This window comes from Giraffa tippelskirchi, chromosome 6 (genome assembly GCF_054371585.1).
Source record: "Giraffa tippelskirchi isolate mGirTip1 chromosome 6, T2T-mGirTip1v1.2.pri, whole genome shotgun sequence".
Taxonomy (NCBI): domain Eukaryota; kingdom Metazoa; phylum Chordata; class Mammalia; order Artiodactyla; family Giraffidae; genus Giraffa; species Giraffa tippelskirchi.
Genome location: NC_137280.1, coordinates 95,615,645 through 95,737,540, shown reverse-complemented (window position 1 = coordinate 95,737,540; position 121,896 = coordinate 95,615,645). Strand labels below are relative to the sequence as shown.

General features: G+C 50.6%; 2 protein-coding genes, 1 long non-coding RNA gene and 1 other non-coding gene across 18 annotated transcripts; 1 reads left to right on the top strand and 3 right to left on the bottom strand.

The window, feature by feature from the left end:
* Positions 1–543: 543 nt before the first annotated feature.
* MYDGF (myeloid derived growth factor) lies at positions 544–12,629 on the bottom strand. Its single transcript, XM_081499660.1, has 6 exons — positions 12,424–12,629; positions 11,014–11,064; positions 5,606–5,667; positions 3,966–4,047; positions 2,426–2,498; positions 544–1,119 (listed from the first exon to the last, which is right to left on the bottom strand). The coding sequence occupies exons 1-6, from the start codon at positions 12,598–12,600 to the stop codon at positions 1,040–1,042; spliced, it is 525 nt and encodes a 174-aa protein (XP_081355786.1). The 5' UTR covers positions 12,601–12,629; the 3' UTR covers positions 544–1,039.
* A 5,417-nt stretch (positions 12,630–18,046) lies between these two features.
* On the bottom strand, positions 18,047–56,391 carry DPP9 (dipeptidyl peptidase 9). 15 transcript variants are annotated; one of them, XR_014056560.1, is made up of 23 exons: positions 56,218–56,391; positions 53,744–55,269; positions 52,164–52,251; positions 48,191–48,444; positions 42,760–42,872; positions 41,521–41,694; positions 41,271–41,439; positions 40,361–40,474; positions 37,930–38,058; positions 36,206–36,267; positions 34,543–34,643; positions 33,460–33,637; positions 33,058–33,220; positions 31,111–31,190; positions 28,394–28,546; positions 27,878–28,013; positions 25,669–25,814; positions 24,678–24,824; positions 23,833–23,985; positions 23,580–23,711; positions 23,098–23,240; positions 21,793–21,904; positions 18,047–19,184 (listed from the first exon to the last, which is right to left on the bottom strand). XR_014056560.1 is itself a non-coding variant. In XM_081499656.1 (22 exons), the coding sequence occupies exons 3-21, from the start codon at positions 52,217–52,219 to the stop codon at positions 21,822–21,824; spliced, it is 2,580 nt and encodes an 859-aa protein (XP_081355782.1). In that variant the 5' UTR covers positions 52,220–52,251; positions 55,217–55,269; positions 56,218–56,391; the 3' UTR covers positions 18,047–19,184; positions 21,793–21,821. The 15 variants fall into 15 exon arrangements, 7 of the variants coding, with proteins under 7 accessions (XP_081355782.1, XP_081355777.1, XP_081355781.1 ...); XR_014056557.1 differs by having other exon boundaries at positions 23,580–23,714; positions 55,217–55,269; XR_014056559.1 differs by having other exon boundaries at positions 55,217–55,269.
* Positions 56,392–56,640: 249 nt separating this feature from the next.
* Positions 56,641–56,712, top strand: TRNAG-UCC (transfer RNA glycine (anticodon UCC)). The gene has a single exon. It is a non-coding gene; the product is annotated as a tRNA-Gly (tRNA).
* A 272-nt stretch (positions 56,713–56,984) lies between these two features.
* LOC145509929 (uncharacterized) lies at positions 56,985–74,142 on the bottom strand. The gene is made up of 4 exons (XR_014056556.1): positions 73,947–74,142; positions 59,688–59,787; positions 57,310–57,451; positions 56,985–57,145 (listed from the first exon to the last, which is right to left on the bottom strand). It is a non-coding gene; the product is annotated as an uncharacterized LOC145509929 (long non-coding RNA).
* Positions 74,143–121,896: the final 47,754 nt, after the last annotated feature.

Genomic DNA, 121,896 nt, shown 5'->3' with positions numbered 1-121,896 from the left:
TCCAGCAGGGGTCAGACTCCCAGGCCCTGCTGCTAGGAGTGGCTGAGGCATTTGGGGATTTCATTTATTTATTTTTGTTTGCCTGTGGGTGCTTTGTTATTAGTTTTAAGTCACCGAGTTTGCCATCCAGCTTCAAAAAAATAAGCAAAGCCAACTATAGGGCGCAGAACAGTTGGTCTGGAAACTTCCCTGGTGGTCCAGTGGTTAATACTCCACACATCCAAAGCAGGGGACGCTGGTTCAATCCCTGGTTGGGAAAGTAAGATCCCACATGCCATGCCAGAAAAAAAAAGAAGAGCCAGTCTTCCCTGGCGAGTTCCCCTTCGGCTAGGAGTGGCCCCACAGGTGAGGTCATGTGAGCCTTGGTGAGGCTGCCTCGGGTCCCGCACATCTGCACCTGCAGGAAAGTCCTGCCAGGAGGTTCCCTCTGCCCGGGGGTGACACAGTTCGCCCGTCTTCAGCAGCAAAGGAAAGTAGGGGACCCCAAGCCCTGCAAGCCCAGCCAGTGGGGGGGGCACCAGAGCCGGATGCCAAGACTGTGGGTGATTTTTAGTTCTTATTTATTTAAATATGAAAGAACATTTCATTTCTGCCCAGTCAGTCTGAAAGTTGGTCCCCTGGGGAGTGAGAAGAAGGCAGCTGGTGTGCAGTCACAGGCGGCGAGGGGCTCCCTCGCAGAACATCCTGGAGCCCGGCCTGATCCCAGAGGGGAGGAGGGGATGCCCTGGCTTCAGAAAAGCCATGATCCCCGGGAGATGCCCCTCTGCCCCCCGCCATGTGTTCTGATGCCTCTTCTGATGAGAAGAGCAGTGAGTCTCAGACCCACAATCTTCGAGGTGAGGGAAGGTGGGAGCCAGGTGAGTCCTAGCCCTCCAGACTCCACTCTGGGGCTTTAGCTGTCCTCCAAATGGGGCAACATCAGCTGGGACAGAAAACCAAAAGCCCCCCCAATCCCACCTAGAAAACAAGTACTGGGCCCTCTTGGGGTCCAGCTCCTTGCATGGAGAGGAGGAAAAGCCGCCCTCAGAGGGGCTTCAGGTCACAGTTCGCTGCGTGTTGCCTTGGCCACGATCACCAGCTTGGACAGTTCAGCCTTGAAGGCCCCAGGCCTGTGGGACACTGCAAAGGAAGAGACCCTGGGTCGGTGCGGGCCTCTGCAAGGCCTCTGGGTCCTGAGCTGGGGGGTGGGGTGGGGGCAACAATGGGGGCAGAGCAGGGGAGGGGCCTCCAAGTGGACTCCATAAGGAAAGGCTCCTGGCCTTGAAAGGCTTATGAGTGATGGACGGGGGAAGGTGGGGAAGTCGAGGGCCTGTCTGGAGGGCAATGAGAAGCCACGGGAAAGGCTGAGGTGGAAGAAGCTGTGATCACCTCTGCCACGTTGAGAACAGCTGGGGGTCGGAGGTTTGCCCTGGCAAACTTGTCTGGCCATGCCCTGCTCTGCAGCCCCAGCCTGCCTCCCACTCCCTGTCTATCCTCCCCATTGGTGCTCCCTGGGGCTCAGGGTCTGCCAGCATCCCAGGCCCCTCTGTCCTTGATCTCCGCTCTGAACAGGCCCTGTGCCCTGGAGGACCTGTGGGCAGGGCGGGCCTCCTTCCAGGCCCTCCTAAAACCCCCAATCACACCACCACCTTCCCTCCCCTCCCACTCTTCACTTTGGTGCCTGGTGACACCCATGGCCACACGGGTTGCTCATCTCACCTCTCCTCTGTCCCTCAGGACTCTCAGGCTCCCTGACTCAGCTCAGTTCCATGTCCACTGTCTCACTCACTCATCCCCCATTGCTCTCACCCCTCCCAGCTCCAACTCTAGCACCCACTCTTTCTGCTCTGCATCTGGCCTGCATGGCTGTAGCTGAACAGGGGTCAGAGGCCACAGGCGTCTCTGAGCCTCAGGAGGTGACCCCTTGCCTCTCCTGTCACGCGGCACACACAAGGTCCCAACTTCAATGCCTGAACCTGTCACAGGGCCCAGGACAACCCCTCCCCCATACCCCAATGTGGAGCTGAGCAGACTTTCACAACCTCTGTTCTCTGTAAGGGATGGGCCAAGCAAGCCTGCCACCTGTGAGCAAATAGTGGCTACTACATTTATAAACAGAAATCAAAGGAAAAACGGCATCCTGTGATACGGGAATGTAGTATGACATTCACATCTCAGTGTTCACAAAACAAGGTCTTATTAGCCACCTACATCCACTGACTAGTGGTTCACGCCTGCCTTGGCCTTGAGGGGGCAGGTCGAGTTATTTCAAAGGGGGGTGTCTGCCCCTAAAGCCAAAAGTATTTACCAGGTGGCCCTTTTTACAGGAGGGATAGCGGCCTCTCACCAGGGGTCTCTAGATCTCCCCCTCATGGGGGTCTTGTCCTCTCTCTCACCTTCCCTGCTGGAGAACCTGGGTTCCAGCCCCACAAACCCCTCCACCTACCTGCTGTTTTGGTCACCTCAAACTCCTCATTTTTCAGGGGAACGTCGCTCTCTCTCTCAAAAGCAGCTTTTGACTGAAAGGGAACAAGTGGAAACTTTTCTAATCGGGAAAGAACATGGCTCGGTTTGCTTCCTGGAGTAGCAGAGACGCCAGACTCGAGATGCGTTTTTAAGCACAGAAAAGAGAATCCAGTGGAAGCGGCAGGTTAATCCACTTATGAGATCGTCAACTGGCTTCAAACCTCATGCCTTGCCACAAATCCGAGGAGGGAGGCATCTAATTCAGTTTTTCCCTTTAGCTGATGTATGGAAATGGCAAACAAGCGTGGCAGTCTCTTGAATATAATTCTTAAAAATCAGAACTGTGTCTTTCTCAGATCAGTTAGAGTAATGGAGTTTTACAGTAAGAATAGACTACTTTAGACACAATTTTGTAGTTGTAGTTTAGTCGCTAAGTCGTGTCTGACTCTTGCAACCCCATAGATTGTAGCCTGCCAGGCTCCTCTTCTTTAAGAAGTGGGGTTTCCCAGGTGGCGCAGTGGTCAAGACTCCACCTGGCAGTGCAGGAGAGGTAAGAGATGTGGGTTCGATTCCCTGGGTCGGGAAGATCCCCTGGAGGAGGGCATGGCAACCCACTCCAGTATTCTTGCCTGGAGACTCCCCAGGGACAGAGGGGCCTGGCGGGCTACAGTCCATGGGGTTCCAAAAGATTCAGACACGACTGAGCAACTGAGCATGAATGCATGCAAAGTAAGAAGAGACCCAAGAGAGTGATGAGTTAACAGACTGATGGTCAGTCTGATGTGTCAACTGGGAGGAGCTGTGGTAGCGTTAGGCAATCAGACCCTGGGGGGGCTGCTGGGGGCCACTGCTGTGACAGAGGTGCATCCTGAGCTGACTTTAAATCAAAAAGACGGTCCTTGATAACCTTGGGGTGCCTAGGGGGAAGGGCTGAGGCTTCCCTGGACGAAACCCTGCCAACAGCCAGGCCACCACAGCAGACGCCAGTTCCTACAGTGAATCTCTCATGTCTGTCTCTTGTTGGTTCTGCTTCTTGAGCTGATAAAGTGGTTTTCAAACTGTTCCCAACTCAGATGCAGAAGCAGGCATGGGCTCTGCAGAGTGGCCGGGCTCTGAAAGGGGTTGTGGGGGTCAGGAGCATGGCGGAAGGTGCTGGCTGAGCCGTGAGCCACAGGTCACTGGGGCCAAAGGACGTGGGGCCCTCCCAATACCAGTGAGCCTGCCCCCTGGGCCCACTTTGACCCCATCCCCTGCCTCCTGACTTCCTGCCAGCTTGGCCAGCAGGGGACATAAGTGGGAAAAGCCTTACTGGAGGTAAAGCCTTACTGGAGGAAGACTGGTCTCTAGGGGCCAACTGGGATCCCCTCTGGCTACTGCAACCTGCGATCCCCAGGCCTCCCGCTAAGGGCTTAGTATACATCTCCTCATTATTGCCGCCTCCCCACCCCTGACCTGGGGGTCTTCAAGGCATAGTCCATGGTGGGCAGCCAGGCAGCCCCCAGAGTGTGGGTGACACTCACGTAGGCCATGCCGTACTCGATCTCGGCGCCCCGCACCTCTGCCTTGAACTGTGTGAAGTACAGGTAGGACTTGCCCTGGGGCCTGCAAAGAAAGGTCGGGAGACAGGTCAGCCTGGGGCTATGTGTCCCCCACTCCCTAAGAATCTACTTGGGGATTCCATTTTTGGGAAGGATAGACTAGGTGCCCTCAACATGATCTGCTCTTTGCCAGAACATTCTTCCAGCTCCATGATGGACAAGCCTCTTCCCTTTCTGCATAGGAGCTGTTTGAGGACAGGAACACCTGCGTCCATTTGCTGAACACTTCTCATCCCCTGGACAACACCCCAGGTTTGCAGTGGGGGTGGGGCGGGGCGACATCCTCAGAGGGTGAGAAGTACAGGGGTTAACTAGGTAGCAGAGGAGGGTGTCTACAGCTGAGCGTGTCCCCAGGAGGGTGCTGCTGGGTGGGTCAGCTAAGAGGCTGCAGTATGAGGACCCTGCTCTGGGCCTGTGTGGCCCAAGTCTGTGCCTACATGGAGGACTGGCACTCCCAAGCCCTTGTGAGATGATGGTCTACAGGCAGGGGGATGCAGCTTGGATGACTAACCTGTAACAAGGGGGCCCCACCCCGGCTCCTCACCTCTAGATGCTTCCCTCTGAGGCCAGGAAGGGGCACAGACAGGGTCTCAACAGGGCTGGTGGTGGCGTGTTGAGGACATGGGGCTCCCACCCTCACACTCCTTGGTACCCTGGAGTGGGGTACTACTGCTGTGTGCAAGGTATCTCGCAGGAGACGGGGACTGTGCACTGAGGCCAGCATGCATTTTCTTTGATTAAATGTCACCTTCCCTGCTCTCTATCGTATCCCATTTCTTGATCTGTCCCCTGCATTGACCCCAGTCCCTGAGGGTGAGAGAGTGGCTGGGACTGCTGCTGTGTCAGACATGTGTTGATGCTTGAGAAATCGGTTCTGCAGCACCTCTCTGGCAGCCCAGTGATTAAGAATCCACCCGCCAATGCAGGGGACACCGGTTTGATCCCACATGCCGTGGAGCAACTGAGCTGTTGCACAACTACTGAGCCTGTGTGCCACAAGAAGAGAAGCCCCCCGCACCGTAACAAAGATCCTTCATGCAGAAACTAAGACCCAACACAGCTAAATAAATGAATAAAAATTAAAAAAAAAAAAAAATCAGTTCTGCTCGGGCAATCCATTCCAGGCCATGGGGCCCAGAGGAGAAGGGCCAAGATCCGATGACACTGCAGACCCTCCTCCCCATCAGGGGGCTGAGCACCTCCTTCTCAGGCTCCTCAAACTGGGCTCCAGGCCATGGGGTTACAAGAAGGGTGAGCATGGTGTCAGCCCCCGGGCAGGAGGTTAAGCCCTTGAATGATGAATGTAACTGAAGGTCACAATGAAGGCTGCGGTGCGTCTGGGGAGCCTGGCCCCTCTCCTGGGGCTGCGGCCACTGCCTGAACTGCTCCCAGCCCCCCAGCCCCGTCTTGGCCTCAATGTCAAGGTGATCTCCTGGGGAGCCCTCCCAGGGAGCTCTCCCCACCCCTGGAGGGTTGCAGGGCTCTGTCAGTCTGTAGGCCGCCTAGAGCAAAGGTGCCTCATCTGAGGAGGGGGAGGTCCCACCCCCAGGACCCTGGCTTACCTCCAGATGGTGCAGGTAAAATGCTGGTGGTCTTCGCTGGTCCCCAGACTCATCTGCCACTTCTGGGGAGAGAGGACAGACAGGTCAACCTAGGACACACAGCCTCACCATCATGGTAAACAGCCTGCACTGCACAGGGAGTGAACCCCGATGTCAACTCTGGACTTGGGGTGCTGATGTGTCAGTGCAGGTTCACTGACCCTCACAAATCCATGTGGCTGCACTCTGATCAGGGATGATGGGTGGGGGGACGGGAATATGGGAAATTCCTGTGCCTCCTGCTCAATTTTGCTGTAAAAAATAAAGTCCGTTGGGGAAAATAAAAACAAAAATAAAAGAAGCAAAGACAGTATACTCATACTTGCTTGTGTAAGCACAGAACAGGTCTTAGAGAAGATGCAAGACTGTGATAACCATGGCGACATGCAGGACGTGGGTGGGGGCTGAGCAGATGGAAGGTGTCGGAGAGCTTTTCTTGTTTTTTTTCTCTTTCTGAATGACATGTATTAGCTTTTTTAAAAAATTAAATTAAGAAAATAATACTTTAGGGACTTGCCTGGTGGACCAGTAGTTAGGTCTTCCACTGCAAGGGCACAGGTTCAATCCCTGGTCAGGGAACTAGGATCCCACATACCACTCGGGTGTGGCCAAAACATTTTTAAAATTAATAACACTTTAAGATGGTTCCAAAACATACCACTACCAGTTTATTCTCATTTTCAGGGCCTCCGAAAAGTTGGCCAAATGCAAGGTCTGGTGGCCTAAGGCGTTTCTGAGCTTTGCTAGTAAAATGAGTGTCTTGTCTTTCCGAAAGAGTAAAGGTGGACTCCAATTGCTGATAATCCGTTTTAACACCAGAGCTTTTCCACTAATAAAAACAAGGCCGTTTTTATGTTAATTATGATGGGAGTAAATTGTCACTTAGAAGCCTTCTGCCTGCAGCATGAAGGCTGGAGCCAATTACTTAGGTGGGGCAGGCAAGGCAAGTGGACACATATATTTATTTTCTATTTAAAAACTACTGGGACTTCCCTGGGGGTCTAGTGGTTAAGACTCTGCACTTCTACTGCAGGGGGCGTGGATTTGATCTCTAGTCGGTGAACTAAGAACCCACATGCTGCACGGTGTGGCCAAAAAATAAAACTGGACAAAACAAACAGAAAAAAAAAACTCCTGCCCACAGTTTCAAGGGCTCACAGTTTTATGCTATGAAATATATCTGGGATGGTCTTCCATAGCTCTTAAAAGTTCCATGACAGGCAAACATTTTTTTTAAGACTATGAAGCAAACTAAATGAAAACCAAGAGTTCCTTAGCAATACGGCCAACCTCCCTCTGAGTGGTTTGTTAAATGAACTTGACTGTGGTCTTCAGGTTGCAGGCTAGGGTGGGTGGCAGATGCCCTTGGTGAGGCTCAGATTTTGGCATCATATACTCACACGAGGGTGTGTTTTGGGGCAGCCCGTTCAGACGGAGCCTCTGTGACCTTCTCCGGGAGGCTGGGGAGATCAGGATCTAAGCGACCGGGTGTAAGTGATACAGGTAAATGGTCACTGCTATTGTTTTTCATTAAGATATATTGATAAGTAACAGATGGTGAAATGGGCCCATTTGTGTATTTTTTTTTTAAGATTTTTTAATGTAGACCATTTTTAAAGTCTTTATTGAATTTGTTACAATATTGCTTTTGTTTTATGTTTTGGTTTTTTGGTCAGGTGGCATGTGGGATCTTAGTTCCCCAACCAGACACTGAACACTCACCCCCTGTACTGGAAGGCGAAGTCTTAACCAGGACCACCAGGGAAGTCCCTGTGTCTGTTCTGAGTTACCCAACTGCGACATCGATCTGTTCTGTCTCCCCAGTTGTCTATTCACCATTCCTGTGAGGTCAGTCCCTTTGTCCAAATTCCCAGTAATCACTGATCTGCTCTGTCCTCATAGTTGTGCCTTTGCACAATGCCACCTGAGTGGAATCACACAGGCCGCGGTCTCCTGAGTCAGTCAGTCTCACGCTGCCTAACACATGTCTTATTAATCTGAGTGGTTGCATGTGTATCAATAGTTCACTTACCTTTAACAGCTTTATTGACAAACAGTTTATATGATACACAATATGCTCTTTTTAATTGCACACTTCAGTGTTTCCTAGTACTTTCAGAGCTGTGCAACCATCACCTGTATAGCCACTCCCTTTTCTTGGGGATCTTCCCTGCCCAGGGATCGAACCCAGGTCTCCTGCATTGCAGGCAGATTCTTTGCCGTCTGAGCCACAAAGGAAACCCCTATCTAATTCTCACCACCCCCCAAAGAAGTCCTAAATCCATGAGCAGTCACACCCACTCTCTCCCCCAGTCCCTGACAACCAAGAAACCACTCTGTCTGTGGATCGGCCTGTTCTGGACGTTTTCCATCAGTGGAATCACACCCTGTGTGCCCTTCTGTGCCTGCTTCTCTCACTGAGCATTGTGTTCTCAGGATCTGTCCACATGGTAGAGAGTGTCTGGGCCTCACCCCTTTCCATTGCTGAGTGATACTCCTGTGTTATGAGGGACCACTCTGTGTTCATTCATCACCTGTTGAGGGACACTTGGGTGGCTTCCACTTGTTGGCTATGACAAATCATGCTGCTCTGAACAGTCACGTGTGAGCTTTGTGTGGACTTAAGTTCTCATTTCTAACAGGCAGATACAGAGGATCCAGTGGGCTGTTTCCTGCCAACAGGGCAGTGAGCCAGCAGCCAGAGAGCCTGTGGGTCGCAATGTCGTGTTCCCGTGCTCCACTGGTGGCCGGCGGTCTCTGATGACCATAGTTCTGGCCAGTGCTACTGGAACAGGTAGTGCCAGACACATCTGCTCTGAGGTGTTTCCTTTGGGAAGAATTCCCTCATCTGAAATGGAAGAACTGAGCCTGTTGCAGGCTCAGAATCTGTGACCCAGCCGCTGTCCCAAGAGTGAGCCTGGCTCTCCCGTGAACTGTCCACCCGCAGGGTCCTGTCAGGGAGGCACTGCTGGTGATGCAGGCTGTGTCCTGCCTCAGGGTAGTGGTCAAGGGTCTGCACCTTGGGGACTTCGCTCACATTCCAGTTGAGGGGGCCTGGGTCCTCAGCCTCAGGGGCTGCCAGGTCCTCGTGTGTGAAGTGGGGGTAATGACAGCCTCCCAGGGTTCTGAAGATGAAACACAACATGTGCCTGGTTTACCACCGCTCGGGGCGCCTGGTAAACTGCAAGGTGGTTGGGGACATCACGATTTTATTATCCAGTGAACTGACCATGGACACATGGGCTTCCCTGGTAGCTTGGATGGTAAAGAATCTGTCTGCAATGCAGGAAACCTGGTTTCGTTCCCTGGGTTGGGAAGATGCCCTGGGGAAGGAAATGGCAACCCACGCCGGTATTCTTGCCTGGAGAATTCCACAGACAGAGGAGCCTAGAGGGTTACAGTCCATGGGGTTGCAAAGAGTCGGACATGACTGAGTGACTAATAGTTTCACTTTCACAACCAAACAGGCAGGGAATGTGCTGATGAGGAGAAGGTACTTTGGGACTAATCAAGAGCCCGAGACAGGGCATGGCTCTACTAAGAGGTATGGACTGGGGTAGAATGTTCTACCACCTGTCACCATCCCACAGTGGACTGGACTGCTTGGAGAAGCAGTGAGGCCCGGAGGTGTCTGAGGGAGTGGTGGACAATCCCAGGATGCCCATGGTCCTGGCGGCAGGGGGAAGGGCTGCAACAACCCTTGGTTCCCCTGGGAAGGGTGTCACCAGGCATTCACTACATTTCATCACAATACTGTTGCTGGGAGTCATCTACTTTTATTTACAAATTAGATGTATCCAAAATAAGGAAAGTGGATTTCATGTCACTCTTTTATTCTAATTATCTATTTATTTATTTATTTGGCTGCGCTGGGTCTTAGTTGGGGCTTGTGGGATCTAGTTCCCTGACAAGAGATTGAACCTGGGTCTCCCACATTCGGAGTGTAGAGTCTTAGTCACTGGACCACCAGGGAAGCCCCGACTTCATATCATTCTTGCCCAGTGGCTTTCGCCTGGGGGTAATTTTGTCCTCCAGCAGACACTGGAGGACATTTAGACACTGTGTAAATTCACAGGTTCTAGGAAGTAGGATGTGGACACATCTTTTTTGGAGGACCTCATTCAACTCACTACATTATGTGAAGAATTACCACAAATTTAGTAGCTTAAAATCGACGCCCATTCATTAGCTTACAGTTCTATAGGTCAGAAGTCTGGGTGTGGCAGGGCTGGGTCCTTTGTTCAGTCTCACAAGCTAAATCAGAGTGTCAGCCAGAGGCTTCCCTGGTGGTCCAGTGGTTAAGACTGCCTTGCAATGCAAGGGACGTGGGTTTGATCCCTGGTCAGGGAACTGAGATCCCACAGGCTGCATGACATGGTCAATAAAATAAATGAAATAAAAGTGGAAGCCAGATTGCATTCCCACCTAGAGATCTGGAGATTGGGGTCCTTTTCCGACTCACCTGGTTGTGGTGGGGTTCAGTTGCTTGTGGTTGGAGGGCTGAAGCCCAGATTTCCCTGCCACCAGCCACGGGCTGCTCTGAGCTTCTACATGCTACCTCCTCAAAGTCAGCTGTGGTGATGTGGTGCACTATGCCTGTCTCATGCTTCCAATCTCTCTCCGTCTTCTGCCATCAGCTGGAGAAACCAGCCAGCAAGGAACTGGGGACCTCAGTCGCACACTGGAAGGAACCATATTCTGCCAACAACTTGAATCAATCTGGGCAAGGGTTCTCCCCAGAGCCGGCAGGTGAGAGCCCAGCCAGGCTGACACCTTGATCTTGGTTTTGAGAAGCATCTAGCTAAGCCGACAGGGACTTCTGACCTTCAGAACCATGGGACAGGGACTTCTTCTGTGGTCCAGTGGATAAGACTGTGCTCCCAATGCAGGGAGCCTGGATTCCATCCTAGGTTGGGAAACTAAGATCTCACATACTGTAACTAAGCCCTCGTGCCACAACTACTGAGCCCTTGTGCTCCAAAGTCCATGCACCACAATTAGAGATGGCTACGTGCCCCAACGAAGACCCAGGGTAGCCAAAATAAACAATTGAAAAAAAAAAAAAAGAATGATGCAATAATACTTGGGCACTGTTTTAAGCTGTTCAGACCGTGTTACTCAGCATAGAAGATGGAACACAATACTGCTAACAGAGGCTCATGAGAATGGCAGATTCAGGTCTCACATCCCTCTTTCTGTCCATATGTCTGTTCACTCTATGGAATTATGAGTAGAATCTGCCATCACCATTGGACTTGAGCACTGTCTTTTATCGCTTAGGCAAGAATAATCCACTGTCCTCTAGAGAGCATGTCTGTACGACAATGGATGCTGTTGTTCTAAACTACATGGAGTTTTGAACAACTCACCTCGTTGGTCCCTCCTTGAGACGCATAGGTGAACACGCAGGTATATCTGTCCTAGAGAATGGAAAGAAAAACGTCTCAGTAGTAGATAATTGTTAGCGCTGGAGGTTCAGGGTCTCAGAATGTCCCTCTGAGATCCAGAATCAAGAAGATTCTGCTTTTGAGTATCTACACTCAGGGGAAGGAGGTAGAGTCAGAGCCTTCTGGCTGATGTCCCTGGAAGCCGATGTCCTTGGAGGCCTGGAACTCTCCCACCAGCCTCCCTGCTTGGGAGCTCCTGGCTCTGGACAAACAACCCATGCGGCTTCTAGAAGGGGGAGATCACATCCCCTCCAGCACCCACCCATTTAGGAACATGAAATCTGGAAGCAGGGACACCTGGGGCCCATCTCTGCTCTGCTGTGGGCCTTGGGCAAGTGCAAAGCTTACTGTTTCTTCACCTGGAAAATGGGCCTCACATAAAGAATCTGGCACAACATCGGGTTATAAGGAAGTAATAAACAAATACTGACTATTGATATCATTGTTAGACTGGAAAGGGAGACTGGGAGAGAAAGCAATTTCTCCAACAAGCTGAGGATGGGCTAGACTAGACCTAGGCCTGCTGCCTCTAGATAAGGAGGGTCTGGCCTCAGATTTCAATGAAAAAGATGGGGGGCCTTGTGCAATGGAAGGAAAGAGCAACATCTGTCCACTTCCTTCCTGGTCAGAGCTGAGGCAGAACGACCTTGTGTGGGGTCTGGAGGCATAGGCCCCTGGACCTCCAGCTCTCCTCTCCTCACCTCTGGGCCCATCCTGCCCTCCAATAAGGAGGGGCTCACTTGAGTCTAAACCAGACAATCCTGAAGAAAATCAACCCTGAATACTCATTGGAAGGATGAAGGGCTGATACTGAAGCTGAAGCTCCAATACTTTGGCCACCTGATGTGAAGAGCCGACTCATTAGAAAAGACCCTGATACTGGGAAAGATAGAAGGCAGGAGAAGGGGGTGACAGAGGACGATATGGTTGGATAGCATCATTGACTCAACGGACAAGAGTTTCAGCAAACTCCGGGAGATAGTGCAGGAAAGGGAAGCCTGGCGTGTTGCAGTCCATGGGGTCGCAGACTCGGACACAACTGAGCCACTGAAGAACACAGGGTCTGAGGGATGGGGCTGCTTGGGCACGATTGGCAAGTGAGATGAGTTAGGGACTGAGGCTAGTGACCCAGCCCCCTCAAAGAGGCCAGCCCCCAGGAGTCTCGCCTCTTAATTCATTCCCGCTTCCTTACCAAGTCCCGCCCCCTAACCTCAGGCCTTGCCCCCAACGGGGCCGCCCCCTGGTCCCGCCCCCTCCCGTCAGCTCCCCCTCCCCAGGTCATGCCCCGGCTAGCACCATCCCTCAAGCCCCCAGGGTGTCTGAGGCACGTACCCCAGGGCCCGCGTTCTGGGAGAAAGAATGTACCACGCCGCCAGGCCGCACGTCAAACGCCACCGTCGTGGGCTCGGACACCGCCTCCACCGGCCTCAACGCCACGGCTGCCAGGAGCAGCGAGACCCACAAGTTCGCGCCGCCGCTGCCATTCCTTCTTCCGCTGGGCGCTGCCATCTTGTGATCAGGTTCCGCGGGGCAGGGACGGCGGACGGAGCGCGGCGAGGGACACGTAGGGAGTCTGGCGGAGGCCACGTCGGCGTCGGCGCGACCACGTGATCCGGAGGGCGCCACCCTTCCTACCCGGGCTGCCATCTTGGGGGCGGGGTTTGGAAGTCCCAGGAGAGTTCTGGGGTTGATGGAATTGAAACAGGTTTCTTGGCTTGGGGTCCATTCGTCCCTCACTAGGCAAGTGACTGACCATTCAACTCGTCTAGTTAGTACGTGTACAACGAATGAAGGATATAAAGGAGCACCACTGAAATTCAGGTTAATGCATGTAGGCAGAATGAGGGAAATGGAAGATCACCATTGAGCAAACAACTCTTTGATTGTTACTCCAGGATTCGTGGATCCATGCTAGAAACTGGTGGGGAAGAGGATTTTTGCATTATCTCGAAGTATTTCCCCCCGAGATACATAACAACTACAAAGAGAAAAGTAGTAATTTTACAGTGGCGACACCATCTTTATAGCCCACTGAGCAAAGTCAACATCGTTAAAAAAGACAGTGGCTTCATGGAGCCACCATGGGATACAGAGAAGGACATTCTGAGTGGCGCCTCCGTGGAATTTCTGTGCAAAATGCACGGCCTCAATCTGAGCAGAGCATATTCCAGAGGAACCCAAGTTGAGGGACATTCTACCTAGGTAACCGGCAGTTCTCTTTAAAAATGTCATGAAAGACAAAGGCTAAGGAACCATCAAAGAATGAGGAGACCAAGACGTCGAAAGGCAACTGGGATCCAGGATTGGATCCTTGCCTTAGTCTGGATTGTTATAACAATATCTCGCAGATTGGCTGGCTTAAACAACACATTTATTTCTCACAGCCTGTTCTGAGTGGGGGTACCTGCTCCTGTTAAGAAATGCTTCCCTCTTTGCAGCCAGCTGCCGTGGACCTGTTAGGAATTGGCTCCATAAATCGGAAGACGGCAGACTATTTGGTGTTTCACACAGCATGGTTCTTTTGATGTCTCCATTTCCCTACCTCCCGTGTTTGACCTTCAGCGGTCCCTATGAAGGATTCAATTAGTGGCCAAACGCTGTAGCTGACAAGGTATTTGGTTGTGAGTGGTTTTGAGTTTCCTACTCAAGAGGAGTAGGTGTGTGTATGTGTGTTTTCTTCTCAGAAAGACTGAACCCCAGCCTCTTGTTTCTGTTTTTCCTTTCTGCCTATAAAACAAAACCCCAAATAGAAACAAACAAAAAACTGAAGGGGTTTAAAGAAAAAAACCATCATTCCCAAGATTCTGCTTTTTAATCATGACTTGAAATCTAGTGGTCAAAAAAGATTTGGTAACACAACTACCATGGCTTCTGTCTCCATGGTCAGGACACCATAAACAGGGTGGGTGTGGACATCATAAAGAGGGTGCATGAAGGAGCTCCCTTGTGAATTAACAGCTATATATATATATATTTTTTTTTTTTGTTTGTTTGTTTGTTTGTTTCCTGGCCATGAGGCATGTGGGATCCTAGTTCCCTGGCCCAGGGATCGAACCTGGGTCCCCTGAAGTGGAAACTCAGAGTCTTAACCAACAGACTGACCACCAGGGAAGTTCCCAACAGCTCTGTATTTTGACTGTGGTGGTGGTTCTAGGAATCTGTACAGGTGACAGAGTGGAATAGAACTACACACACATGAGTGCCTGTGAAAGCTGATAACATCTGAATAAGGTCTAGAGTTTAGTTCATTGCATTGTATTCACATCATGTTCCTGGTGTGACAGTGTATTAGGGTTAGGTTGATGTAAGCTGGGTGAGAGTACACGGGATTCTGCACTGTTTTTTGCAGCTTCTTATGTGTCACAGAGATGGGAATACCAGACCGACTGACCTGTCTCTTGAGAAATCTGTATGCAGGTCAGGAAGCAACAGTTAGAACTGGACATGGAACAACAGACTGGTTCCAAATAGGAAAAGGAGTACGTCAAGGCTGTATATTGTCACCCTGCTTATTTAACTTATATGCAGAGTACATCATGAGAAACGCTGGGCTGGAAGAAGCACAAGCTGGAATCGAGATTGCTGGGAGAAATATCAATAACCTCAGATATGCAGATGACACCACCCTTATGGCAGAAAGTGAAGAAGAACTAAAGAGCCTCTTGATGAAAGTGAAAGAGGAGAATGAAAAACTTGGCTTAAAGCTCAACGTTCAGAAAACTAAAATCATGGCATCTGTTCCCATCACTTCATGGGAAATAGATGGGGAAACAGTAGAAACAGTGTCAGACTTTATTTTTTTGGGCTCCAAAATCACTGCAGATGGTGATTGCAGCCATGAAATTAAAAGACACTTACTCCTTGGAAGGAAGGTTATGACCAACCTAGATAGCATATTTAAAAGCAGAGACATTACTTTGTCAACAAAGGTCCGTCTAGTTAAGGCTATGGTTTTTCCAGTGGTCATGTATGGATGTGAGAGTTGGACTATAAAGAAAGCTGAGCGCAGGAGAATTGATGCTTTTGAACTGTGGTGTTGGAGAAGACTCTTGAGAGTCCCTTGGACTGCAAGGAGATCCAACCAGTCCATCCTAAAGGAGATCAGTCCTGGTTGTTCATTGGAAGGACTGATGTTGAAGCTGAAACTCCAATACTTTGGCCACCTCATGCGAAGAGTTGACTCATTGGAAAAGACCCTGATGCTGGGAAGGATTGGGGGCAGGAGGAGAAGGGGACGACAGAGGATGAGATGGTTGGATGGCATCACCGACTTGGACATGAGTTTGGGTAAACTCCGGGAGTTGGTGATGGACAGGGAGGCTTGGCGTGCTGCAATTCATGGGGTCACAAAGAGTCGGACACGACTGAGCGACTGAACTGATGTGTCTATGGTTAATTTCAAACAAACAAACAAACAGGAACTTCCCTGGTGGTCCAGCACATGGAACTTGAATGCTTACACTGCAGGGGGCACTTGTTTGATCCCTGGTCAGGGAACTAGGATCCAGCATGCCACAAGCCAACCCCCACCCCCCAAAAAATGTTTCTGCTTGAGATGGTTGTGGGTTGCCAACTGCTAAGCCTCCTAGGCAACCCTAGTGACCCCTTTCTCATCAACTTCTGTCATTCTGTGACTTGTGATTACTTGCCTCTCCACTTTCACAGTAGATTATGGGCAAGATAAATTCTTATTCCTGAGATGATTCTTAACATTCATTGGCTGAGCTTCCTACCCATCAAACATTTTGAAATCAGCAACATTGCTCAGTTTGCAACATGTATGACAATGCACTTATTTCCTTCATATATAAAGAGTGTCTACAAATGAATGAGGCCAACATATCAAAAGAATGGTGGGCAGGAATTCCCTGGTGGTCCAGTGGTTAGGATTCTGTGCTCTCACTACCAAGGGCTTGAGTCCATCCCTGATTGGGGAACTAAGATCCTGCACGCCAAAAAGAAATTTAAAAAGATGGGCAAATGATTAGCAGTAAACAAGTGCCTTAAAGCATGAAAATATTTACACACACATAAAAGAAATGTGAGTTCAGATTACAGTGAGCTGCTGTGTTTCACTCCCTAAGCTTTTCAAAAATAACAGGTGGTACTGAAGACTCTTGAGAGTCCCTTGGACTCCAAGGAGATCAAACCAGTCAATCCTAAAGGAAATCAACCCTGATATTCACTGGAATGACTGATATTGAGGCTAAAGTCCCAATACTTTGACCACCTTTTCCAGCTGCCCCACTGGAAAAGACTGATGCTGGGAAACACTGAAGGCAAAACGAGAAAGGGATGATAGAGGATGAAATGGTTGGATGGCATCATTGACTCAATGGACATGAACTTGGGCAAACTCCAGGAGATAGTGAAGGACAGGGAAGCCTGGCATACAGCAGTCCATGGGATCACAAAGAGTCAGACATGACCTAGCAACTGAACAAGAGCAATACTGAAGGAATGGAGCAAGGGGCACACTTCACCAAGAGGTGTATACACGGAGACGCCTTAGAAGGCATATGGCAGTATTCTTCAAAATTAAAAATGAATATGCCTTTTGATAATTCTAGGAAATTATCCTATAAATTCAGACATGCCCAAAACATGTACAAGGCTGTTTGTTGCAGGATCTTTTATAGCGGGTAATTGGTCAATGACAATCTGTGGGCCAAATCTGGCTAGCTGTGTGGCTTTGTAAATAAAGTTTTATGGGCACACAGCCACATCCACTCATTTATACATTACCCATGGCTACTTTTGAGTTGCAAGGGCCAGAGCTGAGCAGTTGGAATGGAGACTGCCTGGCCCACAAACCCTGAAATATTTACTCTCTGGTCCTTGACAAAGTCTGTTGACTCCTGATTTATATGAAAAGCCCAGAATCATCTTATCCCTTGATAAGTGCCTGGCAAAATAAATTATGGCATTCCCAGAGCAGAATAGAAGGCAGCTATTAAAAAGAGAGACTGGGGGACTTCCCTATGGTCCAGTGGTTAAGAATTTGCCTGCCAATGCAAGTGACACAGGTTCAATCCCTGGTCCAGGAAGATTCCACATACCATGGGACAGCTAAGCCTGTGAGCCAAAACTGCTGAGCCCAGGTGCTGCAACTACGTAAACCTGCACGTTCTAGAGGCCATGATCCACAAGAGTAGCCACTGCAACAAGAGAGGAGCCACTGCTTGCCACAACCAGAGACACCCTGAGCACATAAACGAAGACCCAGCACAGCCGAAAATAACATTAATTTTTCTTTTTCTAACAAGAGAGACTGGGGAGGGGTTACCTCTCACAGAGGTGGGGAGGGCATTGTGTTCCTCTCTATCCCCTTTTGTACTGGTTTATTTATTTTTGGCCACACTGCAGCATGTGGAACTTCCCCATCCAAAGATCGAACTTGTGCCCCCGGAAGTGGATGCATGGATTCTTAACCACTGGACCACCTTCACAAAGGATGGAGCAGGTGATGGCCCTGGGGCCAAGGTCATTGTGTCATTAGAAACTCAAGTACCATGAGTGCCCTCGGCACAGGCAGGGTCTCCAGTCTCGTCTCTCAGCTGTTGGGACAGACTCGAAGAGTCTGACCCCTGCCCCCACTTGTCAGTGTGTCCTGATGCTCCAACCACCAAATCAAGCCTCTGGACAAGGAAAGGTGCAAAAGGAAGTCAGGGCCAGGGTGCCCACGACAGCCTGGGCTGGGTCCCTCAGTGGCACCCATGAGCTGCCTCAGGGCCTCTGAGACTGTCCTTTGGGCATCTTCCAGCTGTGGCATGGGGCCCCCTGCCATTTTGTGCCAGGGCAGCAAGGCTGAGCAAGCAGCCCCTCTCCCACCACTGCCAAGACTGCCCTGCCATTGGCTCAGTTGCCTCCTGGGACTCCCCTGGCCACCCACGGAACCCCCATCACCAGCCCCGGGGAGTTTAGCTTAGAAGGAACCTTAGGCAGGTGGCAACACTTCCATCTGGAATTGTTTAATGTGTCTACTTCTTACACGCATAATTATAAAAGAATAAGAATCGACAAAAATATTTTCTTTCCATAATATGTAGAGGTGGTTCGTCTCTCTGGTGGGATGTTTTTTTTTGTTGGGTTTTCTTTTTTTTTTTTTAACCCGCCCCTGGCAGAACTCTTGGCGGGAGAGAAAGGAAGAGTAAGGATAACCCTGAGGCGGGGAGGGTTGCACTCCCAACCCTGGAAGCCCGGTTAGTGCGGGCCAGGCAGAAACGTGGGATGGCCAGGCTGGAGAGGGGGCAGCAGTCGCTGGCTAGCAGGGCCCCAGCCGGTCACGTTTCAGAGCCTGCCTGAAAGCCAGGGGAGAGCCGGGCTGGAGGGCTGCCTGCTCCCCTGCGCACTACTTGCGGTCTGCTAGGCGCACGGCTCCTGTTTCGGGTGCTGACTGGGGTGAACCCGGCGGCCAGCGGCAGACCCAGATTCTAGATTTAGGCACCCCTAGCTTTCTGTCTTTTAAATAATAAAGATAAACGCCCCCCACACCTTGCCAAAAAAAAAAAAATCACAAGAAGTGGGTGTGGGTGGGGAGGACAGGCAACCGCATGCTTCTGCACTGGTGGCTGGGCCTGAGCCTAGGCCTGGCCAGCCCCCACCCCACCCCGCCCCCCAGAGGGTGGGGGGGTGCGGTGCAAAGGCCAGGCTTCTCTGAGTCTCTTCAGGCCTCCAGCACCCAGTGGAGTTGAGGCTCCCAGACAATGGGGAGTGGAGGGATGGCTTGAGGAAGTGCTTTGTGGACGTTGGGCTCAGCGCTCCATCCTGGCAACCCAGAAGCAGCAGGGAGAAAACCCAGGAGCATGAACAAAAACGATCAAAGGCGTGGGGGCGAAGATGGTGGCTCCCAGTGTGGGCAGTCCCGCGGGCTGGTGGGAGGAGGCGCGCTGCGGGGCCTGCGAGGCCACTCGGTCCCTCCTGCCCCCAGCATGCGCGATGGCGGCTGCGAAGCCACTTGTGCTCTGACTGTGCAGGCCCCTCCCGAGGCAGCCCCGGGCTCAGAGGTGTTCCTGAAGAAAGTGCAGCAGTGTGACTTCATAGTGCTCACCAGACTCGGGGCAGCGGATGCTGTGTCTCTCATTGGGGTAGATCTGGGTGGACAGAGAAGGCAAGGCTGGTGGCACCGAGAACCCTGCACCTTGAACTTCGCCCTCTGAGTCTGGCTCCCAGCGTCTCCCCTCAGGGCCTCGGTCCCACCCTTGCCACCCTGGGAAGAGGTCTTGCTCTGGAACTGAGGGACCCAGGTTTGAATCCCCCCTCCATGGACAACTTGTTGGGCAAGTGATTCTGGGCAAGTGACAGCCTCCCCCCATGAAAGCTGAGTGAAAAACTCAGACCTTGTAGGGTCTGTGTGGCCTGGGCCAGCTAATGCAGATATGAAAGCACATATGAAAGCCTTGAGAAGCTGTGCTGCCCCTCTGTCCCCCAAACCCAGCAACCGTGAGGAACTCATATCCGCAGAGGGGCTGGGGCTTCAAATCATGGAGACATTTGCTGCCCTCCACTTGAGCCACTGCATTTTACCAACAGGCCCCACTGGGGACTGGACACATCGAGGCTCCAGGAAGGCCTCGCTCTAGGAGGGCCTCCCTGCAGGTTTTGCCAAGTGCTTCCTGGGCCCTCTCAATAACCAAGGGGGGACCATCCCCTGAGAGAAGTGGCAGTGTGCTGGTGACAGGGGCCACACCCAAGGAATCACCCAGTCCCTGAGACCTGACTGAGTGGAAGCAGGCTCTAGGGTGGATGGTGACAGTGAGGCCGGTCTTGCCTCTGGCCATGGAGTGAGGGTTCCTGGGGCAGGTGTGAAACCTGCTTCAGACCCTAGGAATGCATCTAACTGCTCAGAGATCTTCCCTCCGCCACCCTTGCCTTGAGTAATCCATCCTGGATGAGTCACAAGTCTCATCATACTGTCCTCAGCTCAGAGGAGTTGCCAGGCTGAGATCAAGACCTGGACTCCTGGGTCCTACTGCTCCCATGGCTTCATAGGTCCCACTCCTTCAGGGCCCACGGCAGTGCCACGACCTGGGACAGACACCCACCCCTCTACGCCACCCTGGGTCCTGGGTGCCTGGTCACTTCCTCCTTCTGGGCTGTGAGGGCAAGGAGAGGTTCATCTGGCTCCCCACTATGCTTCCAGCCCCCAGTCGCGGGCCTGGTCTGCGGCAACAATGTGACGTGTGAACAAGTTTGGCCTGTCAGCCTCCAGGCCAAGTGTTTCAGGGTGTCTGAAGTGGAAAGTGGGTGTGCTCCATCCCCCCTCTCCCACCCCCAAGGGAGCATCCTGTCTCACTTTCAACTTCCCCTGGGAGGCAGAGGCATAAGTCTCCAAGCCCCCATGTGCCAATGTTTTTCCTGAGAGCACTCATTTGACCTTCAACACCTCTCAGAGGCAGGGGTTATCAAGCCCATTTCATAGATAAGGAGACCAGGCCCAAGGTTAAAGGACTTGCCACCTGTGGTCACTCAGGGAGAGAGGGGCTACCCCAACCAGGAGACTCAGACCTTCAGGCTCAGAAGGGACACTTGAGGATCCACCCCGACCCTGCCTGACTCCTCAACTCTGATGTGTAGCTACCGCTGGCCTGTGTTGGAGGTGCATGTGAGGTTGGGGGTGAGGCTGGTCCCAACAGCTCTTCACCTTGTGGGAGCCCCACCGCCCTCCTGCCCTGTCTGGCCAGCGCATACCCAGCCATAGATCCTTGAGGCCTGTCCCTCCTGCCCGGTGACCCTCAGTTTTTCCATCTGTTGAATGGCAACGTGTACTCCCCTGACAGGACTGAGCATGTGAAGGTGTCCAGGAAGCAGAAAGACTGCGTGGCGGCAGCAGATAATCAAATCTGTCCTTCTTACCTCCAGCATCAGGCCTCCCCCAACCACCCCCACAACCACCCTACCCCCACCCCCCGACCACTTCCCACCCCTGGAGTCCACCAGGCCTCTCGCTCCCACTCCTGGCCCCTTTCCTGCTGGGACAACTGACTGGTGCATATCCCACTGGCCTCATAGGCCTCTGTCTACATGGCTGCCTGAAAGATGACCGACCTTTCCTCACCCTTAGAAAAAAATACAGCCCTCCCGAGACCCACTCCCAAAACCTTTACCACAGAAGCCCCACCCTCTCACGAGGGCGGGCCCTCGCCTAAGACCCCGCCCACCACTGGAGGCACTGCCCACCTGGCCACACTGGTCACACCGCCCTGGTCCTCAGCTCTTCTGCTGGCTGCAACCACGCTGGTCTCTTGTCCCTGAGCTGCTCCCTTTCACTAATCTCCTGTGTCTAGTGTCCTCCACAGCCGACCCCTAGGCCTAGCTGAGTTCCCACTCACTCATTAGCATCCTTAAATGTCACCTCCTCAGGGAATTCCTCTCCAACTCCTGTCAAGGTAACCCCCCATCATACTTTCTGGGTGGGGTTCTGAACTTCAAAGCAAGCTTCTTGGTTTAAAATAACACTTGTGCTCCTGCAGTAAGAGTGTGTGCTCCCCCAGTTCCCAGAGGTGGCCAAAAGAGGGTGGAGTGGACTGCGAGACATCTACTGAACGGACTCTGGGACCCAGGGAGCCAGGGTAATTACCAATTACCGTGAGGAGCCAGGCAGTCAGATGTGAGGATGGGGGCAGGGACATGGGTTCCCCCACTACCCCTCCCCACCCACGCTGCTGCCCACCCTGCGAGCTCCTGGGAGGAGCCACTCACCTGGAGCTGGTAAGGCTTTCCTGCGCGGATCAGCTGGGAGACGAGGAAATTTGTATGGAAAAAGTGCACGTTCTCATCCAGGAAGCCATGAAGGATGAGCAGGCGGTTGGGCCTGGAAGACAAGGTTGGGGTGAGGGTCTGGGGCCAAACCCCCTTCTCCCACCCTGCCCCATGGCAGTGAGGAGGCAGCAGCAGCAACTTGGTATCAGATGGTGGAGCAACCCGAAGACCTGGCATGACTGGCACGTCCGGGAGACACCTGGCCAGGAGGGGAGAGTGTGGCTGGTGGTACCTGGAATGCCCTGAGCTTCTGCCCCACCCAACACCACCAGTGGCTACCAAGCACTTGACATGTGGCATGGGTGGTAGAGGATGATTCCTTTTGAAACTTTGACATAAAAATAGCTTACTGAGGTGACACATGATCTAAAATTCACTCATTTTAAAGGGAACAATTCAAGGGTATTTAGTGCATTCACAATGTCATGCAGCCATCACCTGGATCCTAAGTTACAGGACATTTCCATCACTCTGAAGCAAACTCTATGCCCATGAGGAGTCGCTCCCAGTCCCTGGCAACCACCAGGCTTCTGTCTTTTATTATTCCAGTGAACTGAGATGAATGCAAAAGTGAATGGAAGTGGCTGCAGAGCTGTGGGTTCTGAGCTTGGCTGCACCATGGCAGCCCCTGGAGTCCAGGTCACCCTCTAGACTGAAGAGAACGGCCTCTCAGGGAGAGAGGCCAGGGTGGGGTCAGTCTGGGACAAGAACCTTGGCACTAAAGGTGGGGCCAGGGTAGACGTTCACCAGACACAAGGCACATCAGAAATGGCCATGCCATTTTCTTTCTGATGGGAAAATCAGAAACCGGTGCCCAAAGCATACATGGAATATCAGAGCTGGGCCAACACACGTAGGTTTTACAACCACTGTGGACCTGGATTCTGAGGCAGAACCCACAAGACAGGCGGTTAGGGTTCAAAACCCACTCACGGGGCCCATGGCAGGCAACGTGCTTAGGAGGTGAGGGGTGCCAGGGTGTCCAAAGTAGTGTCACTCTAGATCTTCCTCTCCATATTTCTGGGGGCAGGGCTGGGGGGCTTCCCTCCCTCCTTGGTCCAAGAGAACCTGGGGACCTGCTTTCTGTGAGGAGCAGTGAGGGAGGGAGGACAGAGGAAGGGGAGGGGGCGCCAGGCGCAGACAGAGGAAGGGGTGTGGAAGCCATGCCCACCCGGCCCCAGGAGAACCCAGCTTCATGCAGGGCCAGCCTTGGTGAGCCGGCAGGCGGGCGGGAGGAGGCCTTACTCATTGGGCAGCTTCTCCACGTGCAGGGCCACAGAACCCGCCTCGTAGCCAAGCTGGTTGTTCTCTGGGACATCCATGTAGCGTTCTGTGTAGCCCGTGTCGTAGGCCATCCACACTGTGACCGGGGCGCCTGCGATGGCCACCTGGGGGCCACCGTGGGTGAAGGGGTGGCAAGAGAAAGAGAGAGACACACACACAGAGGTCATGTCCTGGGAGCCTGCGTTTGGCCTGTGGTCCTGGGGCCTCCCCCGGAGAACATGAGGAGCGGGCATGCACACGGGGGTTGGCGGGGAGGGGCCCTCCGACGTGTCTCCCCCGTGGACCGTGCACTGTCGTGGGAGGGTGGGTGAGCTGGGCGAGCACTCAGGCTGGACTCGGCCCCTCCCTGGGCCCACTGCCTTCCTGCCTCCTCCTCCTCATCGCCCTGGCAGCGCCGCCGGCCTGGGGGCCCCTCCCCCGACGCTCTCCACACCATGCCCCACCTCTGCCCGTCCGGGGCCGGGGTCCCGAGCTCAGCCTCCCACAGAGAGCTGCTGGCAGGGTTTTGTGCAGCCGGACGCCATCCTGGGGTCAGCAGTGGCGGGCAATGAGGAGGGGGGCTCGGCCCCGTGGGGCTGCTGCGGGGAGAAACAGCCACGTGCCAAGGCCCCTGCCGAGATGCCTCCCCCGGGGGGGCGGGCTCCAAGGGGCACGGGGGCGCTGGCAGACAGGGGGAGAAGGCGGGGCAGGACCCACCTTGAACACCTGGGGCTTGTGGATCAGCCCCATGAGCGAGAGGAAGCCTCCGTAGGACCAGCCGTGGATGGCCACCCGGCTCAGGTCGATGAAGCCGTACTTCTCGGCCACGAACTGCAAGCCCTCCACCTGGTCCTCGATTTCCACCTGACCCTGGGGGATGAGGCCGGGTACCCCTCAGCGGCCTCCTCCCAGGCCCATGCCCCACTGTCTCCCTTCCCTCACAGGGGGCCCTCTCTGGAAGTTACCCTCTCTCCAGGCCCGGTACAAACCTCTCGGGGTGGTGGTCAGCCAGACCTGGCACCGACCCTGCCCTGCCATCTCCTGGCTGGTTCTGATAAAAGTCACATCCCCTCTCTGGGCCTCAGTCTCCCCATCCCCAAAATGAGGAGGTTAACATGAAGAGTACGGATTTTACAGTGGGTGTGAGGATGAAATGAGATGTGAGATGTCCTGTATTCAGAGGCCTGGTGTGTGCTGAGACTCAAACAGCTGGTGTTATCACCACCACCAGCACCACTACCTCCATCCTCACCACCACCACCAGCACCACTTCCACAGCCACCAGTGCCTGTCTGGCCTAGCCCTTGGGGCTTCCTGCTGATTGGGCCTATACTGACATGCCTGAGTCTCAGGCACCAGGTGGGGCATATGTATACCTGTCTCCCCACAGGGCACCACTCAGAGCTGAGCAGCAGAGTGGACATTCCTCTAGTTCCATAGGCCGCCCCGTTTATGACTGACACCCTGGCCAGGACTGTCCTTGAGGAAGGTGCCTCAAGGCCGCCCTCAAACCCCAGGTCCCCCCACCTTCACCACACAAGAAGGGAATGGGAAGACATTACCATCTGGTTTTTCAGGGCCCCTTCGAATCGAAGCCCTCGCTGACAGGAGCCCCTGCCGTCAATCACAACCACAGCATAGCCCAGGGATGCCAGGGTGTTGAGCCGCAAGTATTTGATTCCTTTGAAGGAGTTATTGACCAGCTGCACCTGTAGGGAAGGCAAGGCAGGAGTGAGTCTAAGGATGAGGCCTGAGCTCTATCACAAAGACTATGGATGGCCTCGGGCTGGTTCTGGACGTGGGAGGAGTGAAAGGTCAAGCAAGGGCCCCCTGTGCACCAGGCCTTGCACTTGGATGTGCTACAGAGAGGAAAGCCCCTGCCCCAGGCCCTCTCTGGGATTACTCCCTTATTTCTTCAGCTACGTTTTGGCTCTTTTCTTCCCCTGTTATATCTAGAAACAGACACAGAAGCTGATGGGGAGGGTGGCAGGCTGGTGGTGCCGGGCGGTGTGTCCTCCAAGTAATGTGGCTTATGCTGGTCCCTTACTTCAGCACATTGCATGTTCAGGGCCTCATCATCTTCTGGGTGGTGTCCTGCTGGCTGTAGGGTGTTGACAGCACCTCCGGCCTCTACCCACTAGATGCCAGGAGCACCTCCACCCCAGCTGTGATGACTACAAATGTCCCCAGATGTCACCAAATGTCTCCTGGGGGACCGCCACCCCAGCTGAGAACCACTATCTTAGATGCACCTGCTTGCCAGCCTGCCTGCCTGGCCTGTCCCCTTCTCAGAGGGCTGGGCCCAGGGCTCCAAGCTGATGACCAGGGATAAGAGTGGGTCACTGCTGGTGGGTGGCCCAGACACACAGGTGGGGTTTAGGGGGGCTTCTCAGAGGGACATGGAGTATCAGCAAGTGAAGGGGGGAGGAGGCTGTGCAGCGAGCGGGGGGTCCCCAAGAATCCCATGTGGTCAGTGGGGACGGGCAGCAGCACTAGGAGGGGCCCCTCGAGCCCTGGGTGGAGACGGAGGGTATGGGGGAAGGGCGTGCCCACCTGTGGGCCTCCATACACAAAGAGAACAGTGGGGTGCTTCTTCCCCGGCTGCACGGCGTGGGGCTTGTAGATCATGCCGTAGAGCCGAACGTCTGACCGCGTGTGGAAATGGAAGATTTCTGGAGGCATGTAATCCGGGGGGCAGCCTGTGAAGACAGAGTAGCTGTGGTTCCGAGGGCCAGGGTGAGCCAAGGCAGGCTCAGATCGGAGCGGGGCCCACATCTGGCCGAACCCACACTCCCCCAAACCCAGAGGATGGACCAGAAGCACCCCGTCTTCTGTGCTTCCTGGCAGTTACAACCAGAGTCTGCAGGCTCAAAGTGACCTGCACCCTGGGTGCCTGCTCATGCCAAGCCACAGTCTGGTCTGGGACCCTCTCCAGAGCTCCCGACACTGGCTCCTCTCCCCTGGAAGTGACAGCAGCTCTGGGATCTGATTAAGGTCAGTTTTATGGTGGGCAGAGGGGTCTTCTCTCTGATTTTTATGGTTACCTCTGTTTTTGCAAAGCAACACTGGCTTTTTAATCCAGTGGTGAAGAGAACCCTTTTAAGTTTCTTTAGGTAAACAGGGTGTCAATTTAAAAGGCAAATGAGTCAACAGTGATATAGGCCAGGGGTCCACAAGTGTTTACTGTAAAAGGCCAGGTAATATTTTCGGTTTTACATGGAAAAGAGACATTCTGTGTGTCTGGGTTGTCACCACACGTGTCCCTCTGTATCCTCAGGGGACTGGGTCCAGGGCACCCCCCACAATACCAAAAGCCACAGATACGCAAGGCCCTCATATAGGATGGCATACACATACCCTCCCGTGTGCTTTCAGTCACCTCTGAGTTACTTATTATACCTGATACAACACAAATGCTACGTAACTAGTTGTAAACACAGTGTAAGTGCTACGTAAATGGTTGCCATGCACAAGTCAGGTTTTGCCTTTTGGCATGCTCTGTGGTTGGCTGAATCTGTGGCTGGGGGACCTGTGGCCGTGAAGGGCTGTGTGCACCTGACTCTCCTGCGACTGCCCAGAGCGGCCACAGATGAAGCCGAAACGACTGAGCATGGCCAGGTGTGGCCCAAGGGCCAGTTTGCCCACTTCTCACAGAGGTGACCCACAAACACAGCCAGATTAGGCTTTGGGGGAAAACAGTGCCCCCATGTGCCTGCCTGCACATCCGGGGCTGGGCATCAGGACGTCGAGCCCCCTTCGCTGCCCCTGTTCAGTGCTGGGTGGCACCTTGTCAGGCCCCTCTCTTCCCTTAGTTTCCTTATCTGGGAACCAGGGCCAAGTTCTGAGACTGAGCTGTCAGATGGAGGAGGCTGTTTATTTACTCATGTTCTGGGGGAAGTAATGGTAACAAACTGCCTTCCAGCCCATTCAAAGTGTTGAAAATATTAGTTGCTCGGTCGTATCTGACTCTTTGGACCCCATGGGCTATGGCCTGCCAGGCTCCTCTGTCCATGGAATTCTCCAGGCAAGAATACTGGAGTGGGTGGCCATTTCCTTCTCCAAGGGGATCTTCCCAACCCAAGGATTGAAACTGGGTCTCCTGCATTGCAGGCAGATTCTTTACCGTCTAAGCCACAGGAAAGCCTGTTAACACCCACAACCCCCAGGGATCTTATGTCCTACGGTGTCCTGGAAATCTACAAGGGGCAGCCTTGTGCTTAGGGGAGGGAGGCCTTTTTAGTGAGTGATCCCCATGGCAGGGTGCTCTGCAGAGCATTCGGTTTACATCTCGTGGGCTGCCACGGGGCCGTTCAGTAGATAATGAAACATTTAAGAAAGATGAACTGAACTGACTGGCCGTCGCTTCCGCAGCTAGAATTGAAACCCGGGATCACCCAGGTGGAGGCCTGGCTGCCCTGGAGGCTTCTGGGTTAATTGACCAGCTGCCTCCCACTCCCTGAGGCCCCCAGCGACCGACCCCAGGCAGGGGCCGTCTGCTCTGCACAGGTGCACTTGGCCCTGTGTAGGGACCCCTCCGCCTGGCAAAGCCAGCTCCTGCCCTTTGCATGTGCTCTCTCTGGGACAGCAGCACAGAAACTTGAGGCTGTCTCGGGGGCCCCACAGGACAGTTCAGGGCTGTGGTTACGCTCGATTGGTTCTCGGGGCTCTGGGCTGCTTGCTGCCTTGCGCTCATCCGCGTTATTCACCAGGGCTCGGGCGGCGATGCACTTGGTCAAGGTCCCAGGGGTCTGGGGTTACTCACTGGCTGCCTCCATCATGCTGGCCCAGAACCGGGGCTGCTTGTGCAGAGGGTCGTTGTCAGGGCCGCTCAGCTTGTAGACGTGCACGCAGGGTGGCGTACCCACGCTGCTATAGTGGCTGATGAACATGTCGAAGTTCTGCGGGCGGGATGGGACGCTGAGACTGTGGGGTGCCTCCCATCACCCCCGCTGTGCCGGTGCCTTCCCCCATCACCCCCATCTGCATCAGCTGCCTGCCGTCTATACCCTGTGCGGTGTGTTTGCTCGTGTGACTCTGCTGTTACCACCACCCCTACCCTGAGAGGTGAGAGGAGCCTGTCCCGACCAGGGGGCCCTGGGTGCTGACCGAGGGACCTGGGGGCAGGTTCAGACCCAGACCTGCCCATCTTGCTGGTCCTACAGCCAGCAGACTACACTGGCTACTTGTCTGGGTTGGGGATGGCCCTGTGGTCATGTTCCAGATTGCTGCCTGATATTCTGGAATGTTCCAAGGGAGGGCACATTGGGGAAGGGCCCACCTGGCTCATGGAGCAGCTGTGGGAGAAGCCGGGCGTGGTGAGGCGCACGATCTCGCCGGCCACCTCGTAGCTGACCACATAAAGGTGGTGCTCCAGGGGCGTGTCCTTCGTGCCTTGGAAGTACACCAGCTTCGTCTCCTCGTTGACCCAGATCTGCAGGTGGCACGGGGGCTCCTGGTGACATGGCCCCCGGGGCCTCCCTCCCCGCCCCCAGGGAGGGCTCAGTGTTCTGTGAACAGGGAGGACTGTTCTCCCAGAACTGCCTTCAGCCCACCGGCTGGAGAGCTGTCTGGGAGACTGTCCTGGATCCCGCGGGGAAGAAGCCCACTCCACTAGAGCTGGGCTAACTACATCTCCTCTGGTCCGACTTGGAATCAGAACTACCAGCCTGGACAGCTCCTTCCAGGCGGGCCCAGAGCTGCCAGAGGGGGACTGAGGGCACCGTGTGGCGGGTACCGAGGCTGAGGGAGGGCCTGTCCTGGGTTCAGCAGCCCCAAGTCCTGGTCCCCAGTGGGAACAGCCCACCCTCTGACCCAAGTGCTCAGGGTTAAGAAGTGGTAACTCCCTGCCCCGCTATTTCCTGGAGGAAAAGCCCGTTAGACCTGGGCGTGGTTCTCAGACAGTGACCTCAGGAGGATGAGGAAAGAACCTCATTCTGGGGACGGAAAAAGCACTGCCTTGCTGGGCTGACCATGCAGCACAGATGCTCTGAACAGGCCTTTATGCCCCTGGGGACTGCTCCCAAGGATGGCACTGGAGGGGCAGATTCCAAATGAAGGGACAGCGATGCCCCAAGTGCTTTTCAGATGAGAGAGCTCATAGCTGGAATGTCCTGAAGACAGGCTGGCTTCACCCTTACGGCATACCTCTCTGGGGCCACAAGAAGCCGTGTAACCCTATAAACCCTCTAAAATACTCATGTTCCTGTGCAAACAGGAAAGACCTACAGCGATTCCCCACTGTGGTCACTTCTGAGGACGGAGGCAGGTCACGGGGGCCTGGGGTGAGGATGGAAGGGGACCATATAGAGAAATTCAATTTTTACAACAAATGCTGATATGTTGGTTGTCATGTGCTCACTGGAAAATAAATGCAGGTTTTCTGAAAATGGAGGATGTCACTGGAAAATCCCAAACTACCCATAGTTAAGTGTGCTGGTTTTGTCACCAAGACTCTGTGAGAAGCTGTGTGGGTGGGAAAGAAGGTCTGCAGGTGAGGGACCCACCCAGACCCGGGGCACAGGGGTGGAGCTGTGGCTGTGGGCAGGGAAGGCAAAGGGCATTCTTTCCTGTTTTCTTTCTTAAAATGTTGCTTTTTTTATTTTAAAGAAAATTTCTGGGTTAAAAAAAAAGGGTGTGCAGAGGGTTAAACTTTGACCATGGAGAAAGTTTTTTTTTTTTTCCCCAGCCGTGAGCACGGCATGTGGGACCTTAGTTCCCCTACCAGGGACTGAACGCAGGCCCTGGCAGAGAGAGCACTGAGTCCTAACCACTGGACCACCCAGCAAGTCCCCAGAGAAAGATTTTAATACTGTCCTGTGTGTCTGCCAGCTGCTAAAGGCCTTCAAAGTACTTTAAAGCAGGGTTCTCACCTGGGGCCACTCTGCGCCCCTGGGCTATTTGGCAGTCTCTGGACACATTTGTGGTCATCACAGCTGGGGTGGGGGCTATGGAGGCTGCTCCACACCACAGTGCCCACAGTTGCCTCGAGCGTCCACAGCGCTGAGGGAGATACTGCTGTGGAGATGGGAGGGTTGGAGCTGTTTGATGGCCTCATGTCGCAGCAAGGAAACCCAGTCTTAGTGCCTGGTTGGCTGGGCTGAGCGAGGCCATGAGCCCAGGGATGCCTCCAGCAAGACTGAAGCACAGTAGAACCACCCAGTAGGGACAGGTGCGGTCCCACTGTCATGGGCACAGTGCCTTACATTACCTGGGCCCAAGGAGGTCACTTGTCTCCTGATCGAGTGTTTTCAAACTGCTATTTCCTACCATATAAACAGTGTACATTTGTGTGCTAACCCGCCGGGTGGTCTCGCCTAGAATGGGGCTGTCAGGTCAGATGAGGTGCAGGTTGACACTGTAATGGATGCCCTCTCTGCCCCCTGCCCAGGGGTGCCTGGGCCCCTTCTCTTGGCAGCACACGGGCCACCCAGATGTGGGCTTTAAAAAGGCTGGCCTACATCTCCTCTTGGGCACGTAGACAGTTTAGGTCTGTCTGAGTTTTTGGTTCAGGAGAGACAGTTTAGGTCTGTCTGAGTTTTTGGTTCAGGAGACCTTTATAAAAGCTGGTGTGAGGGAGGGCTCCAGGACATCTGATTAAGGGGTCTCTCTGTAAAATTGAGAATTCTGCAGACCTGGCCCCTGGTGATGGATGCAGGGTGGTTCCACGGTGGGCCTCACCAGTGTCCACAGGGCAGGTAGCTTCATGCAGCGGAAGGAGGCCAAGTGGACACTCCTGGTGGCAGGGAGAATGGGCCAGACCCCACCTACCAGGATCCAACAAAGGAACTCAGACAACCCTGCTTCCGGACCCAGGATCTCCTGCTGGTGGGAAGTGCAGCCCCCATGGCCCTCAGTTGCAGAGCAGGAGGGGGTGGCCAGGTGGGAGGTGTGGGGGTGAGGGAGAAGCCACAGGCTCTCAGGGTCTGGAGGGGTCAGGACCGTGTGTGTGTGTCTGTGCACGTGAATGTGTACAGGCATGTGTGGAGACTCAGGTACCTTGGAGCCATGCCTCGCCAAAACCTCCCACTCGCCGCTGGTCAGTGCGATCTCCTCCTTGATGGGGCATTTAAATTCATCTGGAAGGACAGGAAAAGAGGTGAAGGGGGCCTGGGGAAGCTGTGACGCAGACTCAAAGCACAAAATGGACTTGCTGTAAAGCCCAGGCAGCCGGAGGACAGGCAGGTGGACCGCCAGGCCCCCGGATGGGACGCAGACCTGAGATCTGCATTTTTATCAAAAGTATCCAATTTTCGGGACTTCCTGGTTGCCCAGTGGTTAGGACTCTGAGCTTCTCCTGACTCCAAGCTTCCACTGCAGGCGGTGTAGATTTGATTCCTTGTCAGGGAACTATTAATAAGATTCCACATGCAGACTGGTAAGGCCAAAAAAAAAGACACCCAATTTTAGAACCCTGGGGGCCAAACCACCTCCTTCCAGGCCATGGACTTGTGACTGGTTAGGACAGGTTGGGAACCAGGTCTTGAGTAAACTCTGGGACTGAGCAAAGGCTCAGTGGAGTTACAGTAGGTTTTTTTCCGGTGTTTTTTTGGGGGGATAGGTCTCTCTCTCTTTTTTAATGTATTGACCTATTTTTGGTCTGCTTGGTCTTTGTTGCTACACCTGGGCTCTCTCTAGTTGTGGCGAGCGGGCTTCTCATTGTGGTGGCCTCTTTTGTTGAGAAGTATGGGCTCCAGGGCACACAGGCTTAGTTGCTCCGCAGCATGTGGAATCCTCCTGACCCAGGGATTAAACCCGTGTCCCCTGCATTGGCAGGTGGATTCTCAACCACTAGACCACCAGGGAAGTCCTCGCTTTAGAGTTCTTATCAGGTAAATAACAATATGTAATGTTTCTTGCCATGTGTTAGAAATTTTATATTAAAAACAGTTTATGAGCAGTGGCTACAGATCTTTTTCTATTCTCTTGGGTCTGAAGTAAACTACTGTCAACATCTCCTATGGAGGGACAGATGTCCCCACACAGATCCACAGGGCATACAGAACAGAGACCTGGGCTGAGCGACCATCACCAGAGGACCCAGGAGGGACAGACACTCCTCCGCCCCTCACTCACCACGAGGTGGGTGTGCCACTGCCTGCCCCCACACCTTCCCCAACGCCCGCACTGTTGGGCCCACATGGGGAGCCGAGTCACACAGGCCTCCTCTGGGGATGGTGGCCCTGCCAATGCACCTGCTCTGGCTCCATAGTCTTTGTGCCCCTCGTTACCAAGCCGCCCCAACAAGATCCCCAGAGGGCCTGGGTGATGGCACAGCCTGCTGGTCCCCCTGCCTTGCTCCAACTCACTCTGAGCTTCTGAGCCTTCTTCTGGGTTCAAGCCCATGCTCCTCACAGCCCAGAGGGTCCCACCAACCACACCAGGCCTTCCCTCCTTTGCCCCCCGACTACTCTGCTCCAGCCACACGGGCCTCCTCACTGTCCCTCCCCAACACCAGGCCCAGTCCTGCCCCCAGGCCTTTGCACCGGCTGTGCCTCTACCTAGAGCACTATGTGGCCACCTCTGCCACAGGTCTCTGCCCTGTGTCACGTTATCCACTGATGTGCTCTGGGCTTCCTGGCGCCTTTCACCGTCTCTGGATGTCTTCCTGCCTCCCTTCTAGAACAGAGGTGTCCACACTTGTCTCTTTCTACAGTGACCCTCCCTGCGTGCAGGGCAGCTTCTCCTATAAAGGGTCAGATGGCACAGCCTTGGTACACAAAGGGCCTTGGCATGCAGTCAGTGCTGGATGAATGCTGCTGCCAAAAGAAACCAGTTGTGGCTGTGATAGCCCTTCCAGACCAGGAACGGTGTTGGGAAAAGCCAGTCTCTTAATCACAAACACCCACTCCCTGTGGGGTGGGACCCGTGAATAAGCCGTGCACTGAACCACCAGCTTGAACCGTAGGCAAGAGTGGTGAGTAAGTATTACTCAGGCTTGCTCACCTTCCCCGGGGCTGAAGGGCTGGGTCCAATCGTAGCCGCGGGGCTGCAGGACAGCAGTGACTTTGTACAGGTGGCAGAAGCCAGTCTTGCACTCGTTGGCGCGGATGAAGCAGAGCTCGTCTGCTCCCTCTGCTTGGGGGAAGGGGTAGAAGATGTCGTGAACCTGTCCAGGCAGAGAGAGGATGTGTCACAAGTGGGGGTTGTGGCAGGAGCAGGTGGGGGGAAACTCGGGCTGTGTCTCTTTGAGAAAGGGGAGGCTCAGACAGTCTGGCCAGAGGGCAGTCCCCGCCAACCTTCCCTCCTGAGCTGGCTTCTCCACTTTGAGGAGCTAGGGACCTGGGAGCGGGGACATGGGAAACTAGGAGGTGTCGGAGGACTGGGCCCACACACCCCAACTCTTACATTTATCCACACGTCGGTGACCTCCTCATACACCACATAAGGCTGGACATCCCTGGGCACAGCCCTGGCGAAGGCTGCCCGCTGCTCCTCATTGTCGGTGGTAGGGATGAACAGGGCTGGGGACAGGAGGACCAGCTGGAGGCGCTGCTGGGGCCGGTCTAGGAACATGGCCCAGGCACTGGAGGGTGAGATGGGAGGACCGGAAACTCAGGGCCCTGCACAGGACAGCTGGGGCCTGACGCCCCCTGCCCATCCGTGTGCATGATCAGAATGGCTCCTCCTCTGTTGGCTTCAGTGACACTTGAGCAAGTGACTATGTGGCACATAAAGCCTCCCTGGCTGGCAGGCATGCCCAGGAGGGAGACGGAGGTGGTGGGGAGGGGGGTGTGGTGGGTGCTGACGAAACTGTACAATCCAGCTGTTCTGCAAACACCTTGCATCACTGGTGAACTTGGGCGGCTTCTGCCAAATCCTCAGCCCTTATTTGTCCTTTGTATCATATTTTGCTCTAAGTGGACAGTTAGCTTAAGTCTTTTTTCTATTTGTTTCTTTTTTTGTTGCAATGCATAGCATGCAGGATCTTAGTTCCCAAATCAGGGACTGAACCCTCGCCCTCTTGTAGTGGAAGTGTGGAGTCCTAACCACTGGACCACCAGGGAAGTCCCAACTTCAATGTATTGTAAACAGAGATCTGTTGGGGTCAGAGGTGGAAAAGTTGACTCTCAACAGAAAGATAGACCAGATGCCCTCATCACGGGCCACTGTTCCTTTCTCAACTACTCAACCCTGCCCATGTGGGGTGAGTGGCCACAGAGGTGTGGCCATGTGCCAATAAAGCTTTATCTCTGGACACTGAAATATGGATTTCCTATCATTTCCATATGATGAAATACTCCTCTTTGGATCCCTGGCCCCCGCATCACTGGAAAATGGAAAAGCCTTTCTTGTGAGCTGCATGGTGATGGGCAGCTGGCCAGGTCTGGCCCCCGGGTATGCTTTGGGGCTCTGGTGTAGTGTGTCTGCCCCAACCCAGGGCAGAAGTGACTGCGAGGGGTGTCCTGGACTCTGAGGGATGACACTCACAACTTGCCATCCTGGGTCCAGCCGGCCCTGGCGAGGTACTCGACCTTTGGGAAGAGCAAGCTGAATGGCTGCACCAGCTCCTTCTCCTGTGTCGACATGATCTAAAGGGGGATACAGACGTGGGTTACCATCCATCTTGGCCATGTGTTGCCACTGCCGTGAGGCGCTGTGTCTCCCCAAAGCCACACACTAGAGTCCTAATTCCTGGGACCACCCCCCGCAAGGAGGAGGCCTGACTTGGAAACGGGGCAGTTACAGATGTAATCAGTTAAGATGAGATCATACTGGGTGTGGGGGCCCAAACCCACAGGATGAGCGTCCTTATAAAAGGGGGAGATGTGAACACAGGCGCCACGTGTCCCATCTTGTGACACGACGCAGGGAGAAGGTAGCATCTCCAGGCCTCAGATAGCCAGGGACAGGTCTTCCGCCAGGCCTCTGGAGGAAGCCGCCCTGTCGACATTTTGGTTTCAGACCTTCAGCCTCCAGAACAGGAGATGACAGACCTTGGGGACTAAAGCCTCCCAGGGGTCTATGCTGTGACAGCCTGTTGACTGGAAACCAAGGGTTCCACATGGCTGTTGCTGAAGAGCCAGGTGGCCTTGGGCAAGACAAGCCTCTGGCCCCTGCGGCTTCCTGGAGGTGACACGGGGCTAGTGGGGCATCTGGGGAGGGTGGATGGGAGAGAGGCCAGCAGGGCCCAGCACATCTCACACCTAGGCCTGCCCCCAACCTCTGCAACCCCCAGCTGTGGGTTAGTGGGCAAACCCCCCAGCCATCTCAGAACCCTGCTCATCTGAGGGGGTGCCTGGAACCATTTACAACAGCTGGTGGGGCTCGGCAAAGCTGCTTAGCGCAGGTCCCTGGAGGATCCACCAGAACATTCTGGTCAGGAGTGGAGAAGGGGTTTGGTTAGTGCCTACTCATGCCCAAACCAAAACCAACCCCTAGACTGTGAAAATAAGTGTAGTTTATCTCAGGCACTTTTCTGAAACGTTACACCAGAAGCCATTCTGGCTAAAATACGAAGGGGCTTTCCGGCTCACCAGCCTGCTCTGATCGCTGCCATGAGGGGCATCCCCTCGACATCCTCACATGGAGTTGGGCATCCTCCGCCACCCTTCTCCCCACAGCCTCCTCTGCCCTCCTGGCTGTAGAACCTGAAGAGTGACTCCCTGGGTGATGAGGACCCCCATCTGTGATGCTGACTAGGTGACGGAGAGAAGGGTCTGGAACACTGATGCGTCTGCTGAAGTGATAGATAAGGAACTGCCCAGAGTCGGAGGCGGGGGTACCCTTGGTCTAAGGTCAGGTCCCCCAGGTGACTGCACCCCCGCTCCCTGGGCTCTCTGTTCTGAAAGCTCTGCAAGCCACCGCCCTTCTGGGTAGCCCAACTCCTGCAGGGCCTCTGCTCGAAGCTCACTCATATGGGTCCCCTCTCTGTACCTCAGGGCCACTCCCTGTCTGAGTCCAGGTTCAGGGTGATGGGTGGAAGGGTGCAGCCTGGAAGCTGGGGCTCCGGGTGGAGCCTCTTTGGCTTCAGTTGGCCAGAGAAGTACCTGCCCTGGAGTGAGGGGGTGAGGGACCACCTGATCTCCCAGCACAGACCCCGGCCTCCCCTCCTCATCTGGATGCTTCTTCCAGGCGCCCCAGCCACACTTACTTTGCCCTGACTGTCGGTCTGGAACTCAGCCAGTTTCAAGGCGATCTTGGGGTTCTTGCTGCCTGCAGAAATGAAAGCGAGGTGGACCTGGCAGGTGGACCAAGAGGGCTGATAGCAGGTGTTGGGGCAGCAGCTGGGCTGGGGGGTGCAGGTGATGCTCACAGGCTGTGACCCAGCTGACATGGTGGGAGGGGAGGAAGGCACCAACTGTCCAAAGGTCCCTCTGTGGGTGTGTCACCCTCTCTGGCCTGGGAAACAAAGGCCCCCAGGCAGGACTGATTGTGAGCCTGGACCATGGTCCCATTGGTGATGTGGCTACATCTTTGCTGTGTAAGAATAGAGATCAGGCCTGGGCTGGTCAGGGGTCACGGGGAGATACAAGACAGGAGGAAGACATCTCCCTGCCTCAGGAGACCTTGAAACCTGGGGGCAAAGGCCGTTTCCTTCTCCAGTGCATGAAAGGGAAAAGTGAAAGTGAAGTCGCTCAGTCGTCCGACTCTTAGCGACCCCATGGACTCTAGCCTACCAGGCTCCTCCATCCATGGGATTTTCCAGGCAAGAGTACTGGAGTGGGGTGCCATTGCCTTCTCTGGCAAAGACAGCACACACCCCTAATAAAAGCACCCATGATGCAGAAACAGGGCCCATGTCTGGCAACAGCCGGTGCTCAGCAGTTAGGAAGCAGGCAGCCTATAGGCTGGGGTGGCTGAGACAGGCTCTCCAGGGCGGGATTCAGTTCCTATGACATGTCTCAGCTCTGGCCTCATGGCTCTAGCGCCCTGGCAGGTTGTATCTTGGAGCTCCGCTTTCTCACCTTTCTAGCAATGGAAGAGAAAGACTGACCTCCCCATTCACACCAGGGCCTGGAAGTTTCCCCAGGAAGGCTCTGCCTAGCACAGCCCACAGTCGGCAGGAACAAGTCTCTCAGAGGCTTCCACGGGGGCCCCGAAGATGCTAAACCTGGCCTGCATGAGTATTTTGTGTGGCTCACCAAGTTTGTTTTTCTTTTTTAAAATTGTGTGACTGCACCTAGCATGGCATGTGGGATCCTGGCTCTCCAACCAGGGATTGAACGCACCCCCTGCATTGGAAGGCAAAGTCTTAACCACTGGACGCCAGGGTAGTCCCACTAAAAGTATTTTTAAATAATTTGAGACATGTTTAAGAATTGGTAGATTTCTGGGACTTGGTGGTTCAGTGGTTAAGACTCGGAGCTTAAGTGGTGGTTCAGTGGTTAAAACTCGGTTTGATCCCTGGTCAGGGGGCTAAGATCTCACAAGCCTCTTGGCTAAAAACTGAAATATAAAACAGAAGCAATGTTATAAAAAAATTCAATAAAACCTTTAAAAATGGTCCACATTAAAAAAAAATAAATTGGTAGATTTTGTGCGTGAGTCTGGATTTCTGGCTGCTCTTGAGACACGGGGCAAACTCTGTACTCTCACAAGGCAGTGAGTGTCCGAAGCGTCCTCGGAGGGGCCACATCCTCCACTAATTCCCCAGGGCTCCTGTTGTCTCCTGGGCCCCAAGGCAGGACGCCAGTCACCACTGATGGTGGCGCTGGCCTGGCTGTTGTTCCTGAGCCCAGCCTGCTTCTTTGGGTCCATCCCTGCCTGGATCCTGTGGGCCCATCCTGGTTGGTGCCTCACTGTGTTCTACGAGGCTTCGGACGTCTCCGAGATGCCCTGACCTGTCCTGGGCCCTGACCTATCCCAGGCCCTCACCTGTCCGGGGGTACCGGTAGGAATCCGTCTTCCTTTCCTCCAGCGCAGGGGAGGGCACGTGGATGATCTCCACCTCAGACTCGTCCACTTCCTCGTACAGGATCCGCAGCGTCTTGCAGCCTTCTGACCCTGGGAGGGAGAGGGGCACCTGCTGAGGGTGCCAGGCATCCCCCTGCTGTCCCCTACTCCTGCCCACACAGGACTCTGCTCCACCATGGTGGGGCCCAGACACCCAAAGCTGCCAGTGCCTCCACCTAGGACGTCCAGTCTCCAAGCTGTGACGTCCAAGCTGCTCCATCTGTGGGACGTGGTCACACCCACCCGAGCAAACCAGCACTCAGGGCTGGGGCAAGAAAGGGTGCTGTGAACATTGTCAGGAGAAGGAAGCGAGTAGCCAGGAGCTGCTGGCTTAGCAAATGGCACGGGGGCTGCCAGTGCCAAGGTCAAGGGGACGGAGCCCACAGCCATTCCTTCCTTGGTCCCTGAGAAGGGTCCCCTCTGCATCTTTTACCCTCGTCTAACTCGCTAGGGTGGACCAACAACATCTGCCAAGTGTGGTTAAGCCCACTTGGCCTGCAGATCTCCACACCTGCTCTGCAGGGTGCTTGTTACAGCAAGCGGAGTGAGCGCCCCTGGGCTCCTGCAAGCGAGGGGCTCATCTGAGGGGTTCTGAGCTGCTGAGAATAGCAGAGTGAGAACCCTGACGTCATCAAGGCCAGCGGATGACAGCAGGGGTCATTCTGTGTCCACAAGGGACCTATGCTGTGTCTGGAGACATCTGTGGTTGTCATGAAAGCTTGAGAGACCACAGCCCCCCACAGAGAAGAAGCCTGCCTCCATGCCCACAGGGACAAGGGGAGGAGCCCTCGTTTTATAGACCATGAAGTTGAAGGATGGGACAGTCACCTGCTTCTGGCAGGCAGAGTCATGAGCAGAGTGACCTGACCCGACCCCGACTTCTGACCTGGAGCCCTTCTCCCTGGTGGGCCTCAGGCACACCAGGTGTTGCGGTGGTGAAAGACACTGGCCAGACGGAGGAGTGTGGACAGTGTCCTCCCCAGAAACATGCTGATCCCTGCCAGGTCTCGGGAGTGCCAGCAGCCTACCCAACCCTGACAATTCAACCTCTACCTGGGTGCTGGCTAGAGTGTATGGCACTGGTTTCTCCCCACTGCACAATTTGCAGGCTGAGCTTGTATTCATGGTTGGACCACGACGTTTTCTTTACAAATCAACTTAAGGAAAAGGTGAGCTGATGTAAAGGTGGAAGTGGATGGCCAATGGAGTGGTGCATGGCTGCGGCGGTGGACACCAGTGTCTGGTCCCCAGGATCTTGGGTTTTGTGGCCCCACGCCCACTGGCGCTCAAGTCAGAGGGACTCTGAGCAGTGGAGGCCTGGGCCAGTTCTGCTTATGCTGTGGAGGGTCTGACATTACTCACAGGCCCTGGAAATGACTGTTCCCTCGCTCAGAAGACAGACTGTGCTCTGCTGAACAGGGAAGAGGTGACACATCCTGACCTTAGGCACAGCTAAGAAAAATAGATACAAAAGGGCCCACTGCTTTGGCTTCTTCCTAATTTGTTAGCAAAACCCATCAAACTTCCAGGTGCATGTAGCTTCAACTCATCTCTCCTCCAGCTGGGAATTTCTCTAAGGTGGGATTTTCTTTTCTTTCCTGTTTTTAAATTAATTTATAGCTGAGATGGGTCTTCACTGCTGCAAGTGGGCTTTCTCAAGTTTCAGCTAGTGGGGCTACTCTCTAGCTGTGGCACTCAAGACATCCACAGGTAGAGGACTGATTCTCTGTGTTCTGATTGCAACGGACTGAATGTGTGCATCCCCCCCAAATTCAAATGGTAGATCCTAGCTCCCCACTATTCAGTGTGATGTACTGGGAGGTGGGGGCTTCAAGACGTGATCAGGTCATGAGGGTGGAGCCCTTGTGAAGGGGATTAGTGCCCTTACAAAAAGAAGACCCCAGAAAACTCCCTGCCCCTTCAGCACATGAGGACAGGGAGGTAAGACGGCACCCGGGAGCCAGGGAAAGTCCCTCATCAGACAACAAATCTGCCTTGGTCGTGGACTCCCAGTCCCTGCAACAGTGAGAAATAAACATCTGTTGTTTATAAGCTGCCCTGGCTGTGGTATTCTGTAACAGCGGCCTGAATGTCGACAGCAAGCTGGCCGAGGCTGATCTTCAATGAAAAGCGTGAAGAGTAGACTAGCATGGATACTGCATTTCTGTTAATAGAAGAGCATTTGCAGAAGCGTGTTTATTTATTTTTTTGCAGCACCTTGCAGCATGAGGGATCTTAGTACCCCAGCCAGGGATCAAACTCGCACCCCCTGCAGTGGAAGCGCAGAGTCGCAACCCCTGGATCACCAGGGAAGTTCCTTGCACAAGTGTTTTTAAACCAGAGAGGCACTTACCCTCCCAAGAGGCTGTGGGGCACCACCAGTAGCCAGTGAAGCGGTCAAATTCCTCCTGGATGACAAAGGTGGCCACACCCGCAGACTTGGGGTCATCAAGGACACTGGACAAGCCTGGAGAGGACACAGCCAGACGGGAGATGAGGGGTCTGGTTCGGAGGAGGGCTGCTCTCCTGGTACTGCTGATGGTGGGGGCCATCCTGGGGACCGCACTGGGCGCCATGGGGTGTAGAGCAGTATCGCCACCCCACCCACTCCATGCCAGGCGCATCCTTGCCCTGCTGTGACAGCTAACAATGTCTCAGCACATGGCCAGTGTCCCAGTCACCCCAGCTAAGAAGCTCAGGCTTATCAAGAGGGCACCAGGACCTGCCCCATCCTGGGGCAGGATGGTAGGCAGGAATCGGCCATAGCCCTCGCATTTCCACAGGCATCTGCATAGGGGTGACATCACACCAGGCAGGCAGGCACCTGAGGCAAGCCCGGGTCTGCTGAGCTCTGGGCTGGAAGCGTGGAGGGCGACAGGAGGGCAGGGGTAGGAAGGCTGAGATGGGCAGCATCTAGCGGGCAGGCCAGGCCCCCATGGCCTGGGAGATTCACAGAGGAAAGCAAGGCAGCTGGACTCTGTGGGGCTACCGTGGGGGTGGGGTGGGAGGTTGTGGTGGCTAGGAGACCAGGCTCTGGGCAGGTGCTGGTGGTCTGGTGGGGGCGCATGGTGGGGCAAGGGTCTCCAGCAGAAGCTGGAGTGGTGGCTGTGGGGACTGACCACAAGGGGGAGCGGCTTCCCATCCGCCCCACCCTCCACATAGGGACACACATAGGGACACAGGGAGGGGGGCTGGTAGGTAGTGGCGGTGGTGTTCCCATCGCCCCCACATCTACCCCCACCCCACCCCCCGCCCGGCCTCACCCTTGTGGCAGAAGGTCAGCCTCCGTTCCTCGCCCGTCTCAATGTTGGCCACCCACAAGTCGCTGTTGTTGATGAAGGAGAAGAAAGCAGGGTCGGCGGGACAGATCTTAGGGTCCATCCGTGGCCCCGAACACTGGGTCTTGATCTCCAGGGGCTTCATGGGGGACACCTGCAGACAGAGAGGCCTGGCTCAGCGGGGCGGGAGGCCCCAGCCATTCCCCTGTCCTCCCCACCAGCGAGTGCGGCTCACCATGAAGCCATTCTTGCCACCGTCCCGGCAGTGGAAGAGGCTGTTGCTGGCCTGGAAAAGGAAGAGGCCGCTCTCACTGTGGAAGTCGTAGGAGGTGATGCCGAAGACGCCCAGGCGTTTCCGCTCCCGCAGCAGCTCCTCCTCCCGGGAGTAGACGCCGTGGTGCGGCGTGGCCTGGGGACACAAGGGGGACATCAGCGTCAGCAGCCGAGGCCCCAGCCCCCTTTCCCCACCGACCCTCTCCCAGACAGACAGGGCCGGGCCCCCAAGCAGTGCCGCCCTACAGACCCCTGCCCTCCAACCTCGATCACAGTCCCTTCCTGCCAGAACATCTGAGCTCATCCCACCCACCACATGTTCCCACTGTCTGTGCTGGGGAGGGGACGGGCAGATTCAGGACCACCCAGATGCCTGACCTGGGGTGGGGGCAGCGGGCAGGTGAGCAGGTGCACTATGGGGGACACCATGCAGCTGCCCCATGGGGAATTCTGAAGATCACGTGGGAATTCAGAGAAACATTAAAAGGAAGAAACACATTTTTATTTTTTAAATTTCTTTAATTTCTTTTTCTCTGGCCAGGCTGTGAGGCCGGCAGGATCTTAGTTCCCCCTGCAGGGGGGACTAGATATCGACCCTTTGCCCCCTGCAGTGGAAGCGTGGAGTCCTAACCACTGGACCGCAGAAGGGAGATTCCAGAAATGTGTTTCTAAAGAGCAGAATCCAAAGCAAATGAGCCTCCCCACCCCCGTTGCAAGGAAAGCCATGCAAATAGGAGTTGGTGGGCTTGGCGACTTCTGTCCAGGACAGGCGACAGGCAAAGGGGAGAGGGCTGCATGGGTCCTCTCCCCGGAGTACTGTCATATATTTATGATCTAAAGGCAGTCAATGTAAACCAGTACAAAAGGCACTCTCCCCGCTCACCAGCCACATCCTTTTTGGAAGCAAGGTGACTTGGACCACATGGGTCATTAGCTAAACGTCTATAAAAGTGCCTCAAGCCCAAGTTACTCGCACGCTTTTGATGAGGCTTTTAAAGGGAGAAGTGCTTCCAGCTGGTGCTGTCATCGCAAGCCTGTGCTGTGGTTCGGGTGCCCCAGGGGAAGGGGACGGCAGGAGGGTGTATGGCAGGTGTCCAGGGCTGGGCACTCCTCCCGGGGGGAAAGGCTGGGACCCCTCAGAGGCCAAGTGCACCTGCCTGCCTCAGCCACAGGGAGGGCCCGACTCAACCACAGGGCTCACCTGGAAGTGATCCAGCATCTGCTTCCACGACAGGAGCAGCAGCGCCTCCTTGCGGACCTTCCTGGGGATCTCGGAGTAGAGGAGGGAGTTCTCTCGGCTGCCATAAGGCATCCCTTGTGGGGAAGAGAGGAAAAGCAGAGTGGGTGCCCTTGCCAACTCTATCTAGCCTAGCCCAGGGCTAGAAGAGAGCCTCAGGTGGGACGGGCCTAGGACCTAGACTCCCCACGGCTCCTGGGGACTGGGCCTGGCTGGCTTCTGCTTCTCCAGCCCCTTGGCTGCACGTCCCTCCCCAGAGAATCCATAGACAGAATTTACACTGGCCAGCAGGAGCAGCAGGCTCTTCCACCTGAAATGTTAGAGCCAAATATGTCAGCCTCAGTTACTAAACAAAAAGCACCCAAGAGGACAAAAAACGGGGGGGGTCAGTGATCCCCGACTCCCCACAGGTTGGGCTCCAGTCATGTATCCTGCTCTACTATGGGCTCTTGCAAAGGCCAGGAATTAAGTCTCGGATCAGAGGAAGGGTAAAGCTCCAGAATGACGGGGAGAAGGGTATTCAAGCCCAGCCCCTCCTGCTCTGCGGTGCTGACACCAGGTTGGTCAGCTTCTGCGGGGCCATCCTGGGCACTGGAGGGTGTGAAGCAGCCTCCCCGGCCCCACCCGCTGGATGCCAAGAGCCCCATCAGTGTGACAACCACAGGATGCCCCCAGACACGACTGAGCATCATTCCCTGGGAGCACCCGACTGAGACCCGCTGATCTAATCTAACCTCATCTGTAGAGCAGAGTGGCTGCCTGGGGAGAACTCTGTGTGGGTGAGTGAGGGAAGAAGTACAGAGTGCTTGGCACAGACAGCAGCAAATACGGGAAAGACACATCTTCCAACTCGAAGTGTCTGCCTTGATGGACAATGGCATGATGGCTGTTAACAATGTTAGCAGTGAGAGCAGGATGGTTCTCTCGGGGAGCTTGTGGGTCCCCGCTCTCCAGGTACCAAGCTGGGGGACTGGGGCAGGGCTCCCTGGAAGCAGGCTGTGGCCCAGGAATGCGCCATGACTGACAGTGGGTCACAGAGAGCGGCTGCCTCTCTTTGACCCCTTTCAATTCCAAACTCCTCCAGGAGGAAGACTGGGTTTGGTACTGGCCTCCTGTCCTCATACGCACCCTCACTTCTAAGACTGGAGGCTGGGGGCCCCAAGTTTGGTGCCTCTAGAGCTAAACAGAGCTTCACAAGTAATACCCGTCCCACCACAGTAACTCTTACAGGTAGCTTCTCAATACGGTAAGCGACTTGCATTTTCCACTCGTGACAGTTTGCTCATAAGTATAGTTGGTAAAGAAGTGAAAATGCAAAGCTAACTTGGACGTACAAGTGAGAAGTGTTCACAATTCAACATCTAAGGACTTTAAGCCAGGGGTCCCTAACCCCTTTTGGAACCAGGCCTCACATCAGGAGGGGAGCACTAGTGAGCAAAGCTTCATCTGTGTTCACAGTTGCTTCCATTGCTTGTGTTACCACCTGGGCCCTGCCCCCTGTCAGATGAGCGGCATCAGTCTCCTAGGAGCAAATCCTACTGTGAACTGCACACAAGAGGAACCCAGGTTACAAGCTCCTCGTGAGAATCTTCCTGAAACCATCCCACCTCCAGTTGGCAGAAAAACTGTCTTCCATGAAACTGGTCTCTGGTGCCAAAAAGGTTGGGGACCGCTGCTCCAAGCTGCTGCAGCCAGACTCACTCCCAGCTAGAGGCATGGACTTGACACTGCCCACCCGGGCCACCCATGGGGCCATCTACCTTCCCAAGTTCACAAGACGTGGGGACGGGAATCATGTGGTGGGTGACTCCTTTCTTGTAAAATGTCAAGGACAGGCAAGTCCAGAGACAGGAAGCGAGTCAGTGGTTGCAGGGGCTGGGGGCAGGGATGGGGGGTGACTGCTCACGGGGATGGGGATTGCCTTCTGGGGTGATGGAATGTTCTGGAACTAGACAGTGGGGATGGTTGCGCAATCCTGTGACTGTACCCAAAACCACGTGCCGTCTGCCTTTAAGAGAAGGGATCTGATGGGACGTGAATTACTTCTCAATTAAAAAACAAACAAGGCCCAGTGTGGGGGCCAGTGTGGACAGCTGGGAGGGGGCAGGTGGCCATTCTCAACCAAGCTCTGTGGGCTCTGGACAGCCCCGGTCCACAGGCTCTCTGGGAGCCCAAGCCTTCCAGACAGGAAGTTGTGGTGCAGCCCTACCAAAGAATACCAGAGACACCTCCCCTCCCCACTGACTAATAAGCACTGACATGAAAAGGGACACGTGCTCTGGCACATTCCCTGAAGCAGCTGCCCTGGGCCCTGGTGTTGGTGGGGATCAGTGTGCACAGTGAGGGTCTGGGATGGCTGAGCATGGTCACTGACTTTCGCTGTCACTTCTCTTACCAGCTCCACCATCTCAGCACCCCATCCCAAAGCCCCCCAGCATGTCAGGTGGCCCAGGACCTGGACACAGAACACAAGAGATCTCCCTTATGCCTGAAGGGACTCCCAGTGCCATCTGGGGCCCTGTGCCCTCCTCTGCTGGACACGGGACACCCATTTGCAGCAGGGAGGAGCCGACCCACTAGGAGCAGTGGAGCCCTGGAACCGGAGCCCGTCTTCCGGGACAGCAGCAGGCATGTTCCCTTCTCTGCTCTGTCCCACATGCACTGGGCTCCAAGAGAGACTTCCCAAAGGGTGGTGATGGGGCCCGCCAGGGAGGCAGGGGTCCCGGAGGAGCAGAGGGACAGGCCACATGCTCAGAGCACCAGAGCAGGCTGGGCATCAACCTGGGAGGTCCTTTCTATTCAATCCATAAATGTGTCTTACTACCAGCACTCCCCCAGCACTGAGCTATAAATACATGGGGGCTCGGGGGAGACCTGATCCAGGAACCTGGACATGATATGAGGTCAAGGGCACCCCAGGGTGCTGAGTGATACAGACTGGATCAGCTCAAGGGTGATCTAGCCCAAGAGAAGTGGGATGGCCTGCGCTGTTCTAGGCACATTTCGGGGTTTCATTGGCTCTACTGCCCTTGTCTGGAGGGGCCCAGACCCCTGGGGTGGGCTCTCAGAACCTTCTGCAGACCCCAGGCCCAGATGTGTACACAGGCCAAGGCCGATCAGAGGAGCGGACATCTGACCTACATTGAGCCAATCATATTCAGAGAAAGGTGGTCCATTTCTGCTGGTGGATGGAACCAGACGTGTGATCCTGGGAGTGTGGCAGCAGAAGGCAGGTGGGGAGTGAGGGTGGAGCCACAGAGAGAAACACATGAAGCGGATATCTGGACTCCACTTAGCTCAGGCTTCTCAGTGTTGAGAGGCATGGGGCGGGCTGGAGGAGGTCCCTGACACACCCACATCTTTACTATGAGGCTCAGAGTAACTCAGAGCGTTTCTGCCCTTTTAGCAGCTCTGTGGTTGGCTTCACGATGGCTCCCAAAGACGCCCAGATTCTAACTCCAGGAGCTGGTGAGCATGGTAACTGCCTGGCGAGAGGGCCTTTACCATTGGGATTATGGTAAAGATCTCGAGCTGGGGAGATCAGGCTGGATTATGCAGGGGGGACCTAACGAGCCTGGTAAGAGGGAGGCGGGGAGATTTCAGACACACAGGAGAGGAGAAGGCGATGTGATCATGGAGGCAAAAAACTGCAGCAATGCAGCCACAAGCCGAGGAATGCCGACGGCTGCCAAGAGCTGGAGGGGCAAAGAACACATCCCCCTACCCTTTGAGCCTCAGGAAGACGACCAGCCCTGCAGACGCCCAGCTCTTGGCCGAGAAACTGATTTCAGACTTCTGGCCTCCAGCACTGAGACAAAATACACTTCTGTCATTTTAAACCACCAGGTCAGTGGTCACTAGTCTCAGCAGCTGTCCTGGGACACTCATACAAGTACCTTGACCTGGGAGGGCAACTTGAACTTGAGCGAGCTAAGGACCCAAGTGAGACCGCATGCGGGACAGGGGAGGGACCGGGGACCATGGAACCACAGGAAAAAGAAAAAGTGAGGCTGTAGCTTGCCACGGTCACAGAGTCTGGGCCGCGTTCAGTCCTCTCTTTTTCCTCTCCCTGGGGTAAATGAAACCTGAAGCCTGCCCTAATCTCTCCTAGGCTAGAGCTGGCAAACTTTTTTCCACAGGGGCCAGAGACAGTAAGTATTTTTGGCTGCGCAGCCCACATAACCTCTGTCCCAGTTACGCTCGAAAGCCGCCCGAGATGGTCTGTACACCCACGGGTGTGGCCGCACAACAGCACAACTGGATTTCTAAAAACATCCGGCCGCTGCTCATGGACCCTTCTAGACCATTCCTCTTTCTGACTCCGCCTGCCAAACAGCCATCTGGTCTCCACGTGGGCCTCTGCAGGGAGGGAGAGCATCTGGCAGCCCCCGCAGTCACTGTCATGGGCCTTGGAGTGGGGGAAGCATTGGATGGGGGACGACCTTCACTTGTACGTTCGCTCCATCACTCATTCCAATACTGACCAAGGGCTGACCGGGCTCGGGCTGAGGGTATGTGGAGGGTGACCCAGCCCCCGAAGGTCCAGAGCTGGGGTTAAAAACCTGCCTCGGATCAACAATCACGGGTCAGGCTGTGTCCAAAGGAACATGACTGGCGCCGTTCCTTCTTGGCTTGGAAGACCCTCAGGCAATATTCATTTGCTCAACGGGTATCTGTCATCCACCTCCTAGGAGCCAGGCCGGGCCCAGCTATTGAGGCCACAGGTGTGCGTGAGGCCACATCATGCCCCGAAGGCCAGCGGGGAACACAAGCGTAGAACTGCCGACGTAGGAAGCCCTGCATCGAGGCACACCCCAGGAGGCGGAAGTGAGCAGCAACTGACATGCTTATCCAGGGATCCAGGACCGGGAGAGCAAACCCCCAACCATCCGCCCATGGTGATGCAATCGTGCCACCTCTCTGTGAGCCTCAGGGTCCTTCTCAACACTCCACGAGCCAGCAAGCCTCCACAGGAGTGACCTTCCACTCCCACTGTGGGGAGTCACATTGCTCACCAGCCACCCCGGCCCAGCCCAGGCTGCTGGGAAGTGACTCAGGGGGTGGGCCTAGCTGACAGGCACTGGAAACAATCTCAGGCCTTGGGCTCACCTACCAGGCCCAAACCTGGAGCTGCTGCTACATGGATGGAGCAGGACTGCCCTCTGTGCTGGCCACCACACAGCTGAGGCCCTGGGGGACCCTTGCCCCAGGCTGTCACTGTTCACAGCCATCACCTGTGGGTGGGACCACATCATCTGCGGAACAGCTTGCCCCAGGCCCAGCCCTCTGTCTGGACCTTCTGACTCACTGGACTGGCTGCTCTCTGGGGACGAGAGGACGTCGTAACAGCTGGCCTGGAAACGTGGCACAGGGGCGGGGAGTCCAGGGGCCTTACCCAGGTAGTAGAGGCGGTGGGAGTGGGGGCCTGACTCGTCAGTCTTCTGCACGAACTGGAAGTCGTGCGGCGCCTTGTTGACCACGAGGCCCGAGTTCTTGCGGCTACCGTGGATGATGCTGCGGAGCCCCTCCCACGAGTGCTTCTGCACCTGGAAGCGGGACGCCGGGTCCTCCGTCTCCGCCGCGTCGACCCGCTCAGACGTCGGCGACCCAGTGGCCATCCTCTCCGCCCCCTGGGAATTCAGTGAGAAGCTACGAGGAGGGTGGGGGAGGGAGGGAAGGACAGGTGGGAAGACGATGAGAAGCAGGGTGGCACCCAAGTTCCGCTCACAAGCTGCCCCCTACCCTCGACTCCCCTGGCCAGGCCCCACCCCTGGGCACCCTGCCCCACCCACTGAGGATCCCTCAAATTCTTCCACTTCTTTCCAGCCACGAACCTGCAGACCCCCACCACCAGCACCTCCTGCCTGAAACACTGCCACTGTCTGCCAGCTCAACCTCGCACACATTGCAAATCTGATCCTGCGACTTAGAACCCTTCTGTGGTTTCCTGCACTCACCTGGGGTAAAACCAAGCACTCACATGGCCTTTGCTGGCTTTTGTCCTCTGACCTCTGCCAGGCCTTCAAACCTCACCCCCCTTCATCAATCTAGGCCTTCTTTCAGCTTCGCACACAAGCCAGGCTCCTTCCCACCCCAGAGCCTTTGTCTGTGCTGGCCTTCTGCCTGGAACACCTCTGCCCCACTCCATACTGGACTAGCTTCTAATCAGATCTCAGCGTAAGTGTCTGTCAGGGCTGTGGATGGCCATCTGGACCAAAACTGTCCATCCATCTTTCACTTGCCCCCTGGCTGCTCCACCTTCAGAGTGTTTTGTCATGGTGACTGTTTACGGATTCCCTGCCTGTCCCCACCCAGCCCCCCTTCCCCATGTCTGTTCTGGCCATGGCAGTGTCCCTGGAACCTTATACGGCCCCTAGCGCAAGGGAGGCGTTCCTTGGAGAGCCACAGGGTGACAATCTCCACTGGGAGACACTCTCTCACACCCCAAGAACTGAGCATAAGGAGCAGGTGGGCAAATCAAGTGGCCCATGCTGTCAGCTCGCCAGCCAGCAGGGGAAGCTGTCCCATCTCACCAGAGGGGCTCAGAGAGCCAGGCAGACATCTGCTGGTCATCAGAGAGCCTCAGGTGAGAGGATGGACAGGCACCCCTTTCCCCAGAGGCCACTCTACTCTCTCCGCCCACTCCAGGGAAGGTTGCTGCTATGTAATAACCCCACCCCCACCCCCCGCACTAGTGGCTTCTTGACTGAACTAGACTGGCCAGGCAAATATTTATTTTATGGAAATCTAAACACAGCCTCGGTGACCTGGTTCTAGAAGAGCCAGGGTCGTCTGGGCAAGCCAGCCTGGATCTCCTGCGAGGGCATCAAATAGCCAAAGGTCTTGCTTAGACTCCGGGATACCTCATCCTCTGGAATTAGTGCCTCTGTGGGCACACGTACATGTTCCTTTGTAGGAGGAACTGGCTTTCAAAGTCGTGGACAGAGCTAGGGCTCCACCTTCATGTGGGGGCCTTAAGACTTCCAGAAGGCTTTGCCCCTTGCTAGTAGGAGATCCCTGCCCGCTGTGAGAGGCAACAGGAGAAAGAGACACGGGGAGGCACCCATGGCTGCTGAGCACCCACTGTAGGCTGATCTTCAGACTCACCCCTGCTTGGTCCTCTCTGACCCAGCTGAGCTGGGGGAGGGGCAACAAACTGACGTGGCCTGCCCCCCAGACACTTCAGCTGCCCCCATGCTGGCTCTGAAGACATGGACCACAGGCCATCAGAGCCTTTGGGGCCCTTAAGTCAAATAAAGCCAACCCTGGCAGGACGGCACCCTTGCCGAGGGACGCCCATGGCCTATCCTGGCCTGCCACAGAGCTACAGTTCACCTCGGGGGCAGCAGGGGCCATGGGCGGGGCTGGGAAGGGGCCGGGCCAGGACCAGCTGGGCACTACAGAGCCCACGCAGCCCCAGCACTGTTGACAACAAGCTCAGAAAACCAAGGCAGGGCAAGTCCCCTAACCAAGCCAAGCCCTGCCCACCTGCCCCCGCCTCCCTCTCAACACTGCCACCACAATTCCAGCTGCGATCACGGCAGAAAAACAAACTGGCCTCGCGTGCTCCCATGGAGGACCCCAGAGGCAGAAAGCAAGCCTGGCAAAAACCCTCATGGAATCTCATGGCTTATATCCACAGCAAAGGAAAATAAAAATGATCTTGCCTCCGATCAGTGCAGAGAGCCCAGGAAGCAAAAACACGATCCAGGAGATGAGAAACAAAATGAAACATCGGGAGGACCTTCTAGGAACCTTCTAGACGTGGCTGGGCAGCCCAAGCTCGCAGGCAGGCCAACACTTGCTGCTGGGCCCCGGCCCTCGGCTCGCCTCTCTCCTCCCCAGGGGCAGAAAGAGAGGCTCGGAGAGGGGAACAGGTGAACAGACTGCAGCCCTCGGGAAGCAAGCCTGTGCCGGCCCTATCTCATTCAGCGCCAGCTGGGGCTCGGCTTCTTGACTCAAGAGTTTACACAGCTGGGGAAATGAAAGCGGATTCCAAGCCACCTAGGCCAGACCCACCTACGCCTTCCTTCTGCCAATCGATAGGACAGCCCACAGCCCACACCACCACCAGCACCCAGGTCGGGACCTGCCAGCAGGGTCACTGTCAAGGCCCACTCAGCTTCTGAGACATGACTGAGCCGGCACCTCTCAAGCTGGGACCACCTACCCCCGGGGTATCAGCCAGAGGCCCAGGTGATGAGGGAAGCAGGCGGAAGGCAAGAAGGCAGGAGGCGCCAGACGAAGGGAGGTAGGGGCCGGGGCCACCACACTTCAGAAACGCCTGGGAGTGGCCTCAGGGACCTCATAGCACCCCTCCTGCTGGGGGCTCCCCGGAAACAGCAAGCCATCCTCCGCTCTATGAGGGCCACCCCCAGCACCGCCCAGGCCTTCAGCTTCTACAAGTCCATGTGCAGCCCAGCTCATGCCTGCCTCAGACCTGGTGCACAAGGAAGAGGCGACTCCAGCCCCATTGTGAACCGACGCCTGAATGCGCGGGCACCACACAAGCTCAGAGCCACATCTGGGAAACAAATCACGCACTTAATGCCAGCCCTGTCTTCCAGAACCGTCTTCTGTTCCCTTCCTGCCCACCCCTGCCCCGATCCTTGCACTCACTGAAAGCAGGTGAGCCTGCGGATCAGAAAACTGATACTGACAGAGATCGGCTCAGCTAAGGAATTTTCATGGTCCCTTCCTCTCATGCCAGGCTCCAAATGTAGAATGGACGAGTGACTGGGCCTTGTGAGGATAACTGTATTCGATCCTCACTGAAACCTTGGAAAGCGAGTTCTGGGCTCTTCCCTAAAGGTGACTGGAAAGCAGGCTCTGAGGTCAAGTGGGCCATCCAACCTTCCCCACAAGAAAGGGCAAGAGCCCTAAGCTCACATCCTGACCATCTGGCCTGTGGTTCTCAGTCTCCTCCCCAGGGGACACTTGGGGTTGTCCTGACTGGGGGTGGGGGTGGGTGCTCTACTCCTGCAATGCCAGGGCAGGCACTAAAGGACCTAGCCCAGTGGCGAAAATACCAAGGCTGGAACTTCCACATTGCCCATGCAGGGGGCCCGGGTCGATCCCTGGTCAGGGAACTATATCTCTCATGCTGCAACTAAGAGTTTGAAGGCCACAACTAAGACCCAGCACAGCCAGATAAATAAATAAAAATATATTTTTTAAATGCTGAGGCTGAGTAACCTGCTAGCCCACGCTGCCGCACTCACAGAAGAGCCAGAAGCACACCCTGGGGAAAACCAGAAACCTGGAGACAGCCAAGGTTTGTCTTCGACCCTCCAGACCTAAGATTCCATCAGAAATTCAGGAACCTCTGCGATGTCCCCACCAACCAGGGATCCCCAGGTGCCCCTTACCTTCTCCAATGTCCTGTGTTCACGTTGTCCAGCCGCAGCTTCTTAACCTTCCGCATTAACCACTTGGCTGACCTCAGGGTGGGTGAGCCTGCAGGGGGGAGACCACAGGGCTGTAGCTCTGGCAGTGTGAAGGGGCGAGGTCTCGCTCCCCTTCAAATGCAGCCCTCCCGGGACTTTCCTGGCTGTACAGTGGGCTCAAGTTTGATCCCCGGTCAGGGAACTAAGATCCCACATGCCATGCGGGGTGACCAAAAAAAACCCAGAAAAACCAAAGGCAGCCCTCTGGTCTGCAAGGAACACTCAACGCCAAGGGCCTTCTTGTGCTCAGTCGTGTCTGACTCTTTGCCACCCAATGGACTGTAGCCCGCCAGGCTCCTCTGTCCATGGGGTTCTCCAGGTAAGAATATTGGAGTGGGCAGCCATTTTCTTTCTCAAGGGGATCTTCCCAACCCAGGGATCGAACCTGTGTCTTTGCATTTGCTGCATATACAGGGGGATTCTTTACCACTGCACCACCAGGGAAGTCCCTCTCATGGGGCAGATGTTAGAACTCTGAAGCCCTATCCAGGTGTTTGCCAGGAAGTGGGCAGTTCTCCCCAGTTGCGAGTCCTGAGAAGATGCGAGTTTCACATGACTAGGGAGATACCATCCACAGCACTTTTGGGGAATCAAAGTAACCCACATTCCCCACTGTGGTTGCTCCCCAACGGCTGTCCCAACTCCACTCCTCCCAGATACTGACCACCATCTCCAGCCACACTGGCCTTAATCTCCCTAAACACACAGACAAGCCCACCTCTGGGATTTTGCACTCCCCAGCCCCTCTGCCTAGAATACCTCTTGCTTTTTGTAAGATCTGCTCCCGCTTGTCCTTCGGGTCCCAGTATCAGCTCTTCAGGGGTCGTTTCTGGCACTCGGTCCAGAGTGCTACCCTGTCAGCCCCATCTCAATGCCTGTGCATTTCTGCAGGCACTCATTCTAAGACAGCAGTTCTCAATGGGAGTAATTTTTGCCCTCCACCCTTGCCCAGGGCATCTTTGCTGATGCCTGTTGACATTTTTCAGAGAAGGCAATGGCACCCCACTCCAGTACTCTCGCCTGGAAAATCCCATGGATGGAGGAGCCTGGTAGGCTACAGTCCGTGGGGTCGCTAAGAGTCGGACACGACTGAGCGACTTCACTTTCACTTTTCCCATTCGTGCACTGGAGAAGGAAATGGCAACCCACTCCAATATTCTTGCCTGGAGAATCCCAGGGACGGCGGAGCCTGGTGGGCTGCCGTCTGTGGGGTTGCACAGAGTCGGACACGACTGAAGCGACTTAGCAGCAGCAGCAGCAGCAGTTGACATTTTTGGTTGTTCTGATGGGCGGTGGGGGGTGGTTACTGATACCCACTGGGTGGGGTCTGGGATGCTACTTATTACCCTAGGATGTCCACGACAGCCCACCCCCACTCTCTCCAAGAATGATCTGGTCTCAATGTCCTAAGTGCCAAGGGGGAGAAACTCTGTGTTTACTGTCTGGGGGGCAAAAACTGAGTGAGATTCTTAAGACTCACACTAGACACCAAAGTAAATGACCTGTGGTTTAGGTGGTGTACCAGGGTGGCTCCCAGGGCTTGTGAGTCACCTCCTCTCCCCCTTCTCTGTTTGTGTGCTTAGATGTGCACAGCCTCCCAAGGCCTCTGCAGGTCAGGTAATCCTGGTACGCAGATGGGTTCAACGAGGCCCAGTGTCCCCAGGGGACAGTTTTGGTTGTCAGGACTGGGAGGCAGGCAGCTGGCATCTGGTGGGTGGAGACCAGGGATGCTGCTAAGCCCCCACAATAAGCAGGATACACCCCCTCTCACTGCAAAGAATAATCTGGCCCCTAATGCCACTAGAGCTGAGGCTGAGAACCCCTCTCTGGATAGATGACCACCCCCAACAGGATGTCAGCTCCATGGAAGCAGACCTTCACCTGTCTCTTCCCACTGTGGCCCTGACAGACAGGATGCACTCAACAGACATCTCAGGTTTAATGAACACGTCCTTGTCCTCACTTGAATGCTGTCTAAAGTCAAAGGGACCGTTGGTGTGGGGGGCACTCCACCACTTTCTTGACAAGACAGGTGCCCTGATAGTTAAAGAAAAATAAAGCAGTGGAACTTCCCTGGTGGTCCAGTGGCTAAGACTCTGTGCTCCCAACACAGGGACGCCGGGTTCGATACCTGGTCAGGGAACTAGATCCAGTATGCCACAATGAAGATCTGACGCAGCCAAGTAAATATTTGAAAGAGGAAAAAGCAAGCAGCGCCTGGTCCCAGGATAGAGAATCACCCAGAAGTGAAGCAAAACGTCACTAGAAAGCAGCACCAATTTCACCGCAGACCAGGGACGAAAACTGTGGGCTCTGGTGTCAGAGAGATTTGGGGTCAAATCCTGATTCCACCACTAGTGGGTTCTGTGACCTTGAAGGAGTCACCTAACATCCCTGTGCCTCAATTTCCCCAGTTGTAAAACAGGACCAATGCCCTGTTTGTTGTCAGGGCCAATGCCTAAGACTACTGTGAGGATTGAATGAAATTACAGGGATAAAATCACACACATAGAAACCACAGGGCAGCTAATACTGTCATCTGAACAAGTTATTTAAAATCAAGTTACTTAAATAACAAGTACCTAATAACAAAGTAACAAGTTACTTAAAATCTCCAAGAGGAGAACTGGATTCAAGCCCCTTTCAGAGCAAGAATCCACACCATGCCAAAACCAAGTGCCAGGCAACCTATTAGATGGGGGGTAGGGGGTGGGGGGTGGGCGTGGTGTGTGTGTCTGCATGTGTAGCCACACATCCATCAAATACTTTTTTTCTCCTCCTGGATAGAAAGAAAAGTCTCCAACCAGAGCAAAGCTGAAGCCACTAGCCTGGGGCCAGGCTAACTGTCCCCCAGGGCAAGTGACCCCAGGGCTGTAGAAAACCACTTCCTCCCAGATGCTATATCCTGGAACAGACAAATGAATCCCACTCACCCATACCCAGCAGTCCGGCTGCCCCACCCCATCGCCACTGACCTTCTAAAGGGTCCAGAGAGCCTCCATTTCAGCTGCAGATGTGGTTCACAGACCTTGACAGAGTAAATGTGTCATTAACACAGCAACTTAACAGGACTAACCCTCTCACGCTCCTGCCACTGGTGAGTCCCCAGTGGTTGGGCCTGATTCACTGTACCCAGTAGATCTTAATGATGCCTCACAGCCCCGCAGCGCTGTTTGCACGCCCTGGACCACACCCGGCAGGAAAGTCCTGCCACCAGGCGCCAATTCGACCAGGATCCAGCAAGGGACTACAGGGACTGGTGACCACACTGCACCCTTCCTGGGCTTTTAGTCCCAGCTCCTGTAAAGGTTTATGCTTGCCGCTCAGGCAAGTGACTTCCTCACAGTCGGGGGCAGGGATGCGCTCAAAGGGAACAGGGGCCACTTCTGCCGCACAGATTGGGGAAGTGTCAAGACTCTGTTGGAAGAAGGTGGATGGCTGGACAGGGCTGGGAAGGAGACTGAGGGAAGCGGGCTGGACCCAGTGGGGATGTGGGGTGAAGGGGTGGGGGCCGGACGCAGGGCGGGGCGGTGGCCTCTGCTCTCATTATAAGTAGCATGTGTCTGCATGAAGAGAGGATAAGGCGGGGACCTTCAGAAACGACGGGGAAGAGAAGGCGTTCTTGAGCGCGGCCATCCCGGGAAAGGGGTCAGAGCTGGGTGGCCCGGGCAGCAACGGGATGGGAAAGGACGTCGGGTCAGGCCGGGCAGAGGAGAGACTGAGAGGTGGCCGGGCAAGAGGAGGGAACGGGCGGGCGAGGAGTGAGGAGAGACGCGGGGCGAAGGGGAAACGGAGGCGGGGACTGGAGGAACCACGCGTATGGTCAACGGCGGGGCCAGGGAGCGCGGAGGCCGGGACGGAGGGCCCCGGGGAGGCCGTTCCATGTAGGGTCCAGAGTCGGGACTGAAGCGGGGCGGGTCAATGGCGGGTTCACGGTTGCGGCCGAGGCCGGACGGGGCGTGGGGGTGCTGCTCACCGGGACTTGGGGCCGCCGCGAGGGCGGCGGCCGGGCTGGGCAGGGCGTCCCGGGGCCGGCGGCACCTCAAACTCGCGGCTCCATGCCCGGGACTGCGGCCCCGGAAGTGGAGGGCGTGGGGCACAGCGGCGCCGGCGGACACGGGGTACCCGGCAGCCCAGGCCCCTTTGACCCGGAAGTCGAGCGGCCCAGGCGGCGGCTTGGGATTGGTTGCGGCCCGGCCGGTACCAAGAAGCCCGGCGCGCTTGGGGGAGAAGCGTCAGCAGGGCCCCCCGCAGTAAGTGGGGTGAGACGTGCCACGGGTGGCGTCTTCCTGTGCGAGGAAGGGACACTGGGAAGAGACACCCCTGGTAACTTGGTATCACCCAACCAAACCGCTAATACTTTTACTAAGGGCATCGTGAGAAAATGTAACTTGTCTAGGCGTTGGTGGTATAGTGGTTAGCATAGCTGCCTTCCAAGCAGTTGACCCGGGTTCGATTCCCGGCCAACGCAGCAGTGCTTTTTCTTTTTTTAATATCTTCTTTTACTGTCTATTTAAAATTTCCTAAACATCAAACTAGTATTTCTATTACTTTGCAATTACTTCTACGATTCCAGAATATCTTTAAAAATACAAGAAGAAATTTTAAAAAGCGCCCAATCTGAATTTCTACTGTAGTAAAATTTAAAGTCCCATAGTAAAGATAGATCTAAGTGTTTCCATCTGGGTTTTGAACCAGGGATCTTTCTTGTGGGAAGTGACAGTGATAACCGCTACAGCTACACTAGGAAAACGGACAAGAGTAACACTTCTTGAGTTTGTTATAGACAATGTTACAGAAGTTGTTACATTGTAGCTCCTGAAATGACTATTTTGTGGTTCGGTCCTCCCACGTTGATTTCCACTCTTCCTAAATGTCCATCACTCTGCCTGATGCCGGGCAAGCTAGAAGGAGGAAAATACAAAACAAAAGAATTCAATAACCCCCTCTCAACAAGCACAAGTTCAGTTCAGTTCAGTTCAGTCGCTCAGTCCTGTCCGACTCTTTGCGACCCCATGAATCGCAGCACGCCAGGCTTCCCTGTCCATCACCAACTCCCGGAGTTTACCCAAACTCATGTCCATCGAGTCGGTGATGCCATCCAGCCATCTCATCCTCTGTCGTCCCCTTCTCCTGCCCCCAATCCTTCCCAGCATCAGGGTCTTTTCCAATGACTCAACTCTTCGCATGAGGTGGCAAGCACAAACACACTATTAAAACAAAACAAGACAGAAATTGCTCTCAAACCATCCTGAAGTCAACGTTTCACTAGTTCGTCTCATAGATTCCTTATTTTAAACTCTTTCCTGTCTACAAATATTAACCCTGCTGTTCCAGCCCAAACCACTTTCTACAGTAATTTTCTGTAAAAGATCTCGCTGCTGGGTGCATAGAATTTGGAAGGGGAAAAAAAAAGTCAGGACCTAGAAAGAAGTTAATTGAAGATAATTTAAATGCGTTTTCATCTTACCTGGAGTTAACTCATTTTAGAGCATTTCTTTTTTTAAGAGACATAGTGGAAGGAAGGGAGGTAATCATAAGGATTTAGGATCAGATTACTGTAAAATCTGCTTTTTTTTTTTTTGTCCCTTGCAGGGCCAGGATTAGAAGAAGGAGAGTGAGGCACAGACCTCAGGTGCAAAAATTAAGGTGGCTCTAAAAAACTCAACAATCGAGATAAATAATATTTTAATACATTATCCTAACACATTAATATCAAATTAATGGCAAAAAGCAACCTCACAGTGGACAAAATATCAAAATCTTAAATCAAGACAGGTTTTGGCAGTGTGTTACCAAGCTGTATTGCAGTCTGAGCCAAGAACAAAAATGTGTGCCCTTCTATGTCTGGTTTTACATATTTTTAATTCCTATTTCCCCCCAGAACATCACTGAAAATATTGAAACTTAAAAGTAGGTATATTAAAATTCACAACATTAAGAACTTATAATTTTATGTTTCTGTGTTCAGTGGAAGCAAACATATCGATAACCCTTTCAGCATAGTCTCAAGGAGGGGATTTACTACTTAAAATTACTTAAAACATACTGAGGGACTTCCCTGGTGGTCCAGTGGCTAACACTCCAAACTCCCTGTGCAGGGGGCCCCGATTTGATCCCTGGTTAGGGCACTAGATCTCACATGCTGCACATAAAAGTTCCAACATGCTGCAACTAAGACACGGGACAGCAAAATATATAACTTTTTTTTTAAAATCATATTGAGAAGCACACAGTTTTCCTTTTCCTGTAGGTCTTAGTTGCAGCACACAAGATCTTTGATCTTTGTTGTGGCATGTGAACTCTTAGTCACAACAAGCGACCTGGGCCCCCTGCTTTGGGAGTATGGAATCTTAGCCACTGAACCCCCAGGGATGTCCCCTCTTCTCCTTACAAGGATCCCTTTGATTGTATTAGGCCCACTCAGGTAATGTGAAATAATCACTCCAGCTCAAGACCCTGAACTTAATCTCATCTGCAAAGTCCCTTGTGCCATGGAAGGGAGCATCTTCACAGGTTCTGGGCATTAGGATGTGGACATTGTGGGGGACATTATTCTGCCAACTACACCTCCCCCTGCCATTAAAAATTCTTCTGCAGCATCCTTTTTGACAGCTGCATAGTATTCCATCTATTCATTCATTCAACAAGTATTCACTGACTACTTATTATGTGACCATCTCTCTCATCCTCCCCCTCATGGCCCATGTGGACCAGTGTGGTCACCTGCATCCTCTCAACCCCCACAGCATGTGGTTTCTTCCAGCAGCCACTGCACCTGTGAGCACCTGACTCAGGCTCCACCCCTCCTCTGCCCACAGCCCTCCAGGACTCCCATTTTGGGGTAAAAGTCTACATCCTCCCATGGCCCATAAGGTCCTCCATGACTTGCCCCATCCTCTCCTTGCCCTCCTCTCCTTCCTCTCTCTTTCTCCCTCATTCTGCTCCAGTCACATGGGCCTGCTCGCTGTCCCTCCACCATACCAGGTATGGTCCTGCCCCAGGGACCATACAGCTTTGCAGAAGCTGTGCCTGCCACATTCTTGCACTTATTTCCAGGGCTCGCTCCTTCTTCTCCAAGTCTTGGTTTTAATGCTACCTCTGAAAAGGGGCCTTCCTTGAGCCCAGCTAACCTTAATCTTCTCCCCTAACTTTGGCAGCCATAAATTCAGTCCCTACCACGTCACTGTTCTTTCAATGACTTACCGGTCTCTGAAACAACCCCATATGTAGATCTGTTTACTTCTTTCTCCTCTGTTTACCCACTGGACTGTGAGCTTCACCAGGTCAGGGGTTTTGTTGTTGTTACTTATTTGTTTATTTGTTTGTTTAAATCTATTTTGTTCCCTACATGTCGCTATGGGCTTAGGAAACATGTGTTGAAATTATGAACAAATGAATAGCTCCTTAGAGGAGAGAAAATACTGAGAGATGGCGAGAAAATACCTGGTTATGGGGATGGAGTAACACAGGTGGGCTTCCTGGTGAAGGACAAAACCTTGCAAAGCCTGTTCTTTCCTGCATCAAGGTCTGAGAGGTCACTTATCTGCAAACAAAACAAAAACAAAAAACAACAAAAAGAAAACCTTCTTTAAAATTATTTCTTGTACTTCCCTGATGGTCCAGTGGTTAAGAATCCGCCTGCTGGGGCTTCCCTAGTGGCTCAGTAGTGAAGAGTCCACCCGCCAATGCAGGAGACTCGAGTTGGATCCCCGACCCAGGAGGATCCCACATGCTGCAGAGCAACTCAGCTCATTGACCACAACTATTGAGCCTGTGCTCTAGATCCCGGGAACTGCAACTACTGAAGCTTGGTGTCCTTGAGCCTGTGCTCCACAATGAGGGAGGCCACTGCAATAAGAAGCCTGCACAGTGCAATGAAGAGTAGCCTCTGCTTGCTGCAACTAGAGAAAAGCCCGCACAGCAGCAAAGACCCGGCACAGCCAAAAATATATAAAATTTTAAAATATTTTTAAAAAAAGGAATCTGCCTGCCAATGCAGGGGATACAGTTTCGATCCCTGGTCCAGAAAGATTCCACATGTCGCAGACAACTAAGCCCACTTGCCACAACTACTGAAGCCTGCATGCCTAGAACCTGTGCTCCGAAACAAGAGAAGCCACTAAATGAAAAGCCTACCTACCCCAACTAGAGAGTAGCCTCCACTTGCTGCAACTAGAGAAAGCCTGAGCACAGCAATGAAGACCCAGCCCAGCCAAAATATAAATAATATTTTAAAATAAAAATAAAACATTCATTTTAAAAAGCTCGTTGAAGGAATTCATTAAAAAATTATTTCTTGTGTCCTTCAAACTGACTCAAGGCAGCCAATGTGCTGTGTGATGCCCAGAAAGTTACTCCCCTTCTCTGAGTCTGTGTCCAGTAGATGTCCTTGAGGAGGATAGAAACTCAGGTACCTCGAATGGAAAAGACGATAATTCCATCTTTCCACTAGGTGTCAGCAGGAGCCCAGACCACAGGCACCCTGCAGTGTCCATACCACCCCACCATTATCCCTTCCTGCCGCACATCCCATCCGTCCTTCCAGCTCCTCACTGAGGCCCAGGTTTCTCTCCCCTAACACCCACCCCCAGTATTTGCAGAAGTGTCCCTATCCCCAAGCAGGCAGAGTCTATTCTACCAAAGTGCTCAGCCTTCCAGGGGCCTTCAGGAAGGTTGGAAGGAAGAAGAGGAAAGGAAAGAAAGAAGGGAAGTGGATAAGGATTCAATGTTTCCAGTCTGGGAAACATCTCTTGTAAAGGCTGTCTGCAACAAATCCCTTTGTACCTCCAGCAAATGTGAGCTGAGAACCTTTCTAAGAAAATGTCACATTTTACACTCTTTTAGGGGATTTCCCAAGTGGTCCAGTGGCTAAGACTCCAAACTCCCAATGCAGGGGACCCAGGTTCCATTCTTGGTCAGGGAACTAAATCCCACACTCCACAACTAAGATCTGGAGCAGCCAAGTAATAAACTCCCAACAACCCCCCAGCAGCCCCCATTTTAATGGGTGAAGAGACCCAGGCATGGAGAATTTAGTAACATGCTCAAGGAAACACAGAGAGGTTAAGTAACTTGCCCAAGGTCACACAGCTTATAAGTAGTAGATGATAGATTCAGTTGGTTCCCAGGTGGCTCAGTGGTAAAGAATCCACCTGCCAATGCAGAAGACGTGGTTTCAGTCCCTGGGTTGGGGAAGATCCCTTGGAGGAGGAAATGGCAATCCACTCCAATGTTCTTGCCTGGGAAATTCCATGGACAGAGGAGCCTGGCAGGCTACAGTCCATGGAGTCTCAAGAGTCAGACATGACTTAGTGACTAAACAACAACAACTTGATGATAGACTACAGATTCAAAGACAGGTGGTCTGGCTCCAAAGTTCATGGCACAAAACTAGACTGTAAACTACATAGATGAAGTTCAAGGTAATCAAGATGACTAAAAATAAAACAAAAGCTCATTGAACAGGAATCAGCCACTAGAACATTCGGCCTGGGCTGTACCAGGGTCATTCATGAATATATTAAGATATAGTAGACCAGGAGCTTTCTGGGCAAAAGAACAGAAACCAGGACTTCCCAAGTGGCTCAGTGGCTAAGACTCTGAACTCCCAATGCAGGGGACCCAGGTTCCATCCCTGGTCAGGGAACGAGATTCCATATGCCACAACAAAGTTCAGTGATCCCACATGTCACAACTAAGATCCAGTACAGCCAAATAAGTTTTTTTTAAAGAGCAGAAACAGCCCAGTTGTCCACCCATGGCTGTGTGATAAATGAGAAGCCCCTTTATGTTCTGAACTGGGGCAGTCTGGGGAACTGTATGGCCTATGCCAGCATTTATTAAAATAATCACAACCCAGAAAGGATACAAATGTATATGAACACGGTGGGATGTGCCCACAAAATAGCCCTGGAAGGAGCCTGTGAAATGGGCAGCAAGGGTGACTGCCTATGACCTCTGGGTGAGAGGCTCCTGGAGGCTGGGGGCTGGGGGTTTGGGCAAGACTGACTTTCTACTCCTCAGCTTGTATACAAGTTGCACCTCTATTTTGGAAACCATTCCAAACATACAGAAAAACTTGTGGGACAGAAAAATTGTGGCTCTAATGCAAAAACCTTTTTTTTTTTTTTGGCTGCACCACTTGGCAGGTGAGAGTTTAGTTCCCAGACCAGGGATCCATCACATTTTTTATTAGAAATTAGTTTACAAAAATTATGATAGTGAACTACTAGCTAATGAATTGATTAACTAGTAGTTAAATAATGGTAGTTAAGGTGCCAGGTCCTGAACTAGGTTTTTTTTATTATTATTATTATTAAATAATTTTATTTATTTATTTATTTTTGGCTGTGCCAGGTCTTCATTGCTGCACAGGCTTTCCTCTAGTCACAGAAAGCGGGGACTCTTCTCTAGTTGTGGTCGAGGGCTTCTCATTGCACTGGCCTCTCTTGTGGATCATGGGCTCTAGGGCACTTGGGCTTCAGCAGGCTCTAGAGCACAGGCTCAGTAGCTGTAGTGCACCTGCTTAGTTGCTCTGAGGCATGTGAGATCCTCCCAGACCAGGGATCGAACCCACATCTCCTGCCTTGGCAGGCAGATTTTTAACCACCAAGCCACCAGGGGAGCCCTTGAACTACATGTTTCCATAATTTCTTTATCATAACTCTCATTATGTCCATTTTAATATGGGGAAACTAGACTTGGTGATTTAAGTTACACAAGAAGCAGTTTACTGGGGAGACAGACACACAGAGAGATTAATTTCATAAACAATCTCGCTCACTTGTTTTTTGTTATTGAGAAATATTTTTAAACTATTTATTCCCTGGATGTTGGAACCACAACAGTCATGTTTGAATGAATCAATTCTTTGACTGATTACCTGGGGAGGTTTGCAGTAGCTGGGAACTCCCCTGCCCACCTTATCTTTATAATTTTCATCGATTTATGAAATGATGCCTTCTTGCCTGCAGCCCATGTGGATTCCTCCCCCCAACCCTTGCCATCTGAACACAATCCCTAGAGCTGGTGGGGGGGGTCCCATAAATTCTTTTTTTTTAGATTTTTTTTAACTGGAGTATAATTGCTTTACAATGTTGTGTTAGTATCTGCTGTACAACAATGTGTCAGCTATGTGTATACATATATCCTCTCCCTCTTGAGCCTTCCTCCCACCTACCCCCATCCCACCCCTCTAGGTCATCACAGAGCAGCGACTTGAGCTCCTTGTGCTATACACAGAAAGAGGAGTCCTTAAATTCTATCCCACCCACAACCATTACTACAACTGCAGATAACATTAATGGAAGACCTCGTAGGCACTGGGTGCACTTCTAACCTACTTCATCCTTGTGACACTGAGAGGTATGATCATTAATCCCATTGTATAGATGGGGAAACTGAGGCCCAAAGAGATGAAGTCTTCTGTCAGCCAGCTGGGGAGCACCGATTCTAACCTGGCATTCTGACTCCAGAACACATGATTCTAAACCTCTCCATGGCTAACGTAGCACCTATAAATATAGAAAGGACCTTCTCCATCAAGAGATGATGACACAGTGAGCTTGTTATTTCTGTCATGGGGATGCAGGGATGGTTGATGAGAGAAGCAGAAGCCTTGGGCTGCTGGCAGAAGCTACAGAATGGAGAGCTTTGGCACAGGAGTGCGGGGCATGTGTGGATGAGACCTGCCCCTTTCCCTGCCTCATCCCTACAGGCTCTGCCTCTCACCTCCCCGCATCTCCAGGGCACTTTACAGTCGAGGGTTATTCTTAGCTCTGCACAATCAAACCATCATTCTCTGAAGGCTAAATGTGGGGGGAGAGGGGATGTGGTGGGGGCAGGGTATAGAGAAATGTGAGAAAGCTTTTCTCTTTCCCCAGATCTGCCTCCCCGACCCTCACACACACACGCACACATATACACTCACACACACACACACACACACACACATCCTACTGGAGTTTCCCCAGGACTATGCTCTTCTCTCACTCTCTCTTGGGCAGCCTGGTGAACTCAGTCTCACTGTGTACCACTGGGCAGGTGGTTTTCCATCTCTGAGCCTCAACTTTCTCATCTATGAAATGGAGATGATAAAAATAGTGCTCCCTCATGGAGGGTCGTGTGTGTGTGTGTGTGTGTGTGTGTGTGCGCGCGCGCGCGCGCACTCACTCGTGTTCAACTCTTTGTGACCCTATGGACTGCAGCCTATCAGTCTGTTTTCTGTCCATGGGATTCTCCAGGAAAGAATACTGGAGCGGGGTGCTATTTCACTCTCCAAGGGATCTTCCCAACTCAGGGATCAAACCCAAGTTTCTTGCATCTCTTTGTTGGCAGGCAGGTTCTTTACCACTAGCGCCGCCTGGGAAGCTGTGAGGAGTTCACAGCAAAGAAGTGCAGGAAGGGTTTCCTACCGCAGACCCCTGGCTCCTGGTGAGTCAGTGGAGACATTTTTCCTGTTGCTCAGCTCAGTCCCCTCCCCACTTGTGCCCTGACCTGTCCCCCCTCATGAAGAGAAACACCTTTGGCTCCAGACTGTCCCTCGGACATCTCCTTGTCGTTTCTGCATCTCCCCAAGCCTTGCCTACCTATCTGAGCATGGCTCTGTCCACGGTACACAGCCTGTGGTATTCAGGAAGGACATTAACTGTGTGAATGAATGAATGAATGAATCTTTCGTGACTTCCTTCTAGAAATCTCTTTCCTTTAGCCAACTTGCCCACGAATCTACTACATTCAAAGTTCATCCCCAGGACCCCTGGCGGTCTGGTGTCTAAGACTCCTTGATCCCAATCCAGGAGGCCCAGGTTTGATCCTTGCTTAGGGAGCTAGATCTCACATGCCACAACTAAAGATCCCACATGCTGCAACTAAGACCCTGTGCAGTCAAGTAAATAAATACTTAAAAGCAAAAACAACCCCCCTAAAACAAAGTCCATTCCCTAAGGCAAGTTCATCCTCTAAGTTATTATAGCATAGTGATTAGGAACACGGGCATTGAATCCCTAAAGCCTTGGTTCAAATCTCAACCTTGCGCACATCCCCCACCTCTTTTTTTTTTTGGCAGCACCATGCAGCCTGTGGGATCTTGGTTTCTGACCAGGGATAAAACCCACACCTCCTACCATAGGAACTCAGAGTCCTGATCACTGGACATTGGACCTCCAGGGAATTGCCTCAACCTTGCCCCTTAATTGCTGTGTGACATCAGATAGGTGTCTGACCCTCTCTGTGCTTAAAGCCATCACCAGGAGTGGTTTCATGTCAGGGTTAATTTATGTGAGGGGAGGAGTACCCAGTCTGGTGGGTCCACAGTCCTTTCCCAGATTCCCAGACCTTGACCTTGAATTGGGGAAGGATGGAGTAAGAGAGATTCCACTAAAGAATGGGGCCCACTGGTGTGTCTAGGACATGGTGGGGTGCTGATTTGAGCAAGCTGCTGCTGCCCACACCCAACCCAAGGTGCAGGGGAGACAGATGGGCACCAGCTCCTGGGAACCCATGCTATAACCATTTCCTAGATGGTTGAAATGGAGAAGGCAATGGCATCCCACTCCAGTACTTTTGCCTGGAAAATCCCATAGATGGAGGAGCCTGGTAGGCTGCAGTCTATGGGGTCGCAAGAGTCGGACACAACTGAGCGACTTCACTTTCACTTTTCTCTTTCATGCATTGGAGAAGGAAATGGCAACCCACTCCAGTGTTCTTGCCTGGAGAATCCCAGGGATGGGAAAGTCTGGTGGGCTGCCGTCTATGAGGTCGCACAGAGTCGGACACGACTGAAGCAACTTCGCAGCAGCAGCAGATGGTTGAAAGGAGATCCAACAAGGCCATCCTAAAGGAAATCAGTCCTGAATATTCATTGGAAGGACTGATGCTGAAGCTGAAACTGCAATACTTTGGCCACCTGATGCAAAGAACTGACTCATTGGAAAAGACCCTGATCTTGGGAAAGATTGAAGGCAGGAGGAGGAGACGACAGAGGGTGAGATGGCTGGATGGCATCACCGATGCAATGAACATGAGTTTGAGTAAACTCTGGGAGTTGGTGATGGACGAGGAGGCCTGGTGTGCTGCAGTCCATGGGGTCGCAAAGAGTCGAACACGACTGAGCAACTGAACAGAACTGAACTGAGATGGCAAAACTGAGGCATGGAGGCCCTGTCTGTTTTCCTGCCTTCCCCTGGCTGTGGGAAGGGAGAGGAACAGAGCAGCTGGGGGAAGGGTGGAAGCAGGATGAAGGGACGCATGAGACAAAGGAGGGTTGGGGTCTATTTATTAGCTGTAATCGCTGTCTCCGGGGCTGAATTAGACCAAATTACAGCAGCCCGCCCTTAAGGACAGCCGGCTTCCAGCATTGTCTGCGGGAGTAAGCAGACAGCAGCGGGAGCGGGCGGTGGCTGGGGGGCCTCCTGTCGACAATGAAGCCCCCCAATTAGCCAGGCAGGGAGGCGGGAGAGCGGCAGCCGGGCCCCACCTCACAGGGCTGTGCAGAGTCCCAATGAATTCAGCTCCACAAAAGCCAATTAAAGATGGCAGGGGGCCGAGTGGGCCGAGGAGGAAGGAGGAGGGAAGTGGGGTAGGGGACCATGTGATCCAGGGTGGGGGCACCTGGGCTGGGACTCCCAGGCCCACAGGGACCTGTGCAGTGGGGGCAGTTGAATGACTCCTGCAAAGCACAGAAGGAGCCAAATTCTGTCCTTGGCCAGGCCTATTCCCTCAGATCTGATTAGGAAGACAGGGATGCCCTGGGGACCTGGAAGGGCAACAGGGCCCCTTGGGGAAAGGTACACAGGACAGTCTTGGGAAGTGCACACACACATACACACACACACACACACACCTCTGAACAGGCCACTGGCTTTCCTTGGTCAACGAGGGTCAGCTGGTCAGTCCCTTTGGTCATTAGCTGGTGGGCTTTGGGGTCCGCTCCTTCAGGCTGGGATGGGGGGTGGGAAGGACTCTCCCAAGGGGAAGCAGGCAAGGCCTCCTGGAAGCTCTCCATGATTGCTGCAGGCTCTCTCTGGGGAGTCTTCAATCCTGGGTGCTGTCCGCTCCCCACTCTCTGTGATCCTCTGTTTCAGACCCCCTCCCATTCTCTGAACTCCTCTCTGACTTCCCCTCTCTCTCTGTGCCCCCTCCACTCTGAGTCCCCTCTGTTTCCAGAGCCCCTTCCCTCCTCTTCCTCTTCTGCTTGAACACCTCACCACCACCACCAGCTTCCCTCCCTGGGATCCTAAAGATGGGAGTCCTCAGCCTGGCCTAGCTTGAGAGGCCCCACGATCCTTCCTCGGCCAGGTTTTGGGGATTTTGAGGGAGATGGCTCCCATCAATTTCCCCTTCTCGGTGTCAGAGCAGGCCACTTGTGGGTCTGCAGTCCACACTTGGTGGGTGAGATGGGATGGGGGCTGCCATTTACCACACTGTGACTGTCAGCCGTGGGTGAGTCCTCCTGGGGATTCAGTGGTGGGGGCAGAGGAACTCCGAAGTGAATGAGTGTGTGTGAGGCATCAGCTGCTGCCATGGGGACCCCACACCCAAGGAGGTGCCTTCTGTGCCAACATACGCCCAGCACTGGCTGCCAGGGAGACGCAGAGACTCCAAGACAAGAGACAGAGAGACAGGGGGAAAGCTGGGAGACCCAGGGTGGGGGAGAGAGACTGGGTGAAAGGAGAAAGGATGCACGCCTGGCCATAAGGCCAAACTGCTGCATCCACGCAGGGCTCTCACGTGCATGCACACACACATCGCAGCGCCCTCTCACCCATGCTCTGTGCCCAGGTGCCTAGATTTTGGGTCTTGCTGCTTCTCCCCTTTCCCTGATCAGCATCAGTGTCTGATGATCTCATGGGCATTCTGCAGCCACCCACGTATTCAAAGCACATACTAGGGACCTGGGACATGTCTGTCTCCATCCATTGCTTTCTCTCTAATCCCTCTCTGTTTCTCTCTCTTTCCTTGCTTCTTTCTCTTTGTCCCTGTCCCCACCTCCCTGCTTTGACCACATCATGGGGCATACAGCTTAGTTCCCTCACCAGGGATGGAACCCATGCCCCTGCAGTTGAAGCAAGCAGTCTTAACCACCGGACCACCAGGAAGTCCCTCTCGCTGCCCTTTTATTCCTACCTTGCCTCTGTCTCTCCCCATCTCTGGCGCCCTGTCCTGAATTCTCAACCCAGACTGCTAGGTGCTAGGGATCACAGGAGGTGACATTCAAGCACACAGCTGTGTCACAAGAAGCAGCCTCCATGACTATCTGGAGGTGGGGCTGGAGCCAGATGACCTGGCTTCAAATTTAGCCCAAATGACTTCAACACTCCATGCAGTATCTTCCCCATCTATAAAATGGGTATAATAAGCATTGCTGTTTAGTCTCTAAGTCATGTCCAACTTTTTGAGACCCTATGAGCTGTAGCCCACCAGGCTCCTCTGTCCATGGGGATTCTCCAGGCAAGAATACTGGAGTGGGTTGCCATGCCCTCCTCCAGGGATCGAACCTGTCTGCATTGCAGGCAGATTCTTTACCATCTGAGCCACCAGGGAAGCCTGAGAATACTGGAGCGGGTAGCCTACCCCTTCTCCAGGGGATCTTCCCGACCCAGGAATCAAACTGGGGTCTCCTGCATTGCAGGTGGATTTTTTACCAGCTGAGCTACCAGGGAATCCCCATGTCCAAAGGATATCAGGAGGGAAAGGCAGTCCATGCAGACAAGCTCTTTGAGGCAGATCAAGTGCCCGATGTACACTGAATGCTGTCATCACGGTGATGATTATGAGTTGGATCCTCATGGTGATGGGACATGGAAAGATTTTAGGTGAGGGAGGACAGGACCACACTTCCCATTTGAAAGATTTCCCAGGAGCCCTCTGGGGGAGCCCCAGAGTGTTCCACACAACCAGCTGGGTGGTGGTTACAACGTCTATACACATGTATGGTCTCAGTGCGCTGAACACGCAAGATTTGTCTGCTTCACATGAGCAGGTGATGTCTCCATCCAAAGTAGAAGAAATACCACTAAAGGTATTCCTTCATACAAAGAGAGCTGCTTGGCACCAGAGAGAAGATGGGAGTAGTGTCCCTAGAACCTCAATGTCCTTGCCTTGTTTGGTTACTTCTATGTCCCCAATTCTGAGTTTGGGGGGGTGGTGTTGGAAGTGTCAGAAACCCATACTGCAGGAGGAGCCTAGAAGCCTGGAGCCGTGAAGCCAGGCTCCTTTCCTGACTGTGTTGCCTATGATCTGGGGCCATCTGTCCACACGCCCCATTTCCCTGCTTGCACTGCCCCCAGCCCAGAAACTCGGGCCCATCTTGGCCAGAGGAGTCAGGTCCAGGGCTCTAGGGGAATCAGGCTATGGAGAATAGGTGAAGGGTCCTCCTTTCTGCCTTTTTGAATCTAAAATGCTAACATTGCTAAGATTTCATTGTTCCCAACACAGGGGGCCCGGGTGCAATCCCCCTGGTCAGGGAACTAGATCCCACCTGCCACAACTAAAAATCAAGCATGCTGCAACAAAGATTGAAGATCATGTGTGCCTCAGGTAAGACCCAGTGCGGCTAAATAAATAAATAAATATTTTTAAAAGTTAACCCTATGTAGTGGGTTCGATGTGTCCCCCTCAAGATTTGTAGCCACCTTGAACCTCCAAGTGTGACCATTTTTTGGAAATTAGGTCTTTGCAGATGTAATTAGTTGAGACGAGGTCATGCTGGATTTGGGATGGGCCCTGGATCCAAGGGCCTGGTGGCTCAGGTGGTAAAGAATCTGCCTACAATACAGGAGACCCAGGTTCGATCCCTAGGTCTGATCTCTGGGTCAGGAAGATCCCCTGGAGGAGGAAATGGCAACCCACTCCAGTATTCTTCTCTGGAGAATTCCAAGGACAGAGGAGCCTGAAGGCAGGCTAGACTCCATGGGGTTGCAAAGAGTTGGACACAACCGCAAATCCAATGACTAGTGTCCTTCTAATAGGAGGGGACCCTAAGGGAGACACAGAGGAGAAGATGATGTTAAGTTGGAGGCAGGGATTTGAGAGGTCCTTCTATATACCGAGGAACACCGAGGATTTGGGGAAAGCACCAAAAGTTAGGAGAAAGGAGTGGGCCAATTTCTCCCCCATGTCCTCCAGAAAGAACCAACTTTTCTGGCGCCTTAATGTAGGATTTCCGGTCCCCAGAGCTGTGAGAGGAGACATTTCTGTTGTTGTAAGCCACCGAGTTTGGGATCATTTGTTACAGCAGCCACAGGAGATGAATACACCGTTTTCCCCTAAAGTCATAGATATTTGTACTAATAGAATCTTTAGGAAATACAGATTTTATTTGTTTATTTATTTCAAAATTTTAAAATTATTTATTTGGCTTTGCCAGGTCTTGGTTGTGGAATTGTAGCAAGGGATCTTTTTTTTTTTTTAATTGTGTCATGTGCGATTTTTAGCTGTAGCATGCAAACTCTTAGTTGTAGCATGTAGGATCTAGTTCCCTGACAAGGGATTGAACCTGGGCCCCTTGCATTGCGAATGGAGAATCTTAGCCACTGGACCACCAGGGAGGTCCCAGATTTGACTTAGAAATAAAGCTGGGCACACCTGAGCTCCCAGCCTAGCCCCTGTCTCTAGCTGGGTGTCCCCGAGGATAAGTCATTTCACCTCTCTGAGCCTCAGTTTCCTCATCTGCAAAATGGGATAACCATGCCTGCTGCAGGGGGCGGTTGTCCAGATTAAATAAGATTAACCATGTACTAAAGGGCTTGGTGGAGAAGGCAATGGCACCCCACTCCAGTACCCTTGCAAATCCCATGGACAGAGGAGCCTGGTAGGCTACAGTCCATGGGGTCGCTAAGAGTCGGACACGACTGAGCGACTTCACTTTCACTTTTCCCTTTCATGCACTGGAGAAGGAAATGGCAACCCACTCCAGTGTTCTTGCCTGGAGAATCCCAGGGACGGCGGAGCCTGGTGGGCTGCCGTCTATGGGGTTGCACAGAGTGGGACACAACTGAAGCGGCTTAGCAGCAGCAGCAGCAGCAAAGGGCTTGGTGATGAGAACACAGCAAACACTCAGATAGTAATAAAAGCTTAAAGTCTACAGCTGACAGACACTGAGGTAAGCACACTTTAAAAATAAATGTTAACTATCATTATTACCAGCTATTCCCAGAAGAAAATAGCCGGCACTCCTGATTCCACTTTCCACTGGTAACTTCCCCCCCACCACACTGGTAACTTTTTGGTGAGCATTCCTTTAGATGAAAAACAAACAAACCATATTCCAGCACCATATGTGGGCTATTTGAACAAACCAATCATGCAAAAATGTTAACCAGCTCTAACAGGCTCCTAGTCCACACTATTAAGTTTATTAAAGACTATTGCTAGCTTTTAGAAGAGTGGTGATAATACTGGGATTACATTTTTTTTTTCAAGAATCCTTATCTTTTATAGACCATTAGGGTATTTTTAAATGAGATGTAATGCCTGGGAATAGCCACAAAGGCTTCCCAGGTGGGTCAGTGGTAAGGAATCCACCTGCCAATGCAGAAGAAATGGATTCGATTCTTGGGTAGAAGATCCCCTAGAGTAGAAAATGGCAACACACTCCAGTATTCTTGCCCGGAAAATCCCTTGGACAGAGGAGCCTAGTGGGCTATAGTCCATGGTGTTGCAAAAGAGTTGGACACAACTTAGCAATTAAACAACAAATAGCCACAAATTTGAGACAGGGACAGGGAACAGGAACTCACTATTCTGTCCTCTTCCTTTAGCATGTGTTTTGAAAGTTCCCCAAATCAAATGCTTTTAAAATGCCATGACCCAAGGACTTCCCTGGTGTTCCAGTGGTTAAGACCTTTCCCTCTAATGCAGAGGGTATCGGTTAGATCCCTGGTTAGGGAGCTAAGATCTCACATGCCTCAAGGCCAGAAAAAAACCAAAAAAACCACAACTCATAAAAGAGAAACAATATTGTAACAAGTTCAATAAAGACTGTTAAAAAACATGGTCCACATTAAAAAAAAAAAGAAAAAAAACTTTTAAAAATGCCATGACTGTCTTTTTACTCCTATGTAATATTATTTGACGAAGAGAAAAGGGAATTTATGTTCATATAAAGACTTGTGTTCATGAGGTTCTCAATCCTTTGGCCACCTGATTTGAAGAGCCAACTCACTGGAAAAGACCCTGATGCTGGGAAAGATTGAAGACAGGAAGAGAAGTGGGCAACAGAGGATGAAATGGTTAGACAGCATCACTGACTCAGTGGGCATGAGTTTGAGAAAACTCTGGGAGATAGTGAAGGACAGGAAAGCCTGGCATGCTGCAGTATATGGGGTTGCAGAGTCGGACACAACTTAGCAACTGAACAACAAAAAAGACTTGTATGCAAATGTTCATAGAAGCTTTATTCATAACCAACTGCTGTATTGTTAAAAAAAGAAAAAAAAAAGTATCTGGTCTTTGTCCCAGGTTCCTGAAAGATAACCTCTAGATCCTTGGGTTTTCCATGAACAACAGAAGTGTCGATTGTTGACGGTGGGGCTTGACCACATCTGAGTTTATGCAAATGAGATGACTCAGGATGGGGACTGGTCATTCAGGAAACACTGACTGACCTTAAGGGATGGGAGGGGAGGGTGGCTGGAGATTAAGTTCAGTCTCACAGCCAATGATTCGATCATTCATACCTATGTAATGAAACTCCAATTAAAACTCTGAGCACCGAAGCTTGGTAGAGCTTTTTGGTTGGTTAATGACTCGGAAGTGAGGACAGTCTTGTTGGCTACTGTGCCCTTAACTTATAGGGTCTGCCTTAACTCCAAGTGGTTAGTGTCAGAACTGTATTGTACTGTATCACAAAAAGCCTAGGAATGACAGAGATGTCGTCCTAGGTAAATGGAGAGATTGTAGTACATCCACACAATGGAATACTATGCACTAAGAAAAAAGAAGAAACTATACATCCACACAACACGTGGATGAATCTCATACAGTTATCCATAGTGAAATGAACCAGACAAAAACAGTACAGATGGTTGGTTTCCATTTACAAAAGACTCCAGAAAGTGTAAACTCATTTTAGTGCATTTTAGTGACAGATGACAGGTCAGTGGCTGGCTGTGAATTGGGAGGGGGGGGCGGGTAGGAGGGAGTGATGACAAAGGACAGGAGGAAACTTTTGGGGGTGATAGATGTGTTCACTGTTTTGATGGTGGTGATGTCAATACCTAGCAAGTTGTACACTTTAAAAAAAAATCACTTCATTGTTTGTTTTTCGGTTAAATAGTAATCTTTTTTTATAATTTTATTTATTTATTTATTTATTTTTGGCTGTGCTGGGTCTTCATTGCTTTCAGGGCTTTCTCTAGGTGTGGATAGCAGGGGCTACTTTTTATTGCAGAGCTTGGGCTTCTCATGCAGTAGATTCTCTTGTTTTAGAACATGGGCTCTAGGGTGCATGCACTCAGTAGTTGTGGCTCCCAGACTCTAGAGCATAGACTCAATAGTTGCGGCTCACCAGCTTAGTTGCTCCAAGACCTGTGGGATCTTTCCTGACTAGGGATCAAACCCATGTCTCCTACATTGGCAAGTGGATTCTTTACCACTGAACCACCAGGGAAGCCCTGTAAGTTGTACACTTTAAATGCAGCTCATTCTATGTCAATTATACCACAAGATAGCTGTTTAAAACTGTATCCATCAGGGACTTACCTGGCAGTCCAGTGGTTAAGACTTCGTGCTTCCAATACTGGGGTCGAGGGTTCAATCCCCAGTTGAGGAACCAGGATCCCACATGCTATGTGGCCAAAAAAGAAATGCATCCGTTGGTTCTTTCTTTGTCCACCAGTAAATAATTATTGAGCACCTGCTGTGTGCCAGTCTCTCTCTTTGGAGCTAGGGGACATAGCTGTGAACACGAGAGATCAAGACACCTGCCCATGTGATAATTTAGCTGGGGAATATAGACAGCAATAATGCAATTTAAATACACGTTCTTTGGGGGCTTTTTTTTGGGCCACAGTAAGCAGCAAGCAGGATCTCAGTTCCCTGACCAGGGACAAGGATGGAACCTGTGCCCCCTGCACTAGAAGCACAGAGTCCCAGCCACTGGACCACTGCCAGGGAATTCCCTGGATACACATTCTTTATAGAGTCAATCCTCATTATTTTCAGGCTTGAAAATGAAAGTGTTAGTCACTCAGTCATGTTAGACTCTTTGTGACTTCATGGACTGTAGCCTGCCAGGCTCCTCTGTCTATGGGATTCTCCAGGCAAGAATACTGGAGTGGATAGCCATTCCCTTCTCCAGGGGATCTTCCCGACCTAGGGATCAAACCCAGATCTTCTACATTGCAGGCAGATTCTTTACTCTCTGAGCCATACGGAAGATCCATTTTCAGGTTTGGTATATGCAAAATCACCTTGTTGCTAACATTTTTTTGTAACTCCAAAGCAAATACGTTTGACTTTCATGGTCATTCCTGGACATGTGCAGAATGGTGGGAAATATGTCACCACCATGCATTTTCCCTGCTGAGGCTGGACCAGGTGATTCCTGTCTTCTGATTTCACTCAACAAGTGTCGTTCGGGGGGTGATTTGAGTGCCATATTTTCTGCGTCATTGGTGGTGGTGGTGGCAGTGGTGGCTTGGTTGTCTAAAATGGCTCCAAGCGAACCAGTGGCACTCAGAGATGGGAGCAGGGGTGGGATGCAGCTCCTGGGATGGGGACCCCACCCGAGGAAGAGGGATGGAGGAAGATGAAGATCCAGTTTAGGCAAAGGTGAGTCTCAGAACGGCCCCACCCTACCACCCACTCCAAACATCTACCTAGGACACATGGAACCACACACCTGTGAGCTCATGGCTCATGCCGGCATGTGGGCAAAGGTACACATGCAAATGCGGGCACACCAGTCACCTGCATTCACGCACGCACACACACATTTCTCTGCAGATTCTTCAAAATCAAAGACCCTGTGAGAAACCAGCTCAGTCCAGTGGCCTCTCTGCCTCCTCCTGGCTGGGACTCCAGGCCATTTGTGTAAATGTGTGTGTGTGTGTGTGTGTGTGTGTGTGTGTGTGACAGAAAGACACAGAAGGGGTAGGACCCAGCAGAGAAGCAGAGGCAGGCAGGCACAGGGATACGCAGAGGGCGGGAGGCCCTCCCTCTGTCCCATGGCTGAGTTGGCATCATGCCACAGTCCTCACATCAGGCCTGGCAAAGGAGGTTCTTTCTGACGGAGTTTTCTAGAAAAGAAGGTGTGTGTGTTAGTCACTCAGTCGTGTCCGACTCTGCATCCCCATGGACGGTAACCCACCATGCTCCGTCCATGGAATTCTCGAGGCAAGAATACTGGACTGGGTTGCCGTTTCCTTCTCCAGGGGATCCTCCTGAACCAGGGACCGAAGCTGGAGGCCTAGAAAGGCCTAGGGGTTGCCCAGCTATTCATGGTGTGGCTGGGGGCATTTGAAAATAGAGGCTAAGGTTAGACCATCAGTTCTGCTGGTCTGGGAAGCACATACTCTTTTTCGTCTCCTTTGGCCACACTTCATGTGGAACTTCCCTGACCAGGGACCAGACCTGCACCCCCTGCAGTGGAGGTGCAGAGTCTTAACCACTGGAGTCCCAGGGAAGTCCCAGGGTGGCACACACTTTATCCTCTTTTTAAATGGTTTCACATAAAAATCCAGATCTTGGGCTTCTCTGGAAAAAATGGTTGGATCTGGCCGAGCTAGACTTGCTGTTCTGTGGTGACACATGGCCGTGAGCAGAGGCTGGGGTGAGACGTGGCTGGCTGTGGTTGTACCTGTCGTTTGTCTCTGATGCTGCCACTTCTGCACGTGTCCGCAGGTTTGTGAATCTGTGGGTCTGTATAGCATGGATTGTGCCTGACCATGGTGTGAGGATGTGTGACGGGGGATTTGTGGACCATGTATATGGGATGTGGTCACCGTGTCTTGTCCATGCTCCCGCAGCCCCCAAGTGGGTGTCTGGTTGTGTGTGAGAGGTTTCCTCATGAGCGCCCCTCCTTTTCAGTTCCCCACATGTCTCAGTGCTCTGTGTGAGCATGAGTGCGCGCGTGACCTGTACAACCATGACCATCGGTGAGGGTCTGCGCCTGTCCTGGTGCATGGGTATGCTGATGACATCTGTGATCGTAAGGGGTGGGGGATGGGGGTGTGTGGTGTCCCTGAGTGGAAACCTGTGGGTGGCGCTCTCTGGGGTGTGCAAGCTGTGTGTACAAGGATGGCCCTGCTCCTGGGGTCCAGGGTCCAGCCCAGTGCCGTCTTCCAGGACCTGCCAGGCCTGAGATGAAGAGGCTTTCTCCTCCTTTCCTCCCTCCTCTCCGCTTCCTTCCCCTCTCTCTCCTGCCCCCCTCCCTCTCCCCATCACTCCCCCCTTGCTCCCAGTCCCCGGTTGCTCCCTCTCTCCCCTCTCTCAGCCCTCTGTCTGAAAGCAGCAGGGGAGAAGTGGCCACAGGCTGCTATCAGCTCCAATAGGCTTAAGTGGCCCATTTCCTGGGCCGGCTGGGTGCCCACTGCAGACACCATTAGGGTAATGAGCCCACAGCTCCTCCCAGGCCCCAGCACCCTGGCAACCAAGGAGGGGGTGTCCCCAGGCCCACAGGGCTGCTGTTCCCTCCTGTGTGCACTGGGGGATGGGAACAGAGAGGAGGGGAAGGACAGCCCCAGAGAGAGGCAGACACGGAGGACAAAGATGCTCACGGGGTCACATAGGGCAGAAAAGCAGAGACAGAGGCAGAGAGAAAGAGAGCAGGAGAGCCAGAGACACAAAAGTTCAGAGATGGAGAGATAGAGGGAGACGGAGGGGAAGAGACAAAGAAGCTGAAGACAGACTGCAAGTCTGGTGGGGAGGGACAGAGTGGAAAGATAAAGGCAGACAAAAATGGACAGACACACAGAGTCTCCAAGGGGGAGAGCCCCAGAGGACCAAGAGAAAAAAGGCAGAGAGAATGACGGGCCAGAGTAGGGGGGAGCAGTGGAGAGAAATACAAGAAAAAGCCAGAAAAACAGAGAGAGAAAGAGAGAGAGCGGAGAAAGATGCAAACAACCAAACATCAAAAGAGAGAAGGTGATCCAGGGCCATGAACCGACAAGTAACATCTGTCAGAGGGAGATGGGGTGCACCATAGAGAAAGCCTGGGAGATCCTCCCAGGGAGGGAGGCAGGAGTGGTGGGGGTGAGGGGGAGACCAAACACAGACTCAGGAGGGGACACAAGTTATAGAACCAGCCCAGGACCTTCCCTCTGCCCTGCCCCTAAGGTATTTTGGCAGTAAAACTAGTAGTTACAGGTACCCTGTGTTCACAAGCTCTCAGACCCTGCACTGAGCCCTGGATGGACCTCATTTTGATCTTTTAACTTATTTACTCAGCACCTGCTACATGCCAGGCACTGAGCTAGACCCTGGGGACAATGTGGCAGTGAAAAAAACAGAAAAAAAACAGAGGGAAACCCCTGTCCTGATGGTGCTGACCTTCTAGTGGGAGAGACAAACCAAAAAGTCTATAAGAAACAATCAGAGACAGCAGTTACAATTGTTCAGCCTTGGGCTTGGAGCACCCTCTCCTCAATAAGGTGCTACATGATCCATCAATTCCACCCAACGTGTACAACACACGTCTACAGGAAAATGAATCCACCAGGGTTTGTAATAGTATTATTCATAACAGCCAGAAAGTGCAAGCAATCCACATGTCCATCGATGGATGAATGGACACACAAAATGTGGTCCACCCAGACAATAGAATATTATTCAGCCTTAAAAAGGAACATGGCTTCCCTGGTGGCTCAAGCAGTAATGAGTCTGCCCACAATGCGAGAGACCTGGGTTTGATCCCTGGGTTAGGACGATCCCCTGGAGGAGGGTATGGCCAACCCACTTCCGTATTCTTGCCTGGAGAATCTCCATGGATGGAGGAGTGTGGCGGGGGTCGCAAAGAGTCAGACTGAGCGGCTAAGCACACAGCACAGCACAGAAAGGAACAAAGCACTGATTCATGTGACACGTGGATGAACCTTGAAAACCTGATGCCTGTGATGAAAGAAGCCAGACACAAAAGGCCACATAGTGTCTGAGTCCATTTATATGAAACATCCAGAACAGGCAGATCCGTGGGGACCGGAAGTGGATTAGTGGTTTCCAGGAGCTGGTGAAGGGGTAAAGGGGAGGGTCTGCTGATGAAGACAGGGCTTCCTTCCAGGGGAGGGAAAGTCTCCTGCATTAGACTGTGGCTGCACAACTCTGTGAATATATTAAAAACAGAAGAAAAAAAAACCCAGCATGAATTGTATATTTAAAGGGGTGAATTGTACGGCATGTGAATTATATCTTAATAAAGCTGTTTTAAGTGCTTCCCAGGTGGCTCAGAGGTAAAGAATCCACCTGCCAATGTAGGAGACACAAGAGACATGGGTTTAATCCCTGGGTCCGGAAGATCTCCTGGAGGAGGAAATGGCAACCCACTCCAGTATTCTTGCCTGGAAAATTCCATGGACAGAGGAGCCTGGTGAGCTGCAGTCCATGGAGCTGCAAAGAGTCAACACAACTGAGCGTGCACACTCTTCTAAAGCTGTTTTAGAGAGAAAAAAAAATCTTTGTATCCAAGCTGGAGCTCATAAGAATGCCTTAAACACCAGTTCTTTGCAGCTCCAGAGACAAGATCTGGAAACTGACTGGGAATTCCCTGGTAGTTCAGTGGCTAAGACTCCACGCTCCCAATGCAGGGACCCTGGGTTCAGATCCCAGGTCTGGGAACTATTAATAGATCCCACATCCCACAACTCAAGATCCCATGCATCAAAACTAAGACCCAGTGCAGCCAAATAAATAAGTTAAAATATTAAAAAAAAAAAAAAAAGATCTGAAGACTGGCAGCTCATGTGGGAGCAGAGGAACCCCCAGAAGTGGAGAGGGAAAAGAGACAGAGCAGGGAGGGCGCGTGGTAGAAGGTGTTCTGATAGAATGCACCTTGGAGTTGCCTCTTCCTTAATCAATTAATACCTTAATCAATCAACCCAGGGTCCCTCCTCGGGTAGTGGCTCCCTGACATGCCGACCAAGTTCAGTGCCCAACTAGAGAACACCCCCAGTTTACCACATTCCTGAACTAAGAACAGGTGACATTTGAGGTGGGCTGAGGGGATGTGGATGGGGCACCGATGGTGTCAGAGTTGGAAACTTGGGCATGTCTTGTTGGTTTGATCCTCCACATCCATCCATATGCTCAAATCATCGGGTTATGTGCATCATCTTGTTGTATCTTCCCCAGGATACTTATGAATTACAAAGGGAAAAGTGGTAAAAGCATCAATTATTTGGTGCTTGCCTAACTTTCCAGTGGTCCTGGTTGGCACCACTGTAATCAAGTGACTAAGGTGAACATCATCAGTGATGACCCCTTGACATTACATGCCTCCCCAGAAGATGCCCTGAGAGCACATTGCTTCTGTGGCATCCTTCCCCCAAAATGCCCAACTTCAATCTAGTTGTGAGCAAACTTCAGGCAAACCCAGACTGGGGGACATTCTACAAAAATATTTGACGTATGCTCTTCGAAAGTATCAAGGTTGTGAAAGACAAGACAGGAGGAGATGAAATGCCATGAGGGAGCCTGAACCAGAATCCTATTGATATTTAAGAAGATTAAGTTAATATTTATAATAGAATTAATCATCCAATAATATTAATCCCATTAAGAGGAAAAATCAGTGAAATCTGAGTAAGATCTGTTGTTGTTGTTCAGTCGCTCAGTCATGTCCAACTTTTTGCGACCCCATGGACTGCTGCATGCCAGGCTTCCCTGTCCTTCACTATCTCCTGGAGTTTGCTCAAACTCACGTCCATTAAGTCAGTAATGCTATCTAACCATCTCATCCTCTGCCGCTGTCTTCTCCTTCTGCCCTCAACCTTTCCCAGCATCAGAGTTTTTTCCAATGAGTAGCATCTTTGCATCAGGTGGCCAAAGTATTGGAGCTTCAGCATCAGTCCTTCCAATGAATACTCAGGGCTGATTTCCTTTAGGATTGACTGGTTTGACCTCCTTGCAGTCCAAGGGACTCTCAAGAGTCTTCTCCAACACCACAATTCAAAAGCATCAATTATTTGGTGCTTGTCTTCTTTATGGTCCAACTTTCACATCCATACATGACTACTGGAAAAACCATTGCTTTGACTATACAGACCTTTGTCAGCAAAGTGATGTCTTTCCTTTTGATATGCTGTCTAGGTTTGTCATAGCTTTCCTTCCAAGGAGCAAGCGTCTTTTAATTTCATGGCAGCAGTCATAGTCCATAGCGATATTGGAGCCCAAGAAAACAAAATCTGTCACTGCTTCCACTTTTCCCCCATCTATTTGCCATGAAGTGATGGGACTGGTGGAGAAGGAAATGGCACCCCACTCCAGTATTCTTTTCTGGAGAATCCCGTGGACAGAGGAGCCTGGTGGGCTGCTGTCCATGGGGTCACACAGAGTCGGACGTGACTGACTCGACTTAGCAGCAGCAGATGGGACTCCATGATCTTAGTTTTTTGAATGCTGAGTTTCAAGCCAGCTTTTTCACTCTTCTCTTTCATCCTCATCAAGAGGCTCTTTAGTTCTTTTCACTTTCTACCATTAGAGTGATATCCTTTGCAGATCTGAGGTTGCTGATATTTCTTCCAGCAATCTTGATTCTAGCTTGTGATTCATCAAAGCTGTATGTTGTCACCTTGCTTATTTAACTTAGAGGCAGAGTACATAATGCGGAATGCTGGGCTGGATGAATCTCAAGATCTACAGTTCAGTTAAATAGTATTCAATGGGACAATCAGGGAAACTTGAATAAGATCTTAAATCAGTTCACTATGTTGTGTAAGTGGCAATTTCCTGCAGTTATCAACAGTGTTAGATTAGAAGATGAGTCAAGGGTAGAGAGGTATTCTGTGTACTATTTTCGCAACATTTTGTAAGTCTAAAATTATTTCAAAGTAAAATAAAAGGAAACAAAATCTGAATACCATCCAGCCTTTTGCCAACAAATGTATGAGCAATCTGAGAAGCAGCTCCTCTAGTCCCAGTCAAACCTTCAGATCATACAGCCCTGGCCAAGAATTTGACTGGAATATCATGAGGGACACTGAGCCTGAACCAGTCAGCTAAGCAGGTCTGGATTCCTGGCCCACAGAAGCTGTGAGATAACACATGTTCATTGTTTTAAATGGTTACACTTTAGAGAAATTTGTTACAGAGCAATAGCTGACTATTACAGCAGGAAATGGACTGCTACAAAGGAAATGTTTCAAAGGCAGCCACTAAGATTTTGGAGGCTTAAATATCCTTTTGTTTGTGGTGGCCATCTAGAATACCTGTGGGCAGCTTCAGATCTCAGAGAGAGATCCACTCACTCATTTAACCAACATTTGCTGAGTATCTACTGTATAACAGGCACTATTATAGGAACAGGGACACAGCATGCACAAGGCAAGTAAAAAAAAATCACCGCCCTGGTGGAGTTCACACTGTTGTGGGGGAAATAGTTAAGAAAGAGTATCAGTACATAAATATATCATATTAGATGGTGTTAAATGCTACGGAGAAAAATAAATCAAGGAAAAGAGATGGGATATAAGACAGGAGTTGTGTGAAAAATCTTAGATAAGGTGCCCAAAGAAGGCCTCACTGAGAGGTCAACATTTGAGCAGAGGCTTAAAGTAGTGAGGGAATGAGACATGTAGAGTCTATGGTAAGAGCATTTTTTTTTTTTTTTTGGCCACACAGCATGTGGGATCTTAGTCCCCCAACCAGGGATTGAACACATGCCCCCTGTGCTGGGAGCACAGAGTCTTAACCACTGGATCACCAGGGAAATCCTGGGAAGAGCATTTTTTTTTAACTGGAGGATAATTGCTTTACAATGTTGTGTTAGTTTTTGCTGTACAACAATGTGAATCGCTGTAAGTATACATATACATATACCCTCTTGAGGCTCCCTCCCATCCCTCTAGTTTATCAAGTGAAGAGCATTTAAAAAAAAATACTTATTTATTTATTTGGCTGGGTCAGGTCTTAGTTTTGGCATGTGGGATCCTTACTGGTAAGCCAGCTTCTTTCTATGTGCCTCGCAGGCTCAGAAGTTGTGGTGCATGGCCTTAGTTCCCCGACCAGGGATTGAACCCATGTCCACTGCATTGGAAGGCAGATTCTTAACCATTGGACCACCAGAGAAGTCCCCATGGGAAGAACCTTTTAAGCAGAGCAAACAGCCACTGCAAAGACTCTGAATGGAAACATATTTCACCCACATGCGCATACACACATGGTCAACTGGTAACAAACTGTTACGCACTTTGCTTTATTCATTTAATAATAACATCCTGAAGGTATTTCTCAGTACATAAAGAGCTTCTCTCTCAGTACATGAAGAGCTTTCTTGTTGCTTTCACTCACTGTATAATATCTCATGGCATGGATTTCTCATAATTGATTTAACCAGCCCCTAGTTGATGGGCATTTATGTGGTTTACACTGTTTTGTTAAACACACACACACACACACACACACACACACAGTGCTGTGAGAAACAGTCTTCTACATGTGTCATTTGGCACGTGTGTGGCCCCATCTGGAGTGTAAATTCTCAGCAGTGGGATTATAGAGTCCGAGGGCAGGTTTATTTGTAATTTTGGTAGATGTCATCTGATTGCCCTCATGGGAAGCTGTCACTTTTAAACAGCTTTCTTTCGATTGGCAATGACAGATAAAGCTGCTATAAACATATATGGACATATCTTCATACGGACATATGTTTCTTCTTCTCTGGGGTAAATATCAAGTATTGCAACGGCTCCTAAGGGAGGTGTATGTTTAACATTTTAAAAAGCTGTCAAGTGGTTCTCCCGAGAGATGGTACCATTTTCTGTTCTCATGGGAAGGTTTTACGCAGGAGAGTGACTAGCTCAGGCTAACATTTCCCAGAGCTGCCTGGGGACATGGGAGGGGGAGGCAGGTGTGTCACAGGGAGCCAGGAAAACTTCAGAGGGCTTCCCTGGTGGTCCAGTGGTTAGGAACCCACCTGCCAATGCAGGGGACACAGGTTTGATCCCTGGTCTGGGAAGATCGCACATGCTGTGGAACAACCAAGCCCGGGTGACACTACTTTTGAGGCTGCATGCTGAAATTACTGAAGATGGAAGAAGGGATGGTTAGGGAGTTTGGGATGGACATGTACACACTGCTATGTTTAAAATGATAACCAACAAGGACCTACCGTATGGCACATGGAACTCTGCTCAATGTTGTGCAGCAGCCTGGATGGGAGGGGAGTTTAGGGGGGAGAATGGATATTGAAGCACGAGCACCTAGAGTCTGTGTCCCACAAGAGAAGCCACGGCATTAAGAAGCTTGTGCACCACAACGAAGAGCAGCCCCTGCTCTCCACAACTAGAGAAAGCCTGTGCAGCAACCAAGACCCCAGAACAGTCAATAAATAAAGAAAGAAATAAAAAGGGAGAAAAAGAGGACATGGGAGCATCATCCAAACAAGTGATGCTGGCAGCCTGGACCACATGTGTGATGGGAGGATGGAGAAGCATCGGGAGTGGGAAGGAGAACACTTGGCAACTGAGGAGAAGCTAGGCTCAGGGTTCTGCTGAAGGTCCACAGCAGAGATGTGGGGGGACTCCTTGGTCCCCTTGGGTACCCTGGAAAGAGCCAGGTGAGAAGGGAGTCAGGTCCTTCCCAGGTTCTTAGGGGCAGCTGGAGAAGCTGGGCTGGGTAGTTGAGCAGTAGACCTTAACTTCAAGGACAACCCTATATGCAGTCACCATCATTCCAAGGTAGAACTTTTTTTAAAATTTGGCTGCGCCAGGCCATCACAAAGAATGAAATAATGCCATTTGCAGCAACATAGATGGACCTAGAGATTGTCATACTGAGTGGGGTAAGTCAGACAGAGAAGGAGAAATATCATATGCCATCCCTTATATGTGGAATCTAAAAAGAAATGATACATGTGAACTGACAAAACAGAAAGAGACAGACTTAGAGGATTAATTTCTGGGAACTTATGCTTGCTGGGGGGAAGGGATAGTTAGGGAGTTTGGGATCAACATGTGCACACTGTTTCATTTAAAATGGATAACCAACAAGGACCTACAGTATAGCACAGGAAACTCTGCTCAGTGTTGTGTGGAAGCCTGGATAGGAGGGCAGTCTGGGGGAGAATGGATACATGTATATGTATGGCTGGGTCCCTTCGCTGTTTACCTGAAACCGCCACAACATTGTTTGTTAATTGGCTGTGTGCTTGTGCTACGTCCCTTCAGTCGTGTCCGACTCTGTGCGACCCTATGGACTGTAGCCCGCCAGGCTCCTCTGTCTATGGGGATTCTCCAGGCAAGAATACTGGAGTGAGTTGCCACGTATAAGGGGTATGATATTTCTCCTTCTCTGTCTGACTTACTTCACTCAGTATGACAATCTCTAGGTCCATCCATGTTGCCGTAAATGGCATTATTTCATTCTTTGTAATGGCCTGGTGCAGCCAAATTAAAAAAAAAAAAAGTTCTACCTTGAAATTGGCTATATCCCAAAACAAAATAAAAATTTTCTTTTAAAATTGGCTGCACTGAGTCTTAGTTGCAGCCTAAGCCACGGGATCTTCGATCTTCATTGCAGCATGTGGGGTATGTTAGTTGTGGCATGCAGGATTTTTAGTTGCAACATGCAAACTCTTAGTTGTGGCATGTGGGATCTAATTCCCTGACCAGGGATCGAACCCAGGTCCCTTGCACTGGGAGCACAGAGTCTTAGCCACTGGACCACCACGGCAGTCTCAAGGTGGAACATTGTGGATGGCATAGGCAGGTGTAGCACCCTATTGGGAGACTGTCCTTGACTGTTCTCCTTGGCTTTCCTTGGCTCCACCTACCTGGTTCCCACCTCCTCTGCACCAGCTAGACCTGGCCCCCAAACCGTCTGCTAATCCTGCAGTTCAGCCCACATGGAACCCATTCCCCTCCCCAGCATATTAGTTCTCTGTGGTGGTGGTGGTTGTTGTTCAGTCACTCAGTCATATCCAAGTCTTTGTGACCCCATGGACTACAGCATGTCAGGCTTCCCTGCCCTTCATCATCTCCCAGAGTTTGCTCCAACTCACATTCATTGAGTCAATGATGCCATCCAACCATTTAATCCTCTTTCGTCCCCTTCCCCTCCTGTCCTCAATCTTTCCCAGCATCAGGGTATTTTCCAATGAGTCGGCTCTTCACATCAGGTGGTCAAAGTACTGGAGCTTCAGCTTCAGCATCAGTCCTTCCAATGAGTATTCAGGGTTGATTTCCTTCAGGATTGACTGGTTTGATCTCCTTGTTGTCCAAGGTAACAAATTCCCCCCAAACATTAAAGCTTCAAAAAATATTTATGATCTTATTGTTTCTGAGGATCAGAAGTCCAGGACAGACTCATGGGATGATGCTTGCTGAGAGTCTCTTATGAGGTTCAAGTCAGATTGTTATCAGGACTAAACAGATGGTTGGTGGGAATTGGAGAATGATGCCCTTGCATGACTGTGGGTAGGATGCCTCAGTTCTTCACCACGTGGGTCTCTCCAAAGGGCTGCCCAAGCATGAGAGAGCTGAGGCACAGAAAGGATAAGTTCCTGGCCTAAAGTCACACAGCTAAGAGGCAGACAAGCCAGGGTTTGAGTCTGCATGATCCAAAGCCCCTGGGTCTAACCACAGACCCATGTTCAAAGCTCTCTTGGTCCATGGCCTCTGTACAAATGTCTTCCACATCTTAAGTGAATGCAGACATCGTTTCACAGCTTTCCTGGGCCTGCCCTGCTCAGAAATGTTTCAGTGTCCCCAAAGCTTATCCTAGGAATCTACCTATTACCTTTGTCCCTGGGCTGGTTGTCACCTTGAGAGTCCTTAGGGGCTCCTATGAGGTCCAACAGCCACTGACATCTCTTGGCCTCTTTTTTTTTTTTAACCCTGAAGTCTTCTCTGGATTTGAGGCATTATAGTGTAGTGCTGAAATGCACCAGCTTTAGAGTCACACTGCTTGGTTTCAAATTCCTACCTCTGATACTTCAGAATTTGGGTTCTTAGGATAGTTCTTGGGTTCTTAGGATACCTGACTAACCTTTCTGGGCTCAGTTTCCTTATCTATCTAATGGAGTTGTGGAGAGAATTAAATTTGTTAAGTCATATCAAATGCTTAGAATAGAGCCAATATCCAAGAGCCTTAGAAATAGTCTTATAAAAAAAAAAACAAAACTGGTATGAGTGGGATTTTCCTGGTGGTCAAGTGGCTAAGACTGTACACTCCCAAAACAGGGGGCCCAGGTTCGATCTCTGGTCAGGGAACTAGATCCCACATGCTGCAACTAAGAGTCTGTGTGCCGTAACTAAAGATCTCATGTGTTGCAATTAAGACCTGGCCAAATAAATAAATTCATTTAAAAAAAAACTGGTATGAGTGTCTCATTTCTAGAGAACATTTCCCCTCCCTCATTTCCCAAGTTAGCCAAAAATGCTGTTTCCCTAAAATTTCCAGTCTTCTCCCAGGCAGAATTGCACTTCTGTTGCTATCTGAATGAACTGGGACTGAGAACACACAGAATGAAGTTTGCCTAGATGGAGCCACAAAGATTCAGCTGGTTTCTTAGACTATAACAGAAGGTACCATATTATTGCTCTGTATTTAGGCAATGGCACCCCACTCCAGTACTCTTGTCTGGAAAATCCCATGGACAGAGGAGCCTGGTAGGCTACAGTCCATGGGGTCGCTAAGAGTCGGACACGACTGAGCGACTTCACTTTCACTTTTCCCTTTCATGCACTGGAGAAGGAAATAGCAACCCACTCCAGTATTCTTGCCTGGAGAATCCCAGGGATGGCGGAGCCTGGTGGGCTGCCGTCCATGGGGTCGCACAGAGTTGGACACGACTGAAGCAACTTAGCAGCAGCAGCAGCAGCACCTCCACCAATGAAGTCAGCTAGGGGCCATGAGATTGCCTTGAGCGAGTTAAATGTGAGCTAAGTGGCATGTGCCCTTTCTTTGTGTGTGTTAAGTTGCTTCAGTCCTATCTGACTCTTTGGGACCCTATGGACTGTAGCCTGCCAGACTCCTCTGTTCAAGGAATTCTATAGGCAAGAATACTGAAGTGAGTTGCCATGCCTTTCTCTAGGGGATCACCGAGGGGTTGAACCCATGTCTCTTATGTTTCCTGCATTGGTAGGCAGATTCTTTACCACTAGCACTACCTCAGGGGGCTGCTCTTTCTAGGTGGAAACTTTAGTAGCCAGAGCACCACTCATCACATTGTCTCTTTCCTTCAACTAGTGACCAGTAAAGTTTGAGACAGTGGTGACTCCATCAACCTGTGTCCTGAAGAAGTCCATATACAGCCCTCAGCCAAATTCCAACAGAGGGGCTGGCACAAGCAAGAAGTACATCTTGAGGTTTTGTGCCACTGAGATTTGGGGGATGTTTGTTACAGCAGCAAAACCTTAGCCTTCCCTAACTGATACATCCTTGGTTTTTCTGAAATCTCATTGTTTCCACCATAGAAGCAAGCAGAGATTTTTCATTACCTGATACAATATGCCATGCCATAACTGTTGGTATGGGCACACCTAGGACAACAGAGGCCATTTTTGCACCCCGGGATCCTGGCAATATCAGCTACTGTGTGCTTTTCATCCAAGAATTCAGAGACTAAATTGAGAGCTTGAAAAACAGTCATCATCCATGCCACCATCTCCCTTGATGTCTGTCTGTACCTCTCTCCATCTTTTCTCGGAGCCGGCCCTTTCCAGACCAGTGACATTTTAAGGCTCTATCTCTCAGTTATCTTGCTGATGACACATTTGCTATTCCTGTTCTAACAGCAATTTTGCACACAGAGAAATTTCCTCCCATTCCCTCCCACATCTTTCCTTCCCCCCAACCACAAACAGGAAAAGAGCTTCATCTGGCATCACTATGTGATCCTGGGCAAGCCTTTCTGCCCCTGCTGGACTCAGTTTTCCTTGCTGTGGTTCCAGTAACATTTTTCTGAGGGCTATTCTGTCTCTGCTATCCCATGTGGCTCCAGCAGTTTTGCTCTTTGCTCTGATTGAGCTGGGAACCTGACCTCATGGAAATCATTTTCCTTAAACTAATTCCTCTGTGTACAAAATATCCATCCATCCAATTCCTTGTGTATAAAATATCCATCCATGAATACTTCACCTTCCTCACTGCATCAGTTGGGATTCTTTGGGTTGCAAGTCACAGAAAACCCATTTCAAACAGGCTGTTATTGGTCAATAAATGTCCATGAAAACAGCAACAAAAATTGATTCCCCCATGTCCTGCCTTTCAATGCCCACAAAAAAAATGGTACCTGGACTTTCATGCCTCTCTTCATATCATATCACCACCCTGCTTTCCAAGAAATACAGCATAGGTGTGGCAGAAACACAGCCTCGGGTTTCCCTGGTGGCTCAGTAGTAAATAATCTGTCTGCCAGTGCAGGAGACACAGATTCAATCCCTCATCCAGGAAGATCCCACATACCGCAGAGCAACTAAGCCCATGCACCACAACTATTGAGCCTGTGTACTCTAGAGCCTGGGAGCCACAACTGCTGAGCCCATGTGCCGCAACTACTAAAGCCTGAGTTCCCTAGTGCCCATGCTCCACAACAAAGAGAAGCCACTGCAAGGAGAAGCCTGAACACTGCAACTAGAGAATAGCCTCTACTCTCTGAAACTAGAGAAAAGCCCATGCATCAATGAAGACCCAGCACAGCCAAAAATAAATAAATAAATAAAACAGAAACACAGCCTCTGCATCACTATATTCCCTTAACAGAATTTAATTGCACCCAAAGTTTAGCTGCATGGGATTCTGGGAAATGTAGTTTCTGAGCTTCCAGACCCAGTAGGAGAGAGACTCCAGGCTTCCAGAAACCCCATGATGCCCTATACATGTGGATGAAACCATTTTATAACTTCACCCCAACTTGTTGCCCTTTGAGTTCAGTTGCATGAATGATCCCAGGCAAGAACCACGTAGTCTGAACACAGAATAATTGAGAAATAATAAACTGTTGTTGTTTGAGCCTTTAAGTTTTGGGGTGGTTTGTTATGCAGCAAAAGATGATTGATACATTACTGGCCTGTTGAGAGAATGCCACTGATGGACCAATTCATTGATCTATCCTTTTAGGCAAGCAAACAAAGGCTCAACAGAGACAACAAAAGCTTGCTTTCTCTCTGTCTCTCTCTTTCTGTCTATCTCTACGTGTCTGTCTCTCTTTCTCATCTCTCTCTGTGTGTCTCTGCCTCTCTCTCTGTCTGTTTCTCTGCTCTGCCTTGCCTCTTTCTCTCTCCCTCTCTTTTACATTCTCTCTCTGTATCTCCACGTCTCTGCCTCCCTCTGTACCCCAACACCCACTCAACTTGGGACCCTGGTGTCTAGAGAGGACCTCCACTAAGGCAGGTGGTCAGACAACCTGAAACCCAGGGATTAGCTGCTCTGCCCCTCCCTCTTCTGCCAACCCAAGCAATTTGACACTGCTGACTTGTCCTCTCCACCTTGATTAAATTTCCTCATCTTCACCTGTGAAATCCCACATGTTCGCCAATGCTGCCCTTCACTCTGCATGTTCCCAGTCCCCTCCCAGGTCACTAGACAGCCACATGCCTGCTAACACTGATTGCACCTGCCTGGGTCCAGCCTGAGCCTCCCTACCTCCCCCAACCTCCCCAGCACACATGCCTGTATCGCCATCCCCCACCCAGGAGACTTGGGGACATCAACCATGCTCTCAGATAAAACCTCACTTAAAAGAAATCTTTGGTTGGCAGCTTAGGTTTTTTCCAATTTTCTACTGCTTGTTTTGAGGAGACAAGAAAATATGTGAAATTCATGTTTCTCATCTTCAGATATTTTTTAAAAAGTTTGTTTTCTAAATAATTATAGGCTTTACAGGAAGTTGTAAAAATAGCACAGACATTCTTTTGTACCCCCTCTTCTCCTCCACCAAGTAGTAACATCTTACATAACTCTAGTACATTCTCAAAATCAGGAAATTGGCATCAGGACCAGTTGTTAGGTAGGATGTGGGTCTTCATTTTTCCAATTATCACTTTAAGCTCCCCTCTGGCACTCACACCTAAACATGTGCAAACACACTTCTGGTGTTGCACACACATGATATACATACACACACCTGAATCCATGGGCATGAGTCACTCACACAGCGTTGCACACATACATATGTACAAGCCGATTCAGATGTCTTCACAGATGTACATGTGCACATAGTTGATTACACACATGCATGGAAAGGGGCACCCAAACACACATAGGACTCTACACACCTACGTGAAAGCACATGCTCATGCAGTCACACCCATGCACAACACACACAGCCACACACCTGCAATCCACGTGCACAAGTCACTCACACACACACATTCAGACATCTATGCAAAAGTGCACACACACAGAGCCCCATCCATGCATGCATGCACACACGCATACACAGACACACACACACAGGCAAACATGTTGTCTTGCCCTTATAATACTCATGCTGGAAAAATCCATACAAGTTCACAGGGATTTATTATTAATATCATCAGCAGCCCCCCAAGTCATTATTCTGGTCACCATGGTTTCAGGAGGACACAGTCTGCATTTGCCAGTTTCTCTCCCTCCCTCCACCCCTTTTTCTCTCTCTCTGTTTAAAGAAGACATTTGCTACCTTGGTATAAGTTTTACTGGCTTTGGGGACTTCCCTGGAGGTCCAGTGGCTAAGATTCCACGCTTCCAATGCAGGAGGCCCAGATTCGATCCCTGGTTAGGTTACTAAGATCCCTCATGCCATGTGGTGCAGCCAAAAAATAACTTTTTAAAGTTTTACTGGCTTTGGATTTAACTGACATAGACAAATATTCAAAGTTCTAGGAGAGAGAAAAGAGGCTGTTATCAAGGTATGCAATTTGAACCCTCACAGACCCCCAACCCGTGATCCATCCCCTGTAAACCTGGCCCTCATCCATCCTGACAGGGTCTTGGGAGTCCCCCAACACTTCCACTGCTCCCATCTGAAATTCCACCTCCCCACACCCAGTTTAATCTCCACCAACATCACCATCAGGACCCTTCCAGCAACACAGGATCCCCCCACGCTCTCTGCTCATCACCAGCCTGGTTGCAGTGCCCCAAATGGTTCATTTTCCCTTGAACCTCAGGGCCTTGGCACATGCTGTGTCCACCACCAGGAACACTTTCCTCTCGGGTCTCTTATTTGTGCCAATGCACCCTTCTGTGTTGGCTCACACAATCAGAGAAGCTGGCCCTGGTCACCTGTTATTTACTCACAATATCCTATACTTTTCTCCAATGCTCTGTGTTAGAATGCTTCCTCGTTTAGTGTCTGTCTCCCTTTCTGAGTTGTAACCTCTATGAAGGCATGGATTTTTGTCTGTCTTGTTCACTGCTCATCTAGAATAATGTCCAGCACATGGCAGATGCTCAGTAAATATGTGGTGGATAAATGGATGAATGGGTGGGGACATTTTCCACCCTCAGGTCACACCACCTGAGAAAAATGAGAATCAGATGGATCGATGCTTTTGAAGTGATCAGGAGATGAAAAGGGGGGATGGAAATGGTCTTTCTCATTTTAGGATTTTTTATTGGGGTACAGCTGCTTTACAGTATCGTGTTACTTTCTGCTGTACAATGAAGTGAATCAGCTATAAGTACACATATATCCCCTCTCTACCACTCCCTCATCCTACACCACCAGCTCATCACAGAGCACTGAGCTGAGCTCCCTGTGCTATACAGCAGGTTTCTGTAAGCTATCTATGTTACACATAGTAGTGTATACATGTTGATGCTACTCTCTCGATTCGTCCCATCCTCCCCTTCCCGAACTCTGTCAATGTATCCATTCTCTATGTCTGTGTCTCTATTCTTGCCCTGCAAATAGGTTCATCTTTATCATTTTTCCGGAGTTTTATAGTTAGGAACAGAGCAAGCTCACATTTTATAGACGTGAAATTGGTGACCATACGTTTGTGTCTGTGGAGAAAAAGCTCTGGTAAGGTGTGCTCCAAACTGGCTAGAGAGACGGTACTAAGTGGTGAAGCTAACTGAAACATTTACTTTCCTGCTTCACATCCACCTTTAATCTTTTTTACAAATTGCATCGTAGTGAACAATGTAATTATCAACTGCCTTGCAGTTATAGGTAGCAGATAAGTTGTCACTTAAAAAATACTTAAAAATGAGCATGTTTGCTAATATGGCAATTCAGCCTCCAACTGCTTATCTTGAGGAAATAGATATGAACCAGTATAAAGAGTTAGTCCCAAAGAGCTTTGTCACAAAGGTGAATTAGCCCTAAACTGTGACCAACTGGGATGTCCAATGATGAGGCTCCTACTTAAGTGGCAACATGGCCATATCAGCAAAAGATCAGGACTACCCTGGCAATCCAGCGGTTAAGACTCTGCCTTCCACTGCAGAGGGTGCAGCTTCCATCCCTGGTCAAGGAACTAAGATCCCCACATGCTAAGGGGTGCTGTCAAAAAAAATTTTTTTTTAAAGATGTAAAAATATTTTCCCATCTATTACATGAAATAGTGTGCTGAATGATTCAATTTTTGTAAATATATGAATGAGAACACAGATATATTAGGAGCGAGGATATTAAAAATTTGCTAGCATCAGTTCCCTCTGCATGGGGTATTTGTGGGTGACTTTTATGTTCTTTGTTGTCTTTCCCTAATCTTTAAATTATCTGCAGGCAACTTGCACTCATGTAATAAGAAGAAGACAACAAGGAAGACTATTTTTGAAAAGATGAGATGAAATGAACCCCTTTCCATCTTCACAGATCAGGGTTCCTCCCACTCAGTACTACTGACATTTGGGGCCAAATGAGTCTTGTTTTCAGGGATGGTCCTGTGCATTGTAGGGTGTTTAGCGACATCCCAGGTCTCTACCTATTATACACCAGCAGCACCTCCATCAAAAATATCTCCAGGGCTTTCCTGGTGTCTTAGTGGTAAAGAATCCACCTGCCAACACAGGAGACACGGGTTCCATCCTGGGGTCAGGAAAGATCCCACATGTTTCAGAGCAACTAAGCCTGAGCATCATAACTACTGACCCTGTGCTCTAGAGCCTGCATGCCACAACTTCTGAAGCCTGAGTGCCCTAGAGTTTGTGCTCCGCAACAAGAGAACCCACTGCAATAAGTCCACGCATCGCAATTAGACGGCAGCCCCTGCTTGCCGCAACTAGAGAAAGCATATGCACAGCAACAAAGATCCAGTATAGCCAAAATTAAATAAATAAATGAAAGCATAAAAAAATTTAAAAATGTCTCCAGACATTGCCAAATGTCCCCTGGAGTGGGGCAAACCCCCCAATCCAGCTGACTGCCACTGACTGTTTCTATATGCTCATCCACCCACACATGCTCTCTCTGGTTCTCTGACCCCTGAGCTGGCTCTCACAGGTGACCTGGGATACTGCAAGGGACAAGAGTGACACAGGGATTATTTGACTCCTTCCTCATCATTGAGGCTTCCCTGCCAAGTCCCTCATCTGCCCGGGGCCTCCTAGCAGCTGCCCTTCGTGGAAACCTGAGCCCCTCTTCTCGGCCGAGGCTGGTAATAGAGGCTGGGCAGGCAGGTGCATCCAGATCCGTAGAGGCACAGTGCGGATGAGCCAGAGGTGGAGCTCTGGGGACCGGGTGGGCTGGGCAACAAGCAGAGAGTCTGATCACAGCTTAGGAAATCTTACCCTTGTGAAACCAGAGACACTTGGATGCTTAGAAGTTGGCTATATTCCTCAGCATCGTTCAACACTTGGTTGAGTAGATATGTAGTGCCTGGTATCTTAATCATGGATTGCTTCAATCATTGCATATCTGCGTGCTCAGTCGCTTCAGTCCTGACTGACTTTTTGCCACCCTGTGAACTGTAGCCTACCAGGCTCCTCTGTCTATGGAATTCTCCAGGCAAGAATACTGGAGTGGGTTGCCATGCCATCCTCCAGAGGATCTTCCTGACCCTGGGATCAAACCTGTGTCTCTTAGATCTCCTGCATTAGCAGGTATGTTCTTCATCACTAGAGCCACCTGGGAAGCCCATCTGGCATGGTAGATGCTCAAGAAGTGTGTGCTGGATGAATGAAATGAATTACAGACACCATCAGACAAATCCCATCTAGGAAAGTCCAAAATTTTGGACTTCCCTTGTGGTCCAGTGGTTAAGACTTGGTGTTCCCAATGCAGGGGGCACAGGTTCAAACCCTGGTTGTGGAACTAAGCTCCTACATGCCAAGCAGTACAACCTTAAAAAAAACACAAAACTTTTCTGCTCTCTTCAAATGTCATGGAAGACAAGGACAGCTGGTTGAGACAGGAACACCAAATGCAATGTGTGATTCTGACTACACCCCAGATCGGAAAAGGAAAGGGCTCTAACAAACACAATGCTGACTATTGGAAAAATTTGAATATGGATTACATATATTGGATAATAACATCAACTTGATGTTAAATTGCATGAATTTGTTGTATGATTATGTAAGAGGATGGCCTTTTTCCTAGAGGTGCCAAATCCCCCGGAGCTTGGTGACAATGCAAGATGTATCTATTAAAATGTGAGCAACAAAATGTGAGGTGGAGCAATGGGTACCCAAGAGGTCATGGTACCAATCGTATAATCTTTGATATTCTTTTCAAAAGAAAAAGTGAAAATCCAATATGTGGAACCACTCAGTAGTTACAAGAAACAAATGACGGATAACACGCGACAACTTGAATAAGTCTTCAAAAAATGATGTTGAGTAAAGAAAGCCAGTCCCCAAAGCTTACACATCGTATGCATTCCTCTAACAGGCCTTCTTGAAATGACAAAACTGGAGAAACAAGGAGACATATTAGTGCTTGCCAGGGGTTTAGAGGGTGGAGTAAGGCAGATCCCACGGCAGTCCAGTGGTTAAGATCCCACACTTCTAATGCAGGGCACACAGGTTTGATCGCTGGTTGGGGAACTAAGATTCCACATGCTGAGCCAAAAAAAAGGATGGAGTAGAAGGAAATTGGGGGTGGCTTTAAAAGATCAACAGGAGGGCCCCCGCAGTGTCAGAAGTGTTCAGTGTCAATTTTCTGGATATACATCTATAGTTTTGCAAGATGCAGTCATTGGGTAGAGGATACCCCAGACCCTGCTGTGTTTCTAGAACTGCATATGAACCTAAAATTATCACAAAATTAAAAGTTTCACAAAAGGTATATAATACTATCTAAAAATTTTAGGACTTACCTGGCTGTCCAGTAGCTAAGACTCCGAACTCCCAATGCAGGGGGCCCAGGTTTGATCCCTGGTCAGGGAACTAGATTCCACATGTCTCAACTAAAGATCCTGTATGCCGCAACTGGGAAGAAAAAAAAAGATTCTGCATTCTGCAACTAAGATTCTGTGCAGTCAAATAAATAAATAAATGTTTTCTTAAAAAATAAAAATTTCTGGGCCCTTACCATGTCCCCAGCATTGGTTAAGCATTTGACACATGGGTTTAAAAATATACTCACCACAACCTGTCCAACTTAGTGACTGAACAACAACAACAAACCTGTTGGCTGGGTGGGGATTCATGTCACTGTGTCCATTTCACAGAAGCAGAAATAGTTTCTGAGGCATAATGGGAGTTTTTTGAGCAGAAGGAAAGCATATCAGAATCTCTGGGGGTGTTTGAGGGGGAGATGTGGAGGCTCGCAAAAGACTTTATAATATCCATCATAAAGATAGTTAACATCACATGCGTGCGTGCTTAGTCACTCAGTCGTATCCAACTCTTTGGGAACCCCTAGACTGTAGTCTGCCAGGCTCCTCTGTCCATGGGATTCTCCAGGCAAGAATATTGGAGTGGGTAGCCATTCCATTCTTCAGAGGATCCTTCCTGATCCAGGGATCGAACCCGGGTCTCCTGAATTGGCAGGCAGATTCTTTACCATTGAGCCAGGGAAGCCTTTAATTATCATCACGGTCACTTTCATTTCTTAAGTGGTGACTACATGCCTGACAGTGTTTACTCGCCCTCCCTATGGTAACTCATTTTATTCTCACTATATCCTGAGGAGGCTGATTCTATTAAAAAGAACAATAGCTCTGTTTTGCAGATGAGCAAACTGAGGCATGGAATTTATCCTGAGGGCAATAGGGAGCAATGGAAGAGCTTAGAGCAGGGGAAGAACATAATCAACCTTGTAAGACTATATGACTTGGGTGACTCTGACTACAGACTTCTCTGGACATGAGGGTCAGCTCATTCCTCTTTGTCGCATTGCCTGGGTTCCTGAGGCACTGTTTATAGTGAACCAGTGGGATTTTTAGGGCTTCCCTGGTGGCTCAGATGGTAAAGAATCTGCCCCAAAGAGAGAGACCTGGGTTTGACCCCTGGGTTGGGAAGATCGCCTAGAGAAGGGAATGCAACCCACTCCAGTATTCTTGCCTGGAGAATTCCATGGACAGAGGAGCCTGGAGGGCTACAGTTCATGGAGTTGCAAAGAGCTGGGCACGACTGAGCAACTAACACTTTCATTTTTTCACAGCATCCAGATTTACTGCTGGGGAACACTTCCTTCCCTAGATGATGGGTCTTGGATGGGCTGTCAATCCACTCATCCCACTCAGGCAAGGGACAGTTTCATGAATCTGAGCCAATTAGCAGAAATTTCTCAGAATTTTCCCCCTGAGTGGGAGGAGGTCAGGGTGAATAATGCCTTTGCTGCATTATTCAGTCAACCATGGTGACCGAAGCTCCCTCAAAGGGACATCCACTGACTCTTGCTCCTCAGATTCCCAGAACCACCCTGGGTCCTATAATCAGCCAACCTCATGAACAACCCATTTCTTCTGTGGGGCTCACTGGTATGGCTTCTGTTGCTGGCAACCAGAGCTCCTCCATTGAAACCCCACCTGGAAGGAAGAACTCCTGTGTTTCCTCTCTAGGACTGCTCTTAATACTTCAATTCTGACACCAAAACATGCAGGTTTCACCACACACAAAACGGTTCTCAGAGACCAGTTGGGTGCCCTGAATTCAACTTAATTCTGACATAAACCCTGAGATAGCATCAGATCCCACAGGTTGAGGACCCAATCCCAAAAGACTGCCCCCTGCCTTCAGATGCTAATCACAAGTCCTGGCCATCATCACCTGGGCCTCTGACTGATCAGCTATAAATACGGCTCCCTCAATGCCTTCCTCAGGTTATGTAATTTGCTGGAGTGGCTCACAGAACTCAGGGAACTGTTTTGCTTAGTCTACTTACTAGATGACACATGTATTATGAAAAAATGCAACGGTCAGATGGAGGAGACACACAGGGCAAGGTATGGGGGAGGGTCGGGTCTTCTGTGCCCTCTCTGGGGTGTGCCGCCTGCCCAGCACCTCCACGTGGTCATCAACCCGCAACTTTTCCAGACCCATAGAGATTTTTATGGAGGTTTCATTATGTAGGCAAAGTTGATCAAATTGTTGGCTATTGGGATAACACCCATTTCACCTTTAATTGCTCTTACCATTTAGGAAATTCCAAGGGTTTTAGCAGCTCTGTGCCAGGAACAGGGGGAAAGACCAAATATATCTACGTCTGTATCTGTTATTGCTGTTCAGTCGCTTAGTTGTGTTCGACTCTTTGTGAACCCATGGACTGCAGCACGTCAGGCCTCCTGGTCCTTCACCATCTCCCAGAGCTTGCTCAAACTCATGTCCATTGAGTTGGTGATGCCATCCAATCATCTCATCCTCTGTTGTCCCCTTCTCCTCCTTCCCCCAATCCTTCCCAGCATTAGGGTCTTTTCCAATGAGTCAACCCTTCGCATGAGGTGGCCAAAGTATTGGAGTTTCAGCTTCAACATCAGTCCTTCCAATGAACACCCAGGATTGATCTCTTTTAGGATGGACTGGTTGGATCTCCTTGCAGTCCAAGGGACTCTCAAGAGTCTTCTCCAACACCACAGTTCAAAAGCATCAATTCTTCGGTGCTCAGCTTTCTTCACCATCCAACTCTCACATCCATACATGACCACTGGAAAAACCATAGCCTTGACTAGACAGAACTTTGTTGGCAAAGTAATGTCTCTGCTTTTAAATATGTTGTCTAGGTTGGTCATAACTTTCCTTCCAAGGAGTAAGCGTCTTTTAATTTCATGGCTGCAATCACCATCTGCAGTGATTTTGGAGCCCAAAAAAATAAAGTCTGACACTGTTTCCACTGTTTCCCCATCTATTTTCCATGAAGTGATGGGACCAGATGCCATGATCTTAGTTTTCTGAACGTTGAGCTTTAAGCCAACTTTTTCACTCTCCTTTTTCACCTTCATCAAGAGGCTCTTTAGTTCTTCTTCACTTTCTGCCACAAGCATGGTGTCATCTGCATTATCTGAGGTTATTGATATTTCTCCCGGCAATCTTGATTCCAGCTTGTGCTTCCTCCAGTCCAGCATTTCTCATGATGTACTCTGCATAGAAGTTAAATAAGCAGGGTGACAATATACAGTCTCCACACTCCTTTTCCTATTTGGAACCAGTCTGTTGTTCCATGTCCAGTTCTAACTGTTGCTTCCTGACCGGCATACACGTTTCTCAAGAGACAGGCCAGATAGTCAGGTATCCCCATCTCTTTAAGAATTTTCCACAGTTTATTGTGATCCACACAGTCAAAGGCTTTGGCATAGTCAATAAAGCAGAAGTAGATGTTTTTCTGGAAATTTCTTGCTTTTTTGATGATCCAGCAGATGTTGGCAATTTGATCTCTTGTTCCTCTGTCTTTTCTAAAACCAGCTTGAACATTTGGAAGTTCATGGTTCACGTATTGCTGAAGCCTGGCTTGGAGAATTTTGAGTATTACTTTACTAGCGTGTGAGATGAGTGCAATTGTGCGGTAGTTTGAGCATTCTTTGGCATTGCCTTTCTTTGGGATTGGAATGAAAACTGCCCTTTTCCTGTCCTGTGGCCACTGCTGAGTTTTCCAAATTTGCTGGCTTATTGAGTGCAGCACTTTCACAGCATCATCTTTCAAGATGAAATAGCTCAACTGGAATTCCATCACCTCCACTAGCTTTGTTCATAGTGATGCTTTCTAAGGCCCACTGGACTTCACATTCCAGGATGTCTGGCTCTAGGTGAGTGATCACATCATTGTGATTATCTGGGTCTTGAAGATCTTTTTTGTACAGTTCTTCTGTGTATACTTGCCACCTCTTCTTAATATCTTCTGCTTCTGTTAGGTCCATACCATTTCTGTCCTTTATCGAGCCCATCTTTGCATGAAATGTTCCCTTGGTATCTCTAATTTTCTTGAAGAGATCTCTAGTCTTTCCCATTCTGTTGTTTTTCTCTATTTCTTTGCATTGATCGCTGACGAAGGCTTTCTTATCTCTCCTTGCTATTCTTTGGAACTCTGCATTCAGATGGGAGTATCTTTCTCCCCCCAAAAAGAAAGAAAATAGCAAGAGTTGGCGAGGATGTAGTGAAGTTGGGCCCCTTGTGCACTGTTGGTGGTAATATAAAATGATAAAGCCTCTGTAGAAAACTGTATGCACAGTATGTAGGTTCTTCAAAAAGGCTAGAACTAGAATTACCAGATGATTCAGCAGTCCTACTTCCGGGTATATATCCAAAAGAACTGAAAGCAGAGTCTCAAAGACATATCTTCACATGTTCCTAGCAGCATTATTCACAATAGTGAAGAGGTGGAAGCAACCCAAGTATGCACTGAGAGATGAATGGATAGACAAAATGTGAGCCATCCCTTAAAATGGAATATTATTCATCTTTTTCAAAGGAAGGAATTCTAACACACACTACAACAGGGATCAACCTTGAAAACATTATGCTAAGTAAAACAAACCAGACAATAAAGAATATTGTAGGATTCCATTTATTATACATGAGGTTCCTATAACAGTCAAATTCATAGAGACAGAAAGTAGATTAGAGGTTACAGGGACCGAGGAGAAAGGTGAATGGGGAGCTTTTGCTTCTGTTTGGGGGTGATAAGAAAGTTCTGGAAATATTGGTGGTGGCTGCACCACATTTTCAATGTACTAAATGCCACTGAAATGTACACTTCAACTGGTTAAAAAGGCAAATTTTGTGTTGCATATATTTTACCACAATAAGCATATACACACATAAAGTATTGTGACATCATCTCCGTGATTAGGTTATACTATAAATGACTCTGACTTCCCATCTTGCTAGCAGACTGTTTGTTGTCTCCTGGACTAATGTGCTTTAATGAAGCAATTTACTGTGTTGGAGAGACCCACATGGCAAAGAACTGACAGCCACCTCCAGTCAACAGCCCTCTAGGAACTGAGTCTTGCCAAGAACCACATGAACTTAGAAGTGGATCGTTCCCCAGTCAAATCTCAGATGAGACCACAGCCCTGACCAATACCTTGAATTCAGCGGGAAAGCCTCTAAGGCAGAGAACCCAGCCAAGTCACATGCAAATTTCTGACCCATAGACACTGTGAGATGATACATATTGTTGTTCTCAGCCACTACATTTTGGGGTAATTTGTTACACAATGGCTAATACACTATTATTATTATTATTTTTACTGTTATCATTAGCTTAATTTTATAAAGTGAAGAATTATATGGGCTTTACTAGGCACACCCTTGAAGGGTGGAGTCCCTGCCTCCTGGCTAGATGTTTGCCCCATGTTTGCCTCAGTTTCTTCATCTGTAAAATGGGATTAATATAGGCAGGTAATGAGGATGAGATGCAGGTGATGTGCTTAGCTGAGGCCCTCCAGGTGGGAGTCGTCAGGTGCACGGGCCTCTGTGATGAGAATAATGACTAGGGGCACAGAGACGTCTCATCTCTGCCTTGTCTGGTGTCACCCCCTCTGAACACAGGCTATGAGGCTGGAGGGCTTTCAGCAACTGTGTGTTTGTTAATGCAGGATCTGTGCCTCTCCATTCTGCCTATATACACTGTCTGCGCATGGGGGAGTCCGTGGCAAGGGTTCTGCGTGTCCCCTGGCTCCCTCTGCGACCTTGAATCTGCTGGGTCCATCTTTATAGACGACGCGTTCCCAGGAGCCCAAGGGCGACTGGACTGCGGGGAGGTGGGGGTAGGACTGGGCCTGGAGAGAGCTGGGGGAGAGAGGCAGCTCGCCTCGCTCTTCGGATCCCCCCTCCTCGCCTCCTGTGAGTCTCGAGACCCTCAGCACAGCCACTTCTCCCCGGCTCTTGGCAGAGAGGACACGCGGCAGCGTTGCCTTGGCAACGCCGGGATGCCCAGCAACAAGTCCGTGGCGGGTGTCACGTGCCTGGCGCAGACCAATCTAAGCGTCCGCCCGGAAGCAGGTCAGTTTGGGCCAAAGTCCGCCTCCCTCCGTCCTCCCTCCCCCGCCAGCCGCTCGGAGCTAATTACCGTAATTGCCGTGGGAGAGCTCCCGAGTGCGCGGGGGCTGGGGCTGGGGGCTGGGCAGGCCCCGAGAGGTTGAGCATGCAGGGCAGAGAAGCAGGACCTTCTTACTTCAGCAACCTCGCCTTTGCCTCCATAATTGTCATCAAAGCGCTCATTAAGCGCCTGCTGTGTGCGCCTGCTGTGTACACCTACTGTAAGGGAGGAGGGCCAGCGGGCTAGCGGTGCGGGTGGGGAACCCTAGCCTTTTGCTTGAGTATTTCTGGGTTTGGGGGCGCGAATCAGATCAATGGGTTTGATTCCTAAAATTCGTGGTCTCATGGAACTTTTCGATAGCGGTTGGCTGTACTGAATCACACACGAACCCCCACCTCCCACCCACCCTCCGCTGAGTTTCGGTTTCTTTCTGTATGAAAAATACGGAAAATACGCTCTTGAAGGGAGTGTATAAAGACTCAGTTCTGGATAGACAGGTTCGAATCCCATCGCTTCCATTTAGCGTTGTGTGACTCCCTTAACCACTCTGAGCCTCTGATTCCCCATCACTTAAAAAGCAAGTTGGAAAATCCCAGTATCTATTCATGGGGATTTTAAGTATCATTGAGAGAATGTATGGGAGGCACATAGTAAGCATTCAGTAAAAGGAAGCTATTCATCATGGTCCCAGCTTTCAGTTATGGTCTGTGAGACCTTCCAAATGTCATTCAGTGGCTCTGAACTCAGTTTCTTCCATAGATAAGATGAAGGGATTGGATAAGGGACCTCATGGCGAGTTGGCTGCCACTTAAGTTCATTTCTTTGAATAATTCTTTTTAAAAGAGCCCAAATCGGAGGTTTTCAACGTGAAACACTCCTGTGGGCATTTGAGTTTTCCATTCTTTGATTAGCCGATTTCTTAAGTTCCTTCCAGTTCTTTGCTTTGTTCATTCTTTCATCAACAAGCATTAGTTGAGCCCCTGCTGTGTACTGGGCTCTGCTGTGGGTTTGAATCCTCAGCCTCATTACAGAGTCTGAGGCTCCACAGACCTACTCTGTCATGGAGCACAGGGAATGACCCAGGATCTCAGCGGACGGGAGGGCATGTATCTGGCCTGCACTCAGTTTCTCCAGGGCTGTTTCTGCTCTAGGCCTTTGCACCCTCTGACTGATCAACCCTGGTGTTTTCCTGCACAGATAGCTTAGAGGGGCCTCCTGAAACATGCTTATCTCTTCTTTGCCTCAGCTTTGGTGCACTCCCCTCCACCACTGTGGCAGTCAGGAATTCTGTTCCTATCCCCTCCTCCACGGCCACTAGGATGCTAGGTCAGGCAGTCAGAGCAAGGACAGTTGTGCGGAGGGCTGTATGGGAAATTTTTTCCGTACAGTTTCTGAAACATGTCCAAAAGCTGAGAAGGGAGAAGACAGCATTAATTCAGGGTCCTTCCAGGACTCAGGGCTGAAGGGGAAACCAGGTCTTTACTGACTGGGCTATACTGCTCGACTCGGCAGCCCAAGAACTCCCCTTCAGAGACTGGGGGCTGGTCCCACTCAGGACACAAACACCAACCACAGAATGTGGCCATGCATGTGGACTCTGGATTCAAATAACAGCTCTTCCTTCTTCTCTGCCCTGTGTGCTTGGGCAAGTGTCTCAATCTCTATGTCTGCCTCTATCTTTGGGACAAGAGGCTAAGAGCAGAGAGCTTGGTAGTTTAACATGAGGATGAGATGAAGCAGAAAGATCCCACAACTAGTAGGTGCTCAGTAAATAGAAAACTGGTTTTGAAAAGAGGAGGATACCAAGAGAGGAGCCATTCAGAGTGGCAGGATGACATACGGTGGAGACACCCAGCCCCACCCTCACCCTTGCGTGTGACCATGAGCTAGCCATCTAGCGACTCTGTGCTTCCCTCTCCCCTCATCTTTCAGACAGGGACAAATCTCCAAGTTCTGGGCACCTGGAAGGCAAGGGTGTGAGATCAGAGCAGATAACCACCTGAGAAGGGTTCTGGAGAGTTCTGGAAGGCCCATAGCCTCACTCACAAATATCTATTGTGGCCCAGTGGTTTCCAGACATTGCACTTAGTGCTAGGACTACAAGGAACTACAGGAGAGCCAAGGAAAAGAGCACCTGAGAGAGGGCTGGGAAAGCTGAATTCTAGTCCTGGCTTGTGTCCCTGACATGCTGTGTGAGCTGGAGAAAGTTCCTTTCCCTCTCTGGGCCTCCTCAAAATGAGTCATAGGGGGCCTCTGCAGTAGGAAGACCTCCCTTCAGTTCCCTCCTTTGCTTCCTACTTCCTCGGTGTCCTTGGAAGGATCTCTCCACTTCTCTGAGCCTCAGTTTCCACTTCTGAAAAAAGGGGATTCAGTAATTATGCAGCAGGGTGGCTGAGAGGAGTAAATTCAATCATTCATTCATTCATTCACTTAATGGCTATCAATTCTGAGCACTGGAAAATACACACTGGGGTAAAAATGGGCAACATCAGGTGGTCCAGTGGTTAAGAATCTGCCTTGCAATGCAGAGGACGCAAGTTCAATCAGACACCTAGGATCCCACATGCAGCGGAGAAGCAGAGCCCACACGCCCTGGAGCCCGTGTGCCACAACTAGAGTCTGCGAACCACGACAGAAGATCCCATAGGCTGCAACTAAAACCCAATGCAAATAAATTTTTTTTAAAAGAGTAACAAATGGGCAAGATCCTTGCCTTATGAAGCTCTAAGCATATAGTTAATGACAGATAAATGAGCACTCGTATCATTGTGATTGGACTTCCCAGGTGGCTCAGCTCTAAAGAATCTGCCTGTCAATGCAGGAGATGCCGGTTCGATTGCTGGGTTGGTAAGATTCCCTGGAGAAGGAAATGGCAACCCACTCCAGTATTCTCGCCTGGGAAATCCCATGGACAGAGGAGCCTGGCAGGTTACAGTCCATGGGGTCACAAAGAGTTGACTGAGTGAATGAGTGACTTAGACTGAGTGACTAAGCACGCACACACACACCCTGCATTTATTACATATAAAGTGTGTGGTGTTTGACACACAATAGATGCTCAGGAAACCCTAGGTAATATTATTGCAGTAGTTTCCAGGACACACATGGCAAGCTGTTCCCCTCTGTCACGGGGTCTGAAGTTTAAACTGCCTGACCTTTGGGGTGATTTTCCCTGGAGGGGATGGGGGCGGACTGAGACCTTCATGAGGGATTCCCCAGTGGCCTCAGGTGGGGAGGGCAACCTGTGTGTGGTCCTGTTTGTGCACACTGTCCTTTCTGGATAAGGGCTTCCATTAATCTCCCCCTGCCTGGGCTTCAGGGTCAGGTTTCGGGGCCCCAGGCAGATGTTGTCCAGAGTAGCCCTGTTTCCTTAATCCTCAGGGCTCCAGAGCCTGTCCTTAGAAGAGAGAACAGCGGGCCCGCTGAGGCCACCATCTGTGCAGTCTTGGTTTGTAAATGCTCATGAGGGTGGCAGGAAGGAGGTCTCTATAGTAACGGCTGAGGAAGGGGCTGTGTGTGCGTGTGCCTCTCTGTGCTTGTGTGTGTGCGTGAGTGTGTGTGTGTGTAAGACAGGGGACAGGGAGTAAGAATCATCCCAGACCCTTAACCCTTACTCCTAAACCTTTATTTCTGCCGTGATGAGCTATTAATTAATTCTCACTGCTGGCTTATTATCCCCAGAGATAATGAGCTACTACTGTTCCTAACTGGAGTCTCCTGGGGAACGTTTTCTAAGAGATTCATTCATTCCTGCCCACCTGCACCTGCCTGGGATGCATGCAAATGGTGAGGATCCTGGGGACCCAGGGGGCTCAGGCGGAACAAAGGGAGCTCAGCTCCGTGAAGCTGAGATTCCCAGTGAGCTGACAAGGGCAGAGCTCCAATGAGCAAGGGCACAGTAAGTGATTTTTAAATGCCAGCTATGATGAATTCTGGAAGGCGGAATGCAGCCTCCTGAGGCACTAGTGTTTGGAAGGAAAAGTGGCCCCATCTCTTTGAATGGACCTGTCAGACTGAAAGGCAGACTCAGAGGGCTAAGAGGAGGAACCAGGGATCCTGACTCCAAATGTGCAGAGTCCAGATTCTCCCCTGACCTTTGCACATGCCGTATCCCCCGTCAGGAATGCATATCCTGCAACTTCACCTAGCTTGCTCCTCCTCAGCCTAAGGGTTTAGACAGTGGGGCAACCTCCAGGAAGTGCTCCTTGATTTACTCCTCCTTCCTTGGCCTGAATGGGGGCAGGTGACTCCTCTGAGTTCCCACAATGCCCAAGTCTCCTCCATCATAGATTTGTTCATTTGGAGCTGTAATAGCCTGGGACTGTCTCTCTTAGACGTTTTGTCAAAGATTATGTCTTGTTCTTCCACACAAGCTAGTAAGTAAAAAAGAGCATTTTGCAAGGTTTGAATAGAATGCTTTCTTAGATGTTAAAAAAAAAAACAAAAAAAACTGGAGGAGAAGGGACTTCCCTGGTGGTCCAGTGGCTAAGACTCTGAGCTCCCAAAGCAGGGGGCCCAGGTTTAATCCATGGTCAGGGAACTAGATCCCACAAGCTGCAACTAAAGATCCCGCAAGCAACTAAGACCTAACACGGCCAAATAATTTTTTTTTTTAAAAAAAAAGAAGGGAATGTGGAGGGGCAGTGGAGAGGAGCATGAGCTTTGGAACCAAGAGTCAGAGCTATATTCAAATTCCAGTTGTGTCACTTGCTCACTTGCTTTCTGGGTGGCCTTGCATTAGTTTCTTCGCCACTCTGAGACTCAGTTTCTTCATCTGTAAATTGGGAACCACAATGGTAGCTATCTTATGGGGTTGTCCCAAGGCCTTAGAAATACTTGGCATGTAGAATGTTTGGCACAGAACCCTGCACAAAGTAAAAGCTTGAGGAGGGAGAGGAAGAAAGGTGGGGGAGGCTGTTCTGTGTGATCTACTCCTGTCCTGAGTGACCAGAACCCTGGCCACCTCCCTCTGATTATATCTCCTAATACCACCCTTGATCATCCTCCAACACATCCATCAGGACCTGTTCCCCTGCCCCCAGGGCTTTTACAACAACTATTCCTTCAGTCTCATGTTTATCCTTTAAATTTCTCCACAGTGGCCACTTTCTTTTACAAATAAAGTTTTATTGGCACACAGTCACACTCATCCAGGTATATATTCTTCAAGGCTGCTTTTGAGCAACAACAGCAGAGGGGAGTAGCCACAAGGGAGACCAGCTGGCTTGTAAAGCTGAAAATATTTACTTTCTGGCCCTTTACAGAAAAGTTTGCTGACTGCTGCGCTATCACAAACCCCTGGTCTGTTTTTTTTTCATAGCAGTCATCACTGTGTGAGGTTATCCTGTTCCTTTTATTTCTTTACTTGTTTATTATCTTCTGCACTAAATGGAGGGTAAAAAAAATCATATTAGCTTGGTTCGCTGTTATATTCCCAGTGCCTGGCACATGTATGTGTGTTACTCGCTCAGTCGTGTCTGACTGCTTGTGACCCCATGGACTATAGCCCGCCAGACTCCTCTGTCTGTGGCAAGAATACTGGAGTGGATTGCCATTCCCTTCGCCAGGGAATCTTCCCGACCCTGGGATTGAACCTGGGTCTCCTGCATTGCAGGCGGATTCTTTACCGTCTAAGCCACCAGGAAAGTAGCTGGTATATAACAGATATTAAAAACAAAACAAAACTTTTTTTTCTGGAGTAGATGAATGTATCAAGTAGGCTTTGGAGGTGAGGTGCAGATATGGTCACGTCTTTCCAGAATTTTGGAGGAGAGGGGACGTAAGAAATCCTCTAAACAAACCCCTGCTTTCCTGGTGGCTCAGTTGGTAAAGAATCTGCCTGCAATGCAGGAGACCTGGGTTAGATCCCTGGCTTGGGAAGAACCCCAGGAGGAGGGCATGGCAACCCACTCCAGCATTCTTGCCTGGAGGATTCCCATGGACAGAGAAGCCTAGGAGGCTGCAGTCCATGAGGTCACAAAGAGTCGGGCACGAGTGAGTGACTAAGCACACAAATGGGGGGGCAGACCCTGTGTACATGGCACACCCTTGTAGAAGACAGCAATGGGGCCAAGTCTCAGGGTTGAAAGGAAGAGCCTGGAGTCTGACTCACCTACTTAATACAAAGCCCACCCCTCTGCGAAAGAAATGGAAGATGGGACAATGAAATGCAATGCATGATTCTGAATTGGATCCAGGCTTGGGAAGAAATGCCATTAAAGACAGGACTGGCGATAGAGAGCTAGCAGAAAGCTGATGTATGGCACAGGGAGCTCAGCTCTATGCTCTGTAATGACTTAGAGGGGTGGGATGGGAAGGTGGAAGGGAGGCTCAAAGAGGAAAGGGATATATGTATACACATGCCTGACTGATTCACATTGTTGTACAGCAGAAACTAACACAATCTTGTAAAGCAATTATATTAATTAAAAAAATAACACACAGGACTGGGACGACTGGTGATACTGGAACGTGGACTTTGGATTAGACAGTGGTGTTGTAACAGCGTTAACTTTTTGGTTGGGATCATTGCATTAAGTTACATAGTAGACTTGATCTTGGGGAATGTGTGCTCAAGTATTTAGGATGAAGGAGCAGTTGTGTCTGCAGCTTACATGATTGGAACAGAGGCAAAGATATCTGTAGAGAAAAAGAGAAAGTAAACGTGGCCAAGTGTTAACAATGGGTGGATTAATCCAGGTAAAGATGATATGAGAGTTCATTGCACTATTCTTGCAACTTTCCTGTGGGTTTGAATTTCTTTAAAAAAAAAAATTTAAGAGGAGAACAAATAAATGAGGTAGCCACCCCCAGACTTCATTCCTGTTTCTTCCTCTTCCTTTCATGGCAGGCTCCCTGCTCCTCCTTTGGAGCTGGGAAGTCAGAGCTGTCCTCCACGTGGGAGGCAGAATGGAAGAATTAAGGCAGAGTGTTTCAGCTGCACTCCCACAAGTCATGTAGCTGACAGTGAACTTGTTGAGTATCTACTATGTGTCAGAATTCCCTTCTGCACCCATCCTTATGTTTTTTTGTTTTAATGTTTTATTTTTGGCTGTGCTGGATTTTTGTTGCTGTGTGGACTTTTCTCTAGTTGTGGTGAGCAGGGGCTACTCTCTAGTTGTGGTGCTTGGGCTTCTCATTGTGGTGGTTTCTCTGGTTGCAGGGCATAGGCTCTAGGGTACTTGGGCTTCAGTAGTTGTGGTGCTCAGGCTCAGTAGTTGCAGCTCCCGGGTTCTGGAGCACAGGCTCAATAGTTGTTGTGCAGCATGTGGGATCTTCCCAGACCAGGGATCGAACCTGTGTCTCCTGCACTGGCAGGCAGAATTCTTTACCACTGAGCCACCAGGGGAGCCCCATCCTTATGGGTTTGATTGAACTTTTCCCCAGTGCATGGATGGGGCTAACCCTTGGTTTGGCACTTTGTTGACAAACACTAGGTGCCTTACCTGATGCCCCTGAATCACAGGTGATCTCCAGGTAGCTCACTTGTGAGCTCAGATTCCACACAATGAGCAGCTCCTTCAGGGGACGTTCACACTAGGGACAGCACAAGCCAGGACACAAGTCCCTCTGTTGTCACACATAGTACTTCTAAGCATAGTTACATCTTCATCTCTTCCTCCCTAAAGGTAGGGTTGATTGCTAAATTCATGTATGTGTCCCATTCCCTAATACAAGAAAAGTCTGTTGAGTCAGTGAGTGGAATGTCTTGGAAAACGATCATAGCTACACTATTGGGAAACTTATCATGTTCAGACATGATTTCTAGTGCCATGCCAAGCTGCACTGGAACCTGAGGCAAGAGAAGAAATCAGTAATGCTGACTATGTCTTTACTTAAAGTTAGGTATTTTGTTCATTGTGGCTTTTTTGCATTAATTTTGATTTCATAAAACATTGGATTGCTGAGGGTATTTTTGTAGCCCCTTACGTTTTGCATCTGAGGCCACTGGCTCCCTCACCCTAGCCCCAGTCCTTATTATTTATTTCCAACATGCAATCCACAAGCATATCATTAATTCCTCATCTCAGTGCTCTGAGAAGGTACTACCATCATCGTCATTTCACAACTCAGGAAACTGAAGCATGAAGAGGTTTGATTATACCAGAATACCCACAGCAATGAGGAGAAAAATCTGAGTTTGAAGCCAAGTTCATGTGTGTTTTGGCTCAGAGCCTGCTCAGGAAAGCTAAACAATAAACTAAAGTTATGAGTTTGGTTTTGAATCAAGGAATAAAAAGATCTAGGCTTGCAACTAAGAGTTTGCATGCCTCAACTAAAGATCCCACATGCTGCACTAAGACCAGGAGCAGCCAAATATATATATACACACACACACACACATATATATGTATTTAAAGAATTCTAGCAAGTTATTAACAAAAAAAATCTTGGCTTTAATCTCACCTCAGCCCCAGCTCCTCTGAGCCCTCTAGTCCCACAGATTGCAGTTTCCTTATCTGGAACTGGACTTAAATGTTCTGCACTGTGCACTAGTTTTCTCTCTCCTGATTCAGCAATAGCACAAGCTGGGGATGGGGAGAAGCAGGTACAGACCAGGGTTCCTGAGCTGACACGGAGTTCAGAGACCTAGGAGGGGGTTGGGCCCTGGGGGAAGACCCTGGGGAACACAATGAGTGCCCCTGCCCCCTCCTGAAAACCTCTAACCCAGGTTTTGGGCAGATGCCAGACTTTTATTCTGAAGCTGAGGCCACAACCTATGAGGTAATCTTTGGAGTTGCATTCGAGGCGGAGTCCCATTGGCAGGTTGGCGAAGCCCCTCCCCCAGGTTCCCGGCGCCCCACCTTCCCTGAAGCTCATAAAAGCGCAGGTCCCCCGCCTAGGCAGCCACTGGACACCTGCAACTGCCTACAAGACTGAAAGCAGGTGAGGCACACAGGGGAAGGGAAGAAGCTGCGTGGGGGGAGGGGGTGGTCTGAGGGACCCGGGTTCCTGTGAATGGGGCTGGTTTGCAGGTCAGGGCATGGACATTTTCCTAATAGGCGACGAAGACTGTGAAGTTTGAAGGTCTAGAAAGCAGAGGCTAGCCGTGCTGACTATCTGGGAGGTAAGTTCTGGAAACATGCCACGAGGTGGGGTGCAGGTATAAGTCCTAGTTAAGACCTCTCCGTGTCTCCCCTACCTAGCGCCGGAAAGCGCGCCTGGAAGAAGAGCGGAGGGGGAAAAACTACTGGTTCCTAAGAGGGAGAAGAACAGAGGGAACTGGAGTGACCTGGGGAGGAGAGGAAACCAAATCAAGTTTCTTCAGCACCGAGGCGGGGAACAGCTCTCCGACGACAACGGAAGGAAATTGCTATTTATTTCAGCACCGAGACTCCGGACAGCGCCACTCAGGGTCCAGGAAGCGAGCCACAACCTGCTTCAGCACCAGAGTCCCGGACAGCTCCTAGGGATTTAGGGGCCGACTTCATTTCAGAACCAGGATGCTGGACAGCTTCCCTGGTATCGGGAAGCCCTTGTACTCACGAGGGGACAGGGGACAGGGGACGGGGGACGGCGGGGGGGTCGGGGGGTGGAGTGGTACAGAGGGTGGTCTGAAGTGTCTGACATTTCTGGAGACTTGTTCTTCATTTAATGAATTTCTCAACGAATTATTTTTCAGACAAGCAGGTGAGATAAAAGTGCATACACAAGAAAATCTAATTTTCAACAGGTGAGATGGCCAATCGGTAGTACCGTGGGGAGGCAGGCACCTGGCAACATGGCATTAGTGTCCTCTTCCCAGACTTCTGTGAGAAGCATAGTGCCAAGCGTTTTACATACATTATATCTTGCCTTCTTTGGCCCTGGGACATGGGTTTTTGTTACACTCAGGTGACAGTTGAGGAAACTGAGACCCAAAGAGGGGCAGGGATGTAACAAGCCCAAGAGTGAAGCTGCAAGTCAACCCCACAGCTTCCCAACTCCAAATCCCATGTTTCAAATATAGCTGGGTGGGAGTTGGGCCCTTGGGGATCAGACCCTGCCTCTCTCCAGGAGGACCAGGAATGGATACCAGGAGGCAGTGGAGAACAGGTGTCATGGCTTAGCTCAGGTGAGGGGAGATAACTCGGTGGGGATCTAAGACATGGGGCAGACTGTGGTGAAGAAGACTGGAGCGGTTGTGGTCTAGTGCTGTGTGGAAGACTAGTGATTTTGTTGTTCTGATGTACTATGACAACAAGTCACAGCTTCCTCATAGCGTGGACTCCCGTCGACCTCCTCCCAAGATGAACAAGGAAGTGTTGGGGGTGGGGAGGAATCACTTCCACCCAGGGGTTGGGCTGACTAATACCATGGAACAAGGGCAGGGGAGGGAACAATATAGAGGCATGCACCCCAAGAACATACAGCGATGTATGCTGTTGGCCATGTCCCTCAGATGTGCCCCACAGGCCTGGAAATACAAAACACCTGACTCTGAGCCCAGGGCTCTTAACCATCTCATTACACCTTCCTGGGGGATCAATGAGGGAATGGCATTTGAAGGCCTCCCTGGGTTTTACAGAGACTTCTCAATAAAAGTTCTGAGGAGTGATTTTTTTTTCTTCCTTGACCCTGCCATCAGTTCCATAGACCAATTACAGGAATACATACAAACTTGTGTCTAGTAGGTGGGTTGTGGCATCACTGAAGCTCACCCCTAATTCTCTCTAACCCCCCCTAATTAAGTCACAGACACGATATCCAACTCAGTTCAGTCTCAGAACAGCCTTCACCTTTGTTCTGCGCCTCCCCTGCCACCCAGAGTGCCCCGGGGCTCATTCTGCCTCTTCATCCAAGCCTCATTTCATCAAGGGAATCTTTCTTTGTTGCCTGACCATTCCCTATGTCCAGTCTACATTACACATTCTCACAGACCTGGGGAAGCTTCTACTGGCACTTGGTCTAATTGTTTTTGTGCTAGCTATTTACAGAACTGTCCCCCAGTGACACTGTGAGCTCCATGAGGGCAGAGACTGTGCTTGTATGTTCAGTGCTATGTCCCTGGTACCCAGCCCAGGGCCTGGTACACAGCAGGTGCTCAATGAACACATTTGTTGACTCAATAAAGGCATCTGGGAATAAACCAATACACCCATCAATAAATGAATTGATGGTTTTGGAACATACATAAAGACCCCATTTCTCTCTGGTCTCCCCTGAAGAGATACCAGAGGGTGATGGTTGCAGCAGGTGTTTATTGGGAAGAATAATTAAATTTGCAGACACTCAAGGGCCAGCCAGCCAACTAATAGCCCCAGGAGAGAGCCAGGCTCGTTTAATTAGCAATTACAAGGCATTGATTCCTCATTAGCTCTGGCAACCCTGTCTCCCTCCTCAGCCCCAGACGAATGAAATCTTTCTCTTTCCCAGGAGTACTGCCTCAGTGGGTCCATTAACAAGCAGAGAAAATAGGATTACAAGATATCTAAATGCCAGAGGCTCTTCATGAATGGGGAGGGGACAGAGAATTCAATATCTGGGTTAAGGCTAATTGTGAGAGACTTTCTGGTATATTTAGAATTCTTCTCTGGAAATGGGAGAGCTTTCAGATATGAAAAGGCACCTGGAGACTGCCCTTTAGGGACCCCAGTGAAAGAGGAGGTTCTGCTCTTGTATTTCTAAGAATACCTATCCCTGGGTGTCTCTCCATCACTCCAAATTAATAATGTCAAACTGAATGCCCAATCCACCCAACTCCCAACTTGCCCCTCCCTCCAGGCCCCCATCACATGGCAGGCTCTCCACATCCCAGAGACCCTCCCTCTCCCATATTCCCCAAGGCAAGTCATTCTCATCATATCTGTCCTCTTCTCCAGCTCCCTACCTCCATCACTGCCTGGTCATCTCATAGTCTCTTCCTTCTTCCCTCAAAAGACACACACAGCCACTTCATTCCCCACATACAGTGAGGGGTCTTTCTAGATCGAAAATCTGACCATGTCCCACCCTTGCTTTAACTCTTTCAAGACTCCCATCACCTTCAGGATAAGATTCAAATATCCTCATGTGCCTTGCCTGATCTGGCCCCTCCTTGCTGAGAGTAACAGCCTATCATTTCCCACCAGGTATACTCAACAACTAGCCTGCCCACTATCACCTCTTGCTTGAATTCTCCAATTTTAATATGAGGACGTTTCCCCTAGGAAACTCACAGAGAATGCACCTTCCCAGGATCCTCTCAGTTTCAATAAGCCAAGGGTGGGGTAGGTCAAGGAATCTGCATTTTGAGCAACTTCCCCATTAATTCTTACTTAGGGGAATCCTTCCTTTGATTTAAAAAAAAAAAAAAAGCCCCACTAGTCTTGGGACTTCCCTGGTGGTCCAGTGGTTAAGATGCCACACTTTTACTGCAGGGGATGTGGGTTCAATCCCTGGTCTGGGAAATAAGATTCCATATTCTGTGGAATGGCACAAAAAGCAAACAGACAAAAAACACCAACCTTTTATTTCTTCCAATAACCACTGGTGGGGGGAACCCCAGTTAATCTCACCAGTTTCATCATTGTAGCCCCCCTCTGCCCAGCTCCATGCTAGCATCTAATAAGCATTCAGTTGAGATGCTAATGTATGAAACCTGTCACATTCATCAGATACAAAAACATGGGGGCCACATGTACCTACAAAGATGAGCCATCACCCGTATGTACCTATAAAGATGTCCATCCATCACCAGAGGTGCTGTGGACATAGGAACTGAAGGTACAACCCATGGAGCCATTTTATCATATTTCATCAGTGTCCAATTAGCTTAATTAATCCATGAAAGTAGAGCCTGAGACAAGTTTGGTTCATTTGGAAGGTAGTCCCAAGAAAGCAGACATCAAGAAACCAGAGTGAGGCAAAGAAGGAGGAGACACCAATATATAGGAAGATAGTGGAGTCCTTCTAACAAAATGGAACTTTATTTTCTTCCCTTTGACTCATAAATTTAATGCCTAGATCTATGCAGAAGGGAAAAGAATATTTCCACAGAGCAAATTTCACAAAAACAGTCAAGACAGCTTTGTTGGGAATAGCCAAAAACTAACTACTGGCAAACAGATAAACAAACTGTGGTAGAGCCACACCATGGGATACCTCCCGGGGTGCAGGGGGCAAAGGAACAAACTGATGATACAGGCAGCAGCCCAGATGACTAAAAGTCACGCAGAACAAAAGAAGTTGGACACAAAAGGATACATACTGCATGATTCCATTTATATGATATTTAAGATCTGGCAGGGAATTCCCTGTCAGTCCAGTGATTAAGACTCCCTGCTTTCACTGCAGGGGACACAGGTTTCAAAATCCCTGGTCAGGGAAGTAGATGCCACATGCCATAACTAAGAGTTCACATGCCGCAAGGAAGATCAAAGATCCCGAGTGCTGCCACTAGGATCCAGCACAGCCAAATAAATAAATACTTAAATAAATATTAAAAAAAGAGAAAGTGACTCCGTCCACAGGGTCTTTCAGAAAAAAAATAATTTATTGTTCTCTGATGGGATTAGATGGGCTTCCCTGGTTGTGCAGACAGTAAAGAATCTGTGTGCAATGTGGGAAACCTGGGTTCGATCCCTGGGTTGGGAAGATCCCCTGGAGAAGGGTATGGCAACCCACTCCATTCTTGCCGGGAGAATCCCCATGGACAGAGGAGCCTGGCGGGCTACAGTCCATGGGGTCGCAAAAAGTTGGACACAACTGAGCAATCGAGCACACTGATGGGATGAGAAGCCTTTCCAAGGCATGAGGCAGGGCAGTAAAGGATGCTGAGCAGGGATCTTAGGCAAGTGCTTTGCCTCTCTCAGCCTCAGTTTCCCTGTCTGTGAAATGGAGTGATTATGGCTTCTCTCTTCAAACTGTTATAAAGATCAAGGAGATAGCGTGTGTAAGTGCATGGCACCATGGACCCAGGAAATGATCCCGAGGAAATAATGGTGCTAACAAAAGTATAAAGGGACAAACAATGGTTTGATAGACAAGAGAAAATGAAGAAAAGGAGGGAGGAAGAAGGAAGGAAGAAAGGAAGGGAGGGAGGGAGAAGAAAGTGAGGGAGGAAAGAAAAGGGAAGGAGAGAGAAAAGAAGGAAGAGCGACGGACCCGTTTCTCAGGGCCTGGACAGAGACTGATCCAGTTCTTCTTAAGAAGCTGCCTAAGTCCATACCTGGATCACTTCCCGTATGAACTCTCATACTCAAGGGCCACCGCACACCTGCTCTGATTGCTCCATTGTCTTGGAACTAGCGGCAACTAGGGACAGCCCCACTGTCTTGGAACCCAAAAAAATCACTCAAGTTAGTCAACCCCAGGAGGCCCAGGAAACCTAGCTAACCCCACCACATGGCATACAGAAACTGCCTCCTTCAGCTCCAGCTTGCTGTCCCCCAGCCCCCAGGACAAGCCATGTTTCTTCTTGTTTGGAGCTCCAAGTAACGTAACATAAGGAGCCTTTTTTCCACCTGAGTGTCACTGTGCCTGTCACACCATCAAAAAAGTCTTTAAATTCTGGGACTTCCCTGGTGGTCCAGTGGTTAAGACTCCATGCTTCCAATGCAGGGGGCCTAGGTTTAATCCCTGGTCAGGAAACTAGATCCCAGATGCCACAACTAAGACCCAGTGCAGCCAAATAAATAATCTTTTTAAAAATATTTAAATCTTATAAAACAAATACACATAAAATTTTTTTCAACTTTTTGTTTTGTTATGGTTGTTTTGGCCATGCCACACAGCTTGTGGGACGAGATCTCAGTTCCGTGTCCAGGGATTGAACCTGAGCCCTCGGCAGTGAAGACACAGAGTCCTAACCCCTGGACCACAGCGAAATGCCCTATTTCAACCATTTTAAGGTGATAATTCAGTGGCATTTGGTACATTCACAAAGATCCAGAGCCAGCACCACTACCTACTTCCAGAACATTCCATCGCCCTAAAAGGAACCCCATTCCCATTAAGCAGTCACTCCCCATTTCCCTCTCCCCACAGCCCCTGGCAACCATCCATCTGTTTTCTGTCCCTGTGGACTTATCTGTCCTGGACATTTCATAGAAATGGCATCATACACCACGTGGTCTGTGGCTTCTTTCACTGAACATAATTTTTTCAAGGTTCCTCCATGTTGTAGTGTATATCAGTGCTTCCTTACTTTTTCATGGCTGAGTAATATTCCATGATGTGAATACACTATATTTTCTTCATCCAGACACTGTAAAACTTTAACTACATTACCTCCTGTGAGGTTGCTGTTGTTCAGTTGCTAAGTCATGTCTGACTCTTTTCAACCCCATGGACTGCATGCAGCATGTCAGGCTCCTCTGTCCTCCACTACTCCCAGAGTTTGCTCAAATTCATTAAGTCAGTGATGCTATTTAACCATCTCATCCTGTGCTGCCCCTTTCTCTTGTTGCCTTCGATCAGGTACCATTATTATACCCCATTTTAGAGGAAAGAACACTAGGGCCCAGAGAGGTCAAGCAAGTTGCTCAAGGTTGCACAGCTAGTGGGTGTCAGAGTCAGGAGCTGAACTTGGGCACTCTGTGACCAGGGTATGCATGTGGAACCACTACCCTATCATAGTGTAGTACACAGAGACAGTGTGGTGATTGTGCCGTGTCCCTCTGTCATCTCCATGGGGGAGTTTGCCAAGGTGCCAATAAGGTCACACCACACGTGGTCTCCAGCCAGAGCTGGAAAGAGAGGGTGAGGGCAGAATGCGGATGCTTCATCATCTAGGGGCTGCTGTTAGAGGGTGGTCACCTCCCACCAGGGAGGGTGGGGGTCGAACAGAGAGAGCGCCGATTATATCCTGTACCTTAATGGGTCCTTCAAAAGAGAGTGGCTTCAGTTTCCATGGCAACAGGCAGGCAGCATCACAAGGAGATGGCTGAGTTTCCTCCCTCAACTCACAGCTGGCTCAGGAATCTGTTCCCTTCCATCACTGCCTTTTTGGATCCCAGCTGGTACCCAGCCCAGCCCAGAGAGGGCAGCTGTGTGGGTGGTCAGTGCTCACACCCACAGGTATGCTCAGAGCTCCCTCTCTTTGGCCCAGCCCCAGCACAGTGAAGGAAGGATTGACGTAAACAGCACACACCAGGCACACGTGCAAAGCAAAGCAGAAGTGACATGGCACGGGGAGGAGGTGGTCCCAGGGGCCTCCACGTCACCCGAGCTTTCCCAGACACGTATCTAGCCAACAAAGGGGATGGAGAAAGCTTTGAGGTGGAAGTGGTAAACAGGGCTGGGGACAAGGTAAGACTTTTTAACTGACAGTGACCACACAGGTTACAGAATTTGCTCCTCAGGGCAGAGAAGGGATATTTGACAGACCCCAGAGTACAGGTTGGGCTTCTCTGGTGGCTCAGTGGTAAAGAATCTGCCTGCCAATGGAGGCAAGATGTGTTTGATCCCTGGGTCAGGAAGATCCCCTGGAGAAGGAAATGGCTACCCACTCCAGTTATTCTTGCCTGGAAAATTCCATGGACAGAGGGGCCTGGAGAGTTATAGTCCATGGGTTCACAAAGAGTGGCTCGAATGCACAGTCTGAGCACAAGAAGTTACAAACAAGGCAAGGTCGGCTTAACACCTGAAAACCAATCAAAATAATTCACTATATGAACAACTAAAAGAAAAACCACATGATCATTTCAGTAAGTGCAGAGAAAGCACTTGATGAAATCTAACATCTATTCTTGATTTTTCTTAAGTTTCAGGAAACTAATCATAGAGGGGAATTTTCTCAACCCAATAAAGGATACCTATGAAAACCTGTAGCAAACAGCATCTTCTTTGAAAGGAGGACGAAAAACTGCCTATATTTGTAGAGGACATGATTGTGCATTTTAAATATGTCTAGTTTCTTGCATGCAAACTTTACTTAGTAAAGCTGTTTTTTAATATTCATTTTTATTTGACTGTGAAGATCTTTGATCTTTGTTGTGGCATGTGGGACCTAGTTCCCTGACCAGGGATCAAACCCAGCCCCCGCTCCCCTCTCAGCATTGGGAATGTGGAGTCTTAGCCACCAGACCACCAGGGAAGTCCCAGCAAAGCTGTTTTTGTTTTAAACAGAGACAAAGGAAAACAGTATGGTGATGTTTCCAAACGTTAAACATAGAATTACCATATGATCCCACAATTCCTCTCTTTCCTCTATACCCAGAGTCCTGGGCATAGGAATTCAAATTCTTATACACAAGTCTTCATTGCAGCACTAGTCACAGCAGACAAAATGTGGAAATGACCCAAATGTCTATCAATGGATGAATGGATAAACACAATGTGGTCCATCTACACCAGGGACTATTACTGAGCCATGATGAAAAAGAAAGAAACAATGACATTTGCTACAGTGTAGATGAACCTTGAAAACAAGATGCTCTGTGAGAGAAGCCAGGTACAGAAGGCCACACAATGTGTGATTCCATGTATACATTCCATGTATATGAAATGTCCAGAACAGGCAAATCCACAGACGCACAGAATGGGTTGGTGGAAAGAGGGTGCAGAGTGACTGCTAATGGGATGTGGCTGTCTTTGAAGTTGATGAAAATATTTTGAAATGAGACAAAAATGACAGCTGCAGAACACAGTAAACATACTAAATGCATTTAATACACTTTAATTAATGTTAGGGAATGGTCTTTACAGTTCAGAGTTCTGCAATTTAAAAAAATAGACATTTCATCATAGGCAGCTAGGAAAGTAATATGGATGATGTTGGTTTATTACTCAGAGATGTCTTATCTCTGGGGAAAATGAAGAGGATTTTGTTGAAATGTGCTTTGGATAGATGTGTTTAACTCTGAGTCTCATTCACTGTGTTACAAAAAGGCCCCATTGTGTGATTAATTTGGGGGCTTTTAAGGAGAAGAGTGTCCCCTCACCTTTGGCAACAAATGTCCCTGAATTTCTATCTTGTGGGTATGGAGTGATTCTATGAAGTACTGAATGAATGCATTCCTATGGGCCCAGTCGCTTCAGTTGTGTCCGATTCTTTGTGACCCTTTGGACTGTAGCCCACCAGGCTCCTCTGTCCATGGGGATTCTCCCAGCAAGAATACTGGAGTGGGTTGCCATTCCCTCCTCCAGGGGATCTTCCCAGACCAGGGAGTGAACCTGCACTAGCAGGTGGGTTCTTTACCACTGAGCCACCTGTGAAGCCCCTCTCTCCCTTAACGAGGGCAAGCCTTATCAACTTCCTTCTAGCAAACAGAATGGGGTGGAAGTGATGGTAAGTGACTTCTGAGGCTGCGTGCTTCCTCTACTGCAAATACAGTCATGTTAGGGGTTAGGGTTTCCCTGGTGACTCAGACGGTAAAGAAAGCTGCTTGCAATGCAGAAGACCTGGGTTTGATCCCTAGGTATTTTAGCATTCTTGTCTGGAGAATTCCATGGACAGAGGAGCCTGACAGGCTATAGTCCATGGGGTCACAAAGAGTCGGACACAACTGAGTGACTAACATTTTCACTTTCACTTTCAGGAGTTAGGGCTTCAGTGTAAGAATTTGGAGAGGACCCATTCAGTCCCCAGCAGACACTAGGCTTGAGGTAGTTTGTTAAGCCGAAATGGACAACCTGAGCGATCTGGATGGAATACCTCTTCTTTCAAACACTCTACCTGAAAAACCCTGTCCATGAATGAAGCCTCTCTCCACTTCCTCACTCCCTCTCCAATCAGCTACAATCTGTGGGTCTCCAGGGCTCCTGCATCCTGGACCACACCCCCTGACTCAAGTTCTCTCCCTCCACCAGATTCCTGGCTCCTGAGAACACTGTGTGTCTTGCTCAATGCAGCATCCCGGCTTCCAGCACCTGGCCCACTGTGCAGTAAGTGCTTAGAATATAAATCAGCACGGCCGAATGAATGAATGAAAGACATAATCCCTCAGGCTGTTAGAGACAACATCAATCTATCTCTTCGGGGGAGAGAGGCACATTGAGGCTGCCTCTTAGAAACTAAATTGTGGCATCTTAACCAATGAACAGGCAGTGCCCCCAAGAGGGAGCAGACAGTAAACAAACTCTCGGGAGGGAACTCTGTGATCTGCTCAGTAATTACAGACAGGCAAATTAAAGCCACAAGCTACATGTAATGCTTTTCAGTTACTACCACGCATCAAACTATTCCAAAACATACAGGCTTAGGACAGTCATTTGTGTATATCTCTTGGATATTTATGTATCTCAGATCAGGACTCTGGGCAGACTCAGCTTCTGTGGCCTGTGGGTGGGGTCAGGTGAATGGCTGGTCTGGAAGGTCCTAGATGACCTCCTAGATGGGGGACATCCTAAAGGGAAAGGGTCGTTAAGGCAGGGATCAGTGGGGACAGCAGACCAGAGGGTCTACATGTGCCTTCAGCATGATGGTCTTTGGGGGGTTGACTTCTTTCCTGGCAGCTGAATTCTCAGACTCGGTACCTCAAGAGAACTAGGGGGAGCTGGTGACCCTTTGTGTCCTAGCCTCAGAAATCCCAGCACAGGGACTTCCCTGGTGGTCCAGTGGTTAAGATCCTAAGTTTCCAATGCAGGGGAGATGGGTTCGATCCCTGGTCAGGGAACTAAGGTATCACGTGCACTATGTGGTCATGCCAAAAAATTAAAAAATAAAATAGATTAGCAACAAAGATCTACTGTATAGCACAGAGAACTAAAAAAAAAAAAAAGAAAGAAAAGGAGAAAAAAAGAAGAAATCCCAGTGCCACTTCTGCTTTCTTGTAGAGGTCGAGGCAGGCATGTGTCCACCTACATTAAAGGGGAGCAGACACTGACCTCACCTCTCGATGGAAGAAGGGTCAGTGACTGTGGGGGTCACCTTTCAGAAGTGCCACAAGCACCTACTGAGGTAGCAAGGAAGGAGGAGGAGGAAGGAGTGGGGCTTCAGGAAAACTCAGCCCTCCAACACCTTGACCTGGACTTCCAGCCTCTGGAAGGTGATACAATAAACAACCTGTTGCTTAAGGCGCCCACTCTGTCTTAGTCAGTTTGGGCTGATAAAACAAAATACCACAGACCCGTATTTTAAACAGTAGAAATCTATTTTTCACGGGAAAACTGTGAAGTCCAAAATCAGGGTGCCAGCACAGTCCAGAGAGGGCTCCCTTCCTGGGTCTTCTCACTGTGTCCTCACTGGGCAAAGGGGGAAGAGCAGTCTCTATGGCCCCTTTATAAGAGAAATAATCCCACTAGGGGGCTTTCCTGGTGACTCAGTGGTAAAAAAAACCGCCTACCAATGCAGGAGTCACGGTT

Bases quoted from the DNA above. Each gene is read 5' to 3' on its own strand.
- DPP9 (XM_081499654.1), bottom strand. From the start codon at position 52,219: ATGCGGAAGGTTAAGAAGCTGCGGCTGGACAACGTGAACACAGGACAT. The intron at 42,873-48,190 runs GTAAGGCCCCTG...CTTCCCCACAAG, and splicing joins CCACCGCCTCTACTACCTGG to GGATGCCTTATGGCAGCCGA. The intron at 38,059-40,360 runs GTAAGTGCCTCT...TCTCCCTCCCAG, and splicing joins CCCCACAGCCTCTTGGGAGG to GGTCAGAAGGCTGCAAGACG.
- MYDGF (XM_081499660.1), bottom strand. From the start codon at position 12,600: ATGGCAGCGCCCAGCGGAAGAAGGAATGGCAGCGGCGGCGCGAACTTG. The intron at 4,048-5,605 runs GTAAGCCAGGGT...CTTTCTTTGCAG, and splicing joins TTTACCTGCACCATCTGGAG to GCCCCAGGGCAAGTCCTACC. The intron at 2,499-3,965 runs GTGAGTGTCACC...GTTCCCTTTCAG, and splicing joins TCGAGTACGGCATGGCCTAC to TCAAAAGCTGCTTTTGAGAG.